The following is a 144,179-nucleotide window of genomic DNA, read 5'->3' as shown; positions in this document are numbered from 1 at the left end:
AGAGAGAGAGAGAGAGAGAGCGCAATACCGGGTGGAGGGTAGGAATAGTTTGGTGGGAGAATTGTTCCCTGGGCAACCAAGGTTTGACAAAAAGGACACAAACAAAGAAACTATAGTGCCACATAGAACACAAATTTCCACTATCACATAAACACACACACACAGATACACACACACACAGAGGAAGGAAGGATAAATAGGCTGCAAAGGACAGGTCAGGACATTGAGGCAAGTGTGAATGTGAAGGGGTGGGTTGGGGGTGGGTACATGCTGTCCATGTATCCAAGGTATCCCAGGAGTCAAGTTTAAGTTTTTTTTATTGTACGGGAAAGAATGTAACACACCACAGTGAGAGCTACCGTGATGAACAAGGTGGAAGGCTGCTTAGTGTCTGTGCAGACATGAGCTCCTGCAGTAGAAGGTTAAACTCAGAAAACAAGTACACAGGATTACATTTATTTTGAGCTTTTGTAATCGTTTTTTATACCTCGTTTGGTAAAGTCTAGTCATGCCTGCAACCCATGTCTGAAGTCCATCAGGACAGAGCCAGCAATGGCTAGGCCAAGTAAAGTGTCACAGTTAAGCCAAATAAACAGGCGCTAAAGATAATTAATGGTCAGTATTGCAAAACTGCCGAATTAGCTGGAGTTGCTCTCGACAATCAACACTTTCTAGTGTAGTAGTAAAGATGGAGATTTATTAAAGAGGTCGAGTATCAATTTTGCAACTGAAAGAGAAGATAAAAGACAGATAGTTTTCATTTTAGAGCATAAAATTTCAGGTGGGGATTATTTAAACTAATAATATGAATGTGATTTACTGAAGGTTTGCGGTAGGCAATTCAATGCAAGTTTTGTGTCATTAACAGTTGTTTAATTACAAAAACAGATGCCTGATATTGCTTTGATGGTTGCCACTAAGAGTTTATTTGGAATGACTGTGGGAGATGTTATCAGAATGACCGCATAACTGACACAGGTGGATTGCTCAAAGCTTTGAGTGTGGTATCCTTTGGCTCCTTCCTGCAGTTTGTCATTGAGTCCTTATCCTGAATGATTAGAGCAGAGCTCCAATAATACAGGTCTTCTGATGAAACAGTGTAGAACTTTACTGTTCTTATTAACATTTGACATTATCAAGATACTGAGAGTCAGTATTAAAACAAATCTGAATTTTGTATTTTCTTCTTTTTGTTTTATGTTTTTTGTCACAATGAAACATCTGTGTGTCGTCATTCAGCAGCGTACATAGGAAGCTCTGCAACATCGCCAACAGATTTTTTCATTTCTTGTTTCGTAACTTAACTCTGTTATCACATCTGCGACATGCTATATGGATATATATGTCAAAATAAAGCAATGTATAGTGAGTGTTGGATTATGGTGGGTTCCTGAAAAAGTCCAAAGTTAAAATTTTGAGTTGAGGATTTTTTTTGAGGAATGCCCTTTCAACCCAGATTTCCCACTAAAAGGTTGGAGCAGGCCAGCATACCCTGAGTTAGAAATGGTGGCACTGAACATAAACAATAGTAAAACTGTAAACCTTTGATCTTTAATGCCACTGTAGTGTATTTTTGACTCAGTAAATAAGCCATAAATAGATCATAGATCAGGCTCTGTCCATGAATGGAAAAAATAAGTACTGCTCTGTATTGCTAGTCATACCTGAATTGCTCTCCCTTGCTACGGCTGGAAAAAAATTCTGTTTTTCCTGCCTTATTCTGGAACATCGGTCACTTTCCAATATTTATCCAGAGAATGGCTGTCTTACCCTGGAAGACCCCACACAGTCCCCAGTAATTTCTAAAAGAGAATTTCCCTTTCCATCAAAAGTGTATCAATTCTGCTTCAACTCCTGCTCATTGATCTGGATTGCCATGCTGTTTCTGGAGAGAAACACATGCCAAACACCTATGCTTACACTGTACTACCTTTCTTGGCAGATTACTTGCTTGCTCATTGGGTGTGCTCCTTTCTGATGAGTGTGCACTCTTCTTGGTAGAATGTGTTGGTCATTATTCAAATGAAATGCTTATGTATTTGTTTATAAATAAAGAATTCAGCTTCCACCTGCACATTTTTTGTGTCTGCAGCCTTACGCTACTTTGCCCCATTTAATACATTTGGCCATAAAGCAGAGTGATGAGAGATGTGATCATTTCCTCATTTAAATAAGGAAAAACATGAATGGTCTTATAGCATACTTACAGTATGTCCTCAAAAGCATACAGATTCTCCTCAAGGGTCTTCAGTGTATTGTGCTTATTTGGACAAAGGAGAAATATCTAAAGTAGCTAAGAAAATAATTTTTAAAATTCTCATGTGTCAACATACCAGAGTATAGAAAAAATATTACCTATACAAGATGCGCTTGTCTGTAGTCTTAAATTGCTGAAATGTTCAATGTTTAACCTCCTAGGACCTGGCGTCCACATATGTGGACATCACATTTTGGGTTATTTAGACCAAAATACTCAATTTTGCTCTACAAGGGCCTGATATCCACTGACGAGGACATTATACTGCTACTGTTCTATCGAAATTTTAAATGAATATCCTCATATGTGGCTCTCATTTTTCTTAGAAACAAAAATTAGGTAAAAAAAAATCTGGTAATTCTTTGTTTTTACATTCATCAGGTCCCAATCAGCCCAAATATCAAAGAGAAATTAAAAATGCAAGCCATGGAAGAGTTCGGGTCTTTTATATGCACCTTTTATAAAGGTGCATATAAAAAGTACATTTTGGTCATGGTGTGATTCAAAGGTTTGTGCTTGTGTTTGTGCTTAATGTCAACCTGAGGTTCAGCAGAGCTGGAGATTCTGTGTGTTTGTGTGATTATGTGTGCAGAGGGAGAATGAGGGATGGAATGAGACAAAGAGCTTCAGACACAGAGAATCACAGAGTTTCTTATGCCCATTTCTCAGGACACTTGCAGTTCTCTCTGTCCTGTCTTTTTCATTAGGGTAGCTGTGCTCTGGCCCAGTGCACGCATAGTCAGGGATTAAGTAGGCTTAGTTATGGAAGCTCTATGGTTGCAGTCTTTCCTTTGTCCAAAATTATTTTAGCAGGAATGGTATATGTTTTGGACATGTCCTGTTAGTTGTATAAAGCATCCTAATGTCTGTTATCCCTGTTGGGCTGTTGGTTAGTTAGAATTACTTATTGACTTTGTTCCCATTTATTCCTGTTAGAGAAAAGTGTGTCAGTTTCAAAAGTGAGATGTGGTTAAAACAAATTAGAATTGAAGAAGCTTCTCGGATGAGACGTGAAATGTCAGGTTAAAACAAATCTTATTCTCGTAGGCAGTTTAGAAAAAAAGTACAGCATTGCTAAACTTGATGACACGTGCAAAAAATTTACTTTTCAAACCTTGTGATAAGTTGCATGATTAGGTTTCTTAATTGCATATATTTTCTTAACCACTTACCTGATTCAGGGTTACAAGGTGGCTTGCAGCCCAAAAACTTGCAAGTAAGGTTAAGTGGCAATTCTAAATTAGCTGGATGTGAGACTGTCTCTCTTAGACAGACCTTTCTGTGGTGCATACAGCTTTTCCTCCAGTGTTAAATGGAGGAGATACTAGATTATACTAATTTATAATTATGTAATCTCCCACATTTGGTAACTTTTTGTTCCTTTAAATTCTTTGAAATATGTCAGTAAGATGCTTTGCCAAATAGGACATGTTTGGTCTGCGTAGGTTTAAAACATCTTTTATAGATGTTTTTTTGTGGCCTTGCCCTGACTCTTGGCTGTGTGATGTTTGAGTTGGCTTTGTCAACACACTGTGGATTGTCTGCCCACGGGGGGTGCAAGGAGAGTGCTGCAAACACACACACACACAAACATAGACGCTCAAATTCCTGGGTGTCACACATTTAGTCAACTCTGCAGATTTGTCCTGATTTAAACGTTTAATCGTCATTGATGGCAGGCTGTTGTGAACCATTTCCAGTATACTGAACAACGGTCGATATGCATGTTTTTTCTGAACTGTAACTGCTAGCCAGCACCTTCTGTGCATTTCCCTTCAGTTGTTAATTTTTAGCCACACTGTGTAGCCAGTTGCACAGTGTGATGCTGTGTAAATGGCTACACATGTATCACATGTGCCAGGGACCAAGAGATAACTATTAGTGACGGCTTGTGTTGAGTCATGTGTTGCTACGCTGTTCAGGCTGTGCCTTTCATGCAGGCTGTATTTTGAATCTGAATATCATTATGTCTCTTAAGATGAAGACTCAGTGAACACAGTGTGTGCACATTTGACTGTATTTAATAAATGTGGCTCCATCATCCCCCCAGACCTAAGGGTATTAATACTTGCTATGAAGCTGTCAGATTGTGAACATCCAATATGCACAAACGGGAATATGTTTCAGGAGTGCCTGAGGTGAGACTTGATTTGAAGAGGTTCATTTGTGTTTGTGATAAGTGTTGGCTGAAGGATGCTTTGTCAGCATTCTCAACTAGAGCTAACTCCAAACTTAATCTCTCCGATGTCTCTCTCTGACACATTCACGCAACTCAGGCCTCTTTCTCTCTATGTATATTAAAATTTATGATGGAGAGTTCCCTTACATTATACGGCGAGTTTGTATTCCCGGTTTGTGCAATATGTGTCAATTGAAGAAGTGTATCCATATAATAATTTTATGGAGTAAACCTCACATGTTGAGTATTCTTGTTAATATTTGACCTTGCGGATTGTAAAAGGCGGAAGCAAGAGATGCACTGCTCAGAGGTGGAGGAATTCCTGACATCAAAGTACCATCTTAAATGTACAAAAATATGTCTATATCCTTCTTAATTTTGAAAGGAAATTCGTTGAAAGAACTAAATATACATCATTCAAAGAGATAAAATCAAAATAGGGCAGACTTCGAAGGGGAGTTCTGCGCTTGATCAACTAACAATGCGCTAATTTGTGTACAGTACAAAGACGCAGTCATTTCATTTTAATAATAAGAAGCATTCTACCAAGAGCTGCGCAAATTAGCTGCTAAAAATAATCTGATGAGGGAATGTGAGGGATGTTCTAACAGAAATAATACATTGCAAGCCAAGGTTTCATGTATTTGTGCTTCTCTTTGAAAACAGTGTCGCAATTCAGATAAATGAAAGAAAGCTGAAGGAGAATCAACATGTTTTTGATAAAAAAAAGCCAAAACGTTCTCTTAGAAATTGTTCAGGACAGCGAGCGAGGTCCTGGAATGTGAGAATCAGGCAGAGCCCGGGATTTATCCAGAGCAGAGCTGCATTACAAAACCTGTTACAAACAGTTTCACAATATAACCCTGAACTCTCTGAGGTAATACCTGTGTATCTTTACACAGGGATACCTGTGTATCTGTGTGTAGCAAAACATTGTTTACAGTGTAATCTCAAGCTGTCCGTGTGTTAATGAATATACTCTGTGCCACATGTGGAACTGCATTCATCGTTGTTTGTTTTTCAGTCACATATTGTAGCATTCAGCTATTAACATGCTTACACGATGTTAATAAAAGCTGTGTTTTAACAGACATATGAGACATTTCCTGTTAACAGATCAATTTGGTTCATAACTGATCCAACACCAGAGAGAAATTAAAACAAAGTGCAAACCACTGTGCTCACTCCTCCCTCCCTCGAATGCTACACATTAAGTTAAGTTCATTTAAGCAGTTACCTTTTACTGGGTTTCATTGTCATTATAGCCCCACAACAGTCTTTCTGGAGTACTGTGCATATAAGCTCAAGATAAAACATTTCCTCTCACTGAAATGTGACTATGCAGTTTAACCCCTACAATACATTTCAGAGGAGTAATATGAGTCCTTAACATAGGCTTGTATTGTATGATTTGGCACCCTTCAGATCACACCTTGCACACAGAAATTCCTGTGTATTGCAAACACTGTTTCATTTTATTTAATGAGTGAATGAAGGTTCTTATTCCATATCTGTGAATTTAAATGGACATATTTTTCTAATACTTTTTATCACATTAAAAATTAGTGTAAGCATGCAATATATTGTGTATTTGGCTCAATGATAAACATCCAATATATGATTGGTTCTTGTACTAGCATTCACAATAAGATCTCGTATTTTGTGTATTTTCGACTAGAGCCTTTCCTTCTGCGATTTCCTGCCTGTATGGAAATCAATAAATGCCACAACTGGTGCTTTACAAACAGCAGGGCCACAACTGATCAAACTGAGAGCATTTATACAGCACGCTACGTAGAAGATTTTTTGTTGACCTTTAACTGGGTTCCTGTTAAAGAGTATGTAATAGCCACTCTAGCTCTGGTTTTGTAAGTAGTCACTTCTTTGGCTACAAACCGAACAGCTCAGTCGCTTTTTGAAGAATGATGAGGACCAGACTGAGTTACATTTTGCTTTGAGGGCTAAAATCATATTTCATATCTACAAATCAAGCTCTTCAAGGACATGTGTGAATATAGCCCCTCAAAGGGAGATACATACCATATAGTCTTTTTAAGCAAGGCCAGCAGAGATATATATTCTCGCCCTATCTTCCTGTATTGATTTAAGTAGGGTTAGGCGAGTGATTTATGGAACATAATGACTGTGGAGAGTAAAGTTTTAAGCTTCTCATTGGGACACAGCATGCTGCTGGCTAAGATTATTCATTCCTTGTCTGAAATAGTTTCTGTACAAGTTGAGTTTCTGTTACTGAAGCAGCATATGTCTTAGCCCTCTTATCTATTCACACATGATATAATCTGTAAATAGACTGCACTTTCACATGAATTTGCACTCACACATGATTCTTTTCCCTTTCCCTGATCCAGAGATTGACCTGTGTGTTTTTTTAGGACATGCTAGAAAGGTAGTGAGGGAGGCAGGTGAGATTTTCTTAATTAACACGTTCCGACTGCAAATTCTCAGGTGGTCGTGGCTGAGCTGTGTCAGTCCAGTCAGCAAAGCGATAGTCTGTATTTCTGTGTTTTAGGTAATGTATTCATCTGGTGGGTGGCAGCAGATGCAGGATGGTCCTGTTGTTTGGAATGATCAGTTTTGTTCCTTCATCTGGAACTTGTGTCCCTAAAACTACTTCTCTCCTAACTGGAGAATAATTTATGGTTCTATATTAATCCTAGTCTTATTAACTTAACTTTTCCTCTTTTTTTCTTTATTACAAATTTAAAGGAATAAATGCACATTAATCTATTTGTGCAAGGGAATCAATATGCAAAATTAGTGCAAAAAGTAATTATTATTATTATTATTATTATTATTATTATTATTATTATATACAAAATGTTTATCTCTATCAGTTTCATTATTTCACTTTTTTTTCAAATGTGTGTCCTGCTGATAAAGATTTCTGATAATTCCAGTTCTCTTTCTAAGGGGTACAACTGACAGCATATGTGGGCAACCTTTCTTCAATGCAGACTATTACTTTGATAAAAAAAAGAAGAAATTATTAAACGTAACAGTATTGCAGTAAATTGCAGGATTATCTCTCACTGAAACAACTGAAAGTAAAGTGCTGTGGTAGTGGAAAGAACTACAAATAATTAACTGAAAGCGAGTTGCTGTACACCCACGAGAAAACTAAAAATTGGCTGATTTCAGTCCCTGGTTGGTTGATCGGTGCATCTTTACTCAAAGTGAATCTTTGGAATTGAAGCTATAATCACCCAAATAGTGTCAGAACTGAGTGTGTTTTCTATGAATGTATATAGTTTGTAACACTGATGTGTTCTTAAGGTCTGTATTCAGCAAACAGACTGGTTTCTTATGCCAGTATAATTATTACTGTGATCATGATTCCTTTCCTTTTAACCTGGCTAATACACAGCTGTTAGATCTTACTAGGACACGAGAAGGTGGGTTTGCTGTTGATGATGTATTTGGCACTTTCTGAAGAATAAATTCCACCTATCTAGTCCCCCAAATCTTTAAATGCTTACGTGGCACATGCATTAAATATGATAATGTTGTGTCACAATAACTTTTCTTTCATCCTGCTTCTGTTCTTAGTTGTTATGTATTGTAAAAGTGACAAAGAATTTTAGTACAGAAATATAAATGCTAATTCAGCATCGCTAAGATGACTCTGCTAAGACTGCGTTATGAAATGCAAATAAATATAAACGACCCTTCTCAGTGCTGCAAACTTGCTGCCACTGTCCATTATTATATTACGCTCTTGCAGCGAGTGTTAGAAATGGCTGAGGAGTATTGATACAGCAAAAACGTTTTTTAGTCTCTAACAGACTGGATGCGATCAGACATCAGCAGTAGTGTAGTTCTGTAGTAATGTGTGGTGTTATGTGGATTGTTCTGAATCTCTGTGAGTAACCCTGCCATGAAACCTCTAATACTGTGGACACAAAGCTTGGGTCCTTTTTCCTTCAGAGCTGCTGGCCCGTAAGGACATTGTGCTTACACTCAGCAAGGGAATGGATTAACCAGTTAAATAACATAGCTTTATTAAATCACAAATCTCCTACAGGCCCTTTCTCCCTCAGTGCCATCAAGTTTACTTAACAAGCCCTCTCTGAACCCTCTGCCCCGATTCTAGGCCCCTGTTAAATTGGTGGCCCACTCTTTGTGTCAGTCTCTCACTTCACTACAGGATTAAATTCCACTGAACTGTCTCACAGCATCGTGCCCCATTGCCATGGTGGGGATGGAGTGGGAGATATTTACTTTTATTATTCACAATAAATGTGTTTTCGTAATCGTTGGAAGCTAAATTGCACATTTGAGGTGGAAAAATAGTTTGTGTATACTTTATAAATCGATGAGTCTTTTGCCTTTTAGGCAGCAATGATAAGCAAAAGAAAAGTGAACATTTGCCACCAAGCATCCCTTCTACTCTGTTCTTGTGTTCTGCCAGATCCAGTTCAAGTTTCCTTCACTTTCACTTTGTTGAATTAGGATAATTAACTCTCCTGACACACTATGCAAAGTAATCAAATCTGCTCTTTGGCAACATGTGAATTCATTTAAAAGTTTCACTGTGTTCTGCTTTCTCTCTCTCTCTCTCTCTCTCTCACTTATGTCATACCTAACACCTCCCAAAGTTGGCATGTATCCATGATTTTAATGAAATGGGCTATAGGAGTGACGGACCTATCTAAATCATATAGACCCGGGTAATTGACCAGAAGGAGATGCACATTAATCAGTGATAGAATAGGGACACATACATTAAAGCTGGCATTTAACAGCTCACAAGATTAGGGATCAATAAGAAAAGGCACTGACGAGAGTGTTTTTCCTCTTCCTTGTATGTGTACCATATGCCTCAAAATGTTCACAAATCCCACTTGTGGTTTTGGCATATTGAAGCCCAATCCTGATCATTAACTTTTTTAGACTGATTTTGATTAGTAATGAGTATTTATTTTAAAGGAGTTCCTTAAATCGGACCTATTGTGCTCACTTCCAGCATGTTCTTGTACTCTGCAATTGCATAATTTGCAGTTGTCTTAAAGCATTCCCTTGTGAAACTAGACATTTTAGCTCCTGTCTTTTTTAGCCTCCCTGTCCCTGTAGACCATCCATCCATCCATCCATCCATCATCCATCATCCATCCATCCATCCATCTTCTTCCACTTATTCAGTTCTGTGTTGTGGTTAAATTCAAAAACGACAAAACAAACCTATAAACCTATTAAAAAACAAAGTTTCACATACCAAGCATGAACATCATTACTGAAGTATTTTTTTAGATTTAGCCTTTATTTACAAGCACAGAAAAATGTTTTTGTGTAAAATGTCAACCAAACTTCAATACGTCTACTGAAAGTTTTAAGAAAAATATATGTATGTATATTGTGTGACATATCTGACTTTTAACCATACCTGTGTTCTATGGTGAAATTAGTCACAAGCCATTCAGCCTGATTATCAATAGTGGTCAATCAATCAGTTGTTCTGTCTCTGCAGCATTGCCCTTTATCGATTGAACAGTCGTGACTATTTAGCATTAGTCCAGCCCAGAATCTTGCTGTTTACAAGTTTAAGATAAGCGCTGAAAAAAACCAGATGTGTTTTTTTTTTCCATTGGGAAATAAAAGCAAACTTCACACATGAAAAGGTGATGTTTGAACACAGAATGAAACCATTACATAGTGACAGAACATGAAATGGACAGAAATTAGCTCATGATGTATCTGTAAGATTTTCCTTTTTGCAGTCTTGAGTTTTTGCTAAATCTTTCATTTGTTTGATGTTCACTTTCATCGTCTCTTGAATTGTCCACATCTTACATTTTGCGAAACATGAACTCCACATTTTTGTATATTCAATTTATTATTGCAAACCTGTTTTTTTTTCTTTTTTTGTTTGTTTTGCCTCAATTGACCTCTATGTACTGAACATGTTTCACTTCTTTTATACAGTAATTTATGACGTTGTTTTCACCCACGACATTGTTCCCCTGAGGTGTAACATTGTGACATTCTTTGCTTGACATAGTTTACAGAGGCAACAACATGCTTCTGAGGTCAGCAACTCCCCAGTCACATTCCAGCTGCTCCCACAGTAACCAGTGGCAAGCGGACGAAGGGCTGGCATTTAGCTTTAGTGCATTGTTTGGTCCAGTTTCACTTTATAAGTGCCAAGTCTGGAAACATGTCAGCTCATGCCTAACTTCTTAAGCTGCTGGCCTCCTGATATGCTCCTCCTGTGTATGGATGGCTTCAGACAAGGATTAGCAGTGATGGGTTAATGATATATGTGATGGTTTCTGTGTATATTAGGTAATGAGCACAATAATGAGGTCTGTTTAGAGTTCGAACAAGTTAAAGTATTATTTGGCAGTTTGTAATGTCCAAGTTACGGTTAAGCAAACTGTGCTGGAACTCAGCTGACTGAAAGTGTCTGGCTAGGAGTTGTTAGGTTCAATGTAAAAGTGAAGAGTTTACCATGAAAAGCTTAGTGGCAGATCCTGCAGAAGAAGCAAAGAACCTCCTCACATGCGCACACTTACACCCACACATAACTCTCTCTCACACAGACACGCACACACTACAAAAGTAGTTTCACTGGCTGCCAGATAAGCTAAAGTAATAACAGTGCCATCTCAGCTAATTTTAGCCCTGTATTGAATGAGCCGCCACTGGTATTCATGGCAACATTTCTGGCTGAGCTAAGCTGTATATTCGCTCTCCCTGTATTTCCTGTCTCGCTCGTTCATATTCTCTTTTCTTGCTCCCAATCTTCATTTTTCCTGCTGCCTCTCTCTTTTCTATGTTGTTCGTTCCATTTTACACCCCTTTCAGTTCTCCATCTTTCTTATCGTCTCACCTCTCTTTTTAATACGGCACTATGTTTAAAAGCTATCACATCAAGATTGTTATTTGGGGAGATTATAAAAGCCTCTTTACAGAAGTAAACATCTCTATAGTTGCTGCTTTCTCCCAACCTATTCTGCTCTGTAGTTTGTGCAGCACCAGAGACATAATCTCAGCCTTACATAATAAAGAGTAATGCCCACCAAGAATAGAAATATGTTTATGTGTTAGATATTAGCACCTCTAGCCACGACTATGTTCGCTCTCCTTATATTCTCTTAAAGTGTTTTTGAAGAATCTGTTGTTATTGAAATTGTGCTTTTTGTGTAATTGAGGCCTTGTTATTAGACAGATGTCGCTGAGGTGTCATTTGGCTGCACTATACTGACATCCACAGACCATGTAGTCCATGTAAAGCAGTATTAGATATGTGCTCTGAGTTTGTCACACGATAGAAATGGGCGCTATCAACCACGATGCCAAATTTGAATTAAAAAAGCCAGTAAGTATATAAAATCAGGGTTGAAAAACTTTAGCAGCTTTCTTAGCGCGGAAATGTTTTCTGTTGTTGTGGTCGCTTATTGACAGCTCACATTTCACATCAGTTCAAATGGGCTGCTGAAGCAGGCAAACACTCTTTTAACCAGTTTACATGAGTTTGGGAGAAAATTACTACCCGCTCTGTATATGGAATATTTTTGTCACTTGGTGGTTCTTTGTTTTTGTAATAAGTTTGAAACCCTTCTTAAAAACTACACACTTATGAGGCTCGAAGATTCAGTAATTATGTTACATTGCAAGGCAATATAAAATTCTACTGAAATATACTAAGTATAGGCAATTTTTACATTTATTAATCTCTGAAGTCAGCATGCTTTGCTGACTTCAGAGCAGTAGGTGTTTGGATGAAGTCTGGAGAGCTAAAAACATGCTAAAATGCTAAAAACAGACAGGAATAGCTATGAGAGATTTTAAGGTAAAGTAGGAAGTGAAAAAACACTGGTTGTAACCAACCCGAAAACCAAAAAACATTGTGTAAGTTCCATAAAATGCATTTCCTGAAGTAGCTGGTTGATCTACTAAGATTTTCTTACACAACTATCTCTGAGGTTTACAAAGAATGGCACTATTAAGTATTAAAAACTCACTACTACATGTGTACCCAGGTGCAAATGTGTGAAAGCGTTTTTGTGTAAATCCAGACTAAGTCACAAATACAAGGAAACTCTCCATGCAGACTACTGAGAGAAAATTTCTACTCTTTTTTTCTTTTAAATCTTTTAAAGATTTTTCCAGCAAATCTTTAACAAAATTTCAAAGGAATTGACTTCATCTCTGTAGAGAGAGAAAAGGGAAACATCGCAGACTGATTTTAGATCCAAGACATTACTATTGATCCACACTACTTTTGAAAAGTATGGAAAATTTGTTTCCAAACGAAGAGGTGCAGACTCAGAGAATTATTGAGAATTTAGGTCATGCCCTTTGCTGGAACAACTTAAGACTTCTTCACACATGCACTGTAATCCCTAAATGCTCATAGCAGCACGTCTGAAAAAGAACCTTAGTCATGTTTTACATAAATGTTGCTCATGCAGTTTTCTTGCTTCATACTATGTGACAGTTTGACAATATTCTGCACACTACTCATGTTTGGATACTTGCAGTTACTTTAAAAGCATACAGTTGTAGCAATGTAGCAATTTTCCATAAGAGTGAAAACTTGTAAACATTCCCTAAATTGGCAAATAAAACGTGCACTGTTAGAGATTTGATGTTTGGAAGCTAAATAAGTGGAAGGCTGTGTGTATCTGGCAGGATCTCTATTTTGGGAAAAGTGAAAGCCTCCTCTCTCATTCCTGCTGTCCTGTGCTATGACTCTTCTGCTTGCCCTCTGGCTACATGCCTCTTGTACAGAGCACTTCACACTTCCCATGTGAAACCAAAGCTTTGCCTTAAACCTACTGCTTTGCCACGTCCTCTGGGCTATTTTTACTCCAGCAGTGGCTACTGCTGTTAAAGCCATACACAGCCTTTTGGACTGTAGCAGAGACCATGTGTTTCCATCTGTGGTGGTGTGTCTAGGTATCTGAGCATGGGTGTGTGAGTGGTAAAACTGCGTTTAAAAAGATATGTGTACAGAATAAGATACAGTAACAATTTCATAACACTTAATTATATCCACCAAAAATTATGGGCACCCCCATAGCCTTGGGCTTAAGATGCTGACCATGAGCCACAGCTTCTTTCTTCAAATTTAAACTGGGAACTTCCCCCTCAGTTAGATGTACCTCTGACACTGACATTGGCTATTGGGAGACAAATCTGTCTTTTAACTTACGGGACAACATAAAGATCTCATAAATACGTTTTTAGCACACTTCTGAACATGGGTGGATAGATGGATGGATGTGTGTTTTTGCACTTCTTAACCTCCCGTTGTATTAATGTGAAAGCCCTCATGCTATTTTCAGCTGTCAGTCATGCACCATACAGAACTGGAAGTCCTTATGATGAAGCACCTAGGGCCGTGTTTTTCCAACATCTTAGGCATTTGCAAGAAAGAACTCCACAACATATGGTGTCAGAATTGTGATGGCTTGTCGGAAGAAGAAAACTGGCCTTCCAGTGCAATGAACAGAACTGCATTCCCAGCACATATGGTCAGATGAATGCTAATCAGCTTTCAACACTGTGAAAGCCTACCTGTTTTCTTCCCCTGTCCCCAAGAGTCCAGACTTCAGTAGAAGTAGTACAGGTTGACACATCTGTAGTCAACCTTGGAGCGCTCCTGACCCGGGGAGACGTCTCTCTTTCAAACAATGTTGCATCAATAAACCTTTAATAGATTTTCAAGTTTTATGTGCTGCATAAGCTTCCCCGTCTAACTCATGTCTCTGTTTTTCTTGATCCCTGAGAATATCTTTGTTATTTACAAGGATTTCCTGTGCCTTTACATCCATCAGTTGACAGGGTTTCTTAGCTAGACTTTGATCAGTAGTTTACCTTTGTATTTCTTGCTGTGCTTTACTCTTTCCTCAAACATTGTGGTTTGAAGGTCAGTTAGTCCCTCAGTGGTAGAGCATCCTGAAATAGAATCCCCACTTACCTGGATTCGAGGTTTACTGTGCTTGGAAACTCAACCATATGACCAGTAACAGAGTGCTTCACAATCAGTTTAGCCAGTGCTAACTGTTAATGGGTCTGGGTTACTGATCTATATATATCAAAAGCCATATTCATCAAAGTAAGCTGTTGGATACTGTCGTTGAATCCTCGGTCACACTGATAGTTCGGTGAGATCATCATGTTTCATGATGTTTCACCTCCATGTGGTCCTTCAAACCACAAAAAGATAGTCATCTTGAAAACACACACTTAGACACACAAAGACACACATGGATATTCACACCAGTGTGTCATGGTGCACTTATAGACTCTTCCATTTACTGATCTTTCAAATTATTTTTACTATTATTCTTATTGTTGTTAGAGAGGGTAGAGCAGTGGACAGCTCTCTGGGTAATTCCTAGAATCCACAGACATCTGTTGCTAAAAAGCTGGCTGCAGGTGTGAATGTGAGGTTACTTGTAAATGGTTTTCTGTGTATATGTGTTGGCCCTGTGGATTGACGACCTGTCCAGAGTATATCCCACCTTGAATAGGCTCCAGTCCTTCATGACCCTGAGATGGATGGAATGTATATTTTGTTTTCTGTTTTTCATCTTTATTTTCTGTTGCATTTTTGTAAATAGTCACACATTTTGGACCTTGGCAAGCTAATAAATACATTACTTTTTCAAGTGCACCTAGGTTTTTCCAGGGCTTAACAAGCTTTTGAGGAAATAACAGGTAAACTGATATTGGCACTATGAATACCACTGTTAGTAGCAAAAACAGAGACGGCGTAACGGTCAGTACTGATAATCCTTGTGCTGGAGCACCAGAATGACATGTGACACACGAGTGAGATATGAGTGTCCGATTACATCTTCTCTATGGCACCAGTGGCTGCTAAAGACATGCCAGAATCAACTATCTACAACAGAAATGCAACATAAACATCATAGGCTCTGTATGGAAGAACATTTGTGACACAGAGCTCTTTGTACTGTGCGTTGATTTCTGCACCACTTTGAAGCAGTTCTTAAGTGTTACAGCTTTCAACTCATCTCCAAACCTGGAGGCTTCATTTTTACATTTTATTCTCTCTTTCTCTCCTCTGTCCTCTTTTACTTCTTCTGCCTTTTCTCTTATCTCCCACACCCTCCCACTCTGCTTCAGTGAAGTACATCAAGGAGATGTCTGCCTTCTTTAAAAGCTCTGGGTCCCCTGGAGCAGGTCTCCCGTGGGATTCTCCCCCTTCCACACCTCAAAGGGGCACTGAGCTCTCCCCTGCTGAGGTGAAGGAGCCCCGGAGCATCTCGCTGAGGATGTGCCAGGTGTCACGAAAACAGTGCCCTCCAGACACAGAAAACAGGTATTACATGTTAAAGCTTCACCCATTCATTTCATACAGTTTATGCATTTGGATAAAAAAAATCTGACACATGAAAATGACATGGCTTTGTAAAAGGGACTTCTTCGTGTGTCTTTTTCACATTCTCTTTGTTAAAATCTGAAACTTCCTCTTCACCCTTAAGCTTTAGTCACTTTGCCATGTCTTTTTAATTCCTCTAACAGCTTTTCCCCCCACCTCTTTTATGTTTCTCTTCTTGCATCGTTCTCTTTTTCTGTCATCTCATTTGCCAGGTATTTTGAGGTGATTTCATCCAACAGAAAGAACTCTGTGTTCCTGAGGGCAAAAGATCCTGCCATGGCCCAATCCTGGTACAATGCCATCCAGGCTGGTGCTGCCAGCCTTTTACCACGAATGAAGGAGGAGATGAGGAGCATGCAGCCTGGCATGGAAGTCAAACATCTGGGCTGGATTACAGAGCAGGTATGGAAGAATGCTGTGGTATAAGATAAATAGTCCATAAATGGCTGTGCACGTGTGTGTATCTCTATGTTACAACTTGTTACAACTTTTAACTATTATTTTAGGGGGGGGGAAGCAATGGTTAAACTGATCTGCAGCCTAATAGAAAGTTTAAAATATTTCTGAAGTTTTGATAGAAATTTCAACGTGTGCAGGTATCTCAGGGTCCAGAGAAACCCGTACTGGCTGTGCTGACTGACAAGGACCTGCTCTTGTATCCCTCGTGTCCTGAAAGCAAAGAGAGCCTCAACAATCCGACAAAGAGCCACCCGCTCATCACCACCAGGTTTCCACCCTTACAGCACATGCTACATAACATGACACTTGTGCTTTCGCTCTCTTTCTTATATAAACGCATTCACATAACGATGGAGTTTCAGAAGCCCCACCCTGTTCGGCTCAGGCCTTCCTCTGGCTTGATTTAGCCCAGAGAACACACGCTCACTCTTTCCATAGCTGGACTGTTGGACGTTTTGCCAAATAACATCATATTCATGTGGAAACAGAACCTATGAGTCATGGGTTTTCCTCTGTTTTTTCTCTCCTCTGTAACCCTGTAGCAGTTTGTCTGCAACATCATTTGCTCTTATGGCCACATTATTTTCTATAAGTCTTCATTATCATCTTTCTCATACACTTTTTTTCACTCTTTCACCTACCCCACACCCTCCTTTCTCAGACTGGTCCACTCTGGTCCAGGAAAAAGCTCTCCAGTCTTGGATTCTGAGCTGTCATTTGGCCTACGTTCAGGCACAAAGCAAGGCGTGGAGACACATGTTTTTAGGGTGGATTCTGCTAAGGAGCTGTCGACCTGGACTCATCTGCTGGTGGAGGGTTGCCACAATGCTGCTGAGCTTACCAAGGAGGTCACCACGGGTACAGAGATGCAAAAGATTCTTCAGTTTTTGGTTCATTTACAGTTTTTTTACGAATAAATCTGAAATTCAGATGTATTAAGAGAAAAGCCCACTACATGTTAAATACCACATGGTGATGTCACTTCTATACTAGAGTACACATGAATTATGTAATTCAGTTAGCAGCATCTGTATGCTGTGAGTTAGGGGAAGAGTTTTTTTGGTTTGGGTCCCCCCCCCCATTACTATCAGAAACACTGGTTTGTAATCATTGTTAACCTGAACTAAACAATATTTTAAGAAGAATTTACCTGTAATGGCAAATAACATTTCCGTATCCGAACCGATTTTCAGAAATAAATAAGGTTTCGTTAGAGGTAGAAGCTAAAGAGGAATAAAGATGGAGCCCCCCTTCTGAAAGTCAAAATACTATACAACTAGCAGTACAACATGACTTTTTTTCAGGGACTGATTCAGACATTTGAATCATGTCTATAAATATACCTCAAATCTATTTCAACCAAACAATTCCTGCTTGGGCTTAAGACTTGGTTCTGTTCGACAGACACACACAAACATTCCAGTTTAAAACAGAGGCTCGTCTCACAAAGCAGGATTAGTGAGATTTATTGTTCTTTACACAGTGATCTGCACGCTGTACCCCTTTGTAGAACGTCCCTAATCTTTGCACAATTCTTCTGGTTGCATTTTAATAAAAGATTTGGGTTTTTAGAAACCAAACTTTCTTGCAATGGATTTTTATAAGGAGCTTGAGGGAAGACAAAGCATTTTGTCGTATGTATTGTAGTATATAAAGTCTTAGCTCTTTGCTTACATCTAGACTGAGTAAAACCCCCCTACAGCTTTACAGCTAGGTTTACTGCTCACAGTAGTCCTACTTTCTGAGACAAGTGCCATATGTGTAAAACCTTGCTGTGTAGTAAAGGTTTCACATTGCCCTCTGCTGGTGGAATAAAATGATGCAAAAACTTTCCAGTATAAACTAAAAATGGTTCTTTCAATTCCAATATGTGAAACTAATTCTAACTTTCTTTTACTAAACTAAAATTTGGAACAATTTTGTTTTCTTACAGCAAAAAAATATTTAAACTGCATTTCTGTCTTTTCAGTGTCACATTTAGTAAAGCGCATTCTGTAGCCCTGTATCAATACTGAATGATACTACTAATGAAATCACAAAGAAATCATTACTTGGCCTTTACGCCACATAAGCCCTGTTTTTTCTGCTTTGGCAGTCTGCAGTTGGAATGGGAAAGAGTGCATGCTGGGAGTTCACATCGATGACGGTTTTACACTATTCACCGAAGAAATGGGTGTCAGGAAGAATATTCTCCTCCAGCAGCCTTTTGAGCGCCTCAGAATGTCCTCAGATGACGGTGTTCGGATGATGTTCCTTGATTTTGGAGGTCCCGAGGCTGAGATAGTACGTTTTCCCCTGTTTTCTGTTCAATTTTGACTTGAAGTGAAATATGTGACATTTCAGGGCAATAATGCATCAGTAAAGTCATTAGCACCATTACTCTGAGTGGTGAGTTCTCACTTGTTAGACAGATGGTGAACTCGGCTAAACTTGATTTCTACCTAAGCTTGTGTGTTAGCCATCTCCTTGACATTTAACCCTAGAACACTATCGCTATAAATAGTAACACAATCACTAATGCCGGGTGATTTTTACCCGATATAATATGACCAACAAAAAGTACTTGTCATCAAAATATATCAAACACATGACAAATCAGAGTGGTCAGCTTTTACTTTCAACTGTGCCATGTCTAACAAAATGAAAAAAAGTGTCATGGGGGGATGCTAAAATAATGCTCCAAAATTACAGAAAAATCTGGAATTCAAGAACAAAAAATTCCTAAAAAAAAAAAAAAAAAAATGACGCTGGAAAGCTGGTCTTTGATACACCCATTCCTGGGACATTTGAGACTTCCCTGGTGAAGGCACAATCTCCTCGACACACTAACAGCTGCAGGAGAGAGAAATCATATAAATGTGTTTGCTCGGGTGAAAATCACCCAGCGATAGTGTTCTAGGGTTAAGAAAAAACATGTAAAGAACCTTTTCAGCAACATTACCTGCTCCCTCTGACAGTTACAAATCATATTTCACTCTTTAAGTTATTCAGATTATTCCAATTCAGAGTTGACCTGCTTGTTATGCATTTATAAAAATGTTTAAAAAACCAAAATTATATGGATTTCCTTCATTTAATCATGTTTCTTTTTTACTTATCTGTATCTTCTTACAGCAACTGGACCTGCATTGTTGCCCTAAGACCTTAGTCTTCATAATCCACTCTTTCCTGTCTGCTAAGGTCAAGCGACTTGGTCTCTTGGCATGATAAAGGCCAACTATCCGGAACGTCACAATAGGAATATTCAATAAAGTTTATGGTACAGCCTGGGAACTCTGAAACTCCAGACGATGGGGGACTTGGAAATGATGCTGACAAGCCTTCCTAAGCCTCTACAAATCATCTTTGGTCAGGCATCTCCTGATCCTTCTATGGAATGAACTGCAGCAATGCAACGATGGTTGTTTGTTGAACTTGTATTTGTAAGGTAAAAAGTTGGTGCAAGTCAGTAGCCACTTAAGGGAGCTTGCATCTGTCAAATCTGTCACAGTATGTCATGACACTTTGTGATGACAAACTGTACGAGTACGACTGCCTGTATCTTAATGTTTCTAAGCTTAAAGCCCCAGACGTTAGTATTTTGTCATCACATTGTTTATCTTTATTTCATAAGTCAAGATGGGCCTTTGTCTTGAGAATCTTTTCATCTTTCAATCTTTGCTTTATGTGCTGTGAACAAAATCATTTTGTTGTGAATGACAAAAGTTATTTCACAAAAGTCCTGATTGATGTTGGACAAACATTTTCATAAAGGCAGCTCGAATGGAGTGACAGGATGACATGGCTGATCGCTACATAATCAATAGTCTATACTGAACAATGTACAGAATGGAGCTATTATGATATGCTGTTCATGTGGATTCTTGCCAATACCCTGAAATTTTTCATGCGTTTTAAGACAACCTCCAAAAGAAAAGTAAAATAGATTTTTCAGTGTAGCTGAAATACAACTTTCATTTCTCCTTTTTTACAAAAAGTAAAACCATATATTTAAAAATGCTATTTTTCTGTGTTTAAACTACAAAATATTCATACCAAATACAAACCTGCAGTGCTTAACAATTTTGTTAGACCATCACCTGATGTAAGGTTTATGCCACAGCTTCCCTGAATTAACAGTTTTGATATTTACCAAAATCGTGTTTTATGTTTCTGTAATGGTTAATCCACCAATAAGTTCTCTAATCAAAATATTTATAATGCTACAATATCATATGTGTTATTCATGAATTTTCAAATTTACTGTTCATAAAAAAAGCTGAAAAGTGCAAAAGCGCATTATTATTTTTGATTAACATGCCAAATCACAGTTATTTACTTGGATTTCTCAACAGAAAAAAAAAATCTTAGTGGTTGAACACTATGCTTGATAAACTTCTAATTTCTGAGAGAGGGCCAGTGTGCCAGCGCAGATTTGGGTATTTGGTTTGTTTCTTGACTAATAATTAGCAATATAATTTTTAAACACATTTTTGACAGATATTTGTGTTTTCTTGTTTTTATGGCAGGTCGTGTAATAAATTTGCTAAGCAGTGTATCTTAAGTATCAATGGCCTTAATCAGTCTTGGCCTTTCTTGTCAGTAACATAAACAATCTAATAACAATTTTTTCCTGTGTTTCACAGCACTGACAAAGGTTTTCATTATCATTTATAGATGACATACAGCCAGCTTAACTATACTTCTCTATGGATATGGACTTTAACTCTTACTTTATGATTTAATGTCTTTGTTAAGTACTGTATTCTTAATACAGAGGGAAAGTGCAGGCTTGGAAAGTTTTACCACGGTCTTTCCAATGTTTTTGTATTTTTTTGTTTAAGAACCTAAGAAAGTATATGGAAATGTTAGGTTGGTCACTTTTGTGTTGTTATCTGTGCTGACTGGACATCTGCAATTTGGGGCCTTCTTTCTTCTTTGAACACTAAACAGACTTCTATTAACATATATATATATATATATATATATATATATATATATATATGTATATGTGTATATATATATATATATATATATATATATATATATATATATATATATATATATGTATATGTATACATATGTATACATATATGTACACAACTAAAATTGTTTGCTTTCAAGAATAAAATGTATTGTATATTCTTATTTAAACAAAGGTGTGCCTTGCAGGGTTGTTTGTATATAAACATGTAATAAACTTTAACTTTTATTGTTTACTTTGCTTGTGCTTGATTATTATATTATTACTTCTATTATGATTCTCTAAAAACGAAAGAAATATTATCTAAATTTATGATGTAAACTTGGTTAAAGCTGTACTAATTATCCATACATTAATAAATACATAAATTCATCAATTAGAGCACAGATTTCTTTCTACTGGCCGGGGACCAAATAGCACACCACTGACTTAAAATTAGCAGAAGCAAAGCCTAGCAAACAGCCACCCTCTGTGGTGGCTATCTGTGTTTGCAAGTGTCAAAGTAGCCCTGCCCACTAAAGATGTATATTACCGTAGGTAAGTTTAACCCATAGACTTTGAGATGAGCATTTTCTTGGTTGCAAAAAAACCCAAGATGGCACAACAAGCGGTGAATCTGATGGTGAAACCTAATATGCTCATTGGCTAACCACTTTCCAAGCACAAGTCAACAGTCAGAGAGCATACCACAGAGATAATGCTTCATTTAGAAACATGGTATGACCAAGACTTACAAAATAGACTTAATTTTTTATTTAGTATTATCTGGGACCATAAACGCATCAGAAAAGATGTGTTAATGGGCTTTTTACAGAGCTTAAAACAGAAGCAGTTTTCCCATAGAAGTCATTTTGTCGCCATCGACAGGCCGTCAGATAAAATGCTCATTTGAAGCATGGTTTGTTTGGTTACTGTTTTTTTGTGTAAGAAAAAAAAAGTTGATTTATTTGGAGTGTAAACATGTTTCATTAACGTAAAGACATGTAATAAGCATGTCACTTTAAAATTGAAGTATGGGCTCTATCTGGCATCTTGAGCAAGCCTCAAGCAGACGTTCAAGCAAGTGCAGTTAAGGGTACTTTAATGTGAATTTCATTTTTCAGCTTATGACAAAGAACATTTGTTTTAGGTAATACCACTATTTTGGTTTTTTGGTTTTTTATTGTATTCAAATTTGTAGACAGGACTATTGACAGAAGCTTAGCAAGTAAAGCAACTCAAAAAGCATATAAAATGTGGCTTTATATGCTTTTTGGAGAAGAGGACAACGCAGAGGAAACCGAACTAAAGTATTGTAAATACTGGCCTCATGTCCATCAAGTATCCAGCAGCTTGACTCTTAATGGATTGGCTGGATGTGTAAATAGTTGATAGCCAAAACAACCATGTGAGGTTAAAGTGTCTACATTGTGACCCACATCATCTCTCTAAATCCCTCTTAAGCCAGACTCCTTTTAGTCAGCTCCAAATCACTTGATATATTCAGCTGCGTGTTTTATATCTCATGGTCTTTAACGAGCCGTTCCACTGAGCAGATTCAGACAGCGGATCTAGCTTTCGTGCTGTCTTTATTTAACAGTCCCAGTTGGTGGTCTGACAGTTTTATTAAGTCCAGACAGATCTGTAGAATGGGAAGAGCAAAGATGATGATGATGAGATGCTTAAGTCAGCAGGGTGTGTGATGGAGACAGTTAGGCCTGCTGCTAGCCATTATAAGAAGAGCAAGCAAGCAGTCCACTCTCCTGTATTTTTACTGTCATTAAGGAGCGTTATCAGTGAGGCCCAGATGCTGTTTTTAGTAGACAAATTGTCAGTCTGTTAATGTGTGTGTGTGTGTGTGTGTGTGTGTGTGTGTGTGTGCATATGGCCTTTTAAACACACCTCTGAATCTGCGTGTTTCGGAACAGCACATAGAAATGGCAGACTCTAGTAATAACAAACTGGGAGTTGTATATCAAATCACAATAGAGTGTTCACATTTGATCATATCTTCTCCCTTCCTCCCCTTTCAGCGCTCACCCCTCTTGTTTAGACGTTACCATGGCAACGGCAGGGAGCTCTGTTCACCTCTTCCATTATGGTTGCTGCTGTTAAAATTGTCAATCAGGCTCTCAGATGCTGCTGAAGAGGAGGATCAAATTCTGTGAATATATTTTGATCAATAAAAATGTAAGGATGCTTAGAAATGAGAGAAATTGTTAGGAATTACAATTTGAGTAGCACGAGAAGCTAAAAGAACATGTTGTACTAGATAAAACACACTCTTGTCATACCTTTTTTTTTTGTGGATGAAATCTGGAAAGGCAGAAATGACATACAAGAAGAAATCTCTAAATTACCTTCCTATCTGCTTTGGCATCAGGGTGTTTGTATGAATGTGTGCACTAACCCCAAAGACAGAAAGAAGAGGCAGATCATGACTTTGGAAAATAAATGAAATAAAAATTATTATAACTGTGATTATGAAAAAAAAAGTTGCACTGTAAATAAAACACAAAAAATGATTTGATCGCCATCTTCTACTAAAGAGTTGGAACGTTTAGTACAAGTTTTTTGCGCTACAATTTCAAATAAAGTGTATTTATTTATTCAAAATATATTTAACTTTTTTATTTTGGATAGGTTGTAATATGTTGAAATATCTGTTAAAGTATACATTATGCAACGCTGAATAAGATGCTATTACACTGGATTTTTTTTTTATTCAAAGGCATTATGTGTCACCTCCCTGGTTTGGTTTTTGGTTTTCATCTTCTGTTGAAGATATGGATTCTTAATTCATATATTTGAGTCTTTCTTTGTTTATTTTGTACAGTTTCTAGTTTAGTTTTTTATTTTGGTGGAATTTCTGTTCCATCCTTGTTGTGCCTCATTTCTGTGTTTATGCACTGGTCCCTATATGTTCCCTTGTCCCTCAAATCTTATGTGTTTTTTCAGATTTCTTTTGGTGATTGAAGCAGTTTGTTTTCACTTCTTATCTTCCTACCCTGTGTCCCTGATTGCTTTCACCTGTTGTTTATTATTTTCACCTGTGATTGCTTCCTCATCCTTCCTGTGTGTCATTCCCAATCAGCTGTCAGAGTTGACGTTTTCTAATGTGTTCCACGTTCATGTTACGGGCTTCTATTTAGATGGTACTTTCTATATTCTTATTGCAAACTCAAAATGCTGTAGACTACAAGCCACATTTAGTCATTTACATTCCTACAGTGTACCTATTGTACTTAACTTGCGATTATTTTCATTTATACTCATATCACACTTATCTTTTGATCTTTATCCAACACCTTGATGAAAAGTTGTAGATAAACTGTGTGATAATTCAATCATTCATAATTTTCAGAATGACACTGATGACAGCAGTGATAGTAAAAGAGATTATACTGATGATTGACTTATTCAGTCCAAGTAGCTGCACCAGTGGTCTAAATATTACATTTAGCAGTGATTGCAATTTTTTATAAAGGCTCATTTTTATGAAGATCACTAGTTGGGCAATAAAGTATAAAAATGATGCCAAATGGACAATCTGGGTCTGTGCCCGGCCTCAAGCTCAGGGATATATTTAATAATATCCTGTTGTCATAGTCGTGGCAGGACTGAGGACCCAAAATAGCTGTTCCAGTGTACAGTAATTGCATACGTGTAAATGTGAGTTTGAATGTGAGTTAATTCAGACAAAAACAGTATGCTTTTTACTCACTGCATCCCGTCTTTACAGTACTTTACATCAAACAAAAAAAATGTGCTTATGTCCTTACATTTGTATTATGCAAATATATCAGGAACAGAATAGAATAGAATGTATAGTAAACTTTACTGGCATTTTGCTTACAGTTATCTCACATAAAAGGTCACAGAGTTTATGTATGAGAAGAAAGAAAGAGAGAGAGACTCTGCAAACCTGATTTGGACGAGAGGAAGATGGATGAGCGAATATATATACACTTGTGTTAACTGTGCAGGTGTTTTCATGTATTTTGGTGGGGGTTTATTTGTAACTACCAAAGAGCGATGCCATTGAGTTTTGTAAATGTTTAACACATACGCTCAAGTGCAAGTTTTTCAGTATTACAGGCTTGTGATCCTCATACTGGCATTACACTCGTAGCAGGCAGGTGGCAGTGGAATACTGAGGAATGAGAGAAAAATCCAGTGTCAGTGTACCTTTCAGAGGCAGTAGGGGTCTCTGTGTCTCCACACAGAAGAATCACAAAGAGAGTACTCATGTTCTGTGTGGAAAGAGAGAGAGAGAGCACTCAAGCTTTGATTGGTCCCGACCAAATTCAGAACAGGACATCCCACAATATTCAATACTGTGCCCCCCTCCCCACTCTTCCCTTCCCACAAACACAAAAGGACTACAGAGTAGAAAGAGGACAAGAGATTAATACTTAGGCTCAAGCAGAGCAATTCATATTCCAATTGGAAGAGCATGTTATCTATTTTCTCATACTCGTTCATTGTGCTTTTCTTCCTGAGAGGCATTCGAATCAAAGCAGGGTTCAACAGGAATCAAATGCGACTTTCAAGGAACTGAACAACGGCAACAACATTTAGTATAGCTCGAACATGTCAACGTTGCACAGAATCCAAAAAGAAGCAACCGTGCAATCACTTTTACATCAACTCCTCAATAACCATGTCAAATATGTACAGAGGGATGGGGTGAGGCTAACGCCAAATCCTGTGTCATTGGAAAGTCATTCATCCAAGCTTAATCAATCTAGGTTGTTTGATTCAATTCAAACTGCCTCCTGGGCAGAAGAGAGAAAAAAACAGAATTAAAGGGAGAGCTGACTCTTTCCAACTTTGACGAGCTTCTCACTATCTCCTGTCTCCTTTATTTCCCCTTCCTTTTTTTCTCTCCCCCCCCTATTATTCTCTCACCGGTCTCCTAGAGGCAGGAATTATAGGTAGTCATTTCATGCTAAGGTATAGGTTGAATTTCTTTTTTCAGTTACCTTATTTTTTTTTAGAGAAACTGTTATTACTACTGTATGTCTTAAAGACCAGGTTAGAGTTATTAAATATGCCAAAGCGAATTGTATTTTCGCTCAAGTAAGCTCCTTGGAAATATTCCATCAGGGCACCCTTTTATTCTTTCCAAATGTAGTTATGAATTTTAAAGTAGACTTGTTTTACTGGAGGAGAGAGGTGTGTGATCAGAATACTGAGCAAAGCTCAGATTGGACTTCCTTGTTCTTGGAACATTGAAAGGGAGACTGTAGCTGTCAACAGGAGAGGTGGAGAAGAGAAGAAGAAAGAGAGGGAGAGGAAGAAAGTGGGAGTTAATATTGCTTGATGTCAAGCACTTTAAGTACTTTTTAAAAAATTGCAAAGTGGGAAGGGACTATATTTCTTTCAGAAAAGTGTTAAAGTAAAATATTCTATGTGAGTGTGTAATAGCTGCAAAGGAAATGACAGACAGATATTTTGCTTGTGGGCATTTTAACCATTTAAACATATAGTATCATCATCATATAAACACACCAGTCCCCCTACCCCACCACCCCACCCCATCATGCCTTCTTTTCATTCCATTTTTTTTTTTTTTTTTTTTGGTATTCATGAGCATATGCTCCTGTGTGAAGTCCCCTGTCAATAAATATGCACAGTCTTAATTGTTCCCATCGCAATTAGAATACAGTTCTGTTCTTTTTGGCTCAGGTGTATGTTAAAGCTCTTTCTTTTGTCTGTGGTTTGGCACCTCTGATGATTTCCATGACAATCATTTGAGTGAGCAAGGAAGTGAGAAAAAGGGAAAGGCAGGGAGAGAGAGAGAAGGAGAGAGAGGAGGTGAGAAACAGTTGCTGGAATAAAGCCCCATCTCAATCTGAATAGCTTATTAATAGAGCTGGTCCCAGGCAAACAGATGGCAGCTGCCAAAAACAAACACAGAAATCACAGAAATGAAAACCCTAATTCAATTAGGTGGGAAGCATTCCTCACTGCAGCAGTTATTGAGCAGTTTCCATTAATTTGATAATCCATTTTTCAAAAGAAATGTATTAAAAAGTGCCTTTTCCAAAGTGTTCTCCTGTGTTTGTTATCCGAGGCTGATGAGCAGAGAAAGGAGAGGCCACAAGCTGCATGTATGTGGGTGTGAGAAGAAAACAGGATTTAAGTAATTACTGGCTTATGCTTAACAAATGCAATTAAAGTTACTAATGAATGATTACATTGCAGTGTTCCTAATATGAATTTGTTCAGATTAAAGTAGGGTCGATTGGTGAGGTAGGTTCTGTGTTGTTTTCACACTAGCACATTTCTTTTTATAGCTAAATCATTAGAGGGCTATTACAGAAGGAATAGAAAACAATCCATTTCTGTAGGCAATGGGTAAAGTTGATCTATTTCTTAAAAATAATCATATTTTGTTAGAAGTTGCACTGTTAAAAACAGTAAAGTCCTATCAGCTAGATGTACAGAACTGAACCGTAATTTTACAGTGGGGCTGTTGTACTCAGGAACAACAGTGTCTTATTGTACAACACTTTACAGTACTGTGAAGTACAATAGTCTGAGCTCTTTGGTTGCCATTAAAGTTTTATTTTACTGTTGCTACTGAAAACTTCATAGACAGTTTATTATTATAAAATAACTGCAAGTTCTCACAGATCTACCCTAAAATAACTTTCTTATCGTTCTTGATCTATGATATCAGCTTTGTCACAGTTCCCCTTTGTTTTCATCTTTTACACATTTTAATGGCTGAAAGGATTGCTGGAATTTCCCAACATGTAGAGGATGCACTTTCTTTTAGATAAAATCTTATACGGACATTCATTGTTTCCAGAGGATGAATCACGACTTGTTTCACTTCAGCCAAAAACTTTAAACTTAGTTTCAAAGAGAAAATGGTTCACTTGTCCTGTCTAACCCTGTTTTGATATTTTTCAGTAAGCCAACATTTGTTTTTCTGAACATGCTCCAAAAGCCCAAGATGCTATTAATTAATGTGGAACAGAATATATAGCACTTTTGTAGTCATACTGGCTACTCTAAATACTGCTACAAGCAGCATTAAATATACATGCATATAGTGTTTTATATAGTGCATTATTCTTTGTACTTTAAACTGCTCATCTTCATCACACAGACAGTCTCCAGATAGGTTTGAAACAAAGAACCATTTTTGCTGTGAGACAACGGTGCGAACCACTGCAACACATTGTCTTAAACGTCTGACACAGAGATTCTGCACACATCAAATGTAATAAAGGTTCAATTATTTTTACAGAAAACAAATATTTATTAGTAAAAGTCACAACGTTAGATGGTGGCTCTAATCTGAATTTTTCCCTGTAGCTCTCAGTGAGTGATTGAGCTCAGGATGATTTTTTGAATTGAATCCCAAGTTAGAATTCAATCCACATTTTTCACCTGCTCCAAGCCTTTTAAGTCAATTTCTTAAAAACCAGGGAGACTGATTGAAAACACTTTAGACTGATAGAAAGTATCATTACTTGGAAGAGATGCAGTAAGGGATGAAACTAAAGAAAGAGAAGAAAAACATTCTTGTGTATTTGATTCTAATGAATGCAGATGCACCTGACAAAAATAAATGTCCCTTGGGAAGAAAAAAAAAACAAGTTTGTCACATAGACATAAATAGAAAGTGAGAGGGTTTAAAGATAGAGCGGCATATTGGATTTGAAATATGAAAATTGCAATCATCCACAAAGCATTCTGGATTTTGCAGGTACACAAAAACTGTAATTGGTAAAAGAGGAAAACTACCTGAGCATGACATGCCATGTTTGAGACACAATGGAGTTCACAGTGATAACAATAAGACAACAAGGCAATCCAATTTGTTCTCCCTTTAATTTCCTTTGAACCAAACAGCATTCTAAATTGATTTCTTTTGCTCAGGAACTGACAAAAATATGACAATTTTCAAAGATCAAAAGATGCAAAGAAATATTCATCCCGCCTCTTAGTTGATAGTGCAAAAACATTAAAACTTTTTTGATTTGGTGTTTCTTTCCAATTGTTTCCAGTGATTTGTTTGGTGGACAAAATTCTCACAGACATCAGGTCAATCACCCGAAATACTGAGTGTGACACACTGATTAAAGTGAGCTATAAAGGTCAATGTTCTTTACACTGGAGAATGTACTGCAAAGAAAAAAGGCAGTAAAGACATCTTCCAGCATAATAGTGCATCATCTAGCATTTAACTGTGGCTACTATTGCAAAATAAGCTCAGATTTATAAAAGATCAGAGAGATCTGAGCTGACGTCTTAGGCATGCTGACAAAAAAATGGACAAAAATGAAAAAGGAAAAAAAAGTTCCCCATAGTTGTTAAAAAAGAGATTCTGGGAAATATTTGCCATTATGAGCCACGGATTGCACACAGCCCTCATCTGCACTGATAGTTACTTGGTAAAATTATATATATACTTCGTGATAAAAGCATTGAATAAATGCTCAATTTTCTCTGCACAAAGAGGCAAGCTGTAAAAAGTTATTTTTCTGCAGTCGCATTGTGTTTGAAGTCTGTTGTTATCAGTGAAGTGGGGAAAAAAGAGTGGCCAAAAGAAATATCCTATCATTAAATTTATTCAAAAGAGTAATAAAAGAAATCACATAAACGTTTAATGAAGAAGCATCTCTGCAGCCTGCAGAACAGCTTGGGAAAAGACATAGTATGTTTAATCATACTAACTACGATTTAATTGGTTTGAATATCAAATTTCAGTATGAGAATGTTATAGTGGTTGCTGATGTTGCCTGAACAACAATATTATGTTCTTGTTATTTTTCATAGTCAAATTATACATTTAGACTTTAGATAATATAAAAGTATTTATGTCTATATTTTTAACTAGCTTACTTCATACTCCTCAGTAGATTACCAGAAATACCACTCATTGCATACTAACCATGTAGCTATTTCATCTTGAATTCAGTCAGATTTATCTGATTAAATGGGTCAACAGAACAAACTAAAGAAATTATTCATATAACTGTGGGTGTAATGTAACACATCTGTCTGACCTTCATCGTTTGATGGCAGCTTCAGAGTAACGATAATACGAAACACAATACATTACACTAGCCAAAGCTCAGCCAATAAAATCAGTGGTAAACCCTGTCAAAATATTACATACAGTATATTGAATATGGTGGGCTGGACAACCTTGTTCCATTTTGCAGGATCTTTATTTTTCCCATATATGTTGCATTTGATAATTACACGTTTGAAATGAGCAGTGTTTCTGGCGAGTGTATCACAGCAATGGTAAGATAAGCAGTAAATCACTATAATGTATAGTGATGCTATGTTTACTGTATATTGGCAAAGCATGTTCCACAGATTGGTTGCTATGGTGCTGATTTTAAGAACATAACTCCTTTTATACCAACCAAATGCTAGGACTGTCTATTATAAAACATGCCAAGATGTTGCACTATATTGAGTTGAATCCTTTCCCAATCTCATCATCAGACTTATTTTAACAGTGTTACATGCCATGTGCATGACAGACCCGAATACCTATCTTCCTAAGTAACTATATTGTATTTTCATAACAAGCCTTTAATCCCAAACATCTGGACAGGAACCTTATTACAATAACACAACCGTTTCTTTCTGACACTCTCTCCAGCATGCAGTTATTAGAGGATCTAAGGTGGAGCATGTGTGGGCGATATTGCTCAAATAGAGCAGCTGCAGTGTTTAACAAACATCTAAAATGACTGCGTATGTTTGGTCGTCTTTCTGTGGCTCCACTCTGAGGTGATCCAGGGCATAAAGGGACTTGACTTTCACAGACGACAGCAGTAGTGATGAGAAAATAGTTATGTGTGCGGTTCTTGATCTGACTCATCTCCACTTCAAGTCAAGACTTAAGAAATGCTGAGATGAAGAAATGTGAAACTTTATTATTTTACCTCTTAGTCAGTGAGAACTGCGGGTTTTTTACAGAGATGAGGGTTCTTGTCCCACAGCCAAATGAGTGGGTGGGACTGGGGGACAGGAACTTTGCTACCTATCAAAAAGGGTGTCATCTGGACACTATTGACTTAACACTCTAAACCACAATGTTCACATACACACAAAAATCGAAAGTGCAGTATGAGCTTTTGTACATCCCTTTTTCGTTGCAGTTTAATAGAATAATGTGTAGGAAATCTGCATTGTCTGAAATGAATTACACTGTGACAGTGAACCAGACCTGCAACAACTAAGTTTTTGGTCACTCTTAGATTGTGAAACAAGCAATGGACATATAAAATCAACATACAAAAGGTTGATACAGTGAGCAGATCAGCAAGCATGCCTTTTAAGTATCCATGTTGCATTTGGAAATAGAAAACAAAAAGTCTAGTGTCTTACATTTGAAAATTAAAGATAATTATTTAGATCTGTTTTAGTGTTATAAATACCAGACAGAAATATCTGCCTTCCAAGGTACTAAATCTTCCACTGTTTCATTAGTTAGTTGACATAATAGACACATTGATGTTAAATGGCTAATTACTTTGGAAAAGACATGGGGTGTTTATTAATTATTGGAGTTGATTTTTATTCATTAGCAAGTGGCAGCATCATAAAACAAATTTTCAACAGATTACTGCAAATATTTAGCTCGGCTATGATGCGGTAACAGTAATAACTGTGTAGTTTTTCGCCATATAATGTCACGAAACCCATTTTTTGTGTGGCCCTACAAGGTGTGAGGCAACGTTACTAAATTGATATTGATACATTTAAATTTGAGTTAATCCAATCATAGTGAGAAACTCTTCCTCACCTGATGTATCACAATGAGTCTGAAGGGGATTTTAGATTTTTATAAAATGAACTCCTCATTATATAACAGATATATGCAACCCGTTGAAACATTTGTTTATAATATTGCAAAAAAAACCCAGGAAACGGATAAAATTTGGTCACCACAAGACCTACCGAAGGGTTGCTAAAACTGACATAGCATATATGCTGGATTACGTAAATGTCTACAGGTGTGAAACCGCAAGTATGCTTTGTGCCTCACCTTGTACTCTTTCTGATATATGTTGTAGCCCCATGTTTGCTTTAGTGTTTTGTGCAGCAGCATGAAGCTGATACTTAGGTGAACCAACTCAAAAAGAGCTATCTATATTCGTTTGTTTTGGGGGTTTTTTGGCAAATTTTTAGTGTTTGATTACTTAGAAAAAGCACTTTAGCTCTTTTTTTGTAAAGAAAAGCAGAATAATTAGAAGATTTCATGTTAAATTGTTATTCACGAATTATGCAGGAAATCTTCTGTTTTGTAGATTAACCAATACATTTTGTGCAGTACAGTCAGCATAAAAAAGAAACCTTAACTGATTCTCAACACAAAGCGAAACTCATTTCTTGTTAAAACCACCCACATTTCCTGCTGTTTGTTTCTCTTACCGCAGCACCAAAGTTGCAACTGAAACATTTTGTCTATATGCTGCAGTGGCTGGTCTCTGAGGATTGGTGTGTTTGGAGTTCAGTTGCATGTAAGCCTTTCGTTTAACCATAGTACTGACCTTCTCACCTGTATCAAGCTAAACTCAAAGGACAGAGGGAAGTCAGTATCATGGAATCAGCTTCACCCCTCCCCCTCATTTAAAGTACACTGGTAATGAGCAAATATAGAAGAATTTTAAACCTAACAGGGGAATTTTATAAGTGTGTTGGTGATGAAAATTTTCCATCACTGGCTATTCTCAACTTGCAGTCCAGGCTTTTTTGTAATATAAATAAAGAAAACAAAAGTTAAGGCATGTACAGTGTGTTTCTAACACTAAAAAACACTGGGTTATTTGGATCATAAAATATTTGAGGACACTGCACACTTCTGTCCATATTGTCTGTCTTTGCATTTTTGCATGCAGAGATACTTTTGTGGTAGTTTTAACCTTTTGGACGACACATTAAAGATAAACTTTTTAAAGGTTTCTTATCACCGTCTACTAGATGGATACCACACTGACCCCGTCTTTGTCATCCTGCCTGCTGTTACTCATATCATCCATTTAGTTGCAGCAGTGGTCTTTTCAAATCAATGGAAACCAACAAGACTGCTGCACTCACCTCTTCTCAATGGCATCCTCCACCATAAATTGTTGCTTTTCATTCTCTGTTGGCCTCATGACTTTGACTTTGGGATGAGGGATGGGATTAAAGGAGCTGATGGAAGTGTCAAATTGATATGGTCTTCTAGAAGTATTTACTACAGTATTACTTCAGACAGTGATTGCAAGCACAGACTGAATTCACAGTGGAGCAGAAACAGCCCATTGTTACCACACCACTTTTGTATGCACAAATATACCTACAGCTAGAGAGGCAACACCCAAACATAAAAAAGAAGAAACACGCTTCCATAAGAAGATATTCATACGAGCACAAGACTGCGTGCACACAAAAGGCACAGAGGCAAGTCTGTGTGGCTTCACCCAAAACCCCTTTTATCTGACACTACATTAAGAATGTATGACTGTGATTTTCATATAATGTGTGTCATATCACAAAGTGGCAGGTTTTCCAATTGTCCAATAATGATCTATTTGCCAATTCAATACTACTGAAGAAGAGACGGCAGGCAGACATAACATGAATAAAACATTGAATGAAGGGATCGTGACAGTTCCATTTCAATCTTTCTTCCCCTCTCTCATAAAGTCTCTAAGAAGACTTGTGTGCAATTGGGGTAAAATCAGCACTTGGACGGTTGCCTGAGTTTGTATGCACATTGCATTCCTCTGTTCTCTTTATCTCACACTAGACGCCTACGATGCACTACTTTCACAAGCAAACGTCTTCTCGCATCTGCTCTCTTGTTTGTTAAAATAGTTTACTGGCAATATCAATGCTGGCTGGTGCACACTGTATCCATGGTTAATTAGTTGATGCCATTGGAGCCCTGAGTTGAATGTAAATTTAGGATACAAATATGTGACCTTCCTAGGTGCAAATGCAGTGTACAGTACAGAAAGTTGGGGGTGTTTGTGATTTTTTTAAAATAACTATTACCACGTCTTCACAAAAGGTGTGATCATCTAATTAGAGAAGGAAAAAAACAAAAAAGAGAGACATTAAGTCTGCAGGGAAAAGAGCAGGCGTGATCACTTTTAAACTTTTTAGTCTTTATTATGCAGGTCTGAAATAAAAGAAGCATTGTGACACAAACCGATGCTGCTGGCAAGAAAAGAAAAGAGCAGCACCCAAAATGTAAAAAATAAAGAAATAATCATTGTTGTGGTCATCATCATTAAGTTTATCAAACCAAAGAAAAGAAACAATAAAATAAGAATAAAAATATACCTCCATCATAAGAAGCAAAGGTGATCTACTTTATTTTATAAATAAGAACCTGTCAAATGGCTGATGGGCAACTAGCAGAAAACAATATGCTGATAACCATTTAAAATATTTATCATTACTGGCTTTACAAATAAAATAACTACAATTGGCAGGGTTTTTTTTGTACACAACTTAAAATGTTATAGTTTTGCAGCAACTAAAACTGAAATGATGCTACACTTAAAGAGATAAAAACGAGATGTCTTGTCAGCAAAATGCATTTCTGTTAATCACACAAAAGTTTAAAAAAAGATGAGATCAACACAACCAAACACCAACTGGAAAGTTATAAAAGTCACCGTAATGTGGCTGTGATGGCTCCATTCACATATTTCATTACTTCACTTCTCATTGTAGAAGGACACAAAACTGACATTATGGTCAGACAACATAACAGAAGGGTGGGGCAGGCATTTTGAGGCAATTTTTTTTTCACCTGCAACATTACATCTCATTTTATTTCACAGCGCTTCTTTCTCTTTTTCTATCTCTTTGCTCTCTATCTCTCACCTGGCTCTTTCCATTTAATGATCTGCAGGACACATATTGTGTATTCAGTTTTAGATTGAACTTTATTGGAAAAAAAACACACCAGTGAGCACAGATTTAATGCAAGAATGAGAGTGTGAAATACTCCTCTGAAATCCAGCTGCACAAGGCTGTTAAAATTCACGAGAAAGACTCGACGCCCGAACGCTGAGACACTCCTGCACACATGTGTCCGTGCATGTACGCACATACATACTCAGCCGCACACGTCATGAATGTGGTACATTCTAACGTCCAGGCATGCATGCGCCCACAAACCCACCCACCCACCCACACACACACACACACACACACACACACACACACACATACACACACGCACACACACACACACACACACACACACACACACACACACACACACACACACACACACACAATGACTTACAGGTAATATTAAAGAAGAAACAAATCTATCTGGACTTCCAATTCCCAATTTGATCCCATAAAAGTGATATTTACAATCACACTGTGACAGCTCATAGACCTCAACAGGTCTTTAATATTAAAAAAGATTCTTTTTGTTTTGTTTCTCTTCCCCACCCAGACTTTTTGTATTAATTTGCAGGCCCTTAAGCAAAGCTACGATAACATCAAGGCCTGCTAGAACCTACTAAATGTTAATATTTCTCTATAGAACAGGGCCCATCGCTTACTGGCAAAAAAAGAGGAACGGTTTTGCAAGCCAGAAATAAATAAAACAGCATCAATAACAACAAAGAAAAGAAAAAAACAAATGGAAAATAAAGCGATTAAAGGAAAGGAAGAATATTTTTCTTTCTTCTCGTTCTAATTAAAGCTGGATGGGGTCCCTGAGGGGACTTTATGGTGACACACGAGAGGAGTGCTCTGCAGCCCGGCCTGTATCAGAGAGGGGGCAGAGACACACAACTCAGAAGGTGGGAGAGGGGCGGGTGGGTAGGGCGTGGGGGGAGGCTTTATAAGTGCTTGGCAAATTTCAACAGCAAGAGGACTGCTAATACATTAAGTGGTACAGACAGTAGTCATCAAACTCTGTTCACAAGTTCTAGAAACTGAGAAAAATAAAAATTACACTGACAAAAAAAGGTGGTGGTGACGTGTGTGATTGTGTGTGTGTGTGTGAAGCGGCATGTGTGCGTTTGCATGTGCATGTGTGTGTTTGTATGTCAAGTGTACACTGCATGTAAGTGTGCACGTCAGAAGAAGAAGAAGAAGAATAATGGGAGGGTTGGGGGAGGAGTGGGGGAGTGGAATAGGGGATGAGAGTAGACTCCTCTGTGTCGTTTTTGTCGACAGAGTATCATCTTCAGTTTCAGGTGAGGTAGAGTGGCTTGTCCCTGCCTATCATGTTGCCACTGGAAAAAAAAACAAATAAACAAACAAATAAAATAACGGAAAATCAAAAACACAGGCACAGTTTAGATTATGAGTCACACTCTACAACTCTACAAAATAGAAAGGAAGAGGGAAATCAGAGGTGCATTTTTCCTTGATTGCATGATCGTTCCCTGGTGGTGATCATTTAATTTTTCTTAGTTTGTTTCTCAAAACAAACCCTCTTAATGAAATAAAAATTGCACTGTAATTGAGCATGAACAGCACTATTGACTTACGATATCTTCCAGTGCTGCAGGGCTGCGCAGCTTGCCAAATCATTTAGTATAATAAGAGTGAAAACTTGTGTTTGGAACTTGTTTTTTTTTTTTTTCTCTTCTTTTTACTGCTGTCTGACAAACACACGACAAGCTCTATTATCTCACCATTACCTCTACAGCTGTCTCCCCCGTCTCAATGGAACAGAACTGACAATTTTCAACACTTTGCAAAAGCAGTGGAAGAGACATCTGCCATAGCTATAACTATACTATAACTTATTTCTGCAGGAATTCTGGTCTAAGGGCAAATGCAACCTAAATTATGAGGTAAATATGGTGTCAAATTCCATTCTTTAACTGAGGCTTTTTACCATTAAATGCAATTAGTTTGTCTGTGTTCCACATTTATTTAACACAATATGATGTGAAGAATTTCCACTGACCTGCAGTGGTTGCCACACTCCCGATTGCAGTATTCATTGTCCCAATCATGGGTCTGAGCCACTCCAGGGCCTGGACCAGGGCCAGGAGCTCCTGGAGACTGGGAACCCCCAATGCTCTTCTGGTACTCTGACTGGAGGTGGGAAAAACCCTATAGGGAGTACATTAAAATTAGGCACACATCTTAAATTATAATCTGCTAGCAGCAGACGTGTCTTAGTTTGTCACTATACCTGCTGCCCTGGAGGTGGGGAGTGAAGAGAGGCCTGAAGCCCCATCTGGTGAGAGATGATTGACTGGGACTGGACCTGCTGCATGCGGATAGGCTGGTTGAGGAGTGAGCTCTGGTGCAGGGAGAGCTGCTGGTGGGGGTGAAGTGGTGGGCTGATCTGGAAGGAGGAAGGGGGAGAGGCACTAATGCTGGGCAGCATCTGCGATTGGCTGAGTGTCTGCGACAGAGTGTGGCGAGGGGCGTGTCCTGCATAGCTCTGCAGGTCAGTAAGTGGGAAGGCCCCAGGCCCCAGGTATGGCGATGACGGCTGGGGAGGAGGTGGCACACTGTACAGCGGTGGGTTGCCTGGCATCATATGTGGAGAAGCCTGACTTGTCTGGGCACTTTTTGTCTCCACGGGGTCATTATATGTCTTAAAGAGATAGAAAATAAAGAACAATGGTTACACTCCATGTAACAACGTGTTAACTCTTATGGCTTATTGCAGTACAACATAGAACCCAGTATAAAAAATAATAATTGTTTGAATCACCACTTAAGGCTAACTCAGTCCCCATATACTCAAATGTAAACTCATTGTATGTGCAACTTTAGCATGCAAATATTGCTTGAACGTGATGAGTGCAAGCACACAACAACCACTTGGTTGGTGGTTCCATTGCTCGGTTTTCCAGTCTACATACCAAAGTATTCCTGGGGAAGACACTGAGCCTCGAGTTTACCAGTATTAAGCCAAAATGCACAAGCTGTATATTGCAAATGACATCCCTACTATTTCCATAGGAATAAAGACAGTAAGTGCTATACTTGATTAATTATCATCAGCAAATCTATAAAAGATGTATAAAAGCACTGTACAGTGAGAAAGATTATTCATACTATTCAAGACAGCTGCCAGTCATCCCAGAAGTGGACATCCCATCAAATATACCCCAAGGTCAAACCATGCAATGCAAGAGATACTTCTCAGAGTCTACAGGCTTCAGTGTGCTAAATGCTAAAGTTTATGGCAGTTTAATTAGAAAAAGACTAAACAAGTATGGCTCGTATGGAAGGGTTTCCAGGAGAAAGTACTTTCTCTCTAATAAGAACATGGCTGCACTGCTTAGGTTTGCAAAGTTGCACCTGAACAAACTTCTAGAACAATGTCCTTGGGACAGACAAGACCAAAGCGGAGATGTTTGGTTTTCAAAACCCAAAAACAGCCGATCAGAAACACACCTCACACCAACTGTCAAGCACAGTGGTGTAGGGGTGATGACTTTGGTTTGTTTTGCAGCCACAGGACCTGGGCACCTTGCAGTCAGTGAGCTAGCTATTCTAGAGTCAGATGTGAGGCCATCGGCCTGACAGCTAAAGCTTGGCCAAAACTGGGTCATGCAACAGGACAATGATCCCAAGCAAAGCAGCAAATACACAACAGAATGGCTGAAAAAGAAAGACAATTGCCCAGAAAAAGTCCAGACCTCAACCTGATTGAAATGTTTGTAAGCACCTTAAGAGAACTGTGCATAAACAAAACCCCACAAAACATCAATAAAATGAAGGTTGTAAAAAATAATGGGCTGAATTCTTTCCTTAACAATGTGACAGACTGATTAATTCTTACAGAAAATGATAAAATTCAAGTTATTTCTGCTAAAGGTGGTTTTACAAGCTACTGAATCATGGGGCATACTTAGTTATTCACACTTTTCCAATTTAGCTTAGTGTTTGTTTCATAAACAATGACATGGTGTCATATGTCATGTATTGCTGCTCATCTGAGGTTGTATAAATATTTTTAGAGCCTCCTAAGTCACAAACTGTTTTTGTATATCTAATGCGTAAAATCTTAGAATTGAAAGAGAGTCTACCGTCCTCTTTACATGGCTGTACCATTTAAAAAACACAGAGTACTCAAATTTTAAAGCATTCATTATTATGTTAAGCTATCTTTGCTTATTCAACCTATAGTTCCCACCCATTCTTTATTCTTTCTGTTTTTAATGTATTAAATCACCCAGTCCCGCCCACCTCCACTGCACTCACATGCAGTACACACACATCTGCTCTGCAGACTGTTCTGTCTCCCTTTTTTTCATGGAGGAAAGTGTATGTCTATCTATGAAATGCATCCAGTATTTCTCATTAACTGTCGGACTGGTTGGAGTTATATGTGGTGGTTTGCTACTTTTTTATGGCTCCCATCCATCCAACTGAATCCCTGAAATAATCAATGGAACGGGAATGAATGGATGGATAAAGAAGAGAGACAGCCACATTCGCAGGGTCAAGTGGAAAATGAAATGCTAAAAAAAAAATGAAGTGAGGGGAGAGGAAAAGAGTGAGATAATAGATTTGATCTGTGTCAACTTGAGACTTGCAGACATTTAAAGTTGTGTATTGCAGCAGAAGGATTTACAATAAACAATATTTAAGTTGAAAGATAGTTTGCAAAGATTGGAACAAATACAATATTTAATATAAAGTGCACCTTTTTAAAATGTAAACTTTTAAAATTTTCAGTGTGGAGTTTTTTGGGTTGAAACAAACATGAGAGAAATGACATGGCATATAGTGGGTAGCTATAAAACTTTAGTTTGTCTTTTCTCCTCACAAACAAACTAACATGAGTCACAAAACAAAAAGGCAACAGGTGCATGCTTAAGAAGTGAATCTTTCAAATGAAGCTCCAATTACCTCCAATTCCACCCACCCCGATTCACTCTGAAAAGACCCCTTCATTGGTAATTAAAAAAAAAGAGAGTCGTGTTGAATCATGAGATTCAGCCCTGCATTCAGATTGGCTGATCCTGAATGAGTGAAGGAGGGTCTGCAGGCTTATTTTAGTCAGTCAGATTTTTGACTGGCAATCTACCAGCATATAGTATCAATCAAGCCCCTGTATAGGAGCAATGACATGAATGTCTAATTGCAGCAAAGACAAGAGATGAGAATAGTCTTTTTAGCTGAAAGTATGCCACAGTGAAGAGGCTGATGAATTAACTATTCATGCCTTAATCAAGGTGCTTGTTTTCGGCCCATGAGCACGAGAGGAAGTGAGGCGCTGTGCTTAGTGGAGACAGGAGGAGGGAGGGAAAAGAGGAGGGGCTCGGTATATGCTAATGCAATTTAGAGTTGTATTTAAAAAAAAAAAACACAATGCAGAAAGGGAGAAATGAAATGCTGTACACCAAAAGACTGATATCCCTGTACCATCACGACTGTAGTACAGACAAACCAATGAGGAGTAGTCTAGCAACTTTTTTAAGAAAATAATTAGGAATTGTTTTGTTTTTTACACAAGCATTGATAGAAATATGTTAATGTGCTGAGCTAAATTGTAGTAACCTGCATCAAAGAGAGAGCAGTAGGTGTGCGCAAACCTCAGGCAACGCATTAGTGGCGCATCAGGGAGGACAGAAACACCAAGAGGATAGCAAATGACAGGTAATGTCCACTTCTACTCTTGCACATGCACAGCGATGAGCGTACACACGCACGCAAACACACACGCATGTACTATTACTTTCCATTTCTCCCCAGGTTCCAAATCGGGTGTGTTTGAGGCCTAATTTTCACTGTTCTCCTGTGAGCACACACACAGGCTCCTTCTCTCTCTTACACATACACACACACATATATATGCACAAACATAGCTCAGTGCAGCTTGTGGACCCTTTCCATGGAATAAAAGTGAAAGGAATTCTGTCTAATTTATCATCCCTTATATCGCCGCTGACCCATGTATATCAAAGACGTGACCCCCGCTGTTACCTTGGAAACCAGACTGGCTCTGTAGGCGGCCAGGGCTTTCAGGTACTCCTTCTTAGCAGCCTCTGTTTTCCTCTTGTAGCTCTGCAGGAACAAACACAACAACAACAACGATTGATTACAAGGTGATGTGAAAGGCTAAAATGACCCTGTGGTCCACACTGACTGATGTGAATGAGATTTTGGGAGTCATGGTGTGATTGCGTGACCCGGCGGTGTACTCCATGATGAAAAACATATCAAATGCATTCACTCCCCAGTTATCAGGTCAGGGAGATTTGACCATCTGCATGATGTTTGCGTATCTGAAAGTAGTTCTTTTTCTTCAGAATATCCAGAATGAAATGTGCATAAAGCTTGTGCACAATAGCGTGAAAATAGTTTGAAATTCTGCAGAGTTAAATGAGGAGCGAGATGCTGTTTGTCATTTTGTGTACTGCTTTTCTGTCTCTTCCTCTATTAAGGCTGTTGCTCATCTCTTAATCAGAGCTGATGTCCCAGCAAATCATTCAGACGAGGGGGAAAAAAATAAATAAAAGAATTCAAAACAGCATTAGCAAAGAAGCAATCTCAAGCCTTCTGAATGAACCTCAAATGATGCGTTAAGACAGGGAATTCGAATTAATGTCATCACATGTCACTCACAGGCTCTTTATGGCTGCCAGTGCCTTTGTGATGCAGGAAAAGCAAGTTGCAAAAAGTCCATCCTTAAATCGATAAGGAAGACTCAGATCTCAGCTCATCTCGGGAACGTTTTAATATAAAGGAGAATGTACGTTTGTGCGTGAGTAAATGCATTGGGTAATTACTGATCCTCAGCGAGGAGACTGTCTGTGGCTCTGTGGATGGGGTCATTTCTTTCAAAGAGGTGGGGTACGATAACCATTAAGCATTCATGCTTAATGCTGCCTAGGCTGGCAGCCGCTAACACGTACAGTCGATAAACAAACAGACATACACAAAGAACAGCAAACAAACCGGGATGACGGCGGATACAATCTCATGCTCAAACAGCTGATGTTTATCCACTCATTCATCCTTATTTACAATATCATAATTGTTTTCCTTCTTTGATAGACATTTTGGAACAAGAATGGATGAATTAAGCACTCATCCAGACTTTAAAAATAAAAACAAGCAAAAAAAAAAATCAATCAAAATAATAATGATCCCCATGAGGAAATTAATTGAAAAAATAAAAAATAAAAAAATAAAAATGGGCTTACCCATCACCTCTTATAGACTGACAGACCCACGGTTGCTTCTTTAATAACCCAAACTACTCCCAGCAGCTTTAATTTCAAATTAATTTAACACAGCTAATGATTTGCGCAACGACGGATACTTTTAAATAAATTACCATGCCTAAGGATGTCTAATTATTCCAAAGTGGGCGGATTCATTAGCAATTGAAGCCGTCAAAGGCTGCAGGTCAGTATGAATAAAAAATAACAAAGCTGCAAGGAGAGAGCATATGCCTCTATCGTAATCCTGACACAGAGGTGTCCCGGCTGAATTAGGCCCTAATTGTACCTTAATGAAATGTTCTTGTTTGATAACCAGTTAATTACAGGAGACAATAACTCTGCACCCTGCTGACACTGAAGAGAGTGATTACTCTACGACTGAAAGACCCGACGATTGGTGAGAGGAGAAGTAGGAGGAGAGGAAACAAACGGAAAGCAAAATGGAGGAGAAATAGGCAGAGGCACATTAAAACCAAAGAAAAAAAAGCACAACAGTGTTTGAATACTAGACAAAGATGCAGAAAATGGACTAAAAATAGTTGAATATTGCATGACAGATTTTTAAACTTAACACAGAGAAGGAGTTTATTATCTAAACATGCCATCTTTTCAAACTGAGAGTGTTCTTTTCTTTCCTCCCTTTCACTGGTACAAATCTACACAGACTCAATTAAATAATACTAAGGTTTCTCCTCCCTCCTCCCCAAATCCATTATCACTGTTCCTCCCCATTGCAGTAAAAACTGAAAATTGATCTTAATCTTAAATAACAAAAACAAGAAAAGTGTTCTTTTGTGTTTCTGGGGCAGCTTTAACATGTAGTCACCTTGAGGGATAGCACAGCCCAAATAATGCATTGATCTTGCACTATAAAGCAAAGGCCTTTGGGAATTAAAAAGCGCTGTATAGTGTGCAAGCTATGAAAACAGCTTAATAAAAAAAGAAAATATGAACATAAACATGAATTTAAAAACAAAAAAACAAGACTTTGTTCTGCCAAACTCAAGGGCGGCACTGGAGAATACACAACAACACAAGCAAAGTGGGAAAAATGCACACTGAAGCGTAACAAAAAGAATCACAGAAGGAACATAAATCACAACAATGAAACTTTTGATCGTTTCTTCAATAAACTACAACAATAAAAAAACTCTGCCTTCAGTGCACTTATGTGAATTTTGCTGCACTGTGTGTTTGACGAGCGCTATAGGTAATTGGAAACAGGGGCTGTGATCTAGTTAAAACAAAGCTGTGTGTAGGGGAAGGGTTGTGTTTACATTCTGGAGCTCCTGCATGGCTCCAGAGGGTCTGACTGTGACATGAGAGAGCACACCTCGTGAGTCCGAGAGAGACAGCCAACAATTAAGTAAGTACATGTCTTGGATTTTTTAGGCCTTTTGACACTTTGTACAAGCAAACATTTGATTCTCTTTAATAAAATCTCTACAGATACTGTAAATGTAACAACAGCACACAGCAGGATTCAAATCTACAGTTTGACCAGGTCATACCAAAACCTTTCATTTCTACTTTTTGAGCCATTTTTAGGTGGATTTAAAAGTCATTTTCCTGTTAAAAGGCGCACTTATAGTTCGCCTTTAACTTTTGGATAGAAGGTGTCCGATTATCTTCAAACACTCCTAGATATGATGCACAATTCTATTTTTTTCATTAGCAAATACCGCAGGCTGCCCACTCCCTGAGGCAGCAAGCTAGCTCTCAGACTAAGCTAGAGGTGTAGCAGTTGTAATAATTTTCTTCTCCTGTAACACTGTGTTTGGCTTCCACCAAGCATATCAACTGGTCATTTCTCTAGAACACGTTTTTGTCTTTACCTTTTTGCTCACTCATTAACTCTAGTTTTGCTTTAATGTTTTTTTTTTAGGACAGCAGGACTCAAAATGCGCATTCTTCTAGTCTCCTTGGATGCAAAAATGCATTTTGACCGCAGATTCTGTAATGAAATTAGAGGGTTCTTGGACATGTTTGGTATCAAACAGTTTTTGGAGAAAGTGGCAGTTGTTTGCAATCTACCCTACTTGAAGACAACCGTCCCTGCAGTGAAATTACTTATTTCCAATAATTTGGAGACCAATTTAAATCAGTTTGAAGGAGCTCTTTAGCTCTTGGTATTATGGCATCCTGTAAAAACAGAAAACCCAAAAACGGGACACTGGCATAAAATCTAGTTTATTCCTCAGAAGGTACAATACATGTAGGGGTTCACTTACTTTTGTATGTGACCAGTGTGTTTTTTATTTATTCAAATAACGAAAAGGACTACCAAGCTCAAATTTATGTCACATTTATTCATTTTTTTCAAGGGGGATCAAATGTTACCGAAAATGTTTAGGATACGAGCGCATTACGAATGCATTTTACTATTATATTACCAACCAGCAGATGTGAATGCAGTACGCTATAATGTCCTTTCATGAATTTATTTCATTATGAAAGACCAGGACAGAAATTTTAATGACTTTAATGAGGATTAATGTGCACTAGCTGAATTGGTTGTACTCTGTAAATACACGGTTATCAAGTTTATCCATTTGCTGGCCTGGAATAAATGACAGTGCTAGTCAGTGAGAATAATTAGAGCACTCACAGTGTTATTGCCCAGACAGGCTACTACATTTTATTCCATAATGACATCATTACCTCAAGTTAATTATGTGTCTTGCGAGGTGACATGTTTGATTAAACACATGAATGCACAAACAAATCAAAAAATTAGCTGTGAAATGGCATGCTAAATGGCTGGATTTTAATGGTGGAATTGCCATATTATTAGTTTGTCTGTGCTCCCAGGTAGAGCTGTGAAGGACAAATGCATAAAGGATGAGATAAAGACAGACATACAGAGACAGAAAGAAAGAGAGTTGCATCTGCAGTGCAAAATCTAAGGTGAATAAGAAACCGGGACACAAGGGGTTAAGCAGCACAAACAATAACATTTCAGGAGAAGATGTCCTTGAGGCAAAACCAAGGACAAGGCAATTGCTAATCTTGTATTCCCAGCATGATCAAATCACCAGGCAACAGATATAAATAAAAGGACAGGAAATGAGGAATTCACATTCAAGGGTGTCAGCGGCGAAATGAAGATTCATGGTGAAGAGCCCTGGTGAAGGCGGCAAAAATTAACTGCAAATAAAAGGGACAGACGGCCTCCAAAGTCCAGCGTATGAAGTAGGTTTGGTGGGAGAAAAACACACATGCTAGATAGGGTCTGGTAGATGGTGGCTGGGGCTGGGGAGAATGGGCTGCACTTTGTCATGGAGACAGGTGCTTTTATTTGACACCCAATAGGCTGCGCCCTGACTGGATATTCTAAAAATATGAGTCTGCGCATGATCATCAGACTGTCTCGTTTTTCATTCATTTCACACCATCATTTGTTACCACAAACACACAGACAAAAAAAAAACCTTTGACTTTGCCTGTTGGACTGGAATGTGGAAAATGAAATAGAGAAAATGTGCTGGACAGGAAACCTCTAAACTGCAGTACATGTTAATGCAGTTTCATATGCACAGGTTGGGTTATAATAAAATCAAATTGACCATTCAGTTCAGGTAAATATAGCTACACTGCTGGTGGTTAAAATCTTTATAAGTCCGAGTGCAAGAAAAACTGATAATATGAAAGACGTTTAATACGAGACTCTCACTTTATAAAATAAAAGCATAAAAAATGTTATTTGCTTCACTCTCATGCAAGCTGCAATCACCCAGAGTGGTGGGTAGTTCTTTAATTTTAGAATCAGAATTACAAGTTTTTACTGATGCATTATTCAACTTTCAAAAAAACGGGTTGCTCATTATAATGGCAAAGCCAAGGAAAATTATCACCAGCTAAATAAAACTCAGTATGTCCATCAACAATTGTTGGAACCCAAAAGCAGATCTAAAAGGTGAGTGAATACTGAACTTGTAATTGTTAGGTAGGCAGACGCAAGCTGCTCAATGTGTAAATAGGCATCTGTTTTTCTTTGTTATGCTTTTTCTTTTTTCACAATTTTACCACGCTGGCATCATCCTAAAAGGTGATAGTAATGCATCCCAGCTTATTTCTTTTTCTCTCTTTTGTCTTTAAATGCTTTTCATTTGCAAGCTACATTTTTATGCTCCTTCTCCTACTTAAAGGATATTAACCTCTTGCCATCGGGTAGTCACAACTGCCACAAGGTCAAAACTGTTTCAGTTTTTATGGAGTAATTTATAACTTTTGCAAGGTATTTTTTTTTAGATGTTTGATAAACAAAAAAAAAAGGATCTTTCCAGAACTCATAGTGTATATACATGAATATTAAACAAAGCCTACCTGTTTTTGCTCCTCTCCCAGACCATCCCACATGGAGGCTACTATTTTGGATACGTCTCCAAAAGTGGCATTGGGATTCTGTCCTTTAATGGCTGCCTGAGTGTCTCTGAAGAACAAGGCGTAGGCCGACACAGGCTTTGTAGGCTCGTTTGGATCCTTCTTCTTCTTCTTTTTTTGGGGTTTGGGCTTGGGCTTCATCATCTCCGAAGACGGTCGCTTCTCACCCGTGATCTGGAAGACCATCAGTGGCACAAAACAAAAAAACAAAACAGCTTATTGACACTGAAAGTGAGTCTACTAATTCGACTCGGAATGAATAATTGCATTGTTGATGAATGCTTATAGCGCTGTGCCCAGGTGAAACATGTAAGCTTCATTAAATCCTTAATTTCTTGTCTGTGTTCAATACCCAGTGTTTGGATATTGCAGCAATGCTTCACCGACAGTAACAATTTACACACACAGACTCTGGTTGACAGCAGTTTTTCTCCCTGCCTTACTTTGTCAAAAGTAACATCTGTTATTTGAATGTATCAAACCTTTTCAAATCTTTATTTTGCAGTTGTTCAGCAAGTCATAAATTCTGAATTTTCATGCTAGGGGTGAAAGGAATTTTAAATCACCTGCTGTATCTGCTCTGGCTTTGATGTGGTCTCAGAATGAATTGGAGAGAGCAAATGGAATTACTTACTGATAGGAGAGATGGTAATCATTTTTATTCACACACACAGTGAGAAGCACAGCAGAGATGTATAGGCTGGGAAATATATATTTTTTAAACTAAAGGATCCCCTTCTTGTTATACTGTATCACTGTGAGCTGGCAGTTAAATACACAGATGAATCTGAAACACTGTGGAAGTGGCAGATTCAATTATACACTCATTCACATTCCCCTGACAGAAACGAAGCAAATCCACAGAGACATTGGTTGGTGGGCAATTTATGAAAGCAGTTTTACAGATTTACATAAACCAAATGAATGTAAACAACTATCCTTCTCTTCTCATTTAAATGAATGAGTGATTTAAATGAAGGAGTGGTTGCTTTGGAACCAGACTGTAACTGAGAACATGGTAAAGCAGTGACAAAGTTGGGGAGGACTGGCAACAGATCATGTTGTTGTTGAAAAAAAGCGCCAACCTATTAAAACATGTCTCACATCTTCATTCATTATAGAAATTTAAAAAGGGTTTAATATCAGCTCCTGTGTGTCTAACAATAAGCAGCAAACCTAGATTAGAATGACAGCTATTCACTAAAGTAACATGGAAAACAGAATTTCCTTTTGCTATTAGGGCATAGATTTTGAACTTTTTGAAGAGATTAAAAGTAAATATCTCAAAAAGTTTCTTTTTTAAAAGCATGAAAGGAAAAAAATAGCCATAGCTCCAACTCCAGCAATGTTCGAGTTTTCGAGGCAGTCAAATAACCCAAGCACAAGCATGCCTATTCCTGCGTTCCTCTTAAACTCAGCACTGCGGATTACATGTTAACAACCTGGTACAAGCACTGCCAAGCCTTTATCGCCACTACTACATGCCAGAGAAGCCACACCAGTACCTTCAAATGAGGATCAGTCTCCTCTTCCTGATTGGAGCTTGAAGGGGAGGGTGTGGCCGATTTACTTCCGGGAGGTGAGGGGGAACCATGAGGCACTGCACTCCGGCTGACCTGTGGGTTTAGCTGGGATAGTGCACTCATGGGGTTGGGCAGTATCGGAGGTGAGTTGTTTATCAGGGTGTGGTTACGGGCGGGGTCATAATGAGCGCCATCAGGATGCTGGTGATGGTGTTGCTGTTGGTGGTGGTGCAAAGCCATCTCCTGCATCTGGGGTGAGAGAAGAACACCAGCTTTACTATCTTCTCTACTTAAAACTCCTGACTGCCAATTAGCCAAATATGCAAATGTTTCGAAGTGGAGATGACATGTTCTAATTGGAGAAATTGTGTATATGTGTTGGATAAAATATAAATATAATACAATGAACTATGCGCAAAAAGTTGGGATCGCTAGAGGGAGAGGTCTCACAGATAACCTCAGGCTGAGAGGTTTTCTTTCTTCACTGTCTCACAAAACTGCAGCTTTTCAGCCAGATTACTTGATCTGAAATTGACTTCAACACTGAGGTTTGTGCAGGGTCTGAACTGAAAATGAGATGCATAATAAGTGAAATATCTAAACTAAAACTAACCAAAACAACTAAATGCAAGATTAAATCAAAGGGCATGCTTGTTCTCTAAATGCTAATGACTTCTACTGTTAACTACTCGGATACAAAAAACTAAAATGTACTGTCTTTGACATCCCTGACTGATCTGAAGCCTGGAAATTTTTGGGTTATTGTTTCCTGACATTTTTGACAGTTAGCAGAACCAGAAAATACTTTGAATACATGATTGCTGGGAGGGAGCCTGATGTTTGGTGAGAAAGCAGAAATTAAGCAAAATGTATACTTTATAAAAGACTGAGAGCTCAAAGCAGCCATAATCCATCCATCCACTGATCCATCCATCCAGCCATAATTAAAAATTTTAAATCGATAAATTGATCACAGTTATAAAGCTACGAAGAATGCCAGCAAACCCTGGAGTTCGCCTGTGAGACTTACAGAGTGTTGAGCATCTTTTGAGCTCCATATTTTTATGGGGTTTGATGTTGTTTACGGCCACAGCAAACAAAATCAGCAACACTGCTCTAAAATCAGCTGCACACTACCTGTGTCAGACACACACAGGTAGAGACTCCAAATAAGTGTGTGTGTTAGTGATTATATGTCTGTAGTATGTTCTGCTACTCAGCTGGCCAAAAACACACAGAGTGCATGTTATTATTTAATAAGGAGAAAATCAACTTTACAAGTTAGCACCTTTTTTTAACTGCATCCAAGCTTTTTGCATATAAAAGCCACTCAGTGAACTGTATCCCAAAGCAATTTTGCACTGTTTAACCATTCATCCATATAACACACAGGCTTATCAGTGAAATCAGATTTCAATAGGTCCCTCTATTACAGCTGAAAGTACAATTTATGGTTCCTATTGACTGCTACAGGCACCAAGTGCAGGCCCCTTGGACACAGTAGCCTGTGTAGTATTGAGGCTAAGATTTACTCATTTACTGCTTCTGAATTTTTTTTTTCTTAGTATTTGAAAAGCCAGATGTCTCAGCACCTGGTCAAGCAATCACCGAGTCAATGGTATTAATGAACTGAGATGTTATGCTCATTGTGTTGTAAAAAGGAAAAGAAAATGTATTGCCAACACTTCTATAAGCACAAGCAGAAAAAACAGTTGTAAACTGCTGGGAATGGCCCAGGAAAATATACTTTAGTGGTTACAGAATCAGGCTCATAAAGTTCTGTTCTTAGCCATCTAATAAGATCTTCAACAGCAACGACATCAAAAGCTTTATTTCAAGATTCATCAGAACAGAACATGAACACAGACCAAAGGATGCTTTTAATGCAGGCATAAATGGGAATGTTTGGGAATTTACAGATCAGAAAGTGATGAACTAGCATTTGTTAGCTCTTTTAAACATTTATGAGTTAAATAATACATTACACATTAGTGCAGTGCTAAAAAGATCAAATTTAAAGGGCTCGAGCATATGAGGTCTTGATAAACACGAGTAGAGGTTCAGAGATGAAGGCTCAGCACTCTAATCATAATTGGTCCCAGTAGATTGGTAGAATAAAAATGCACAACAAAGTAATGTTGTGCGCAGCTCTGGCCTGCTTTGAAAACTCGTAATATTCACACGACATTAGATTCTGTGTTTGCCTCAGCAGCTGCTCACAAAAGCCAGCAGTGAACAAAGACATTCGTTTTGCATTTCAAATAACCAAGCTCAAACCTCCCCCATCCATGACAATCTCCAACTTCCAATCATAATTCAAAACACCATCACTACACTTCTTAAAACATGAGGAAATAGCTCCAGCAAAAAAAGTAGTCAGACAAAAAAAGGAAGGAGGAAGGAAAATGGAGTAAAACGAAGGAAACAGAAATCCATTAATTTTCCATTTTCCATGGACTTGCTCTTTAAGGGTCCTCACAAACCAAGAAGCACTGAAAAACCAATTAATCAAACATGAATGGCCTATCATAGCTATAGCAGATGCATTTCCATAGCAACAGCCTCCAGGCAAAATTGTCACCCTTTAATCTGAGTCACACCATGTTTAATGTAAACAAGAAGGAGACATGCAGAGCAGCGGAGTTCACAGGGGGAAGACGCCACAGTGTCGTGAATATATGGCCAGCCCCACAACAGTAGAGACAAAAAATAAATAAATAAATAAACAGGATTTACAGACACGCATGCATTGAAATTACTAGGGATAGTTAAGTTAGTTGCAATGTTTCTTCCTTTACTATAGATAAGAACAAACCAACAAACAAACAAAAAAAATGCAACCCCCCCCCCCCCCCCCCCCCCAAAAAAAAAAAACCCACTGACTCTGCTTGCTATTTGTTTATTTAATGGGTATTTATTTATGTTTGCTCTCATATTTCATGAACCCCATTTTCATTAAAGCTGCATGTTCCGTTCGAGCTAATGAAGCAGTAAGTCATCAGGAAGTAGAAACATAGAAACTATTCCACTCTTTGTGAAGATAATAACACAAGATGTTTTATATAAGGACAAAATTGCCCCATTCCAAAGTATGAAAGACTGACTTATCTTCTTATAGTTACTAAAACCAGATATAACAGATCCTGAACTCATTACTCAAGACACCCCCACTGTGATAATTTAATTGTAATTTCAACGTCCTTTTTGAAATTGTCTCAGAGTGCGTTTAGTTTGGCTTTCACCTGTGTGAGACAGAAAGACCAAGAAGTTATCACATAGCGCCATCAAGCCAGAGCTAAATAAAGCTAGTGGCAGACGGCTGTATAAATATTATGAAAGAATCTGACAAAGGTTGCTGGTTGCCATAGGTACTGTATGCTAATTCTTATTGGTATCATCCAAGAGGCTAGAAAGAGGTGGGAGTGCACAGTGAGTAACAGGATTTAGTTGGTCAGTGCTCTTTGCAGTTAGCATGTAACACATACTGACTTTCCATGGAGTCTTGACATGAAGAGCACTGGCTTTATAATCTGTGACACAACATAAAAATCATGTTATCATTTTGAGTGAGTAAATCTGGTAACTCATCTAAAATTTTGAATATTTTTTTAATACTTTTACAGTGTTGGATTCCTGCTCTCTGCTGGGTATTGCTGTATCTGTGCTTAACCTTCAGAAATGTAGCTGTTTTCTGTACAACACCAAGGAAATACGCTGAGGTAAAGCTATAAGAGAAAACATGAGAAAAAGTACAGAAACTATAAGAGAAAAAAGCCACACCACCTGAGTAGTAAAATCAAAGTTAGCAAAGTTAGCGAGGGGACAGTTAGGTATTGCTTTTTGGTGATGAGCAGCCAGGCAGACCTAAACTGTGATGTAAAGCCAGGAAACTCGGTGTGAACGTGTTCCTCTGCCATCGTTACGCCTGTCGTGTTTGTATTCACATCTTGTACATCATAGTCAAATGGGAGTCAAATAACAAAGGCTTTCCAATTATGTGTAGCACATTGTGTGCGAGATGGAATATCACAAAGCCATTGTTCCCCTGCTCCTGCTGACCTTACCTTTGAAATGGTTTCACGGCTGCTCCAATTGCCTGCACCATTTGATTTAGCTAAGGGGATTTGACCACCAGCACAGAGATGAGAGAAGGGGAGAAGAGAGTCCTATACACAGCTACAAGGAGAAAGAGGAGAGATGCGCACCAGAGGCGAGTAAAACAGCTAACCTTGCTCTGTCCTTTTGATGATTATACCAGAGTGGCATCTGTTTCATCATTTAAATAAGCTTGTTGATTGCTATGCAGGCTTTATTACTGTAGCATCATAATAAACCCATCTGTGGATGCTATAGGATCAATAAATTGTCATGTTTTAACTTGTTAGCGCCATCTAAAATAAATCTGTCAGTTTTTAATTAAGTACTTTGTGTAGAGCTGGAGTCAATTCACTTTTAGTTGACTAGCTTCAAATTGTAAATGAAAACCAAAAGTTAATTAAACGATGGGGCATTTTGTTTTCTCAATGCTACACGATATCTGTCCAATTTAGGTTTCAAATTCTTTCTCACTCCCGCCCCGCCCTGTTTCGATATTCACTGATCGATGCCCGTGTGAGTCCCGAGACTTGTCTTTCCTCACTCCCTGCTTGACTGGAGCCATCTTGTTTAGAGTGATGGCTCACTCACACAGGTTCACGGCTGCTATTGTAAAATCAGCCAGCGTTTAATTGAAACAAATGACTATAATAATAGAACATTATCCCTGCAGGCACCCAGCCATGACAGCTTTAATTAGAGGCGCGTTCAAGACTGATCCTTCAAAAGCACAGCCGCCGCGCAACAAGGTGGTAAACACGCCTTTAGGTGGGGGAGCCAACCCTGGGTCTCTCAGCCCTCAAAGCTACTTCTCATTCACCCCGAGGGCAAAGCGCTAACAACTCTGTTCCTCAAAGAGCCGTCGAGCCTCCCGCCCCTCCCACCTCCTCCTCACTCCATCCCTCTGTCTCTCTCCCTTCATCCATGTCTTTGGTTTATCAAGCTTATATATACCCAAGAGGGTCATTTACACAAGCTGAGAAGAAGAGAGTGGATTCATGAATCATACTCTACTTAACTATAAAGGCAGAGGCAAAATGCTGTATCTGCCATCTTGTGACATCAGACAGATGCTAAGTACAGAGACATGATGGGCAATAGATGCCAGGATGTTTTAGAAGGGGAATCAGTGTTGTTGTAAGAAATTGTTTTGAAAGTTGTCAAGACTACATTTTATTATCTATATTACGCCATAAGGCAACATGGCTTTGATTTAATGTAATGTGTGATGCCCTGTTTCACGTACAGTACCAGCCAACTGTATTTACTAACACACTATTAAAACCTCATTTTATTTATTAGCTTGGCAACAGCACCGTGTTGCCAAAACAAGACACTTTAAGGTCACTTTCAATCGTTCCAATTACATGCTAGTCAAAAGGAAAAATATCAAACACTTGCTCTTGCACCTCCCGTGCTGAACTGTGATCCTGTAATTAATCTGGCAGAAAAACAGCAATACCTCACAAACCAGCAGTATAAGGGAATAATTACGAGTTTTAGCACGTACTTTATGAGAGAGAAAAAGCAGTTTACTCAAAGAATGCCTTAAGTAGCCGCAGTGTTGAAATGGAATTTGCCACTATAAATCCCAAAGCCAAAAACAGTCTATACCAACACATAAAATGCAGGAAGGACTTTTAAACACACAAAAATGTGAATTAAAGTAATAAAAAAGTAAACAAGGATATTAATAATAATGATGTAATTAAAGTTCACCTTGAAGCATTTTCACTGGTGGCTGACTGTTGCTTTGAAAAGTACAGTACCACCGTGAACATCTCTCAGGGTGAATCAGTAGCAGCAAAAAGGCAGTGGTTGATTTGCAGATAGTAATGTCATGATGTCCCCCTCGGCACCAGCCTCCATGTTCCTCATTACTGCTAATGTTAGAACCTCCTTTGCTTCTTTCTCTCCTCTTTTTCTCTCTGCGTCTCTGCCTCTTTCCACCCCTCCAGTTCTCTTTCTAGTTCCTTATGTTTTTTTTTTCTTTAAATATTCTGTCTCTCTTGTTCTTTCTCACAGTCCCTTTTTCTCCTTTTCTAGCTCTCTCTCAGCCCGGGCGTGTCTCTGAGCTCACCTCACAAAGCACAGCGTCAGAGAATCAGAGCCTTGCCTGACATGACATGCAGGAGACGGTTGTGAGGAGCGGTAGGGACACACACTCTTGACAGCAGAAGGCAAGGCTCCTCTGCTCCCACTAATGAGACTCCTGACTGCCGTGTCAAATGCACTTTGTGTGCATGTGTGTGGGTGCGCCCATACTTGCACAACAAAAAAATTCAGCATGCAGAAATAATGAACACAGAAACAACAAAGACCATGCAATTCTTAAAGAAAAATATTGTGCTGTGTGCATCATGCAAGTCTAGGTCAGGCCAAGGTTATAGATGTGTGCAAAATCCTCTTGCCCAGAGACTTTCACACAGGTCTGACAGAGGCCATCTTCACCTCATCCTCAAGTTTTAAACATTATGGCAACAGATTACAAAACTTCTATTTTTATAGTGATTGCACAATAGGAGGAAGGTGTTTCTTGCTTAAGAACAGCTCAGAATGCATGTCTGGTATCAGAAAGGAAGGCAAACACAAGAGCAACTAGCTTGCTACAGCACTGTAATCACTGTGAATGAAGCCACACTTATAGACATTAACAGAAAGAGTGGCCGTATTGCGTTGAACTAGTGGCCGGTGACACAGCAGAGGAGGCGTCCGAGCATGAGATGACATGGGATAGTTCTCCACTGCCGCCACAGCTGAATATTCCTGGTGGTGAAAGCAGAATGAGCTGATGGATTGTTGAGATAGGGCATAGTGCAATATGGGCATGATTTCATGGCATGATAAATCTCAGCAGGGGCGCGTGGCTAAGTGTAATATGAAATCCCTTATCTTTGGATCTGCTTCATAACACTAGATATGTGCTGCAGCTGAATCTGCGTTTGTTTCTTTAGCTTCTGTTCTTTGCTTGAACGCTGTGGTTTATCACATCTATAAGAGGAGGACAATGACAACAACATGTGTGCGATAACACATATTTCACTCTGATGTTTTTGAAATATGATGTGATGAATTATCTAAATTGAAAATTGCCACTGCAACGATCTTCTTCTGTTACCTGTGATCAGGGTGATAAGTATTATTAGAACAGGTTTTACATGGCACTTAACAGAAGCTGGTCTGTGTTCGTGCAAAACAAGTTTAAATTACATATGCAATATAAATGAAATGCAATTTGTCCCACATAGCTGATCTTTTTAAAGTCCAGTGACTGTGTTATTTGACACCATCCCTTTAGAATTTTTGATTAAAAAGACAGAAATTAAGTCAAATCTTATCCTCCTCTTAGCTTAATCTGGTAGGTTAATTGACATAATCGGGGTAGAGAAAAAAGATGAGCTGCCATTCTGGGCTGCAACAAAAATCCCTCTAAAATGGTGAAATTGGAAAATAACCTATATTTCTTTTAGGATATTTCTTAATATACAACTACAGTTTCATATCACATTGCCAGAGAAATAAGGCACTTTCTCCCAAGAGATGAGAAAAGAATTGAATTTTTCCTTATCGGTCATCTATTTTTCCACAGAATGCTATTACTTGCTGCCTGCCGTTGCTAAGCAACAGGAAATATTAATAGGACCTTTTATTAGCTAGGCTTTACCCGTGGAGTACTAAAATGAGGAAGTGGAAAACATGAATGTGTTACATAAATCTTTGAACCTTTCAGGGTTTGCACAAGTCTCTGTTTGTCCAGTGATTTATGGCTGTGATGGTTCATTTATGGGAGAGGGAGGTGTGAAATGCCAAAATGGAACATTAGCCTAAGGGACAATTTGAAAATAAATAATCACAAAAAAGTGGGGGGAAAAAAGAAAGCAGTTGAAAGAACAGCCCTCCCTTTTCCTGTAGACTTCAAGGGGCCATCAAACAAGCAAGTGATTTTTGTTCCACTCGTGGCATTGATCATTCAAAATCATCTGTGCCCGAATCAACATTGGAATAACTAATACAAGTCCCATTCTATCACTGAGCTTGTTGAACTGTGGTGAAAAGCGACAGACGTTCCATCATTTTCTGCAGACGCTCTAATCCCTTTAAAAAATGACTTAAAATGAAGGTCTTTCAAAGGAGAAATAGGTTTTCTTCATCTGAATAAAAAGTATAGAATCAGGCAAAGCCCCAGAGAGCCGAAAGTCTTTAAAGGCAAGTCGAAAAAAAACACACGAGACAATTTTAAAGTCCATATGGAAAAAGTGTAAACATATTTAACTATAATCTTTCTCAGAAGGCTGGTTGATATAGTTTTTATTCTTTAAACTTAAAATGCGGACCGTGATTTTCTCTATAAATGCATCGCCATATCTCTAATCCACTTTTTTTCTGTTTCATGTTTATACAAAAACCAGCAGGTGTACAGTATGCGATAATACGTTTGCTGAGACCCTCCATCAGAGAGAGAAAACATTAAAACACACCTCTGCTCTCTTATCATTAATTCATCCCAGCTTGTCTGTGACAAGTTCAGTTGACATTGCAGCTCATATTTCTTTCACGCAGGCTTGGAGCGCGAGCACCTGCCAGGAGCACTTAATACCTCGTGAGAAAAAATAAAGAAAGAAAAAGAGCAAGCTTCCAACCAACTTAACGTGACAATCAAGATGGGATTAATACTTGATAATTAACCTCAACAAATGAAGATAAAGAGCTTGTGAGGAAAATCTTACATTGAAATTTTGTAACAAAAGAAATTAGAGAATGGAATTTGAATATGAATGCAGCAGGCAGATCTTTAGAGTGCCACAACCCTCATTACAAATAAACTGACCCTCATTCAAGCAGATTCACATTGCGTATTCTGAGAAAAGAAAAAAAGGGGGGAGATAATACCTGGATGTTTGATGAAACTAAGGCTGCTCGTGCATATAGAGCTCTCAGCTAATACTTAGCTGTTATGCATAACATCTCCTGGCTGATTATACATTCATCATCGGTTACATATTCAAAACATCACACTTGAGCCAGTTTGATGATGGCTAATACTGCATGCACAATTGAGGAACATGAAAAAAAAGATAATTTATTCCAGTTGCTGGCAACTGGGGACCATTATAAATATATCATAATTGAATATGAAGCTGTCCTGTTTAAATATATTGCAGATACAGTGGTCACAGCACAGGCATACGGTGGATATAAAAATATATGTATAGTTTAGTGTAAAGAGAGATGTAACAGAAAACAATGAGGCCAGAAATCAGCAGCAACAGAGATGTGTATCATTCTGGGCTGTATTGATAGGATCAATGCAACCTGAGCAAGGCTATTAAATGTCTAATGTGTTTTGGAACTTGTAGATGCTATGACAGTGGGGGCATTAACAGAGAGAGCGCCAGAGACAGGGAGAGAGGGGAGAGAGAACGAGGGAAAGTGGTGAGGTGGGGGGCTGGGAGGGAATGGGGGGGCTGCCAAGTGCATCAAAACATCGAGAAAAGAGCTCTTTGAAAGATATCAGGTTTGACCAGGAGGAGCTTCAGACACAATAACCATCATCCAAAAGAGAAAGGAAAGAAAAAGAAAAAAATCTGAATTGAAAATGGCCTCCTTACAAAATCAGGAAAGTGCAATCAGTTTTGCTTTAGAGGGTTTTGAGAGGCTGCAAAGTGGAGAAAATGAATAAATACCCCTGTTACTTTTATCAAATTAATACAGAGATTATAAGTGAGTGATCAATCAACTAAATGCTGTCTGGATAGGCAAGGTCTAAGGTTATGAGCACACTAACATATTCTTTTAAAGTATTTGCAATGTTTTAACTTCTGGAGATGTAAAAACTTTGAACTGACAAAGATTTAAGTTCCTCTAATGACCACTTAACTGCATTTAAAACCATGTTTACAGCCTGTTAAATTTAAAAAAAGAAAGTTGCTTTATACTTTATTTCTTTGGATACTGACATAGATTAAAAGTTGGGGTGTGTCCGCCCTGATTGACAGCTAGCTTTAAACACCAGTTTACATCACTTGTGTTTTTGTGTTGTTTTTTATGGATTAATCTCACATGTACACACATGTCATAGCTTGGTGTGAAGTACAGCCCATCCAAAAATCTGTGCTCATGATTTAATGTTTGCACACAGACCACCTAGCTCTGGTCTGTGTGCTAGAGCTAGCTTACTAACTACCTTGCTAATGTTAGCTGATAGCTTAGTACTCACTGGTCTCATCCATTTATGGTATGTTCTGGGCCCCAGAACGCAACACGCTGCCGCCCAACTTGACAGCAGCCAAAATGCTAAAATAAATAAATGAATAAAAATAATGGGAATAACTGATAAAGTTTTTTTTAAGTAATCTTATTTGTAAGTAATCTCTAGCAGGCAAATGCGTATTAACTGGCTGCTTGTCCAACAAATTAACCTCTAAATCAACTATTTTGTCATGTTTTGATATTTACTAAAGACTACAGTGCCCAGCTGTTTCATAAATGTACTTTCTGAATAAATTTAGCTTGACGTTTGTTACATATTTTCAAAGATTTACATCTTTAGCAGGAGGAAAGAAAAATGAAATCCCAAAAGCACCAAGCGTTAGATACACACACCCTTAATTTGTGTATTTTAATGCAATTTATTGTCAATAAAGAAAATGCAATAAACCTTCAGTCTTGTTCTGTATTATTCATGCTTTGGCATATGTGCAATCAATCATTTTTTATAAATTTTTAAGATCCATGGCCACAGTTGAGTGTTAAATCTGCCTAATTTAAACACTCTTTAGCCCCGCAGTTCACCCTTTCACAACAAACAAAACACACCCTCTCTGTTCTCTTCAACAGCGATGATCATCTGTTGCTGCGATGCTGCTTGAGTCTAAATCCTTTTTGTTATATAATTGCCCTATTTATTTCATGTTTATATTGTTGCACCTGCATTGGAGTACTTTCAAATGTCCTCATACTTGAATCACACAGGCACAAATTTAAAAACCAGAGGCTCTCAGCCTTTTGTTGAGACAGAATAACCCCATTTTACTCAACTGAATTATCTTTAAAATATCTAATAATGAAATCCAGGAGGTACAAAAACTGGACGTATACGCTCATTTTGAATAAGAGTTACTTTTTTCTTCTAGCGTTCCTCCCCACAATGCCCTGCTCTCTCTTTCTCCCTCTCTCCATCTCTCTCTCTCTCTCACTCTATCCTCACCCCTCCTTTCTTCATTCAACTCTATTGCACTCTTTTCATTGCCCAGCTCACGTATTGAATCTGCCTGATGAAAACAGATCTCACTGCAGCACCACAATAGAATGGCTGATGCAGGAAAGATGAACCCTAATGGATTTTTTTTTCAATGTGCTCAAGATTGAATATAAGGCCTGACCTCCAGATGTAGTGGATCCATTTCAACAGCAGATATATTGTTTATAGTAAAGACACAGAAACACACAGACACACTTGGACACACACACGTTGTTCAACGCGAGCAGACACAGCTGCACTGTACATTGTGTTTTTTAGCTACCAAAAATAGATTAAAATTCGAATGAACCTGTATTATTTATCTACCCATGTCAAGTGAGATATTCATAATGATAGCAACTCATGTTTGAACTGCAGAGTTTGCTTAATTACTCTGCTCAACAGACTGTGTCAAGGTGAGGCACCAATTTAATAGACACTCCGTTCTCAGCACAAATGAACCTCTGCTACGGTTTGGTAGTTTTGCCAGCCAGACTATTTGATTAAAAAAATTCAGAGTTCACTTTATATGCTGCTTTTTTGAAGTGAAGTTGAAGCAGAGCTCTGAAAAGATCCCCAAACGTATTCAAGAGCTATTTTACAAAAAGTCAGAAATAGCAAGATTTGGGAGTTTACTTGCAAAATGCAAAAGATCACAGATCATTTTAACTGTGGTGTAATGTCTCTTAACCTCTTTCCAGATTCGTGTGCTTATGTGTTAAAGCACACAAAATTTGAATTAAATTCATGTAACATAGAACATTTACAAAATGTGCTGAAAATAATTTTCGCCTCTGTTTTCAAAACCAAAAGCATCATTTTATACCAGTGCTATCAGATTCCCTAGCGGTTACCAGGAGCTGCATTACATGTGCTTTAAACACAAGTTCATCATGTGTGAGTTGAACATTTAAAATCTCATGCATTTTTATCACCCAGCCTGCTGTATTCAATCTATTAAAACCACAGAGTGTGGCCCTCTGTAGCAGTAACAAATATCCTGACTGCACAGGGAAAGACTGGCCAATCAACCAATGTCTCCGCAGTAAAGGTCATGACCAAAATGTGAAATGAATATGAAGATAAATGACATATGAATCTAATACCTTGTGGGAGTATTCCAGCATTAAAGTATATATAATGCAAAGAATGTTTAGATCTTTACTGGGAAATATTTTGATTGCTGCTTGTCTTCTGTTTATCACGAATGTTACACAATATGCTTGACCTTGATATTCATATATATAACATATATCTTTATTGTGTAGAATAACTAAAAGATACTGAGACATGGCCACAGACAAAACACACTGCTGATGTTTGTCCTTGACGATACCGTGAAAGAACAAGAAGAAAACATCTCCTTTTCTAGAACAGCACAGCTGTATGCAATACTATTTCTGCATTGTTTTATAATACAAGTCAGTATCAATAAAGCTATGAATGTTTAAAGTTATTGGCTTTCCAGTCATCGTCTGTCACACAAAAAAATCGTACATTAACACTATTAACCATTTCTGTTCTTTCTTTGGGACCTACAATCAAAACATCAGCCATCTTTTCCATATATACAGGACATTTTTATCTTTATTAATATATACATTAATTTGAACTTCAAAGTTTCAAATTCAAGCTATATTACACATTTAGGGCACTGTGCATGGTATACTGCTAAACTGCTAAATAGATTATCTGCTTAATGCAGTCTACTCATATGTTTGATGCATAAGCTTTGCAGAGCTCATTTGTTGTGATAGTAACCTGCTCTATTTCCAACAGTTCTCATGAATGCAATTATGGTTTGGAGATGCTAATTTGTAGAGGAGCAGTTCTGTGTGGAGCTGAGGGAGTAATCAGCACGTATTCATGTTTGAAGGCCTGACAGATTGACCGATGCCTGCTGTCGAGGCAGATATGATGCTGATGGATTTACCCACAATCCTTTTCTCCATGCATTAGAGCTGACATGGCAACTGCTGAACAATCATTCAGTTCCCTACTTAGCCCCATTTACTGTGCCTTGAAAACGACATTTTCCCTTGGTACAAGGCTGAGATATTTAAATTATTTTTGATGCTTAAAATACACAAAATGCTTTAAAATTACAAAAAAAAGTTTGCTCCATCATCATTTCATCCTATGTGTTGACATTGCTTGCTTCATAATTTGCATTTCTTCTTTTAGGCATGAGTCAGAACAAGTTAAGTTTAAGATTAAGACCAACACTCATCACTCCCAAGCATTAAATATTTTTTCTTACTGTGATTAAATGTGCGCTACTCACCGAGGGCATTTGGCTGGATACGAGGTGGCTGTCCTGTCCCAGCATGTTCGACATCATAAGTGTGGGCAGCTCTGGGTAGGAATACGGGTTGATGAGCCCATTGTGTGGCAACGAGTGACCGAGGTAGCCTGTAGACTCGTGCTCCATCAGGTGAAGAAGAGGAGGTTCGGGGTGGTTAGGTGGAGTGATAGGTGGGATCTCATAGTCTTCGTCCCCGGCTCCATTTCCACTTGAGGTGCCGCCACCTCCTCCTCCTCCCCCACTGCCACCTGTCTGACCTGTGTAGCTCTGTGGTGGGACAGACAGAAAAAGAAATAAAGTGAAATACACTGTGTTTTCATTAAGCAGAAACTGAAAATCAATCCAATTTAAGTCCCTGTGACTATTACACACAGGCTGCAAATGTAGAAATATACAGTGTTTTCTAGTTTTTCTACAGTAGACAATGCAAAGTGGAAATGGCTACTTGAGCTGCCAGGAGTGGTGAATGCCCTGCCCAGCAAACACTTCCATAAATGTAAACTTGCAGCTAAATTATTAATGTCACAAAGCAGATGCGTTGCAAGATAAATTGCTCTATACAAGGTTGGACATACGTGTCTCTGCAACTACAGGGTATGGGCAAGTCAACTACAATTCTCTACTCACATTTTAGAGAAAATCATACTATTGCAAAATTTACAAATAAATCTAATGGTTCCCAAACAGGGAACTAAAGAAAAAAATTCTGTTTTTGAGTGGATTGCATTCATTTACAACAAACAGAAGGACATTTTTTCCAGAAGTTACATGAAAAGAATATATATATATATGTGTGTGTGTGTGTGTATACTACATTATGATTACAAGCATTAACTTTATTGTGTTATTTTGATTTGTCAAGCTAGAAATTCCAGAAAGGTTTTGCAATCTTTTTAACTTCTGATCTGTCATTTTGCTACATTAGGTACAATTTTCCTTCAAATGTTAAACGACTCATTTTGGAACAAAAAAACAAAACAATGCTCGGCGATCAGTAATATAGCAGACCAACAGTCTCTATTCGCGTGCTGTCTCTCTAACACAGTAAGTCCAATCAGATCAGGGTTCTGCACAGAGCAAGAAGAAAAGAAAAATAGCAGGGAAATTCAACGGGGAATGAAAAGCAATTTTGTCTGAGACGATCCAACTTGACTCCCATTGTAATGACTGAGTCAAATTAATCATCACAAATAATATTCTGGTGTCAGCCATTCAAGGGTTTTTTAATAGAATTTTTATGATTCATGTCTAGCAGTATACATCAAACAGTCAGTTCTGCAACATTTCTGAAATCAATTCAATATCATCTTTGTGTAGGCTGTCATCCTCGGCAGCAGAGCGGTCATTTATCTCTCAAACAGATACTTTTAGAAAATAAGGGGCATGTGGAGATGGAAGGAAGAAGAAAGGATACGGGGTACTTTTTTTTCTTGTTTTTCTCTCAACCCTGTTTTAGTATCAAGGTAAGTGCAATGGCCTATTTTGTAATTTTTGAGCACATCAATTACAGATAAAGTAGTATGAATAAGCATTTTACATCCCTGGAATGAAAAAACCCAAGACAGTTTTTCTATTTAAATCCCACGTGGAGCAACGAGCACAAAGCCACATGAGATAAATTTAATTTTGTAACAATAAGAATGTCAATAAGAAGAGTCTAAAGCACACATCTTAAGCGTAATGGCAAAAACAGGAGGTTTTCACTGTTGAATCAAGAGTATAGAGACACACTTAGAATTAATCCTCTTTCTTTTTTCTCTCTTTCTTTTCATTTGGCGTAACATTTAGTAAACGATTGCTTCAATTTGATTTACTTTGTCCTGACATAGCCTGCAAGCAAGTTGATATTAATTTTCTGGACTGTCCTTTGAAGACAGATGTTTTTGTAAACCTTTGGGGATAGTGTTATTGTTTGGTCTAATGGACAAGAAAACGAACATTTCCTGAGATTCAATTTCCCTCATAATTGTTGGAAGGAAACTAAATTGTCTGTTGTAAACATTGGAGCTATTGTGTGAAGTGAGTCCCCGTGCGAGTCCCTCTGAGCCACCATGTGCTTCACTCTGACTGTAGTAGACCGCTATGTAATCTAAAGACCACCATGCTTAGTCATCACGTAGCGTGTTTATCAATCTTTTGTTTTCTCAGTAAATTAATCTACATCCAAGCTACAGAAACACTTTTCTGGTCCCATCTATTGCCTTTGATTGTGCAGAGGGACAAGGACTGAAGATATGTCATGTGTTGGATTGCTATGAAGGCTCATCCAGTGCCCTTGATGATAAAATGTAAATACCAAGGACATTCCCAGTTGGATTGTGGCAAGATAAATTATTCATATGCCTCTATTCAGAATGAGATTGCATGTACAAAGCCACATGTACACTCTGGCTAATGTATACTCTTTTCTTCTTTGAAAGTAAAATCCAAACCAAGGCAATGTATTTGATGGATCGTATAGACCAGCATGTGTCCTAGTATGGAAGTAGCTTTTCAAACATACAGCCCCTTTTTTTCCCCTCCTTTTTTCCTCTGAGGTACTCATCATTGGTTTACTTTCAATAGTCGGGACTGTTCTCCTTCAAAAAGCAGCAGATTCTATTTTCAACACTCTATTTTTCACCATCCTTTATTTTCCTCATCTGATCAATGCGGTACACTATAGGGAACATTATTTCCAATACACAGTATGTTGTCTTCACTGCGAGCGAATGCAATCTGTAACATTTTAATTAAGAGACAGATCTCTCGACTGTAAGTGTTACATACCAGCACACCTTTCATTTGAAAGAAACAGATGAATAGACAGTTGGTCTGGGACTGAGAGAGAAAATAACATTGATTGGGTAGCTTTCCAGCTTGTCTTTTATTTGGCACAGATCTCTCCCTCCCTCTGTAACACTGCCTGAGTATTCAAGGCCTTCTGGAGATGATATTGACTGTGGCTAATGGCTCATTATCTCTATATTCTTCTACTTATTAGATTATTGTTATGATGCCTGTAGAAATCAGGATTTGGGACATCGCCCACTTAATATTAAATTGAACATCCATTTTAAAATGCTCATCTGTCAATCGCAATTCATATGTTCAGTTAAAAGCTACTTGCCTTTTTCAACATTACATAGCATAATGTTGGACCTCCTGGCATAATGTTGCTCTTGCATAAAATTATCAGGCTATTAAGCAGCAACTGACAGATAATAAACTACTGTTTATTTTGATAACTAACTAATTGCCCTCTTTCAGTGACAACTCTAAATATTCTTCTTTCTTTTTTTAGCATTTTAAATCTGACACATAATGACAAGATAATAATGACATTAAACATTATTTTCAGCTGTACTCACAATATTTGCTTTTTTTAGCTTCGTCTTGAAATCAAAGGAATTTCATGACGCAAACATTATTTTGACAGGTGGGCCACAGACTGGGAATATCTCCACTAGCATGACATCAAGTGACACAGTAAGTGCTGTGTTTTCAGACCGGATCCTTGTGTTCCACATGGACGAAAGAGTCCGGTGTCCTCCCAAGTCAACGTCTGTTTCGCAAAGAGGGTGGGACCGTCGGCTCAAAGACAGACGATGACATATCTGTCTCACCGCTAATATGGACTTATCTTCTTATTGAAGAGCTTTGTCAAAGCAGTGATTTATGCTTGAAATACCCATACATCACCGCTTCCATCACCTCTGGCACTCTTCGTTCTGACACCTTCCCAAAATTCACAGTGCTGTACTCTGCAGGCCAAGTCAGGCCTTGTTATCTCTCACTCCATGCAGTCCGGTTTATGAAGAAAACAGTGGATTTATCTTTGGGATGAATTTAAGAGCATCATCTTTTTTATTCCCTCTGTCACTGCTCTCGCAAAAGGAGGCTTATACTGTATATTCAAAAATGATCCTGCTTACTAGTGTACACAAAGCTCTTGTTTTAATGTAATACAGCAAAGGCAAATAATGCTTGTCTGACAAGAGATCAGTTATTTTCAAATGCATAATCTAAGAGCCGTGAACTCTTGGCTTGCTGTTGTTGATACTCTTTCTTGTTTCTCTTAGCGTCTTCTTTAATCTATCCATCTCTTTCCTTCAACTCAGGCTTAATTAAAGCCATAGCTGTTCTTCTGCTACTATATCTTACAAGAGTGGGAATGGAAATGGGCAGGAGATCCAGTTACAGCCACCCTACACCTTCACTTTCCTCTTCCTCTCTTGGCTTGCCCATTCAGCTCTGTCCCTTGTGAAGCCCCAATAGTTCTGGCCCTATTCCACGTTCCTTAGACCCCGATCAGCCCCCTTCCTATCCATCCCTCTGTCATCTCATCTCCCTCTAAAACAGCCCAGCTGCTTTATTTATCTGTCAGTATTTTACTGTTCAGAAATCATAACAGGAACTCTGGGGACTGAGATGCTGTACTTGGGATCTGTTCAGTGAATGAGTGGCACAGGAGGGTGAGGAGAGAGGAAATAAACCCTTTCAAAGACATAAACCCCACGGAGAAACAAATGGGAAGAAAGGAAAATATGGAGAGAATAATTAAGGTGAGAACCAACTGTCTAAAGTCAAAAGATGCAGATGGCCCTATTCACCCCAGACCCTGAGCTGATTACTAACTAACCTACCACTGACTCAAACCAGTCTTTCTAATTGCACGTGTTTCTCCCCTTTCCTTTTAAGTTTCCCTTTTTCTTCCTTCATATATCCTGTTCCAAGTGCCCGTCTCACTTGTCAGTCAAGGTCAGGAGGTCATCCTCATCTGATCGCGTGTCAGAACAGATTAGAATCAGAGCTTTTGTGCCATGTCATATTTCATTATGCATTTGACTCATCTCGCAGGTCAAGAGGTCGCTCTGATTTGATTGGATGACAGAAATGATATAATTTGTGTTTAACCCTAGGCTGTATGAGGCTCTGAGTGGTGTACTAATGCATTTTGCAAAGATGGGGCAGACCCTCTCCACAAGCGACTAATTTGAAGTGGCACGCCGCAGAGTTGAAGGAGAGCCAGCGCTATTGCACAACATGCTGAGGTTATAAGGGAGGCTTTATCAAATAACAAACACAACCTCCCTTGTACCTCTGTTTCTTTCGGTTTCTCATATGCTTTCTTTTTTATCCCGCAAACGGATGGAAGTGCCGAGTAACTAACTGCCCTCTGAGGCTAATATTTTTTTTGGGGGGGGGTTGTTCCATATTAATTTGATCCAATGAAAATGTGCTACTGACCTTCCTTGCTCTTGCTGTCTCTAGTTCTTCTTCACTTCTTCAAAAAACACTTAATATTGGCAAGAGAGATAACTAATGGAGAAGTACTGTCAACTATAAGAACAACGTAACTGCTGCTGAACTTTCAATTGACACACAACAATAAAATCTTTCTTAAATAGCTGACAAACATGATAAAATAGAAAAGTGATGTTAGTTTCAAATTGAGTTATTTGCTGATATTTCTTTTGAAAATATCTGTATTTGCTGTTGGAATCACAGAAAGAGTTCAGGACCCTGTTGTGGTAATGACATGCAGATGCCATACAGTGAAAACTGTGATCCCCAGTAATGCGGTTGGAAAAAATAAACCATGGGTGCACAAGATAGCTCAGGTTTCCCAATAGTCATCTAGAGTGATTGTGATGCTGATGTTGATACTGGTGTGTGTGGGTGGAGAAGAGGGTGGAGAGAGTGAGAGGAGAAAGGATGAACCGGAGAGGAAGAAGCAGAAAATAAAGCTGCATGGGGAAAGAGATGAATCCCACTTTTCAAATTAGAATCCCAAACAAACTTATTGTGTGACAGTGTGAATTTAGAATTACAGTGTTATACTGACACACATACAGTATTATTTCCAGAGTCCTTTTGTCGCTTCAAGTTGGGAGCAGCCATGTCTCGTAAACACCCGAGCCTTTTCAGTTTTCTCATTGGCACACCACCGCTTGTTCAACAACACTTAACAACAGCCACTGGTATTGCTGAGTTACGACTACGCCAAAGAAGCAGAGAGACTCGACAAGGCCCAAAACAGCAGCCAGTCAACTGTTTTTTAATTTTTAATGACTCTTCAGTTATCTACTTTTCTGTGCCCGCTGTCAAAAATCATTATTAGGAGGTGGACAATAGTGCTACTGTGGCTGAATGACAAAACTAATTATTGTTATAGGAACAAGTAAATGGACAAAAAAAAAACCCCAGCAGAATAAAGCGTTGATGGATCCTTACAAACTGACTCTAACAATGTTCAAAATAACAAAGGGAGTGCTGATGGCGCAGTCATCCAAACAAATGTGCATTATTCTCAGAATTGTTAGGATCTTGTCACCCACAAATAACTCTGCTGCTAACTCTACACCAGGAGAAGGGGGTGTAAAGAGCATGTGGCGGGTGAGAGTGCATATGGCATTTGTGTGTCCATGTGTGTGTCATTTCAACTCTTAAATGCTTTTGTGAACATTTCTTAGGAATCCCCTTTTCAAAACAAAAACCTACTGTAAGAGATTGCACACTCTGTGTGAGTCCGGTGTCAGTGTGTTCTTAAGTGTCTTGCCTCGCTGGTTCAGAGTCAATGAGGCTGTGTATTGGAGGCTGGCACAGCTGGTGGGAGCAGGAGAATAACATCTGGACCGTCGTACTCCTGGTGCCATTGTTAATAAAAGGCTGGTTGTGAATGGAGGAGAGTGGAGGAGACAGCTCTCCAGGGTCAATGAACCTTCCTGTCTCTCACTAGAGTTCTGCGCTGCAAGTCATACTTCATGTATCACCAAAGTGTCCACAAAAGGAGTTACATGTACACAAGAACATGCTAGCCTTAACTAGGCTGTGTGCCGGTCAGTCAGTCGATCCAGAAGACAGCTACCTGATTTTGGTGAGCTCCCAGATTTTCTCTAACACAGCCTCTAGTCATTTGATTGTTTGTTTTTATTTTTTTATTCTTTTGTTTCTTCAATATTAGATAGAGATTACACCAACTGCTGTTAAGTCTTGCCACTGGGCAGCCATCTTGAAACGCCTCTGGGTGCTTATTCTTTTTTGAAGCATTATCTTAATTTACTTTAATTTTAGTGGTTGCCAGGTAATAAAACTGAATTTTAAAAAATCCAATAGCTGACTTTACCCCAAAGTAAACTCTTAAAAAGCTTCTTTTCCCACCCTCAGTTATACTTCTACCACCACCTCTGCTATTAACAGACTCTCCCATAGGTTTCAATTCAGGATTCTACTGTATTCAATGTCTCTGATGATGGTTTTCATGTATCTTGACTATGAAGTATACTCTGATAACTACAGGCTTTTAATCCATTAATATGCCATCAAGCAACAATTTTGCCAATTACATGACAAAATACACTAAGAGCAAACATTCAGACTTATCTAATAATTGCTTTGCGAGCTACTGTATGCACTAAATTAACATGGTGCCTATCTTAGGTGTACCTGTGTCAGTGTTGTCCCTGGATCATTAACAACTAATGTTGGTCCAGGTTCAGCACTACAAATTACCAATCACATTGCTACTATATGATGTCATAATTTTGTGACACGAAAAAAACAAAAAACTGCTGATCTCCACTCAAAACTGGTCACATGCAGTATTGAACCTTGACCAACATTAAGTATGTTGATCCAAAAACAACATCAACACAGGGATATCAGCTCAAGCAGCTATCATAAGCTTTATGCCTGTTTATTTATATTAATTAAACCTCAGGATATTAGCATAGTCACTCTTAGCAAGCTGTACTGTTAATGTGTGCAACCCCAAAGAGATGCTAATGTGAATACTAATTCTTGGTCATAAGTTGGCAACAAATTCAGATATAGAAGTTATTCTTTTAAGTATGTTTGGTTCAGTGCTAACCCAGATTAGTACAGTGTTTCCAGTTCTCTTACATGCCACATGCTTTCACTATCAGTCTAATGCTATCATGCTGACTAAACAAATCTTGCAACAAAATCAAGGGAAGCATCAAAGCTCCTCCCTTATGAAAAACACAAGTTAAAAAGGCTTGCAGGACAGAATTTGAACATCAAGCCTATTGCTAGATCACGGCACATACTGTTCCATAAACATTGCACAAGACAAAACATTATGTTTAATCCTGTCAGGTGTTAGGTTCTATATTCTGATGTGACGAAGTATTAACAGGAGCTAAAATGATATTAGTTGCTCACAGATCTTTGCAGGAGTTCATTAAATGTCTGCAGAGTCATAAAGTAAACTAAATCCAACATTCATGCATGAAGCACAATAACAGTAGCTTAATTATTTATGAATAAAGTTATGAATAGAGCCACAGTTTTACAGCTAAGTTGTTTATATCCAACAGTCAGAGCTTGACCATAGCTGTCGGCAGCTATGGGTGTAGTGAACTGCATGTAATTAAAGTAATAGTTAAACTGTCAAATAAATTTATATTTTTATTTGTACTTAACTTCTGGGACTACCATGAGTTAAAAAAATAATGATTTGAATATTTGTCTATAATACCTAACACGCCCAGTCCAACTTTCCTCTGTTAGTTTCTCTACATATTAGTCATTGTGTATAGGAGTATTTGCGATAACTAAAGTGATCTAGGGTTTTTGTTGAGTAATCAGTTTATATTTGAATGTGTCTCTCTTTCCAGAGTTTCTAATTTTCTTTTAATGTTCTTTCGTGTCCAGTATCTTAGTGTTTCCCTGTTTTCTCCTTCCTCTATCTCATCCATGTCTTTGCGCTTTCTTTGTTAACCTGTCTTAGTGCATCCTTATTATTTGTCTTTTGGCTGTTTTACTTTGATAGCTATCGTGTGTCATGTTTTTGTATTTACTTCCTGTCTTTATCTTCCTTCCTTTGTAATTTCCCTCATTGAGAACAGTGAGTGTGGGGTGGTTAATTATGGCCCCAGCGCAGTGCTCCCACCTGTGTCTTGTTGTCCAGTCAATCCGCTGTACATTTTTACAGAGAGGGTTAGATTGTGTGCTGGCTTTTGCGATCTGTGTTCTGCTTTTGCCCACTGTGTTTCCTATAACCCCATCCTATAGCACTACATAGAGGGATAAAACCAACTCACAAATACATTTAATATAAAACTATAAAAGCCTTTTTTTCAACATTTTTGCTGTGCGCTGTTTAACTAGTTTAATAAGAGAAATTGTACCACCTCATTTCTACTTTCTCTAAGCACAGGAAATAAGTCAACATAGATCGATAGCAACTCTAGGCTTTTTTCATACCTTGAAGATATTGCATCAATAATTAACCAGGTATTTTGCTAATGAATTGTGGCTGAATGGTTCATTTTCCTCTATAATAACGCATAACCTTTTTTCACATCCGTGAGGAAAAACCAATTCAAGGGAAACTTTACTAAAAAATTAAAAAATAAATGAATAAATACAAATAAAAAAAACAGTTATGAAAAGGCTGACTAGACACTGCATTTCCCAATTTCTATTATACCCTAGCAAGAGTGAGTGTTTGTTCCTTATTGTTTTATCCAATTGGGTGAAAGGCCTGCAGAAACACATTAAAGTTGAAATGCATTAGTTTCATCTGATCACCTAGGGCAACATGGGGACGGACAGCTTAGCAGAGCGAGGCCCTTATACAAATATACAGCTGTGCATTTATATATAATGCCATGTCAGATGAGTACTTCAAACAGAGGGCTTTTAAACAGGGCAAGAGAGAGAGAGAGGAGAGAGAGGTGGGGAGTTTCCAAATGACTGTAAAAAGGCCACGAGGACAGAGCTTTCCATCTTTCTGCTGCCGCGACAAATATGCCTGCACATCTTTTTGCTTTGTCTCCGCTCCCTGCTTCGTCAGCGAATGGCTATAGAAATATTTTGGCAGGCTGCTCTTTGTTTTCATTTTCACAAAAGATGCAGTGAGGGAGCGAAAGGGAGAAAGAGCGAGAGGGAGAGCTGCTGGGTAGGAAAGGTAAAGGGATGTTGTCAGAGGTTAGAGGGACATTTGAAAAGAAGGACAAGTACAAGGGTGTACATGGAGTATGAAGACAGTTTATTGGGAAGTGGAATGAAGGCAAAAAAAAAGCAAAATTGAGGGATCGGGGGAGAAGAAAAGGGTGACCTAGAAGAACTAGTAGAGGATTGAGAGTCAAAAGGAAAGTAAACCAGGTGAGGTGGGATAAAAGAGGCAGCCAAAAAAGGGTTAGAGATATTGGGGTGATGGGTAGAGGGTAAAGCACAAAGTAGGGGAATCAATAGGAAGAGGAGGGGGCAGGTGGAAGTGTAGTAGAGGAGGAGCCTGCCATTCTGGTACCCAACTCCAATCTAAACAGCAGGAGGAAGCTGTAAATCAGACTAATGCGACCAAGCTGTAATTCAGACCAGCAGTGCCAGGGCGCTAGTGCGGGGACCCCGAACGGCGGGAGTGTACAAAATGCTGCCGAGAGGCTTTAATCAGTGCAACGATCCAAAGATACGGTCTCCCCCAATCAGCGGGCTTCCTGTCAGTCACACACGACTGAACCGGACCAATCAGGCTCCACCAAGGTTCCAGACATGCTGGCTGGGCTTTGGGCTGCTGCCAAACAAGAGAATTATTCATCTAAACTGGAAAGGTGGAATGGGCCTTTAATTCAGAGCATAGAGGGAAGAGGTGATAGATTTGTCAAAGGTTGGACATAAAAGACTATGGGATCATGTTCTACAATGGCTCATCAGAAACATATGGTGGAAGATGAGAGACACAAGGGAGCTTTAGAGAAGGACTTAATCATATTCATAAGGGGGGAGTTCCTGAAAGTTTAAGCACCAGAATATGTGACAGGCATATCTGTTCAGATCTGTTAACAAGAGCTCTTATGCCAATAAATCTCTCATTAAACACGAGATGAAAAAAAATCACACAAAAGCCCCATTATGAGTTTAATCTGACAACTTGTTTAATAAACATAATGATGTTTACAGCTGCTGACTGTCCTAAAAAAAACCCCAACCAAACAAAAATAAAAATATTTCCATCGATCTTTCTCTAGTTCTCCATGTCTAACATGTCTAACAGATCTGCTGTTGGCAGTCACCTCTCTAATTACAATTACAACACCCATGGGACTTCCATAATCCTTGCCAGCAATGAGCTACAAAATAGTAAGTGAGATGAGAAATTGCATCAAACTTACCGTGAAAACATCATTTGAACTCCGAACATGTAAAACAGGCAGACAAACTTTCAAATTGCTCGCTATCAGAAGCTGCCTTTTTATACCTGCTTTTCACTCAAAGGGGAAGGAGGGCAATGCATTAACTTAAAAGTGAGCGGAAAATGCAAATGTAGTCCACTTTATCATCAGGCATTCAAACAGACCCTTTCAACTCGACAATCCATAATATTTCAGCTTTGATGATCAGGAAATGGCCGTGGCTCGATGGTAACACCGAGCTAGATTCTGCTCTGGTAGTGGTGTAGTAATAGAACTAGTGTGACTGGCTGGGCTACACACACTGTGCATGTTAAAGCCACATGCAGAGTCTTGGCAGTAAAGACGCTACAGCAGCAGCCAATCAATAAAACCTTGTTACGCTAATTGCGAGATCATAATCTCCATTCCTACTTCTGCTGAATATCCAAACAGTCACTCCATTAGCCGAATTATTCCCCTGTGCAGTTTCTCCATCTCCACCCCTCCCCCTTCCATTTCCTCCTCATGTTCTCTTTTCTGTGACATATTTCTCTCAAACAGCAGTTCTGCTAAATTAATTCATAAGTCAGGGAGAAAGACATCAAAAGAAAACATTGTCAAGGTAAAGTGCTGATGAAGTATATACTGTTTCTTTCACTTTGCTGTGGAGCTATGAGAAGGAATCTCTCACAGTGCATTATCTTTGATCGTGTCGCTTCGCACTGCTCTGTTTAGTTATAGCGAGAGGAATCTTACCTCAGGTGATCTGGTCTACTAAGACCTTTATGATACAAAAGCCTCTCTACTTAGGAGGTGCTCTAATCCTTGCCACTGTGGAGATTTTCTCAGTTCAAACCTCTGTGACAACACTAGGAAATACCAGAGCTTCTTCTCGTTGGTTACTCTTTTCTACAATGATGCCAGGACAATGGCCAGTGGCCACAGGGGCAGACAAAGAGCTTGTTGATGCTAAGACCAGGGTCCACGACCTTGTCATTGAATCACTAACACTTTGTCACTCTGCTTGGGGGGGAAAAGAAACTCTACAGAGAACTAAGGAGGGTCAGACAGCGATGCTCATGGGAACATCGATATGACAATGGCACTGACCCCATTTCCTTGTGACTCATCACTAGAACGTACCCATCTAAGCACTGAACAGTCTGATAAGGTTGCGTTGCCAGATTTACTCACCAGCGCCCTGTGAATGACCTATATGGATGTGCAAGACATATAGAAAATTAATTCATATAGGTAAACCACGTTAAATAGAGCAATTACATGGTGAAACCGAAGTGAGAGAAAGCCGAGCACTGAAAAACACACTCTTCACAGAGTTTCGAGGCAGAACTGCTGACCCAAATGCATTTAAATGCAACGGGGGTAGAGACTGAAAAAGAGAAACAGTGAGCAAAAGAGCAAAAGAGGGGGAGTCAGAGAAAATGGGTGAAAGATAAGTTGAGGGAGATAATAAAGCAGCAACCACAGAAAAGTCAGCTTTAGGCAGTATGATTAGTTTAAGTTCGAGATAGAACATACTGAGAATAGCAGAGCACACTGCTGTGTACCGCACCCAACTGTTCTGTAAGAATAACACTAATTTATAAAGGATAACTCTTGTTTTACCTAAACACTTGCAAACAGCACGAGTGTTAATGCCGTTACTTCTGAGGAACACGAAGCATATACTAGCAGGTATAGAATCGTATTTTTCGTGTCGCATTAGTGCAAGAAATGATTGCACTTTATCAAAACATGCTTTGATAATGTCAATCAAACTGCGGCTTTGTTCCAAATTTAGTGACTAAACACTGAAACAGAAAGCATGCATGGATATAAAAAATCCCTTTATTAGTGCTTATGATGTCGTTGATGTGAAATGCATGATGAAAATGAACTACCGAGTGGTAGTTTGAGAACATTACAAAGAAATAATTAATTGAAAAGTTAATGCATAAAACGACTGAGGTTACATTTTGTGTGTGCTGACCACAAAGACGGTGTAATGTAAGAATAAGTAGAATGGGTTAGTGAAATGCATGATTATTCAAATTGACAAAGATTTAAGATGTTCAGTGAACCGTCTCAACAAAGGTGCCCTCAACCTTTATTTACAGTGACTTTTTTCCAGCGCGATCGCACTATTTTAAAAATCTGCTTGGATTAAAAATGTAGCACAGCTAAAGAGGTGCAGATCAGTGATTTTTGGATTTTCCCATCTCTATGTTTTGTTGTCAGAGTGTGTGTCCACCCCTTAGGCCTCCCTGATTCTAGCTGTCAGAGGGAACGAGAGGCTAAACTTGGTGAAGCGGAGAATAGAGCAAGGCACATGTCAAATGTGAGGGGATCTTGAGTAAACAAAGTATAACACAGAGCAAAGCAAAATCGTCTCTCATCCTATCACCGTCTTTCACGCTATTTCCCTCTGTCTCTTTCTCTCCTGCTTCCCTGTTTTCTACCTATCTGCCGCTCACTCTTGTCTTCTCTAACAAACCGCAATGCTTCACCCACCCATCAGTAACTGTAGTGCTGATGTCTAATCAGTCAATCAGCACTACAGTAAAGCCACATGTGCTATATGAAATTAACTGATAAAAGCAGTGGTTAGCAGTTTTTTAGAAAGTGAAGTATCTGTATGACAAATCTGTCCAATAACAGCACTGTCCCACTTAAAATGACTTTGTGACAGTCCTATTAGTCTGAGCCTTTTGAATAAACTTTACATGTGTAGAAAAGACAACACAAGCAGCTCTGTGTCCTACTCTGGGCCATAAGCCAAACCTTAACAAACCAGAGCATTAAGAAATTTAGCAAAAAAGCAAATGCAACTGAAACACAGAACTACTGTAGCCTACGGGTTGGTTTTAATAATTGCAATTGACAGGGACAAATTCCCCGCTCCCCTGTGTATGTCAGATGGGCTTATTCCCAAACTCCACAAATCCCCCTGTCCAAACACAACCATATGGTCTCCCAGTTGTTCATGACCAGCTGTGCTACAGTGTATCTGGCAGGGTTGCCATGTGCTATAGAAGAGCAGCGACTCGCCCATTCTAACTTAATAAATACTTTGTAATGAAGCCAAAACATTTCTTTATGTCGGCTTTTGCCAAAATTGTGTGCAAAGAGAATGACTGAATATCAGGAATATAGGGAAGTAAAATTGTACGATGACTCTGTCACTTTACAGTAAGGTCAACGCTTTTTTTTTTATGGGAAATTTGCATAGTTTCACTGGTTTAGCTTCTCTGGTTTCTGTGTACTTAGCAGAAATCTAATCATGATAGGTTAGTACTGTGATGAATTGCTAACCCAGTGCCTGGGTTTACCTTGTCTACTGCACTATAAATGTAGCAGCAGTGTTCAGCTTCAACTTATAAAAGACAAGAACACTTGTTTTATGTTTTATATTATGAAGTAACCAATCATATATTTAATAAAGATCATGTCTTATATTTCAAGAATACAGTTCTTTAAAAAAAATATGCTTACAGTGCTTAATTTTAAAACAGGAATAAGCAGATTAAATTTCATTGTCAAGTACATATGTAAAAATGTTGCATTTATTACTACATTACCAATTTTACTGTTAATTGCTCTTTGAATGATTGTGACATCATTTTATTTGTTTGCATGCGACATATAGAATATAGCGTGTTCTGTGTGGCATATCTGTGAGTCTAAAAAAGAATAAAATATCTTTAGTCCACTTGCTTTCAGCTGATGTCACATAAGTGTGTGGTTCCTTTCAGTAACAGCGACTTATTGTACATTTCAACAAGAGTTGACAACAGTGAAAGAAAAATGACTTTAAGACTATTTAAAATGATCCCGAGGATGTGATATAACAAGAGGGAAGAAAAGAGCAGGTCTTCCATTATTAGAAATTTGGACTCACCTGGTTTGGCGCGAGGAACTCGTGATTGTTTTCGTTCATGTACATGTTGTCACCATCAAACTGTAGTACAGAGACACAGGGAGTGAGAGAGAGAGAGAGATGAGAAAACAGTGAGGCAGAGGCCAACAGATCACAAAAGGGATAAAAAAAAAAAAGAAATTCTGTCAGTCAGTGCCGATACAGAAAGAGTGTAACACTGCAGCCTAATGACTGCAATAGACCTCGATGCTCCGGTGAATGTCAGTAATTACAGTTCATTAGAGACTTGTATAATTAGGCCCTGTCAAAGCTTGTGTAACTCACACTCTTCCTCTTAGCTTGCCTACAGCCTGAGTGTGTGTTTGTAAGTGTTATGCACACCTAACTGCCATTATTCTCCGTGTGTCATGAAGCAACAAAGGCACAACAGAGTAATAATCGCAACTGCAGCCAACGATGTCTGGTTAGTCGGCTACCCAGTTGGTTCAGTCAGTCATTCTTGCACATTCATATCTACTAAAGAAAAGTTTTTTTTCATTTTCTTTCCAATCGCTCTAGAATGAAACGGTCTGTTGGTTGTGAGTGAGTCCACCACTTTTAAATAGTTTAACATTTATGGGACATATTTTCATGAATACAAAAATACAAATAAGTACAAATATCTAATATCCGGGGATTGTCCGTCTGGGGAGTTTTGCTCTACCACCATCATTAGGTTATTTTTTTACTTAATGACATTGCCATCATCAACTACTGCATGTATTTAATGCAAATTAACAAATGTTGATTTGTGTTAAATTAACATTTGCATTTAGTGCAACATCAGTCATCTATGTCTTTCTCAACATTAGCCTGCTAGTACTGCCATTATTAGTATATTGTTTTGCAAGCCTCTGAGGCTCTGTAGGTGCTGATTTGTAAGCATGAAAGGTTAATCAAAGGCAGCACTGATGGCAGTAAATAACCTTTGTAAGTCAGCTATTACGTAGTATTAATCAAGAAACTGATCTACTGTGCTATAATGTCTGCTTGAACAAGTACAGGAGTTTCTAGTTTAAATGTTTACAAAGACAAGCATTAAAAAATTATTTCTGTTAAGACCACACTCTGTTAAGATGAGACAAGTTTTTCACATGGAATTACATTTAAAAAACAAAAAGATGTAGATACCATGAAATTACCAATTGTTTTTTAGCCCCATTTTGAAGCTTCAACTTTAGCACTATGATCACTGCCATCTATGTGCTTTTTAGAGCCAGAATTCACTACGTCAGGACAAGAGACTCGAGTGCTACCCAACCTGCATCATTAGAATATGTGTGTGAGATGCACAGGTCTGCTAATTAATTGGAAGTCCATCCATCCATATTCCGCATATCTAATTCAGACTGGCGATTAGGCTGGAACCTACTCCAGCTGTCATGGGGCAAGAGGCAGCATGCAATCTTGACAGGTCGCCAATCTACTGCACAGCTAAAACAGAGAAACAAACAACAATTTACACCAAAATCCAATGTAGAATCACCAATTAATCGAACATCCATGTCTTTGGACATGTAAACTTCATCTAGAAAGGCCCCAGCCGGCCAGTGGATTCAACCCCAGGACTTACTTGATATCAGGTGATAGTGTTAGCCACCACACCCTTAATTCAAATTAATATAAATATAAAAAGAGAATATGGAACAAAACTTGTATAGTCTGTTTGCACAACTAACCACACTGTCAAAAAATTCAGTTGCATTAAAAACTGTCTAAAAGGCACCGACATCACAAACAAGGTCACTTACGTTTTCTGCCGTTAAACTTGTTATTTAACCAGTTTCACAGTTTCAGTCTGTGGGGACTGACCTGCTTTGGGAGCCAGCCTCAAGTGGACATTTTAAGAAGTACACTTTTTGGCACTTCTGCATACTGGATGCAATTCTGCAATTTTTCAGACCCACAAGTTGCTGATTGTCTTTGTTTATATTGCTCGTTATATTTGCAAATAAAAAAATCATAAATGTAAAGCAAAACATTATCAAATTTATCAAATTACCAGCTTGTCACTTAATACACTAATAACCCAAAACAACATGAAAAACATGACAAAAAACAGCCCAAGCCCAACATTTTTACCAACCCTGCCACCTATTTAGTAATACACACAAAGAGAACAGCCTTTAGCTTGTTTTGCACTTTGCTAGTTAAATCAGGACAGGACAGCCCAGCGATTTCATAGCTCAGAAATACCAAGCTAAAGAAGCCTAAAGGGGAGGTATAGGCTAGAGAAAAGGTGACAGTTTGAGGTTATGGAGAGGCGATGAGAACGACAAGGGTGTATCCTGGAGCTAATGGGGAAGGGGATAGCGATCTTGTGCAAGTAGGAGGCCAAGTAGGGAACATACTGTAGGTATTTTGGGGGGGGGGGGGGGGGGGGGGGGGGGGTTAGAGAGATACATTTAAAAAAAAGCACAGGGAGCATGAATGACACTGACATAAAGGAGGAGAGCAGAAGGGCTGTAGCCGCAGTAGTGGCGACAGAAGCCTGTGGTTGTTCTGGCTGTAGAGTGATTAACACTGGGGTCACAGCCAGAGGCCGCAGCTTGAAAGACACAGGCATATAAACATGCGCACACATTCACACACATGCACGCTCACTCACAATCTCCCAGAGGCCTTCCCTCCCTCTCTGTCTGACACTATTTGGCACCAACCATTTATGAGAAAACAAAACACACCTCAAGACAGCTAGTAGTGGCTGAGATGAATTACTGTTGCTACTGTAAGGTCAAATAACGTGACTGGTTTGTGCCTACAGTGAGTCAGAGTGGGAGGGTGTTTCTCAAGCTCTGGCATGGTGACTGAAAATGGACCCAGGTCTTATTGTAGCAATTTTTCACCACATGCAAAGTGTTGCAGGGACCAATTTATGCCAATCACTTGTTCTTTTTATCAATCCTGGGATTTTTTTTTTTCTTAACATTCCAATATTTCCATTTAAGTTATAGTCAGATTCAACTCCAGCACAGTTTTCATTAACATTTATTTCCATCTTCATACATAACACATTGAGGGCAACAAACAAAAGTACAAAGGCAATTCCTTGCAACATTATTCAATTCGAAGCTCCAGTTCCATTTCCATGTTATCATTCAGCCTCTGATGGAACTGTTACTTCTAGTGCAATAATTTCTGCCTGATAGCACTATTAGTTTGCAGAAGGAACAATCATTGTATTCTGCAATGAAAATACAATCACTTTCTTGCTCTTGGAGAATGATTTTACATGCTGTCCTACTCACATTGTGCTAGATGTCATGGTGTCTTAGGATAGTTTATTTCCACAACTGCAAACCAGATCTCAATGAGCAAAACAGGGTAAGTGCAAAACAATTATATCAAATGTCAAAGGAGCAAACTGAGGTCTGCAACCGTGCTCTTTCTACACAATGGGAGGAGTCTCCAAGGGCAGAGCTGTTAAAATAATAAACACCATCTAAAATCAGAGGAAAAGGTAAAAATAATCATTTCCTGGTACTGTGAGGTTAACAACTGGTGGGTGTACTGTACACACAGTTTTTACAAACCTCGGTTGTCATGCTGTGCTGATTTTTATTTAATGCTCTCACTCTAATCTGGAGTACGTCAAAAGGAATGATTTTACCTTTTGTGAAATGAAATTACTCCCTTTCTTGCCTAGACATAGATGAAACCATCAATACCATTCTCCTGTCTCGACACCAAATTGATGATAATAATTTAAAAAACAGGCAATTAGATTCACTTGGCTGAGGAACCAGCTCATCTGAGTAAAGACCTTTAAAAAAGGGTTAGAAAATCTACCAGTTAACACATTATCTCATTACATTACATGTTTAGAAAGAAGTAAGAACAAGAAGTTTTAGCAGCAATTATCTTTTGAGATGAGACTGTGTCCTGTCTTTATGCTAAGCTAAGCTAACCAGCTGCTCTTGCATACCTTTTCTTTTGTGTTATTAAAGGCCAAACTCAATTCTAATCTTTCTGAATGAGCTTCGTTCAGCCAAGCACCTAGCTGAAGTGTACTTGACCAAGACTCTGAAGGCCTAATTTGATGCTTATCTCTAACCACTGACCTCTGACTGCTAGCCTCCAAGATCTTTAACTGACCACTGAGATTCATTTCCTCATTTCAAACAGAGAGAAGACAGACAAGAGCTCTGACGTTAGAGTAGATGATGCTAAAAAACACGTAATTCATTATAATAAAGGCCTTTGGCAAACATTTAATCTACAAAAGTAATCAGGAAATTAGGGATGAAAATAAAGGAAAAATAAGTTGAAAAGTATACCAAATCTTGACTTTGTATAATCTGACTCTTAATTCGAAGATGTTTTCCCAGAAGTCATAATGTGTTCTATGTGAACATAGAAGCAGCGGATATATGAGGAAAAAGGGAGGTTTGTAAGAGAACAGCATGCATGTCGTGTCTCTCTGTGTTTGCTTTCCTGTGGCTTCGAGGTCATTAATCATAGCGGTCAAATCTACAGCAAAACAATTGAGCAAAGGAAAACACAGACAGAGAGAGGGGGGTTGAAGGGAGGAGGAAAAACAGGGCGAAGGAGGGAGAGGTAGAAAGCTACAGGGAGACAGAAGGAGAGAAAATTTTTGAAAAGATTGAGGCTTGAGAAAGAAAAGGGACAAGTTAGGCCTGTAGAACTGATGCAGCTGACACCAGTTTCTTGTTTGCATAGCAGAAATGCAAATAGAGAGCGAGGGAGAGAATGGGAGGGAGAAAATAAAGTGGGAGAGATGCTATAAATAACTTTGTGTTTGCGTAAAGCCAAACCAATGTCAGTTTGATGCAGGAAGTGCACCACAGTTGCAGAGGTTATAGAACAGTTGACTGAAACGCAGCATATCAGAAACTGAGTTTTGCAAAGCCTTCAAACATAGGTTCACACCTTTAGTTTAATCTAGTCTCATCCATTCATTAAATAATATTTTTATATGGGATAAATGAGATTTTTTTTAACTTTTAAATAACACTGGATTTGTTTTTTATGGATAGTAGATACAGTAATCTTCTGTAAGGAATACATTTTTTTGCCTTTATTTGTTATGTTCGATGCAATGAATGCAAATGGATAATGAACTTTCACAGTATCAGTTCTCTGTCATATTTCAGGTTTATACATAGCATGTAATTTTTTATTTTATAGTAGATATATAAATCTGTATTAATGTACTTTAAATATTTCTGTTTTTGTTTAGATAAGCATAGATTATATTGAGGATGCAAGTAAAACATCACGTTTTCATGTAGCACTGGGAAGCAGATGGAGGAGTATGAACTGAGATTATTCTAATTCATAGACAAGAATAAATATTTGTATTTTTCACCACAATCACTGGCCAAAAACAACTGCATTGTCATATCATTTGTACCCAATGGTTAAATGTCACAAACAATTTTTTAATGCTTACAGAACTTAAAAAAGGGTCAACAAGTTTTATGCTAAAATTCAACTAAATCAAATCAATAATGAACAAATAAGAACTCGACAGAGCTTGACAGATATAGGGCTGATTTTAAGACCTATACTTTAAGACCGATACTTGGTGATTTAAAAATGTGATACATAGGCTGATATTTATGTCCTTTCAGAAACAGTTTTTCACCTCATTTGTCATGTGTGGTTATCTATTTATTCATTTACACTGTCCCAGACTCTGCTTGGATCAGGTCGTTGTTGTGTTTGTGGCGTTCCAAACACTTTTTGTGAATATGAAAGTTGTAGAATGTTCCTCTAGGCAATATCAACACTTGTAACACAGATGAGGGGTGTTTCTCCTGTCTGTTCTTTACAGACATTTATTTTTCATTTGTCAGGTGTTTAAAAAGCTGATACCAGTAACTGGCAAATAGCTGACAGTGGCCAATAACATTGGGCTGCCAAAATACTGGTCGGACTACGCTGAAAAGTATTCGCCAGACCTGAGTACTGCTTAGATATGAAGGCTCTCTTTTACCCAAAATTAAAATCTGTACAGCCTCAATATGTTGGACTCAGGGGGGGTTTATCCATTTATTTAAATGGATTCCTTAAGTTCAATCGGTACATGGTCAACTCACTAAGCATTTTGAGATCAGTTTTATAGCAAATCCCAACTACTGTTACTATATAACTACATGACGTTCTTTCCTACAGTGCTGCTAACCTGTATTGATCTCGATGGTTTTCTCATAAGGTTACTGTGAGCCCAGCCGTGCTTTCCTGTATGTACTGAATACCAAATAACAGAACCCTTAAATGCAGCCAGAGATGTTTTAGATTTACAGAAAGATGAAACAGGAGAGATGTGGAGAAGAGGACTTTACCCTCCTCCCAGTCTTTTTCAGGGTTACAGCATGAGCCTCCCTAGTTTTCCACGCCAGCGTAACTAATCGCATGTCAGTCAATGTGCCGATGGAAAGAGGCAGCAGTCAAAATACCTGTGTCAGGACTGTGGTCATTAGAGCATTCAATGACTCACTGGCAGGCACATATACACGCAAACAGACACACAAACATTAATGCACACACACACACACACACACACACACACACACACACACACACACACACACACACACACACACACACACACACACACACACACACAGGCATACAGACATAACCAAAGTGCAGAAAATAAGTGGGATGGTGTGATATAAAGCAGTATTGGACTGCATGTGTTCACGTGTGGATATCTCTGCTGCTACATATATGGGCTTCTCTGGTTTGTATGTTTGCACACACATACGACATGAGCATGGGTGCATTATGTTTTAAGAGCTGGATGTATGCATTCTGCAAACTGGCCTTTGTGTTTGTGCACTGTCTCCTGTTCCATAACACACACATTGATCCCAGTGTGATAAAGATAACGAAGTTAGCCCTTTCATAATATTTATTTTCCCATAACAGACCTGCTCAGCCACGCCCAGTCATATAACTGCATGCAGATGAAATGTGGTCTTCATTACCTGAGAGCCTTAACACAGAAACTAGTGAGGAGAAACAGAATTGCCCTTCTTTCTCGACTGAAAGAGCACGAAATGAATTGAAGCAGCTGAGATTTTTTACATTACCATGACAAATACATTGAAGTGGGGAGGAGAGAGCCAAAGGGAGCGGCAGAGAGAGAGAGAGAGAGAGACATGATGGTAGACAGAAAAGGGCAGACCAGACAGAACGACCAAATTCTGCGAAGAAGAAAAAAAAAACACATCAGCTCAATTTGTGCTCGACTGTAAGCTGTGAGCTGAGAGGAGAAATAAAATAAGGCATTTAGCTGGGGATCATGTTAAACCATGCAAGTGAATGAGTCTCCTGAGGAGAGTGTTCCCTCTCTCTCTTATGATGGACTTAATTGCCTCTATCAGTGTTAAGATATAACATTTATCTCAGGTTTATTGCTCAGCTTTATGATCTTGTCCATCACGTTGAGGGGCTTCAAGAAGCATGCCACTTTTCAAATGACATCTTAAAATAATGCATAACTGATTAGAAAGCAACATGGGGGGGCATAATTTGTATCTGGAAGATGAGAACATTTTTCAGGATGAGCAAATCTGGTATGTGTGCAGGACAGTGAAGCAGAATGTTTTTGATGGTTTGCTGGTTGGATTACTCTTCTGTTTCTGGCTTTTTCAAAATGCATGGTTCACTGGACTAAAGGCACACACATCTCCCCCACCTCTGACCCCCGAAAGCTCTGGGTAGGTGTATGATTTCAGATGGCCAGACAATCGTACCATTGTGCTCCTGTTAACACAATGAAAACAAAGCTAACACGTCGCTGACATTCAGCAGCCCCCACTCTGCCTAACCTTGACTTACAACACAACAATATGGAAGATCAAGTGAAATATAACAAATGAGATATCAAATCGCACTTAAATCATGCACAAATCAATTGTGTTGATTTTTGTCTCCACACGAGTATTTAACACAGAGTCAGAGCTTTGCATGATTTTAGAATGCCACATCATTCATATATTATTTCATTTCTTTCAGGTGTGGTTCTGATCACCTGAAACGGGCAGCTACTCATCACATGAAGACTTGAAAACCACATCTGCTTGTTCCATTAAATCTATTAAATCCACTTGCATTATATCATAGTGTTTACCACACAATAGGAGCCTTTCAAGGGCAGTCCCGGAGGAAGCCAACAAAGGACCCTCTCTTTCAGGGACTAGTCAAGTAATTCAGAAAGAGCCAAACACAATTTTTTTGTGTGTGCATGGATCTTCTCCACCAGACCAACAAGCCACAATTCCACTAAGTCAAGAGAAAGGCTGTCAGAAAAGAGGAAGAGAGCAAAAAGATACCTGCTTTTACTCACAACTGCCTTATTTAAACATGGAGAAATGTTTGCCCATAAAATAGTGATCCTGTGTGGCAGAAAAAGCATAGACCTAGAAAGAAATGTTAGGCAGTGATTTTAATGTGGTCCATCTGTAGTAACCGGTGCTCTATTGTTACATTCACCTGAAAGGTAATGTTTTCAATAACCTTATCACAACACATGAAGATGGATAATACAAAATTTCTTTTGGGTTTTTTTTTTTTTCAAAGTAAATCCTAGATTTCTACAAAGCCTGTACATGAAAGCTGTGTTACTATTTACACTATTAGGATTTGGCAACTTAAAAATAGTTGAACGTGAATGTTTGACCTGTTGTAAATACCTTACATTTAAAAACTCTGATTTTATTAAATGAGAGAATGAACATCAAAACAGATGAAGACATAAATTAATGATCAACTAATCAATTAAAATTTACTGCTTGGTATACTGTGACAAAATATCAAATCTGCCTTTTTGTTAAGAAATAGAGATATTTTGATTGAAACCTACTGGCCCTTTTATACATCATGCACAAGGACATTTATTACTTTCTCAATTAAAATCCTGTGTATTGTCTTGTTTTATTCTGCAAAGTGTAGCTGTTAAAGAATTTTAAAAAACAAAAAACAAAAAAAACAACCCAGTGTGCCGGATCCCAGTAATTTAAAAAAAAAAAAACACAGAAAACACACAATATAGCACCATCAGGAGAAAAAAAAACAACGTTTTTTGTGTATTTGGGAACTCACCATGTATTTAAATCTAAATGCAGCATCCAGTACCATCTACTTCTGTCAATAGGGCTCAAAATAATTCACTGTTCTTTCATTCACTGCCATGCTGACTCCACATCCAGCCTCTGCCACTAGCATTTAGGCTGAATTTTCTATTACCAATCTAATTGCACATTCCACCCTGACAAGAGCTCATTAAACCTTAATTATACACATGTTGTTTTCTACAAACATCTCCATTTGGGTCTCTCTGCCTTGTAATTGTTCAGCAGGGACAACCAGTTGAGATTTCGCAGATTGAAAGTGAATAAGAGAGAGCGAGAAAGAGAGAGAGAGGTAAAAGGAATGAGAGAAAGAAGGAAGGGGAAGAAAAAAATACCAAAGAGAGAGAAAGAGAGGAGTGTCTGGAAGTAGGTCATGCCTCTCCATAAACAAGGCATGGTTTCTAAAATAATATACCCATCCAGTGGAAGTAATGCCAAACAACTGAGTGAATGTGGAGCTCATGTAATATTTACAGAGCACTAATACATAGATGACAGGTCTTTTTCTCAGCACCCCCTCCCCTCCCCTCTCCAAAGCCAGAGGTTTCTTTTTTTTCCCCTTTTCATCTACTTTTTTTCCTCTTGCCATTTGAATTTCAGAGAAAGCCAACTACATTGATATCTCTGGCATGGAGGGGGATTGGCGAGTGTTAAGATGTTGAGTTTTCCTTACTTTCTCCCTTCTTTTCTGCCTCTTGTATCGTTCGTAAGCCCCCTACCACCAACTCCGCCACCACCGCCACTCTCTACATCGTTTTCCCCACATTGGCTTCGGCTGTGATGTTTTCACACATTTGTTAGATTTTCGTGGGGGAAAGTGGGCCTTAATCCTGACTCTTTGAGGCATGGGCGATGATATTACTGTGGAGAATCGGCCTTTTAAAGACTTCTTTAAACTCCAGCTGGTGCTCTAAGGTCACTGAGCACTTGTTCGACATTAAGCCCAGCGTGATGTTTGTAGACTAGACTAACTGGCTTTGTTGACTCCGGGCCGGGCTTTCTGGGCACCTTGCATTGCTACTGCAAGAGGAAAAAGCTATGAAGGAGTGGCACGTCTGCATGTCCCATGAGTTTGATAATTATTATTTTTGATATTGAGATTGATGGTAGCCTACCTGATTTGGCAAATACAGATGCTCAGATAAAACAATTAACATGGATAATGAATTTAAAGCAATATTAAGCCTTGCAAAGTATTTCTGACACACACAAAAAATATATATTTTAATCATGAGTGAACTAATTGTATGGCAGTCTCTGCAGACTGCCATACATTTAATAACACAATCTTACTTTTTTGGAAGAAATATATCTGTGAGGGGGGAAATCAAATATTTTGTATGACTATACATTATGTTCTGTTGCATTTCACTTTACATGTTTTCTCAAATTTCCAAAGATTTCCGGCTTATCTTTGACCTATCTTTATTGGCTTTGGACAAGTGAAGGTGACATCAGGGATCCTGAGAAGTCAATACTAGAACTAATCACCAAATGTGTAAGTTTTGGAAAAAAATTCTGGTCTAATGCCCAAACGTTGTATTTGTGTTACTATTTAAATGTGCTCATATTAAATTATATTACCTAACTTTTCAGTCTCTAGTGGCATGAAATGAGAAGTCTCTCACAGACCACACAGTGTCACTACCATTTAGCACCCAAAAAGCAATAAGTATCCACGCTGAGCCTCTCAGTCATCACCAGGGATCTTCTCAGCCTGTCAGTGTTGACACTTACTCTGTGCATCATTGATACCCACCCAGCAGCAGGAAATAAATAGCCTGTCATCAGACCACTTCTGCTTTGCAATAGGCAATATAACAATTATCTTGGAAACGTTTTACAACAGGCACTTATTTTGCATCTGTTTTGTTTGTTTATTCAGTTGGTTAGTTAAAATATTCCATTCAAAGCACAATTACAGTGGAACATCACTCAGTTCTCACTAACATCAAACACACTGACTGTGCAGTGTGATGCGAGCCATGTCAAGATAAACAAACATGACTTATTAAACAGGAAAATGAGTCACTCTTATTATCCCAGCGTAATAAATCAGGAAAACACTAATTATAACAACCTGTGCCTGATCCTGACTGATTCACCCTTGCTCTCTGGCTTTCGGTCTGTGTATGTACAGTGTGTGCATATATGTGTGTGTGTGCGTACGTCTGTCACATTCTTCTCCTGCTGCTGCCTTAATAGGCAGTCTCTTAGATATTCGCTACAGAATAGTGCTCATGCAATATTAATAACACACCAAAATATGGAAGCTGGAGCCCCCACTCCTTCTCTCACTCTCTACATAATTGACTATGCAAGGCTCCAAATCAGCTTGGAAAAAGACACAGAGAGACACAAAGTAAGGAAGAGAGCAGGAGAGAGGGAGAGAGAGAAAGGGGGATGTGGTGAAAAAACAAAGTCCTGAGTCCTGAAACGATCCTGTCATCTTTGCGTTGCAGCAGATTCTGAACCTTCACCCTATGTATCACTGTCAAGGCAGTGGAGCTAAAACAACAACAACAATAACAACATCTACACGATAGCTCAAACAGTGTGACTCCCTGCAAAGGATACACTGATGCTAATTCAACCTGAGCTAAACAACCCTCCACTCAAGCATATTTGAGAGTCGTTGTGCACGACTTTAAACACTCAATTTTTAATTATTTCATTGTATCATTCTCAGTAAATGCAATTACTCTAGTTCCATTATAGAAAATATAACTTGAACTGGAGCTAAATTAAAGCAATCATGCATTCGGCATATGTAAGGTTACCTCTTAAGCTTGAGTGATGTGCCAGCGGGTCAGGCCCACAAAAGTTTGTTCCATTCAAACAGTTGTGCAAGAAATATAAGGCATGTATTTAAATCTATAACATTTTCAAACAATGTTGAATAAGTTGATTTGCACAAATTTAAGTTACTGCTATTGGCACTATAGCAGGAACATTTGTGTGAGTGGGTTCTCCTTTTATCAGTTCTTATGTGTGCACATAAACACATGCAAGCCCATCTACAAGCATACAGCTGATGCAATACACATTCCCGCCAATGGTTTCACACAATCCCAGTAATCTATACGTGGTGGTAATGCGCCAAGATTCACAGCAATGTGCCAACAAACGCAGCGCAATAGAAGCCTGAAAGCTAGTATGCATGGGTGTAAACAATGCAGGTTTTAAATACTCAAAAGAATTAGATTCACGAATGTCTTTTGATGAAGAAAATGCGTATAATGGATTTTTTTAACCTCACTGATATGCAACATTTCAGTGAGAAATATAGATATTCAAACTTGTATTTTCGTTTAGACGTGAACATCAAAAATCTAGAAAACAGCATTTTCACTACACATCAAGTACAACTTGCAAGATGGACAGTAGGATAACATCAGCACCTACGATCTTAACACATTTCCCTAAAACTAAGAATGTAACATCAGCATCCACGTCACTGCATTGTTAGCTAAGCTATGTAACAGTAAGTGACAATACTGTAAGCAACTGAGTCCTAAAGCATACTGTAAGACTGTAAATACCCCCACTCTTTCTCTATCACATCCATACATCCCCTTCCATAATCATGGCTTCAGAACAAAATCAAAAGGACCACATTCCTCTCTGAATTTGTAACATTACTTAGTGCTTTAGATTGTTTGGCACCACAGTGGCTCATTGACTATCTTTGCTTCTCCAGCAGCAACTGGATCCAGGCTTCAAACTTGTATAGAGTGGGTAGGTTTTCTCTGGGAGTTCTGGTTTCTCTTGTGTTGATGCTCAGTCAGTGCTGCCTACCTTGGCCCAGGACACTCACTAAACTTGATAAAAAAAACAAACATCCTTGTCAGTAAGTGTAGAGCTGGTCCGGAGAGAAGCATTCAGCCATTGGTGTTGGGGATCTTGTCAACACTGATGGAATTATGAACGTAGAACCGTACCATCAGATTTTGATCCATCATGCAGCACCATGTGGAAAGTGTCTGATTGGCAACGACTTTTTTATAAGTATGACAACAATCCCAAACACACTGCCAGTGCAGTAAAAGCATACCTGGATACAAAAGCACACAATGAAACAGTATCAGTTATAGGTTGGCCTTCCCAGATGCCAGACCTCAAGTTAACTGAAGCGGTATGTCAGAGAATGGAATAAATGACAGCCAACATCCAAAGAAGAGCTTCGAATGTCCTTCAAGAAGACCGGAGAACTATTCCTTTAAAAATTAAAAGAAAGCTTGCCTAAGAGAGTTCAGATTGTGTTGAAGAACAGAAGTGGTCATACCAAATATACTTCAAGCTCTGTTTTTCCCTTATGCACTGTGCTTGCTGTATGTATGTATACTGTATTCCCACGTATGCTGGTACATTTCTACACCTATTTCAGGGTTTCATAGCAAATTATAAAGAAATGAGGGGTGGCTTAGAACTCGATAAAGTGTTTTCAGCCAGTTCAGTGTCACAACCTGACACTCAATAGCTTTTTTAATCATTGTTCGCTATAGTATGGGTGCTCACCAGCCACCAGGGAGAAAACAGGATCAATCTCTGGCGTAGATCCCCAAACCTAGTTGACTTGAGTGAGTTTAGGTTAGATGCCTATATTAATCAAATTTTCAGATGATTATGTATAAATTTGAGAATACTTCAATACAGTTTTATTTTGTTTTACTAGTGAGATTCCATTTAAGTCAACTAATACAACAAAAGCTCCCGTCTATATTCATTGTACATCTGGGTATGAGAAGATTACCGCAGAGCAATGCAGATCCCGCCCTCTACACTGAACACTTTTATAAAAATGAACCATACGCACTTAGAGCTGTAATAGATGTTGAAAGAATTAAAAAGAAAAAGAAAAGGTTGCGGGGGCAGAGTTGGTGGTTGGAGGGAGGGGAGGGAGGGGTGGGCAGTGCACCTTGACAGGAAACATAGAGGTGAAGAGCAGGAGTTGGAGGTTAGTTTGACAGAGAGAAAAGAAGTGGTGGTGGTGGTAAGGAATGTGTGTGTGTGTGTGTGTGTGTGTGTGTGTGTGTGTGTATGCTTTTTCTTTCTTTTTTGGGGTGTGGTGGGGGGGGGGGGAGGAAGTGCCAAGCCCACTTTTAACTGAACTGAGGGTGGTGAGTGGTGGTGTGGTGGGGGACAGAGATAAAGATCAGGGGAAAATAAAAGGGGTGTGCAAGGGAAGTAAGAGGGGAGGAAGGAGCTGGGGTGAGGGGGGGCAGGGACCTACTACACCTTTACACTTGCTCTCACCGCAGCACCTGATAAGTGCAATGGAAAAACGTCTGGTTTCCTCCTGCATGTTAAGTGGTTTATATTCTCCTCCTCTCCATGCAGCCTGTAGCTACAGTATGCTACTGTACTGACGCTGTACCCAGGTAATAACAGACAAAAGGAAATGACATACAAAACCAAAGGTGAGTAAGAAAGAGAGAGTTGGGGAGAAAAATAGCACATATTTTCTCTTTTTATAATGTCTGTGTGTATATGTGTGTTGTGGTTTTTGCGTTGTTTTTTTGTTCTATTCTAATTTGCGCACGTGTAATCTGAACACAACAACTAGACAACATACAAATCTTCTTTCCACTGCTGAACATTTATCCATAACTTTGAGCGTCTTTATTTTACAAACAGCTTCCACATCGAGATTTAGGTGCAATTTAATTTGCACAACAGCGGATTAGATGAAGGTGGATATATATCTTTACCACCTCACGGATGTCCTGACAAGGAACTCATTCCCATGATTTGTAAGTGGGTCTCTCCACTGAAAAGCATTAACAATATTCACTTTAGATAACATATGATTCTGGGCCCTGGGAGAGGATGGGTTTCTTAGAAATGCTTTGTTAGCACTCTCCCCCTTGATAAATGATTTAGGACATGTGGCCTGAGACATCAATACAATCTCTGTTGTAATTAAAAAAGGTGCGCACCAACAATATTACACAGCTTTCGCTTTGTCTGCCTGTCTCTTCTCTTCCTCTCCCTCACTCCCCCACTTTTCCTCCCATTGAGCCCTGGAGCAGTGAAGAGATAATTCAAAAAGCACTTGCATGGAGTGAAACATGAAAAAGGGAGACATATGAAATTAAATTCTCTCTTTTTGCTCTATTGTTCTTTCATTTTCTCTCCTTTGTTACATAAATGCATTAAAGCAAGGCAAGCTAGATTCTAATTATGATTTCCGCAAAAAGATGTTTTATTAAAAAAATGAAAGAATGGTTTCACAAACAAAGTAGACTGACTGTTCCAGCACTTTGTCAAAGTCAAAGTACTGGAGGTGTTCCATCACTTAACTTCAATAAACGTAATCTTTTTTTTCTTTTCTTTTTTTTGTTTTGTTTTCCCAACCATGCCCATGAACATTTGTATAATAAAATAACAGAAAGAATGAGACTTTGATGTCCAAACACAGCAAAAGATATAGAAAAAGGGAAAAATGTTTAATTTTCATACATAATCAGATTATTCTTTTTCACGTGAAACAGGTAGAAGTATTATTTCCAGAAAGGCACAACTTGGCTTTCGTTCTGTGTCAAAACAAATGTAGTAGGAGTCGATTGGTTGACCAATCATTTGCACAACCTACGCTACTTTGAGAAGCTACCAAAGAAATACCACACCAACCACCATGCCGGATGGGTGCTATTTTTTGGTCAATAATGGGGTGGGGATAGGAGACTCTTACTATCACTATTAGAGTGAGTGTGGGAAAAACTATAGGCTTGGTATTAGTCAGGGGTGGAGGGTGCAACGCATAGTCAAAGAATGAGGAAGAGGTTTAAGTCAGGAATAAAGTTTGAGGAATTGTTAATTGTTTGGTTAAGTTGTTTCCTGGAAGTGATTTCAGTCCAGACATTGCTTACTGCATATTTCAGTTGTTTTCATGCAGATTCTTTTATATTATCAATACTTGTAATACTCGGCAAAAACTCGATACGTCTTTCTCATCTGATGTCTAGGCACTCTTGTTGTGCAACTAAGGGAAGTTCCTCTTCAGAGGCTTGCTCTATGGTTTAAAAGTGACATGTAGGTGTGGGTGAGACCAATGGGTGTGTGGGTGGAGGGGAGGCTGGGAGAGATGAGTCTTACCCCAGTAGAGGGCAGTCTCTTGCCGTCAGGGTTTGGGCGCATGGGCAGGGAACTGTAGAGCCTTACACCTCGATCTGGAGCACCGTATCTGCTCTGGAGGGGGGGAGAGAAACAGAAAGACATTCAGTACATTTTTTTTTTAAACGGTAATGAAAATATACACATTTTAATAAAATCAATTTTGAAGTCATTTAGTTTCAAAGTTTCTCTACTTTTACTGTCTCAGCCAAAATACAGAGCTCATTCAGTCAATAAACACGTTTTTTTATGGTTCTCCTTTTGTTTACCAGTGTTAGTTCCATAAATTTCTACCAAGTCACAAACCTGCACATTGGCTGCCAAGTTAATCACATCACTTCATGGTGATGTACTACACATAATAACTGGATAAAATTGGCTCATGGAGCGGCACTAATGGTGCTAAGCTGTTGTGTTTGGTAGCCAGTGTTCCTATGCACTGGTTCACTACTGGCTCCATCTTTTTGTACATTACACAACTGATAATCGGAGTGTAGGTACTGGGTCTTAAACCTGCCAGCTCCTCCCCATACTGCCCCGTGTGGATTTCAGATGCACCTACGAGAGTTGCGGAAAAGCCCTCAGTACTTGGGAAGCTAATGATTCGCACAAAGTGATCTCTGCCAGGGAAAGAGAGAGTGTAGCTCAGTGGGGTTCACACTGTGGCCCACAGCCACAGCATGGGTACCTCGCAGGATTTACTTCAAATCTAATGCTCTTAATCTCTTTGTCTTTATCAATCTCCTCACTTCACTCTCAGCTAGTACGCACAGCACTGCGTATCTGTTATTCTCTCGATATCCTGTTGTTTGCACATTAGCATCACTCTTCAGTAACATGCGTTCAATAGGTTTTGTGTTGTTTCAGTCATCTGATTTTTAGAATAGTGAGAACGCGTGCTTTGTGCGTGTTCATTGATAAAGTGGGCTACATCTATTTTTTCTCTCTCGACCCGCTTTTAGCTTTGTATTCTGCCTGTTGTGAAAATAAAAGCTGCCATCAGTGATGTAGAAAACTGCCCCCTCATAAATAAGAGGACAAGACATAGTTTTATATTTGGAAATAGCTACAGCAGCTGCTTGCTTTGTATAGTACATAATGACTTTGCCACAATCAATCCATATGGTCTGCTAATGAGGATATGATGCAAATTGTTGAAAGAAAACACACAATGCAGTAATTAATAAATATCACATTAACTTTCCCTCAGATCACTTTTCTTCTCCCTTTAACACACAGACAGGGTGCATATGTAGAACACCCAGAAAGACATAAATACATTCAAGGGCATTAGCCTGAGAGTGTTTTGTAGTGAGACATGCAGTACTTAACAATATTTTTTTTAAGTGGCATGAACTAACCACAGCTGGCCTTTTACTTCAAGGAAAACATGTGTAAGAGCTTATAGACAGGAAAACACATATAGGTGTAAAATAGTGACTCGGCCCCAACTCTTATAGGAAAACACCATAAACACACTTTAGTATATTGTGTTTATGGACCTAAATGCAGAGTGATTGCCATGGGATGCAAGCCACAAAGCAACATATGCAAAAGCTTGCATATTCATATGCAAAAAACAGCAGACTCGAAACAAGAGTATGATTTACAGTATACTATGTAAGATGCGTACTTTATAGATCAGTAACTGTTACCAGTATGCTGATCAGATGTTGTGGGCTGATCACAGACAGTGCATAGTGCACGCTATCCCCCAAGGCAGAGTGAGAGTACTTGCTGTGTAAGGTTTTGATTTCCTGTGCTCATTATGAAAGGTAAAAACAGATGAGTAGACAGCAGTGGCCATCTTGTCGATGAGGTTTGCATAATGATGATACAGCATTAGTAAAGATAAGAATGTGCTGTTTTGACAATCATCACCGGGGAAAAAGAAAACAGCAAGCCATGTCTACTTAATCATAAAGCAAAAATCTGGCATGATTCCATGTGAGATGTGACTCGTGTTTCTTAATAGGGATCAGAAATCTGACCTGATCTGCTTGAACTAAAACATTTTCTTCCAGAGGAGCTACTGTACACTAACTCCATCTCTCACTGAAGACCTTTTTTCTTTTGGGGCTTGTTAGGTAGCTTGCCAGCATCACAGCTAAATGAATTCCTTGCCAAACAGCTTCTTTAGCCAGCGAAGGAGCCACAGTAAGTGAATGTTTGATATTTCTCCACTGTGCCAGGCTAATCTGGCCCTGTGGCATGCCATTACGGGGCTAATAACAGCTGTCTATGGCCCGGAGGGGACACAAGCAGGCCTGGCTGTGCTAACTGGCCCTGACAGACTCATTAGGAGCGCTGGCACCCAGAACAGCAAAAGCCAAACTCCTCACATTTCCTTGCTGGCTCACAACAGTTTGCAAGTGCAAGAAGCATTGTTCTTTACACTTGTTCTCTGACACCTTTCTTTTGTTTTCTACTCACTTCAGAGGCTCTCACCCCTCTCTTTGACTTTTTTGGTCAGGTTTGGGTTTCTGTGACATTTTTTGCCAAACCAGATGTCGTACCATGTCTACTTGACCTCGGGTTGAATCTAACCTCTTATTCTCTCTCTCTATTTTTTTTTTAATCCTGCCCACCCACTCTCTACTGCTGACCAAAATAGAGCAGGCAAGATTCACTTGTTTGTTCATGCTATTGTAATCTTTGCCGAAAAAGTAAAAGGAACATAAATGAATACATAACTAAATAAATGACTCGGAACTTCTAACTAACTTTGTTTATCTGCCACAGGAAGACGCTGCACCACACCAGGAAGACGCTGGCATCCTCTGAACTTTGTATTATATACAGTGTCTGTTTGGGGACAAAGGGGGTTTCCCCAGGCAGACAGCACAAGCAAACACTGGCCTGCCACTCGGCAGGGCCAAGCCAATCACTACAAGCAGAGCAGGCTGACAATAAACACAAAGGTCTAATGGCAGTGGTCTGCATATAGAATCATTAATAACTTGGGAAGCATGCATGGTTGCAAGACTCCAGCCATGCATGTGAAGGTGAGTAATTCAAATATCTGTCAGCGTACCATTTAACATATATTAATGCACCATCAATGCACATTTTCCATGTTTTCTTATCTAATATAGAGGTATCCGATTTTTATCCAATACAATTTAATTTCTCGAGTCATATTTTTGAACTGTCAAATAATCTTTCTCTCTCTCTTTTTTTTGCAAAGCGATATTAGCTTGTTTAAAACACAGTGAGCACTGCAATAGATTTTCTCATTAGAAATCAACACTGGCCTTCCCTTTTTATAGGCTGCACCACTGGGGGACTGTAAAGCCGAAGGAGCAGCTGTGGGGGTATGGTTACCTGTAATGCTAGCTGTTGCATGTTATATTATTTACGCAGATCTGGACTTAATGGAACACATGTGCATCTGAAACCGACATTCTTCCCAGATTAGTTGAAAGCCGGCACACACCAGACTCTACCAATGAGAGGAATGCAAGGCCGAGACAGGCTTATGAGGAAACACTATCACTCATCTATAGTTTAAAATACTCTCAATGTATGCGTGCATACACACACACACACACACACACACACACACACACACACTGTCATGCCTGTACACACATTCTCTACTGATATATCATGTACACAGCACTTTGTATAGTAAGCACTCAACAATGGGTGCACACTGACATCAGAAGATCAATAATACAAAACATTACACTCATTCAAAACAGTCAATCAGTCTTTACACCCTTAAAATGGCTGTTTCTTATGCTCTACTAAAAACTTGTCAGCTGTGTTGCATAAACATAATATCAGTCGGATTTATAGATGTGGTGGTCTAACACTCAGTAACAGAGTATGAATCACTTTTTCAGTGGTTTTTTTTTAACAGTCTGAGAGAAAACCAGCTGCAGGATGCAACATCAGTTTGCATATTGCATTGTGATGAATCATTTTCTTTCATACACTTTTCACAGTATGTGATATAAGTTTGAGGACAGATGTTACAGGTTTTTCTCATTTGTTTGTGATCTGTGATTCTAACACTTACTAGTGTTTGTGTTACATTTTTAAGGAAAAGCTGAAAATACATCTATATTTGGAGGGGTTGTATGTTCTGTAATCCTACTAGAATATTATTACAGCTTGCTTTGATTTTTTTTCCACTCCTCAACTTTATGTAACTAAGTTTTCTTTGCAGGGAACTTGAAAAGGATTAACTGACATCTTTTGATGTTAATTTATCCACAGTCTCTCTGCTACCATCTGTGAGTTCCAGCCTGCAGACCTTGAAAACACTGACATGTAAGTGCTGTTTATTTCAAAGAGAAGGGTGTACAAAACTATATCAAAAATAATAATAATAATAATAATGTGCTGAAAGAAAATGCATTAATATGTTTCTTGTGTTTAAAGACGTTTCAATTTTAATAAACGTGTAATATAAATTTGGTTTAGATATTTCAGTAAACATTGAACTCCGTTTAGCTGTATTTAAGTACTGTTATATCTTTCCAAGAACTGCGCTCAGAAAGACATTTATGTTTTAATGTCAACTAAGGCTTAAACAGCTCGACCATAACCAGGACATGAAGCCAGGGGCTACCTGCCTCAGGCCAGCACTGCCTCTCAAACTACTGATCACACCACTGGGAATATCCAGCCAACGGCAGCATTTAAGCTGTGGCTGTTTATAGCTGACCGCAGCTTTTCCAGCGACTATATGTTCATTCCTACTGTAAACATGTCAGTTTGTATGATTAAGGCTGCGCTGGGAAGAAATGGCATTATAACAATTCGACCAAATAATTATTATAAGTAAAATTAACACAGTTTTTCCTTCATATTATATCTATACTTGGCTTTGTACTTTCCAGTAAAAGCCAAGTATAGATAGTATAGCTTTGTACTTTCCGATCTCCTACACCCCTCACTTTGCCTCCACCCTTTGTCTTGTCTTGTTGTCTCATCTTGTGTTTACGTTTCTCCAATAGTTTTTGTTCCACTAGTCAACACAGATCATAATTTACGGGTAGTAGTGTGTGTGCGTGTGTGTGTATCTCTCCACTCTCTATTAATCTGTATATTCGTTTAGCTCTCCATGTTCCTTTCATTGATTTTCAAGTCAGTTTGCAAGCATTTTACGAAATTAACATGCCGTGTTAATTTGCAACTGCACGCTCCTGATTTTAAACACGGAAAAAGTTTAGCGCAAAGTGACAATGAGGAGGTAATGTTTGTATCTGTTTTCTAGCTACGCTCAAGCCAAGATGCCGTCTGCTGCTGGTGACAGAAATCCCACAGTTTCTCAATAACGTGGTAATTCACTGTAATCCAACCTGGGCCTTAATCAGAGTGACTGCAGCCACGCTGTTTCACCCGGTGAACAGTTGAAAATGTTGCGAGAACTATAACTAATTGCGAAAGTTGTGGTTATGCATTTGGCTTTTCCCTCTTTTCTCAAACTTTTATGACACTGTGTTTCTTTCTTGTATTGTTTTTTCTGTTCGCATTTCTCATGCTTTCCTGACTTCTTGTGTCTACCTCGAGGCATAGAGGGCTGTGACAGAAAGTAGATTCTGTATCTACTGAAACAACAATGTAGAGCTTGGCTGCATGTTTTCAAGTGAGATAGGAGATACAACAGAGGCATCTAAAATTGTACCCAAGCTTAGATACTGCATACAGTCCACTGACTGGATTACAGAGTGGATTAAAGCCATTGTTAACTCTTCACACAGCAGAAATAAAAGTTTTAGAATTTAGTCTTCAGTCAGAGATCAAGGATTGTTTTTTTTTTGTTGTTTTTTTTTGGGGGGGGGTTGTTAAGGATCATCTAAAAAGACTAAAAAGCTTACGTTCAAAATTAAAGTGAAGGTAATCAGGCTTTTACAGTAAAATGAATGCACAGGACAAGCCATCATTAAACTATATATATCTCTCATTTACATCAAAGGCAATTACAAAGATGCCACAAGGAACGTTATAACACTACACCCTTTGCAAAGAATAACTACTGCAATAAGTCTTAATGATAGAAAAATTAGCTCACTCTCTCGACCGTCATTTTGTCTCTCACGGTATCGCACACGCACACACACACACACACACGTGCGCACACACGCACACACCTGCCCTTTGTATTATGCCTGACACAGAAGTGAGCGAGATGGAGTGCATTAATAAAGTGCAGTCAGAGCCCTTGCCCTCTCTGATTCAGAGAGAAGAAAAGGAACTTTTCATTTTCCTTTATCCTCTGTTTTTGATTATTTTCAAAACCCTTCATCTTTATAAGGCTGTTTCCTGAGGACAAAAGAACACAGTGTTACAACAATACAAGTTACCACCAACAGATGACAAGCAGAACCAGCACCTCTGCTGTGCACTGGACACAACTAGTGTGTTACAGGCAGAAAACAGATGGCTGGGAGAAGCTTTAGCTAATACAAAAACAGGGATTTTGTCATTTCTCTTTTTTTCTACAAATGAAACATGCAAAGGCTAGATTACTTTAGTACAAACAGAAGCTGGGCAGAATGATTCTTTAATAAATTAGGATTGCTGAGGAGAGCAAATACTCCCAAATCTCAGGCTTTATAGGTCACTAAACTCAAAGGGAAAAACTGTGATATACTGTAAAAAGTTTCCATTAACAATACTGAGCTGTCAGCACTGCCACTATAAACATACTGCATGTTGTTACAATAGCTGTAATAAGTCATGAAAGGTAGTGCTGATATGATTAAACAATTAGACTGTAAGAAATACATGTAACCCACAATAATTTTCCAACTATATTATGTTAGTTATGGCTATAAATACTGAACTCTGTGGCACTGGCTCAAAAAATCTTTAAACAATTCTTAAACCTGTTTTTTTTTTTAAAGAAAATCTCAAAGTTCCAGCTTCTCAAATGTAGGGTGACTTGCAGAATATAATTTTAAAAGGAATATTTTGGGATTTTATGCAAAAAACAAAATTCTACTAACTCTAACTGTCATTTTCACCCTTCAAACACTAAAAGCATTCGTAGTTAATACTACTGTAGTCAGACCTTGCAGTCTTTTATTTGCATCATGCTTTGTTCTCATGTATGTAAACATAGTAAGTCCTTGTTGAGTGGTAACTGACCTGGCTAAAGCAACAAAGACATATGTTTATTCCAAACCATGACCTCAGCAATTACAGTGCAGAGCACTGCTCGAAATGATAGAAAGCTTTAGACACAGAGTTTTTAATTAATTAGTGTTTTGTTTTTTTGCTCATTCTTGTCTAGAAACATCATTTTCACATGGTCTGAGCTCAAGAGGTAGTTACGGTACAATATCTGTGGTAGGAAACTCGGTTTCCGAAACATATTTAGAAGTTCAATCACACATCGTAGAAAGACTGGGGCAGGGTTGGGGGGTAAAACAGGCATTGCTGTAAAGACAGAGCTGGGAAAGTTAGTGCAACGCAAGCCAGAAGAGAGAGAGATGGAGATAGAGAGATACAGAGAGAGAGTTAGTTGGGAGTTGATATGCTGACTACAGGCAGTTGATTTGGTTTCAGAGAGCATTGTTACGGTGCTTTGAATTAATGCCTCCCAAAGAGTCCAATTGTGATTCTTGGGCTGTGCTGACAGAATATTTGACAGCCCGGGGTGAGCTGCTGATCTCAGCTGAATCCTCTGTTCTGTGTGTGTGTGTCTGTGTGCGTGAGCGTGAGTGTGTGTGTCATAACCAACACATGCACACACCTACACATGTTCAGATATATGTTGACGCGCAAAAACAGAAACTGATCCGACAGATTTATCAAATCAGAAGTGACAGTTTGCTTAGCTCTAACACACAAACACAAACTACTAAAGAATGCAAACAACTCTCATACGCAGGTAAATTGAGCACATTCAATTAATCGTGATGAAAAAGTTTGACCAGCTGTTTTTTCCTCTCTCTCTCTCTTCTTCTCCCTGCAGGAAACATGCTGTCCCTCTGGGCTGCTGAATAAATAACAAAAACAGACAAGCCCAATGCTTCATTACAACAATAGGAAGAAAAGAGACACTCCATCAAAATAAATCCGCTGCACAGTACCAGTCCACTCTGACAGCAGCACAACATCAAGAAACATTATTTGTCAAATGTAACAAACGAAGTTGCAGATGCTGCAGATACATTAATTGTCGTCATCATGTTAAGTCTGGAGATACCTAAGTCATATTACTCACTAATGCATCAAAGAATCTCTGTACATCTTTTTGTGTTTTCTGTGCTTTTCTTGACAACTGTTTGTCTCATCCAGTTTGCATTTATTGGACTAAATGAAATATAGTATTCGGTCTGAACTTGCTTCGGAAGAGTTGTCAAGGCTTTGTTTTGTGTTTTGCTCTCAGGACTACTACACTGGAAAATGGCAGCATCTGTCAAAAGCCTGCTTGTGCTGCATTTATAGAACACTGGTGTAATTGTAATCTCTACCAAAAGCCTGCATTTTAGTCGATTAGGGAACATACATTTGTTGTAACGTCAGCCAACAGTCTGCATGTGAAGCATTTGAGTAAACTGTCACATCTACTGATAGTCTGAATGTGATGTTACAGATAGAGTTCACATCTGTTAATTGCAGTGCAGGGTTGCTCCCCCCCACCGCCCCCACTCTCAACTGAATGAGTCTCTGCATCAGTCACATGAGGCGACACCACACACTGACAGAACTTGAAACCTGACTTCACACAACGAGAAGAAATTCTTGTAATGTATCAGGGAAGGGAACATGATTCATATTTTAGAGTATAAAAACCTCTTAAATGCTTTGTAAGTGTGACTACAAATGAGGTATGAGACAACTACAATGACCTAAGTGGCAAATGAGTCAGTCAATATAAGTATTTATAGTTTGCACTAACTGTCCTTCCCCTTTCGCCATGTGAAATCGTAAAAAGTTTAGTATCAGTGCGATTAAACTAAATTTAAGAGATCATGTTTTTTAAATTATGAGGTTTGGAGAGGATCCCACAGTGAAAACAAGTTCTAACCTGAGAAGCCAGTACTTTAAAATTAACTGGTGAGAAATGATCAAAGAAAGGGAAAAAAAACAATAGAAGGAGAAAGATGCTAGCAACTAATAGCTGACTAAAGATTATATGTGCAATGCAGGTGTTGATTTTGTGGATGGATGCTCCTTCATTTCTAGGTTTTCTCTTCTACCTCTCACTTTACCTATGAGATCCATTTACAGCACCTCTCCACCTTACTGTCTCCCTCTGCTTTTACATCTTTCTCTCTATCTTGAGTGCTGTGCCTCACCCTAATTAGAAATTCCCCCTCCGACCAGCTGAAATTGAATTGCCCATCATTTGCATAATGATAGCTCACTGGGCTGATGGCCGATTTACCATGAGATGAAATGTAGCAATCACTTAAGAGAGTGACCATGAGGGAGTGTGGGTAAGCGGGTGCATAAAAAAAAGGAGGAAGAGTGAGAGAGAGACAGACAGCGAGAGAGAAAGAGAGAGAGATGGAGGTGAGGGAGAAAATGTGAGAATAAAAAGGGATCACAAAGATAGAGTGAAGTAAAGAAAAAGAGAAAGAATGAAAGTCTGAAATCCGCCAGGTATTTAGGTTATTGTCTCACACTGCAGTCTTGCTGGGAGGAAGGCTGTGTCCTCAATATGACAGTAACTGGACACAACAAGGACACATAAGGGCGCATATGTAACACATTTTCTCTTTTACATGAAACCACTTGTGTCTTTAAACTCTAATTATGCCACGCCATGTTTCAAACAGAGCGACTATTCTTCTGTTTTCCCACCATCTTAAAGGTCGGGATTTCCGGCCACATGCCTTCTAAGGGAATTAATATCCTCAATGATTATTTCAATTTTTTTAAAAATCAGTAGCTAAAATAAGAGTCTCAAAGCAGTTGGCTGGGAGAAAATCAAACGCTCAATAAATGTATTTGCCTTTTCTTCTCACAGATACAAATTCAATAGACACACTTCATGAGGAAATAAGCAGTGCAAGGTTGATCACTTCTATCCAGAATTATGTTTCTTTGCTCTCAGAACAGGAATAAAATAGTCGAAAGCAAATAATAAATGTCGACGACCTCCATTGTTGATGTTAAGCGTTGAGCTGTTGTACACTATAATTAGTTTCTTGCGTAGATGCCTGCCACGTTCTGACTTTTTTTCTTTCTGCACGAGATCAGGAACTCCTGAACCACCCACAGTTTATAAGAAGTGGCCACACTGTCAACTGTGTAGTTGTCAGTGAACGCCCTATCAGATGAACAACTGCCACACCATGTACAAATTACTGTAATCAATGATATGATAATGACCTTGTTGTCTCGCCTTTTCTGGGCCATCAATCTCACATTCCACTAGGCCTGGAAATTTGATTTGTAAAAAACCCTAATAAATCTTGTGTCAGTGATGTCACGTAACTACAGGGAAATCTAATAAAAGAGCCTGATCAGTGTGGTAAAGTGACAGTGAAGAAGCACGGGGCCGAGGCTAATGCACGCGGCAGTCTAAAATCTCAACGCCGAGACAAAGTTACCACCGAGGGTCCAAAAATAATTGCTTATTCATGGGAGTGAGTGGGCTGAGACAAGTGGTATAGAGGTCATATTTGTTTCTAATAGTTGGAAGTCATATGTGGAACTATCAGGTTGGAAGCTCTGCCCGAAGCACGATAAGGCCACTGTTTATTGTCTAACTTCCACTCTCCAACCTGAGGAACCCAAGACTCTCACACAGGGTACTTTCCACCCCTCAGCCATTACCTCAAAGTGTGTTTATGAGCGCGAGAGAGTGTGTGAAGTATATATGCACACATAAATGTGCATTTGCGTGAGAGAGCTCTCATGAAAGTGTGAGCGTGGTCTTTGGTTTCCATCACGAGTCTTGACCTAATTAAAATGTCATGTCAATGCTCAATAACTGACAAGTCATCAGAAAGCGCACCGAAACAGTGCTCACAGCACTCTCAGTGCTCAAATCATTTATTCAATTCTTCAATCTCTTCTTCCTCTGTCCATCTCTACATAAGTGATCAGTGATCAAATGTCGCATGTTAAAGTCAGCCAGCCCAGACAGGAGGGAGTTAAGTCTCTTATCTCTCCTCCCCAGAAGAAATTCCAACTAGAGGCCTCGCTCTGCTGGTTTCCTGCCTTCTTGCCCAATGCCCTATTTTTACTCATTGGGGCTCTAGAATACCAGGGGCAGCTTTTTCCTTGTCACTAACATATTTCCTGCCATTCTCACTCTGACATTTCTCCCCTCAGCACGCTTCGCTCAAATCGTTCCCCCTCTTTATGGGTCATAACCTTTCATTCAGGGATGTTCATATTCAAATGTACCTGCTGAAGCCAGAGCTGCTGCACGCTCAACCATCATTCTGATAGGTCTTTTTTTCCTGTTTTAAGTAGGTGTTAATTTCACATCTTTCTGAGTGCTGCCAGAGACAATCAGTTCCACTCTGCTGTCAGGCTGTCTGTAGCATACAAAGGTGAACGCACGGGAGTTTTGGTGCTTTAGACTTTTGATAAATAAAGTCAAACTGTTGTCTCTCGATTCAATTCAGTTCAGTTCAATTCGATTTTAGTGCCAAATCCCAACAATACTTGCCTCAAGGCACTTTATACTGTAAAGTATAGACCCTACAATAAGACAGAGAAAACCCCTACAGACCAGATAAGGTGAGCCTATCTGTTCTTTGCAATTACATAAAAGTGCACAGCAAATTTCCACATTCTCCTGACTCTTTTATCGAAAGAACTTATTTATTTAAACTCTGATCAGCTATTAACCTTTCACTACGACAATGCTACATTTTGACAGATCAAACTGTCCCACCAAAGCTATAAATCAAGACAGATTTTATACTGGCTCCCCACTTTATTGAAGTGTTTCATAACCGTGACAAGATGAAGTCAAACGGTCTACTTCAGCCCATGGAACAAAATGCGAAGTCGAAGAGAATTCAAAGTAAGAGGCCTAAAATACAAGAATGAATGGCAGTTTAATGAACGCCCGGGGAGACATGATATCAGTGGCTGGCTCTTTCACAGGAGCTTTCATCCTATTCATACACCAACATAGTGGAAATGCAGGTGGATCGATGCTGGTTAAAAACACTAATGGCACATAAAGGGAGCACACTTAGCTACTGTGTTTCTTTCTCACCAAGGTCTGATCACTACTATTAATGGAATGCAGCTCTCAGTAAAGAATATCCAGCCAGCTACAGGTGAAAAAAAGGCCCATTGTCTGATTTTCAAGGCTACTCTTCTTACAAACAGTGGCGCTGACATTCTAGATGAAGAGAGTTTGGCTCCTCATTCATATCTGCAGCAATAAATATGCTGATTTTCATTCAGTTGAGTGGGATATCATGAATCCAAGACGGTGGACACCTGTGCTCAAATCACACCGTCTTATTGTACTGCTTGTTTTTTGTCCCTTTACTGGCTGCATTTGTGAATACCAATATTATTTCCCAGTAAGAGATAAATTGTATTGAATGGTTGCCAGGCTGCAGGAGAGAAGACTGCTCAGCTGACTAAAAGAGCAATTCTCCATTTTATCTCTCCATCGTTGTGTGTGAATGTGCGTGTGTGTGTGTGTGTGTGTGCGTGTGTGTGTGGCTTAATGCCATCCCACAGATGTAAGTCTATACGTGCATATGTATGTTTCATTTTGACAAGAAGCAGAATGAGCCAGAGCTTGCTGCATGACTAGGCCATGTGAGGAAAAAGTTCACGTGATGCAGGCAAATACAGCCAGTCTTCAGCAGGATGGAAAGACTGTAATCAAACCATAAATCAGAAATCACTGAACTGCCATGCACCCAACCCTCTCCCTCTCCCTTTCACCCTCAGTTTAGTTACTACCTCCTACTCTGCTCTGCAGAGCTCCCTGTATGTAATCTTATATACAGCCATGCACACAATGCTGGAAGAGGGGAAATGAAACGAAACATGCATAGAGGTTTCTATCATCTGAAGTTGGTGCAAGAATAAAGGTCATGTTCATACCTTAATTCTGAAATCAGCAGTCAGATATTAGGATTTTTTTACAAGCATATGCAGTCCATATTTGTATAGCCATGACTTTCGTAGTGAGCCACCTGGTGTGCTGTAATATCAGGCAAACAGTGGGGTCATTGTGAAGTAGCTGTGTGATATCAAGGAGAGTGACCCATTTAGAGCCCAGCTACAGAGCTGACAAGCCTCTGTTATGTCTAGGACATCTGGAGGGCTGGAGCCACTCACTCCACTGAACTCCACATACAACCCAATCCTTTCCAGAGTGGAAAAGATATGTGACATGATCATGGATATTTGACAAGCTCACCTATACAGTAGGTACTATTCAGAGGCGAGGGGATATGAAGCAGTAATGACACAGATGACGATCTGTTACGGCACCCTGAAAATTTGGAAGTGATTCAAAAAAAATTTATGATGCTGTTTGGCCCATCTTGCAAAGATTTTACAAGACTGGAATAAGGGCACAGTGTGATCCGCTGCTCAGCAAAAGTTTTCTGCAAAGATCAAGCGATCAAGGGAGAAGTTCTATCTCATTATTTAAATGAAAATTACTTTTTCAGTAGCTGATTCAATCTGGTGATGTTTAAAAGAGGTCTTGCATAATTTGCAAAATCACTTAAGCAGGAGAAATAGACTGTGGGAAGTAAAACTAAAGAACACCCAGTTAAAAAGAAATGTTACTATTCGTGTATCATACACAATGGTGTCCAAAACAACTGAGATTTGTCCAATGAAGCTGCAGCGTGCCGCATTATATAAACGAATACATGAATGTATAATGAGAGGCCAAAATGAGCCAAGGAAAGCACTCTGAACAAACCCCCCAGGGAAAAGGAAATTATTCCGAATAGACGAGGACACAATTCAAATAATATTGGGCAGAGAAACTTTTTTCTCTCGTTATTTAAAATCCATGCTTTAAATATAAAAACCAGAACTATCCTACACGCACTGAGCGCACTTGAGCATTGAGATAAGGATTTTAATGGATCAGTTTTTTCACTCATTTCAAAGCTTTGCTTTCATATTGTGGCCTAAGGTAAGATTGCTGAGATTATATACTGTATAAGCAAAATGCTAGCTAACCTAATATATTTGATGGTTCAAATATGAGCATAATATGAGCATTTGCTCGCCACAGCTTGCACAACGCAACGCCAAAAAGCTCTGATTATTTATACAATTCCACTGTCATTTCACTTTTTGTAGCTCAAACAATAATTTTGTATCATGAGGTAATTCATTTTTGTATGGCGAGGCAATTGGCTGCAAAGATTGAATCATCAACCCTTGTTTCATTTTCCATGTAATTAAATCAGCTATTGAAAAAAATATGTAAGCTGGCATACGATTCAGGGAAAATTAGCATTTTTAATCACAGTACATTACTTTAATAACTCAATAAATCTGTGACAGCTGGAGCATCTGAGAATGTTGTCACAGCTACTTAGTTCTGCATTTGCAACTAATACAGGACGAGAATCAGCTCGAGAGAGACAGAGAGAGACCAAAATGAGAGAGTGGAGAGAAAAGAAATCCGGCTAAGTGGGACTGAGAGGATGATAATGCAGAGGAATAGGAACAAAAGCATGGCAGGTGAGGTGAACAGAGCCAGGAAGAAAAAAAACATCACTGCAGACTTTGGCACAAAACGGGGTTCGGCACTTGTCTTCCCTCGTTCAGTCATTAACCGTTAATCCCCAATTAGCTTATTTGTCGCCTCTATGCCATACATGAGACCTGCTTACTCTTCGTGTTGCTTTGTTGCTTTGGTATGTTTGTGCAGCTTAATGACTGTAGTTGCCAAATACACTAAATAAAGCTGAAGGACTACGGAAAATTTCATTTAATTATGAAAGGATGTCAAGAAACGGGGATCATCTAAATGCAAACAGCACACAAGCAGGCTTGAATATAGTGTTTCTGACAGATTACTGGATAGTTTGTGAATTTTTGCATGTGGTTCTAATCCTGCTTCCAGTGCAATTCAGTTGTCTTTTTCATTCAGTTAGAAACCTTTGCAAGAGGGATTTTATTTATAAAAGATTATATTAAATGCATCAATATTATATAACCATATCAACAATACAACATTACACTTAATTAACTTTGTTATTGATTAATCATTTTATATTAAAATGCTCATTTGTACTTTTACTTTTGGTTTTGGGAAACTAAAACACAGTGAGATAACTAAGAAAATCGCCAAAACCTCAGATTTAAGAGGATAAATCCAGCAATGTAACTACTACTCAGTCATCAAAAATATTAGCCGTTTATTATCTGTTGATTGTGCGATTGCTTGAGCAAGGTGGTGGGTGGAGTTCACTCAGTTGAACTGCACGACATTACTTGGTGGCAGTCAGCCTTCCTGGCCTCTGTTGGTTTTGTTTTGCTAGGTCTATCTTTAGTTTCCTTTTAGTTATATAAAACAAATATATTTATAGCTACAGATGCTGTGTGGTCTCCTATCCATTGTCCAGCTTTGAGTATCGAACAATGCAGTAATATAAATAACAACTTTACCTGTAGCTTTTCCTTTTAACAAAGTGAATTTTAGTGTTTGAAAAGCATAAAAATGCCCAGAAATTCTCACTCTGAGCTGTCTTGACAAGTACTTTTCTATTTAGTTTTAGAAACATGTTGCTTAGTGTGCAATCACACTGTGGTAAGAGCATGTAGAACAACGACTATAATGAAAATAACAGTGAGTGTCAGCAGGTGCATAAGCACAAATGAAAGTGAGAGCTGGTGTCATGTCAGCACGTGCATGCTTGGGAAAAGGAACTGCCTCATCTTGCTCGCATGTTTATATGGAACTGTGACAATGTGCTGTCTAGGTCCACTTATTTTATTATTTTTATTCAGTGTAAGTTTGCAAAATTGCTCAACAAGCTCTTTTTTTCTCTGTCTGCCAGATAAAGATTTATCTTTCAATCGCTTCCTCTCTCTAGAACGTGTTTGTTTTGTAGTTGATTGCACAATCACAGGGCTGCAACAGTAGAAAGCTACATTTTATAGCTTTACAGTATGTTCCTGAGTCCAGATTTTCTCAAACACACACACATACACACACACACACACGCACACCCACAAATACATGTTTTCCCAGAAATGTATCTAAGACAACAACAACAAAAAGCCTTTGCATTCAGAGGCATATGAAAGCATTATGGCAAAGAGTCAATGCCCTGAAGGTGTATTGGCATATCTGTGCCCATTTGCTCTATCTCTGCAGTTCCATTGAGGAGCCTTGTTTCCACTGATACCCAGCCGTTTGATTCACTTAGCAGGCTTTGTCGTGTGCATCCTGGATTAAGCCTTAAAAAAACAGCCTGAGCACATACACACATGCATGAGCAAGAGCCATTAGCACAACAGTGGTAGACCCCACTAATTAGCTCATCAGCTCAGCACCTCTCTGCCTCGCTTCACAGATCTGGTTTCAAAGTACACTTTCCAAAAGTGTCATAGTGCTAAAACGATGGTATTATGGCATTGGACATATGAGTATATTTCCATGGGCTCTCTGGGGATAAGCAGCAACACAGACAAAAAAAATCGACTCTGTGACCACTAAAATAGCACCCAAAGAAGCTAAGTTGATTTGACAGAACACGTACAAGAAAAAGCTATTATAACGCCATGTCAGGCTGATTTTGTAAGAATGGCTCCGCTGGGCAGCTCGATCCATTTGCAGATCAGGGAACAGTGGATCAGAAGCGGCTGGATTTTTATAATACTCCACAACAAACACACAACAACCTAACAAACCTAACAGCTCACACTCTCCTTGTGGTTCTTCGCTCTGACGCTCCCTCCCTTCCTCTCTCTCTTTTTCTCTTGAAAGTTAACAGTGCACGTACCAATAATCTTTTTATTTTTATCTTTGAGGTTTATGCTGCTTTTGCGGTCATTTGAAGAGGTGGAAGATCATTTTGCACACCGTGAGTGCTAAAACAATCTTAAATGTCAATTGCTTTTGCTCTTCATAACACTAAAGGAGAAGAAATGATAACACGGTTATCACAGTTTCTCTTTTTCACTCAGTTACTCATTAAAGATTCAAATTATTAAAACCTAAAAACTTGTTTTTCAGAACCGGAGTAATGTCTAGTGTAAACTGGGGCGGTAAATTATGTGAGAACATTTGCTACCATAACATTTATGGTTTATTATATTTGCCAAAAATTGCAGTTCCTCAATTTCACAGCATATTTATGTGCTTATCATGTTCAAATTATGCCATTCGGAAATATCTCTTTCACCACAGACTGATTACTTTGTGAAGCCTACTAGGAGTGTTTGTGTAAAGTAAACACCAGTTTTGCACAGTGTCCTGTGTTGACTGGGACCAACAACTCTGCTTCACATGTCACCATATATATAACATTATTACAAAGTCTGCTGCTGCTCAGTGGCCTTGTGGTTTCTGATATGGCAAAGCCAGGGAAATGGCAGAGAAGCCAATCTACACTTTATAACTCAACCACACATCAATAATAGAAAAAAATAGATTACAGTAAATCCATGGTTCAAAAGCTGCATACCTTTGAAATGTCAAAGGGGAAACCACAACGGATAACTCATCTCAAAACTCATTTCAACTGCACAATGCAAGCTGTATTACAAATATTCAACAGCTTACTGTTCCCTCCAGGTATTTTTCAGCAAAACACTCTATACATTTTCATTTGCAAAGAGAAAAAAAAAAAGAAATGTATTTTTTCACTGGCAAGCAGCCAAACCAATTTAATTACATTCCAAATGGGCACAATCTCCACAGAGCAACCAGCTCATGTTGTATTTTTCAAACTTCAACAGCCTCCTTGACTTTCTCAGAGTAATTGAAATCTTCCACTCTTCCACCCTCGTCATTATGCTGAGCAGCAGAAAGTACAACAAACCAAACCAAAAGGAACAAGGAGATCTGGCGCTCAGAACGAGACGCTTTAGCCAATTTGTAACTTCATCAGCACGTCTTGATACAGTTTCTCCTGAAGTCAATTAAAAGAATACTAGATGGTGTATACCTAAAAGAACTGACACCTTCCTCCTGCCAAAAACATGGTGATTAACCCATGAATGGTGTCAGCATATCCTGGGGAAAGTATGACGAGAGGTGGCTATTTCCATTTTGGATAATTTCCTCCAGCCTGATTCAAAAAGACTCTTTTTTCATTAATTACTTATCAGAATGCAATAATTCTGCATCTAAGGTTGCAAGTTTTTGTAAACAACAGCCTACGGTGCCAAGAGGTAAAGTTAAACAACAAAAAAAACAACATAACAACAGTAATTACAAATACAACTCGAGATAACAAGACAATTTGGATTCAGATATTTTTTGCTTTTTAAAATGTTTCAAATAGTTTTTGTTTTTAATTTTCATCACTGCAGCGATGGTGAAAACATTTCCAATTAATGTTTCAGTCCTTGATTAAACATCAAAAGATGCCTTAAAAGAGCTTACTGGCAAATTATTTAAAGTCTCTTGGGAATTATTTTTTTATTATTATGATGGTTTTTTTTATTTTTTGAATCCTTAGAGAAACTATAATCTCAGAGATGTTTTCTATTCTACCCCCTGGGTAATTACAAAATGGCAGGCAAATAAATCATCACACTGGCGGTATGTGCGGATGTCTGTGTACTCTACAACTAAGAAAAAGGTCCTGAGGTGACCAAAGTACCTGGCATGGTATCAGACCTGCTATGCTATGTTTTCCTTAGTTTGCTCAAATAAATGTCAGCAATCTTCAAGAATTACATAAATAACAAATAGAAACATATTTTCCATTTTCTGTGAATGGAGATACTCAAATAATAAATATAAAGTAATTTAAGCGGTTTTTTTAATGATATCTACCCTCACTTAACCAGAGGTCTCTCTCTCTCTCTCCTTAGCTCGCTTTCTCTGTCACTAAATCTGTCTGAGATCCCAGCCACAAGCAAGTGCCTTTGTGTCAAAGATTAAGTGAAACCAGGAGTGCCAGCAATGCCGCGTTTGCACTGTGAACACACTCAGTCTCAGCTGCACCAACATATCAGAGTACTCAGACATAAACAGCTACTTTAGATCAAAAATAAGCTAAGGTTAAAAAACTTTCATAAATGTAAATCTGTTATCTATTTATTTAATCTATTATATAGTACATATATTAAAAGCAAGTGTATAAGCAATGCCAAATAAGACTTGGCACTACTTGAGAAATGCATTTGCATCTGCATTTTACTACAGGGTAGCTCCTGTGTAAGATTAAGTGTTTTTACTACATTAAATTGTCACTGAAAATGATTGGGTAGCACAGTCTGGCTATCAACACACAGAGAATATAATTCCTGGAAAGTGAGGCAATGCTACAATGAAAACATTATGAACAAAGCCCAAAAGTGCCAGAGGTGGTTTACAAGACAGAGGCAAAAAGAGGCCTTGGGGGGACTGTGGGTTTGTAGTGATAGGGAGGGGAATCTCACACACACTCGGCTCAGGGAGGCACAGAAACAAATGGCACATGGTGGACGACCAATCGCTGGTGGTCTAACCAGCTGACTAACTTCCGGTGCAACCCATAAGTGACTCAATAATGATTTACTGACAAGTCAAAGGTTTTTAAAAACAAATTTAAAAAACTGTCTTTTGGATACATTTTACTACAAATCATTTGAAAATATTAACAGTGATGGCACATCAGCTGCTAATGCTAAGCTGCTCATACTATCAGTTACAGTGATCTGTGGCTTGAAATGTTGCTACATAACAACACATTTCTGTGGTCTATGAGCTCACATTTGCACTTGTGTTTATTTGTGTGATGTGACTGCATGCAAGAGCGTCTACTTGCAAGAAAGTGTATGTCTTTGAGTGTCTCTCAGTGGGCCTGTGGTCTTTGAGTGTGGACCTGAACCAGCCGTCTCTAGTTCTGTTTGCACAGGACATGCCTCAGGAAGCTAAGACAACTGTTCGTGTTTGCCCAGGCTTGCGAACTTCTCTTAATACACCCGACAGCTGCATTCTTTGACACTCTGTTTATAAGTGTTTTTATACATTTAGCCTATGGAATCTGTTGGATCATGCCATCCTTGCTGACCTTTTCTAAAGAAACACCCATCAGAAGGAGAAAGGAGGACTATAACGCCAACGAATAAACCATTGGCCAACTCTAACAAGTACATTCTTCCTGACTTTCCTGTTCCTGTCTCCATTAATACAACAAACCTTTATTACAACCAGCACAGTGATAATTTACCATCTCACAAAAAAGCAAGCAAAAAAAAAAGAAAATCTAATCATTCCATTAAATAGCGATTTGGAGCCTTAACAGACTAAACTAAGGATGTTAGAAACACCACATCTAAACCTGTTCTGTCATAATTTGCACGCTCTGACCTCTCAAGATCCCCTAAATCGCTCTTACCCGTTCTCCTTTCACTCTTTCCTCTCCTTAGTGTTTCATTTCCTGCCCATCGACCTTAGTCTTCCACCATTTCAGCTACAGCCTTTACTGACAAAAAGTCACGACAGTACCAAAACATATGCTATAACACAACATTCCTATAGAGATGAAATGAAAAACAAATTAGTGGATGAACTCTAAGACGTTTGAAGAGTGGCGAGTGTGAAAGTGAGAGATGATGAGATCCGTCTGTGCTTATTTGAAATGTTGATATGGTTTTCTCGTACAATGGTTACGCTAATTTATGTACCAAAGCCTGCTTTACACAAATCTGCCAAGTCCAATAACTGTGCTCATAATCTCCAGCATCTAGAATAATCACTTTGTGGTCTATTTGTTTATGAATGAAATGAAGCAATTATCCTAATGAAGATCAACTTTCTTGCTGGGGGAATTGTAGCATTTCAGCACAATGAAAATGTTTTGTCTTTGTTGCATCCATGTTGGCATGCTGATTCCTTAATCATAAAACAATGGGAACAACCCAAATTTTATTGTATGATAATTAGGAACATGCTATTCACAGTTGGGATTCTAAAACTGTAGCAACGAAAAACTGAACTACGCACTTCCTGACCTGAAGTCTAAACCACATGCATGTGGATGCTGCTAAATGTCAGCAACAAGTTTGGTTGTTGCTATTGGCGAACCAAAAACATAAATTTGCACAGCAAGAGATCAAAAGTTACTATTGGCTCATTTTTATAATAAAAAGCCTTCTACGCAACAGCTTTTATGATACTCACTACTATGTTTGCCATACTTATCTCTGCTGAAGCATGTTACATTTGTTTTGTCTACAGAAATACAGAGACCTCACTCAACAGACATAAAAGTGCAACTCAACTTAAAGAATGAGCCTTCAAGTTCAACAAAGAATGAATCAAGGGTTGTATTTCTTTTTCTGCAGTGCTGATGGAAAGCAGATGAATCTGCTCTGAAATGCTACTGTAGCACACTGAAATACTGTCAGCTTTCCCTTCTCGTCAGTACAGTGAGCAAAGAACAGGGCACAGAAATAGTTAAATAAATCAGATAAAGGAGATCTTTCTCCCTCTTTTTGCTTCCCTCTCTCACACACACGCACACACACGCACAGACATTCTTTAGTGAAATCCATCAATCAGCATTTCATGCAGTTTGGGTTTGAACCACACCAAATGCACTAAAACAATAAACGTCTGTCTTTCAAGTCGCTATCTGGACTGGAACACATCTGGTGGCAAGGCTCATTTTGGTTTCCACATCGTTGAATGACATTACAGACTCAATGGCAAGCTGAAAAATAAAGTACCCCTAAAAATCTCTCTCCAGTTTCCCTCCACCTACAGACCCTTCTCTTTCTTTATGCACACACCAACCTTCTTCCCCCCTCCCTTCACTAACCGGCTAACCTCTCAAATGCTATTCCGCCACCCCATCCCCCAACCAATCAAGAAGTGAATATAAAACAGCACAAGGAAACTGGGCTGCAGGAGGGAGGTGATAGAGGGGGTGGGGGGTGGGGGGGGGGGGGGGGGGGGGGGGGAGACAGCCAGTCAAGGCAATTGCTACTGAGAAACTGAGAAACCAGTGGCCTCCTGAGGTGAAGACAGTTTAAAATGCCTTGCCACATTGGACTTGACTTTACACAAGTCACAAGTGCATGATGCACACACCCAACAGCCAGCTGAGGAGCCAAGAGTCAAGCCTGACTGTTGTATTTTGGTTTCAAGGGGCTGTGACGATAATTAGGGTTAATGTGATTTAATGAGGGGCACGAGTTGAACTGGGGCTCGGCCGATTCACTTCGTAATCAACGTCAAGATTGAAATTACTCTGACACCTTATGATGCGGCTGTGTTTCGCAGTAACTTACAGCTTGTCATGTATGTCACCCAGGCTGAAAACTTGATATCAGCCTCACTCTAAAAGCAGTCTGGTGATAAACTTACTGAATGATAGATTACAGGCTGATAACAGCGCAGAAATTACTCGAAATGCAATAGTATATCACAAAAGTATATTGGGAGGAGTTTAAAAAATACACTGTCATGATTCAATTCTTGGTAATATAATCAATCATCAACATAAATAGCCTGTTTCTATGGGCCTCGGTGATTAAGTAGATAACGAGGCAGGATAAACTATAGAATCTATTTTCAGCCATACATGACTTATGACCCTCTTAACACCTCTAGTAGCTCTGAGTCATGTCTGGTCTAGATTATAAAGTACAGAGCACTGGAGTGCTGTAGAGTCTGGTTGACTTCTCTATCTTGTAGGTTAAACTCGAGTCCATCGTGGTAAATCCCTGTAATGGATAGCTGTATCCCCTTATTTGCTCTCTGTACAGACAATAGCTGTCCTTAAAATACCCCATGAAATCCAAGGCAGATACAGCTATAGAATAGAAACTACAGTATCACTGATGTGGCGAGATTGGGGCTTTTTCTTGTGATGCAACTATACTGTAACATAGAAACATAGCTAAACAGACATGAAGCCAAACGAGGAAGCTTGGGTTCTGCGTGTAACACACTTTTGGATTTAACTCAGTTGAAAAATGCAGTCGTACCTCTATCTCGCTTTATTGTGTTTCAAATGCGTGATCTAAAACAAAACCCTCACACTCCTACTGTAACAGTCCATGCACACAACACAATCTAAGCCCCACTGCTCCAGAGAATAACACTGTAGCTACTTATCATTAACTCAAAGACACAATCAGCCCCAGGCGATCCAGCTTCCCTCCATAACCTTTTGACATTGCTGCTGGGAAGGTAAATGAGAGAAGAAGTTAGACACAGCGAGGGGGGTGGGGGGTTGGGATGTGGGGAGACAGAAAGACTTCATTATGAATACAGCTAGGAAGTGGTTAGACCAAAAAATAAAAAATTAAAAAATAAAACAAGAGAACTTTACAATGAAGACAGTTTACTGATTTTTAAATCCAAAACATAGTCTTAATTCCATGTGCCGACTGCCAGTAACTGCATTATAACAGCAAACTCACCACTTGTAGTTCCAGCAACACAGACTGCATTTTTCCCTCTGGTGTGCATGCAAGCCATGCATGGGTTAACATTTTCCCAGTGAGAATAGTTGGGATATTGCAACTCGGACTGGCCAGTCAGCAGAATGTTATGAATGGGCACAATGAAAAACCCCAAGTCCATGCTGTCGACCCAAGAATGCTTGCCTCCATGTAATTAACTTCGCTCTGTGTACAGAATGAGGTACTGCTGAAATAACTCTTCTTATTTCTGTTTCTATTACTGTCATGTTTTCAAGAGGGGGAAAAAAATCACATTCTGAGAATTCAAATGGAAAATATTTTCGCCTGTCCATACTTTGAAGTATCCTGTGACTAATACAGTGATTTGGATAGTGCTGGAAATGGAACGGACCACTTAAAAAGGGGTGGTACGTGCTCTGCAAAAGCTGGCCTCATTGCTTTTCGAGTGGATGAATGTCAGCTAATGGTAATGTGTATTCGTGTAGTGATATAAAATAGGGCATAAGATTAAACATAAGATAAATGTACAAATGAGGTTTACCTTAAAACCTGTTTCATACATACAGCTCACCTCAAAGTGTTTTAGCAATTAGATTTGCACTGTGCACGCATGCAAATATACGCACACGTGCACGCATTTAGTGCTAAATAAAATCTCTAAATAACTGATAGTGAGTTGGAACAGACTGCAACTATGTAAAGAGTAACATCTGCAAACCATCGAATTATAAACCTACAGTATAACTACAGTATAATTACATGAGAGGCTCCCTCTTGGGCACTGTGTTGTTAGAGGGAAAAGGGATGAGGGGAAAGTGGAACATCTACAGTAATCTATCCAACTTCATTTCACCGGAGTGATTCTGCCTCGGGGTATGCACAAGTCATAATGCATTTGACAAATAGTCTCCCACTAAAACAGGCATTTGCGAAGAAGTGGCCTTCAGCGCTGGTATACACAGCTGAGTGTACGCTGAACAAACAAGCCTCCCACTCAGCGAGGAAAGATACAGAGAGGCTTCAAAAAGATTAGGAGAAATCTTGGGCGAAAAGTAAAGATGACTCACAGTGATTGTGCAAGTGCAGGACAATGCAAGTTGGATGGAGTTGAGAAGAGCAACAGAGCCGTGGGGTTCTTAACAAAACACAAATCGATGCTTTTCTCATGTGTTGTTCTTTGCATTGTTCTGAAATACGGGCGCACAGGTTGTTTTTACAATGAAATGCAGAGAATCATCATAACGGTTTTAAAGAATATCTTTATCCTTTTGGTTTTTGAATGTGAACTTGACTGAAAAACAAAACTAAAGCATAACCTTCTGATTAAATATTTGGGTGATGCTTACATTCTCTTGTCAGTTTGTTAGCACTAATGTAGTCATCAGTCATGCAATAAATCCTACCTTCAGATTACAGTGCTCAGTTTTAGTTCTTACAGTTGTTTTAAAGAGGTGTTGATTTAACACAGTGACTACAGTATTTAGTTTGCAGTGCTAGCTATATATACTGACTACACTGTATTCTGCCCATCCCATTTATAACACAGAAGAAAAGGCCAAATAATGGAAACACCTATTATGAGGTTCCTGGAAGTTAGCTCATGTAACATAATTTAACAAAAATTGAGCACTGTAACCTTCCTGAAGGTAAACTGTGCTGCAGGAATGTTTTATTGTTTGTATGTTTAACAATCTTTCCTTCCTCTGCTTCTGATTTCTAGAAAAAGTAGAAAAATAGAGTAGAGATCTGATCATTGTGTGTGCACACCATTTACAGTCATTCACACAAAGCTTAACAGTCACCCTCAGAAATAGATTTGACTTTACACCACTAGAACAGGAAGCCATACACTTTTTTATATGTGAACTGTCCCACTTTGTATTATGTGCACTTCCTGGTTGGTGTATTTAATACTGTACTGTAATGCATAATTACACGAGTGATTGTCAAACAAGCTGTATATTTATATATATATATATCGGTGTGAATGTCTTCAGGAGGCCACGTTTGGGAGTTTTGTGCCTATTTGAAAACATGCAGCTCTTAACACTGCTTAGAATTATGTTTGCAATTTACCATGGAAAAATTAAAAAAAAAATATCAACAGCAATGACTAACTGTGTTGTGAATCTGACTTTAAGAAAAAAAGAAATCAGCTTCCTCACTTGCAGATGAAGTGGCATTAAACAGCTGCGGTACCTCTAATACTGAGCCACTCCAGCATGTCAACTCCATACTTGTGAATTCAAGGCGCCAGTAAGATGAACTATTGCCAAAAATGTCTTATAAAGATCCTGTATCATTATTCAACAGTTACGTGTAGAAGCAGGAGTACAGTGCAGATAATGTGTCACTTTACATCATAGTCACAGCTGTTACTTTAGTAATGACAATGTTATATGATTATGTCCTTGAAACTCAAACCTGCTCCTTACCGGGCCAACAGCCTCTACGCTTGCTGAATCATGATAACCAATACAGTTCATTGTGTTAATACTACAAGAGCTGGGACGCAGCCTCAGTCAGAAACAACAAGGTCCTACTGTGATCTTCAGTAGATAGCACATCTGCAGCTACTACCTGCCTACAGTATATGTGTTTAGCTAACCACACACACACACAATTATACAACTTTTTCAAAATCACAGAAAGATTACAAAAGTACTTCTATCTGAATTCTGCTTCTAGTGATAGACTAAATTAATGTGTAAAACAAAATCGAGCTATAACTATGAACACTTCATTTGGATTTTAAAGACTGATGTTGATGTCCCAGTGAGTCAGGAGTTAAGGAATAACTGCAATCCTTGTAAAGCATTCGCGTATTGTAATTCAAATCTCTCTCCAAGTATGTGAGTGTTGGTGTAGAAGAGTGTGTCCATGGGCAGCTAACCGCATGTGTTGGACATGTATACATACAGGTGACTGTGTGCATGAACAGGATAGATTAACAATTCAAATATTGTACTGAGCTATAATGTTTCACTTTGTCATCAGCAAAAGCTAACTGCCTGCTGGCTTTCTTCCAGGTGCTAAGGCAAGCAAACCAATGTGAATGGCTGGGGGTATACTGCCTTCTTCTAGTTCTGCTCAGTAGTTACTGGCAAATGTTTACACAAGTTTTACCTTGACCACTGCAGTAAAAGAAACTTGGCTCGTTACTTGCAACTTGTAACCTTGGACTATTAAGTAGGTCTGTATGTACATTTCTCACTTGTAGATTCCAAACATTTTTCTGCAAGGAAAAGAATCTGCAATGGTGTCCACCATGGACAGAGTGCAAGAGTAAAAAGCTTCTCTCTTTACTGTAGGCCCAATATCAACAGGATATCAATAACCACATAATTCAAGAAGGAATTGGAAAATCCAAAATGCACTACTGCAGATACAGCCTTTTCTTTCCTTTCTTTCAAAGAGGATGTTTTCAGAGATAGATGATCCATGACAGGTGTTAGCACTTCAAGTTGTTCAATAAACGCTTCTTTTCCTACTGAATCGTGCGTACAGCGCAGTTAATTTTTCCAGCACTTCTTATCAGTGCTAATGTAAACACAAAAGCTAATATAATAATCAAACTTTAACCAAACACGGAAGGCTTCTTTTAAAGGCAAAGGCGAATAATAATTTCTAAAAAGTTATTATGCGCACAATGATGTGGTTGAATTTTTGTCCATACAGGTGTTGATAACCAAGTATGCCAAAATATACTAGTGATTAATACTAATGGAAAGTATTTTACCGAGCAATAATGCAAAATAAAACAGACGAAAATGCCAAATCACGCTGCAACATGTAGAAGTATAGTCTTAACCAATACGCATAGCATGCTCTCATATTTCGACACAATATTTATAATTGTATTTCGGAGTAATAGTGCACTGGCCCTGTAAAGTAGCTGGAAAGTGTGTTTCCGCAGTTAATTCTGAAGCGTTTAGACCATATAGAAAACATTCTGCCGGTCTATATATATTAGAAGACAGGAGAAAAATAATGCACACGTTCATTTTGTCCATTTGTCAGTTTTGGTTGGAGAAAGCAATCACCGGCTCCTCCGGTGCGCCAGATAAAGTGGTGCGCTCCAACTCTGCTCACAGGACATCCACAGCACAACGCAGCCCCAGTTTATTCACACTAACACACAAGCGATTTGCAATTAAACGCCACCTCACGTGCACGATCTCAAAGCAGGTGTCCTTTTTAGCAAAGTTTATGAGTCCAAATACATTAAAGAAATACAACGAAGTTGACGGGGAAATGCAGCCTGTCACTCACTGATCCCGAGGGAACCAAAAGTGCAGCACTTGTCACTAGAGGTCTTCAAACAGCGTGCCTGAAAAAATACGACCCGTCTGCCACCATGCGTATTCAATATACATCATGAAACTTATGGCTGCACATCTGACCGACTAAAGTAACCGTAATCGTTTACCTTGTTGGAATGGTAATAGTCCAAACCGGAGTCAGTCGGTAGCGTACATGAACCCACGCTTGAAGGGGGAGCTGGATAAAATCTGACGTCCATCTCAGAGTCCGCAAGACTGACGGCATGAAAACGTAGCTCCAAAAAAAACCTGTGCGACTTCTCTCTCTCCTGCACACACACACTCACACACACTCACTCACACGTCTCTCTCCCTCTCTTTTTTTTTCTTTTGTGTATCAAACCGAACAAAAAAGTAGTACGAGAAGATGTTCAGTCTTTATATCCGTCCTACAGTTACTTCGGCCCTAACTGATGCTCTCATATATAACATCCCTATAAAGTTCACTTGGAAAGAGGGAAAAAGAAAAGACAGCTGCCCGCCTCAGTAATCTCTGAAACTAGGAAGCTAAACAGTGTAGTTGTTTGACAGCGAAACAAGCCGGGCGTGCTGCAGGTGAAGAAATGATCTTGTCTACGGTTTCTCCCAAAACGCCCGCTCTCCGTTCCTCGTTTCCAGACGCGCTGTAGCTTTGTCATGTGGGAGCGCTCTGATCCATCCATGCGTTCCCGTCCACTCAGCAACTGCTAGGCTGCGACCTCTACCGGTCAGAGGAGGACAGGCGAGAAAAGGGTCAGTGGGGCTGGGAGGATTGACGAGGTATAGTGAAGAATAAGTCTTTATTAGTGAGTTTAAGCGACCCTCAGATAGTGGGCCAACGACAGCCTCTCTGCGTGGTCGTGAGAGCATCACAAGTTGATTTAACACTGGGGTGTGGGCATTTGGCTGATTCAAAGAGCTGTAGAAATGTTTTAGTTTTTTTGTGAAATTTCTTTGAAATGATCAAATCAGCTCTTACACAGGCTCTGTTCATCTTTCTAAAAAATGCTTATAAACATCTAATCTTTACTATTTAATTAATTTTAGTGTAATAACAATATATCTGACAGACACAGAAAATACAAATGCATTCAATTCAATAGGAGTTTAAAGCCTTATGTTGTATTTTCATGAAAACATGAATTTATGCTTTGAGATTCCTGATATGACCCTGAATTTAAATGACATACTTGGTATGATGTGCAGCCTAATGCTGGCATAATTTGGACCATAAAGTTCACGGTGAATCTCATTAACTTTTTCACTTCACTTCATTATTTAAATGTTGTTTACAGCAGTTTTGTCAAATAAATAAAAAATATTGTTATGTATTTTGATGCATCTCAGTGGCTCGGCAGCCAGTGGAATACATCTCACTTATAAATAAAGGAATCTCTGTATCTCTGTGTATCTTCTTCGCATTTCACAACTGTTCATCCGTCCAATTTCAAACTCGGGAGTTTTATCTCAGTGGACCACAGAAGCCATGTGGATGGTCAGTGGTCTCATATTGTGGTCTCATTTATCATCTACCTATTGCTAGGTAATAGGAAAATACTTGACCTCACATATGATGTCACAAATCTCCCTTCTGTGAAGGAACCAGATCACCACTGATGTGGCACATCAGATAATAGAAGACTAGAAGTCCCAACTGTGCTGAGGGGAAACAGTTCTCACCTGATTTTGTATAGCCTGAAGGTGCAAAATAAATAAATGCCTAAAGGCTTCCATCTACTGGGACGGAACCTTAGCTGGGAAATGGGACAATATGTTGTTTTTTTGTTGTTGTCTTTTTTAAGCCACCAAACAGTAAAATTAATCATTTTATGGGACAAAACTTGATAGAGGTCATAAGACATTGGGCATCATCGAGACTTGGAAAACTATTGTATTTGACACTTATTGTGTTTTCTGATAATTTAATATGCCAGGGTTATCTGGTGTGTTGGTTTTTGTAATTTAATAATGCTGTTGAAAGTTTGACAGTATTTAGGTTGTGTTACAGTGGAATGTAGATCATTCAGAAATCTGTGAGTACAGTTGGTTTTTGATGCCTTAGCTAACTATAGTAGCTGGCTAACTATGGAGTCATGGCTATGTAGAGATAGAGTGCTAAAATCATTCTCTGACACAGCAAAACCTAACATTTTTAGCCACTTTAAGGTATTTTACTGGTGTCAGGCCTCTGTTGCATTTTGTAGGGATAAATGTTTTCCCCTCCACCTGACCTGATTTTCTCACTATGGCGATATAAATTGTTGCTCTAATTTTGACCCTTGAATTCGCACACATAATCACATTCACACACAGCTGGACAAATAGAAAACATGCTCACACAGCAGTCAACACAGCATGATGCACACACAGAACAACCATAGCTTTAGCGAGGTACAGATAAGAAAAAATAACCTTGCTCACAGCCAAATGTGTATTTTTACAAATGGGATGAAGTGGTGTTGTGTGCTCAGTCTTATGGCTACGTTCAATTTATTCTTGCGTTCTTGTGCAAAGTGTGTATTTTATCTCTCACTTTGAGAGTGTGTTTATGTTCACCAAGCTGCCATTGTTATCCCAGTGGGTGACTTTTTGGCCCCCTCAGGACTCTGCCCATGTCCATGTTGCTAACACACGGCATGGTGGCTCTGGCCCTGGGGTTTGAGCCTGCGTTAATACCAGGCACAGATGGGTTGCACCATGGGCTTGCTGTTGCAGTCTGCCATCAGCTGCCAGCTCAGGCTGTCCTGACTCCAATCTCATAAGGTTAACTGTCACAAGGATACTGATTTCTTCCAATTCTGTACCTCTGTGTTGGATTCCTCTCTGCCTGTCTCTCACTTTCTCTCTCACCGTTACTCGTTCACTCAGTCGCTTGCTTTTACAGCAGAGGATACAGTACACAGGGTTATCTGGCACATGAGGACTCATGCCTTCATTGGGAAAGAATGCGTGTAGTTTTTTGCATTACAGCCTTACGTAAAACAGAACAGCGAAGGACTCGTGCCATATATTAGGAAAATGGGTGATTAAAAAAATAAGTAGTGGAAAAAATTGGGTAAGTGGAAAAAAGTGCAAGCGAAGGATGCCGGTAAAAATCGAGATGAGGAGAAATTAATGTGTGGTGGAAGGGCACAGAGAATGGTGTAACATGTAAATAAAAGGGAGATGACACACAACTGAGGCATAGTCAGGAAAACTTTAACATTCAAGGACAAAAACTTTCCAGTGTAAAATGCAAATCATGTCATCCGGCTTACCCTCTATTCATCCATTCAGCGCAATAGTGGCACAAACATTTTTATTGCCACGGTAAGAGCTCCTGCTAGCATCAGGAAATGAGAGGAAAAAATAAAACATTAGTTTCCATTAAGGGTTATAACCTTGCTTGTACTTCGATGATGTCAGGAGCGCTGGTTTAATAACTTTATCTGAGCTGTAGTCATTTTACTTTTCATAAATTGCTAACTAATTTTTCAATGCAGAAATATAACATTAAGATGTAAATGACTTTAAGACCTCAATAATTTTCCTTTTTAAATAAAGCAGTAAAAGACCTTACTAATGTTTGCAGGGCTTCGTGCTAAACGCAAGCAATCAACTTTGGAGAGAAAACATTCGTTTTTCGGTAATTGACGTACAATTTCACTTAAAAATAAAGCACTTACTGATAAGAGGCAGAAGACAAAGACGAAAACACTTTCTTCTTTTTCTACTCTGCCCCTCAGATCTCTCCGCTTCCATTTAAGTGAGCTTTTAATTTTTCTTCCAGATAGAAATGTGCACTGATTATCAACAATTGCTGCTTTGCTGTTTTTTAAGTAGATGTTTAACTCACATATATCACAAGGTTCCCTAAAGAACACAAAAAGTGGACTCAAAATTAACTGTGACTTACTAAAATATCACAAAAAGTAGCAACTTTCTACCTTGTGCAATATTAAACCTCTAAAAAAAACAAAACAAATTATCAGTTATGTTGATGCAGCACATGTTTTACCATCATCAGCTTTTCAGAGTCATTTGTTGACTTTGGACTGACATGTTCTAAGCGGATTCTTACTAAAATACAAAAAAAAAAAAAATGTGATCAAAAGTGGGGTTTTTCCTATAACAATTCAACTATATTCTTTGATGATGTTTAAACATCAGTTGCAAATTCAAACGGCAAAGACAGTGACTGAATTTTAAATGACCTGGTTAGAATTCTAAGTCTATCAGTATGAGAGAAAGCAAAAAGACAAAGACAACAAAGTACAGAAATAAAAGGTGATTCATCAGTTCCAAATGTGAGTCAATTTGCTAGATTCTGTAACTACAGGGAGAATTTGACAGTGTGTCAGTGAGAAATGTTCTAACAAGGATGCATAATTTTGCTATTTATTGGCATTATCCCGTGACTGCAACCTAAATGACTATATGCTAGGTTATTTGCACCTATAGCAGCTTAGCAGCAACGGGAAATATGTTACACATAAACCATTCAAGCCTATTAAAAAAGTCACTGCTGAAAACAACAACAAAAAAACATACCTTACTTATTTACAATGTAAAAATAGACTGGTTTAAACACAAGACCACTCAAAAGGAAATGGTTTGGGTTAAAATAATCACTTTGTTAAGGTTAGGGTACCTTGGTCATCGTTCTTACTGTTGAAGTATTTGCAGGCCCCTAATTTCTCTTTTCAGGATCTACTTGATGAAATTTAAATGCTTTAATTTCCAAAAAACACCTCTCATACTGTACATTGCTGCATCACCTCTTTTCACCCTCTCGCTAACAGAATGGGGAATAAAACCACAGCAAGTCAGCTGGCCTTATCTGGACTTAGTGCAGGCAGCTGTTCATTCTCTGTTTGAGGGTATGCCAAGCTAGCCTCTAGGCAAAAATGTGCCCGTGTGTTACACAGTGACGTAGATAAGTGACAGATAACATTTGCTACAGTTTCACCACAGCTGACTTTGAAGTACATTTTCTCTCATCTGCTGGATGTGTGTTACTCAACATCAACTGTATATAAACCAGTGGAATGGTATTTTCCTTGAGTAACAATGTTATCGACGCATTGCTTTTTACCATTTAAAGAAACATTTTCCATTGCTGACAAACAATTTAAAACAGGAAACAAACTCTCCAGTGCTAAAGTTCAGTGTGTCACCAACCCATTCAGTGATTAGTGCTTTTGTTTCAGTGTGGACTGCAGTGTGTTTTACACAAGCTCTTTTCAACCCAAAGATGATAATTACTTTGAATAATAAACCTTTTTTCAAACTACATGGCTCCTAATGCATCAAAATAAAACCCAAACTAACGATAATGGACGGAGATCAGTGAATAAGATGAAAAATGCCTGGTTTGTAACAAAAAAATCCTCTAGACACTGTACCTCCAGAGGTTGTACCGTACATTAAATTCACCATTTCTTAAGTGGCCTTCTCCTCCTCCTACACAAGAGAACACACATTAGCCTACTCTTTCATCTGTAACAAATAAGCAGAGTTATGCAAGTGTTATTTAATGTCACTATAATAAGAGCTTCAGTTCCCCACTAGTTATGGGAAGTGAAGCTGTCAAGGTGGAGTTTCATCAGACACCACAAGACTTTTGCTGTTGGTCATTTTATGCAAAATATTAATGCTTATTCTTCTGTAAAACAGAGGCCAGTGCTTTGGTTTCAGGAATTACCACGAGGACCTCTGTAGGTCAAGTGTTATCTTTGCTATCATCTGAGCAGAGCAAGGTTATTTTATGATTTTTTTTTCCCGTTGCATCCACTTACATTGCTTTTAACCAAAATTTGCAGTCCTAAATGTTGCTGCTTACCTCCCTGATTTAATTTAGCACCCTTGTGAATATTGCAACAACATTGCCTTGGTCCACTGTTAGCAATTCCATATAAGGTTGTCCCGAGTACAGCAAACAGCAAAGTAATGGTAAACAGGAAAGAGTTCAGTTGGTCCATTAGGCAGAGAGATGACTCATTAATGACCTGAATCTACACAGAAAACTGTTTTGCAGTTATTACACAGAAGCAGCATATTTGTGTGGGGAGGGAAAAAAAGTCAAACCCATGGAAACTGATTATGCTAAAAAGACTCACCTTTGCTTTGATTTGTGTCATTTGTGTTCTGCGAAGCACTTTGTTATAGAGCAGCTTGTGAAAATGCTTTGTAAATGCCTTTATAAATGCCTTTATAAATGACTTTGCCTTTGACATTGCCTCTCATGCAATAAATTTCACTTTATGTCAATTTAAGCTACATCAGACTGGTACTGAGGTACTTAATTTTCCACTTTCATATTTCCACTAAAGTCAAGCTACCTAAATAAAAAACCATTTAGGTCAGTAAGTTTGGTTGTTCTAACTCAACCATATACCGAACATGAATTTCCGTTTCTCTTCAAAACTGTTCTACTCTGATCTTACACAGAAGACAACACAAATCCAGACAAGTAGGAAACAAGACAAACAATGGAAATGATGACATCACAGGATTAGGTGACATGACATTTTGGGTAACAAGGCACCATTATTGCTCAGATGCACGGTTACAGCTAGACTTCCTAGACACAGCAAGTAGTTTCGTGTTGCGTAAAATTGAAACACTGACCACAATGTTACAAAGGAATAGATTTTTGCCTCAGAAAATATGTGCACGTTGGTTTGACCACCAGTACTTTTCATTTGCTTCCCTGTCCGACTGTGTTTCTGCAGCACATAAAAACTTTTCCAATTCAGAAACACTTTGTGCCAGAGCTCAAGCGAATTAAAGTGTGCAAATAAACTATTATGTATGTCAGTTCCAGAATAACAACAATTATACGCAGCACAAAGGGCTGCTCAATGGTGAACCTTTGCTAACCTTTTCTAGCCACTGACATTCAATAATGGGACTATGTTGTCTCTTGTTCCTTTGGACAATCATCCATTGAAACAACTGCCATTCATGCAGTTTGCTCCACCCTCTGCGTGACCCTTTTTCATACTAGTAATTAGCTGCTGTTGAATTTCTACCAGATGCAAAGCAACCATGTACAATATTGACTATTCATGTGGATATCTATGGCAGTTTATTAGATTATCATTTGATACACCACTCTCAAGTCTGACATATAACTAGTGCATTGTGATTTGGTTGTATTTTTCTGAAAGAAATGAATTTTAAAATGTCAAACTGTTACTGGAATTAAAATTTAGCTTTGAATTAAGGTGAGAAAATGTGCATGCGTTCCTTTCTGTTTTGATGCAAGAAAATGGAAACGATTCCTCCAAACATCTGTGCACAATTGCAAAAAAATTACTTTTAATCATGTTTTTATAGCTCAATCATCCCCTCATCCTCCCATTCCACTTCTGAATAAACCCTCTTCTTCATCATCCTCTCATTCCCCGACCTTCTACTTATGTTGCACATGAGAAATGAGAGGGGGATGGGAGGTAAGATGAATGAAACAGGGAGTGGGGAATGAAAGGGAGGGGGGAACAAGAAGAGAGCAAGATTGGGGAAAATGCCCTTTGACTGGATTTAAAAGTCTGTGGCATTTCATTTTCAGAGAGAGGAGAGCTTCATCTCCTTCAGATCCTTTAAGGGCCAACCTAATTGATTAATGTTTCCATCTCATTGAGAAGAGGGGGGGTTGTGGTGGGGGACAGGGGGGCATTTGAAGCTTAACTGGAGCCTTTTACATTCCCAAGTCTTAAAACAGAACCACCACAAAGAGAGATGATGACAGAATGAAAGTCGGAGTGATGAAACAAAGTGTAAAATTCCAGTAGATGAGTAAAATGTTGAAGGTCAAAATTGTTTCAATCTGAACATAGAGGGATAAAAAAATAGTCGTGTCTTACCCCATACTATAAGCTCCCCTTGTAATGAAATAATGTACGTGTTTTTAGCGAGGTATTCAGTTTTCAAAGAGGCTGTTTAGGTTTCTGCACCTGTCATCCAGCCGGGCAGCAGCAGGCACTTTATATGATTGCAAAATCTAATGTAAGAAATCCACTGCCCTTTCATTGAAAGTGAAGACTGATAAAAAAATAAAAAAAACATGTCACTGACATCAAATCTAAAGTAAAGAAGGAAAATATACTTTTATATCTTGATAATTTAGTGCTTTGAACAGGTGATGCTTTCCCCAGTAGCAGTATTTATTTTTGACACATGATACATAAAGCCTTACAGTAATTTCCAGCCTTCCATGCCCACGACCCGAGGCCACGAGAACACAAAGCTGATCATGGCTGAACAGAAGTAATGGAAATTAATGTGAGGACAGACTCATAACATGATAGCTCTGTAGGCTCAGGTGTAAGCTGAGGTATGAATCTCAAAACTCTCTGAATGAAAATATACCATGATTACTTGCCCTTTGCATGTTTTTGACACCAACATGAAAATATTTATATATCGAAGACTCTACAGGCATTTCCAATCACACAACAAAACCAGTGGAGAGAAGCCAAAACAGTACTGACCTTTACCCAACATGGTATATTAAATATGAAAGGTCAGCTTCCACGGTTGGGGGAGGGTGGAAGTTAAGTCTAGCACATAGCAGACACAGACAAAATACTGTAATATCTATCAGGCAAATCCCCGAGCTGCCTTCAGAGGTCATTTGAATGTGAAGGGTGTTGAAGCAAGAGGAAAGCAAAGATACATAGTTCAGCAGTCCTTCCGCTGTTGTTGAACATGAGGCATGCTGCTCTGCAGTTGCATTTTTATAATCCTATTAATCATGCAAGCTTCTGTTACATCTGCTCGACTTCCTGAATCAAAAAAATTGCAATTTAATATAATTTGCGGTATTTTTTTTCCCTTAAACTAAATAATACAAGCTCCTCAATAACAACTGTACAATTGAATTCTGTTCAGTGTAATTAAGGCTCAGTTTTATAATTCAAATGTCCTTCTGAAAACGGAGTCAGCTATTTAGCTGCCAATCACTCTGCTCATCGCTGAATGCATGTAGTCACCACACAAAACAAAATTATTTCCCTTTATGCAAGCAGCTGCTTTTCACTCAGAATAAATTACTGTACAATAAGTTTGATGAGAGCCAGACATCTGTAGCTATGTTAACACATCATTTAATATTAACGTAAATTCTAGATCTTTAAATGTAAATCAACACATTGACTATAATCACATAGAATTTATATGTATTTCTTTCCCTCACAGAAAAGAATGCCTGTCAGCTTGGGAATGAGTTTTACTTGGGTATTATTTTTTTTTATATTAGATTGCTTTTAAATTACATTTGAACTTAAAAACATAGTAATTCATTTTATTGAGGTTTCGCATTAGTAAAAAACAACATTTCAAACCCACAAATCTAATCCAAATCCATTTTTCTTATTAAAGCATTTACATGTTTGAAAACAGAAAAATTGTTTTGAAAAATTAGATGCTCTTTTTGACATACTCCAAGTCCCTTCATTCGAATCACCAAGTGAGCGCTTTTGTTTTTGTTTTTTATTTTTATTTTTCTTTGATTATCCATCTACTTCATTCTGAGATTGGGCATGCCAAACAGTTTTCTTCTCTCACACAAATATTACCACTGAGAAAGTCATAATGTTATGAATTAATAACAGTGATAGCAGAAAACAGAAAAACTACCAAATGGTCTTCATTAAAGAATAACATCGTGTACTACGACTTTAAACATCCATAGCAAAAGCCTTTGCTCCAAATGAGATTAAAGCACTTCAGTTTCCCCTCAGAAACTCTTGAGCTGCGTCCCAATTTTTGAAGATCACATGTCAAACCTGCAGCTAATCCACAAATAACATGTTAGCATCAGTCCAAATGACCCTTAAATTCCAAGCATTTCTAAGTTACTTATTGCTGTTGCCTTGTCAAAGACTGGGGTAAGAGTCACAAAGCAAAGTTTACTGGAGAAGTTATGATGGTGCTATAAACAACCCTCAAATACTGGGCCATTGTAAATTGTAGCTTCTATGGTATAGCTCATCATGTCTACACTGTTCTTAAAAACCATGGTGTTTATGTTGGGTTTCCATTATTTACATTTTGTGGGAGGTTTTTCATTGGTGCTGGTCATGTAACAATGTGATAAAAATCTGAAACAAAAGACAGTGTAAATATAGCATATTAAAGTGAGGATAGTGAGGACTAGTTTGGTCTGAATTTGAGCAAAAGAAGTAAGTTAGTAAGTAAAATTATTTATGTAGCACTTTTCACAGACAAAAATCACAAAATGCTTCACAATACAAAGAATGAAAATACAACATATAACAATGTAAAACAATAAGAAAGCCGCATTCATCTTACATCTTTACAATAGGATGGTACTGGTTGACATACTGTTGTATGTGGACTAGATGCTGACGGACTGGAGCTGTGTGGTGATGGTTTCATAATTTCCATTATAACAATCAGAAGACTAGAGAAAGCAAAGGACTCCTGTGACTTCCTGCTTAACAGTATCTCTTGTCCTTGACATAAAGGACTTTCTTGAATATATCTCTTTTGTTTGTCTCATCTTTTTTTTATTATTTCATGAAAAGTGTTAAGGATGAACAGTGGTAGGCACAGATGGATTGATTAAAATGCCATCAGTACTGAAGCTTGCATGCAGCATATTTTGAGTTTCCAATATTCAGAATATTAAACCTAAGAAATATGATTTGAAATTGCAGCATTCACTGATGTTCGGAAGGGCTTGGTAACTTGCTTTCATAAACGGATTGGCCATCTGGAGAGCTTGGAGTTTTCCTGGTGGCTAGTCGACCTGTGGGTCAGGCAGCAAGCCAAGCAAGGCTGATACAAAAAGATTTTAAAACGTCCCAGACTGTAGCTTGATCTGACAGCTAGAGAGGGACAGGGGTGGGAGGCTGAAATATGAGGAAAAAAATTAAGACATAGAATGTGAAAAAATATTCAGTTAGAAGTGCAAGAAAACTATTTATCGCCATATAGAAGGAGGAACGAGAAATGCCATCAGTGCAACAAGTGTTACTGCTGTTAACATTAACTTCCTATATAGCATGCTGTTCACACTTCAGAGCCATCCTACAAACTGGCAAACATAACCAAAAAGCCATCTTATAGCATTTAAAATGAGTATTTTGTACATAAAGCTAAAGACATAAGCATAAGCTCTGCTAGCAGACCTTACTTAGAGTGCATAGTGTAAAGGGTTAAGTTGCTGCTTGTACAGAAATTTCAATGACTGCTTTAATTTAAAACATGGCAATTTACAGTTGCATTGTAATTTTATTTTATTGTACCTAGGGGTAGAGAAAACCAACAACAACATAAAAATTTACTTGTTGCTGGCACATTTATTTCCTCATATTGTTATGACGTATAAGGTGCTGGGATACAGTTTCCTAACATGCTTCTAACATATTTTGTATTTTGGTACCTACAACTTGATATGATGGGATAAGATGACGCACACCAATTTATGCACATTTCACATTTGAGGTCAATACATTTTAAGATTTTTTAAGGCATTGAGATGCAAACAGCAAAAAAATATCTACTGATAACACATTAAGTTTAAGTTGTTTTTTCCCCCAATTTATAACCCAGTACAATGAAAACTTGTTTTCATTGTACTGGGTTTGTAGGATTTTAATTCAAGTAATATTATATTTTTTTGTTGATGCAATTTTTTGCAACTTACAAACATTACATTTTGTACATTCTTACTGTTCTTCTGGACGTAGCGTGTACTGTGTATTTGGGACTGTATTTGGATAGCAGCAGTGGTTTTATAGCTACACTGACACATTTCAATAGCTCTTTTTACAAAATGGGTTGGCCACAGAAATTCCCATTATTGCATCTTCTGAATTATAACCAAGAGGTTGCTGTGAATGGTTTTTCCAGTTCAGTCGCTCATTTTTCAGAACTATGACCATGGCATTAACCTTGGTTAACCACACCTTCTAGTAATTATCCATTCGCATATTTTTTTCTTTACTTTGCTAAAAATAAACAACAAAATGAAAAATAGTCAGGGGCAAAACAGATATGTCACTACAGGCCACAAAAAGAATATCCGCCTTAAGTCGACAAGGAAAAGAATCTAATTTTTCACTGTTTCATTTTATCGAAGTAGACACAGCCTCACACTGATCTGAAACACCTACACGGGAGGCATTTACTCATTGCTTTCTCTCCCCCTTCTCTTTTCAAGTTCAATTATGTGGCCGTTTCTCACCAATATTATCACCAAACTAAATTCATCATTTAGGATTAAAGCTGAATCTGTGAGGAGTTGTGCTGCCATTTTGCTTCTATCCACAGTCAGGCTCTGACCACAAATGTACAGCTGTCAAAAACTTTCACCTATAATTAACAGTCAGTGCTGTCTGTAAAAGCAACTGAGAGATAGAAAGATTTCACCTCACAGACTGTGCTGGGGAGAGGTAAATCCCCCTTCCACCATACTTTTAGTTTCATGTATCTAAGTCAATTTCTTTTGGTTATGTAAAATCAAAACATAATTTCAACCACCGAAGCATTCGCAGGCAGCTTTAGTGAAGTACTGCAGTTTATTGAAGGTGGTGCTTTTTTGGAAGCATTTTTCAAATTAATATTTGACATTCTGCAGACATTTAATTGCTTCCTGTAGTTCTGTGAGTGACAAATGAAACAGCCATCAAGCTCTTAAGTCATCAAAGGACTTTTTATTCCTTTTGTGGTGACTTGGAAACATTAATTATGAACATCTGAAATAAAGAATGTCTTTATTTCTTTCTGCATCTTACTTGCGACAGGCAACATTTCTACCTGCAGTACATAAGCTTAAATGTGGAGACACCATCACTTTAGAAAAGCTAATCTCATGCAGCATAATCAAGTATACTTTCTCACAGATTCTCTGAGAGCAATTTCCATCTGCACAAAAGATGTATCTTGAATTTTAGATAAGTGAAAAGAGGAGAGGATCTACAGATTTATACCATCTTGTAAAGTTACATAAGCCACTCTAGGCTCATGACATACTTAAATAAGCAAGGTTATGTAACAGCTCTATAACTGCACTTTACCACTGAATAGCAAAGCAAATTAAGTAGGTGCACAGGAATTTACAAGTGAAGCAAAACATTGTACCAGATTCCTGCTTTTGTTCTCCGTGTGCATTAAGCTGTGTTTTCACATAAAAAAATAAAGGTACAGCTGTAAAGTATTTCCCCCACTGCTGATGACTCACAGGAAGTTAAAGGGAAAAGTGAAAAATAAGTCAAAGCTGCACAAACAGAGCATGCACATGCACAGGCACACGTGCACACAATGTTTCTGTTAAGTTTATGCGAGACGCAGACAGATTGGCTGTGTGTTGTACCCATCTATTAAAGGGGAAAGGGGTGTGGTTTTAAGAGCTGGAAGAAGTTATTTATCACTATGGTGTGTAACCGTGCCCACTTACAAATTCAGAATAGTGGCTGTTATGAGTAAAGCCTTTCACCGAGTCATTAATATTTGACAGAAAACATGGCTTTTTTGTCAGACGAACATTTTTACCATTTCTTTTCTCTGCACTGATGTGAACCTTGTGTCACGGTGCATTACAGGGTTTTGCTTTTATCTTGCTTGGCTATGTTACTGCATCAGCCACACACCTCGATGTATCCAGCTCCCTCCCTCTTAGATCATGAATTGATAGTTTTTCCTCCTGTTAAAGGCAAAAACCCCCGCCTCCTCTACCATTTACCAATACACCTTAATTATTCCAAACAACTGTTTAAGTACTGTCAGTTAATCATTGCAGCATGTGATAATTTGTATATCGCGCTTCAAATATGACGAACATGGCAGTTACATTGAAGACAGATGCAGCCGTGTGAATAACATTCCAAGGTCATGTTTTCTAATAGCTCATCTAATAACTCAATGACAACTCATTTCTGTTTGGATTAATACACTACATGCTATACACACTCCACTAACACACTAAACCTATGCGCTATAATATAAACTGTATTAGAGCACTTCGTTTTGTCAACAAGACAAACAAAACAAATTGCATTCACCTGTGTCAGATTTACAAAGATCAGAGGGTTTCTTCCCATTTTTAATGTCTGACATAGGTTCTAGCTTGACATAACAATAAAATAAACACGCATGCAATGGGTATTATTATGTGCAATAAAATGGAAGGTTTAGAAAAATTGAAACATACCTTTCCTGTAACTAACTGGGAAAATTGATTAGGCATATTTAAATGAAAAGAGGTGTAGAATCTATTCTGCATAAGATCACATAACTGTAATCCTATATTCTACAGTGTAAGCTGTGTCATAATATATAAATATAGATGCATCTTCATCACAGGTTTATTCCAAAAACTATGTATCTATACATTACCAAAGTACAATATCTATAATAGTATTATCATTTATAATGTGTACATGTTGTCTTGATGCATGCTCAGGCATACAAGCAAGGAAATCCTAGACTCGGTTTATCTGTATGGAACATTTTCAGTGGGAGAAACATTGTATCACTCATCACAAAGAGTTCTATAGTTTTTCCTACTGAAACTATCTGGATGTTTTCAGTTCGAGAAAAGTCTGGAGAGAAACTTCTACAACTTGCACTCCTGGTGAACTGTATGCAATGTTTCTCCCACTGAAAACATTATACACAAATAAACAGAATCAACTTTCTGGGATGTGATTTAAGATTCTTTACCTTACACTGAAAGAGACTGTAGGACTCTCTGACTGTAGCTGTTGTCTTTTATGTTATGCGTTTCCCTATATTTCACAGTTCCCAAAGAAGTGACCAGGAAATGATAGCCACAGTTATAGTTATGGCCACAAAGGCTGTATAAGGAAGAAGTCAGGGTGGTATGATTGTTGAGAAAACATTGTACTTTAATGCAGGAGAGTTAAAATGTCCAGATTCACTTACTGAAAAGATTCAAATGAAACAGACATCTTTTGCTCCTGGAAGAACTAATGCTATATTCATACCTTTTGCAAGATTTGAGATCTGTATCATTCAAAGTCTGATGTCATCAAGTCTTCGGATGAACCGAGGTATAAATTTTACATGAATAGATACAATTGTTTTTATTTATAAAACCACATAATTCACTTACCAGAGCACAAAAAAATATGATCTGATATGATGATAATGACAAAGGACTGGGAATTAAGGGACTTCTATTACAATTGTATCTGTTTACGTCCCATTCACTAAAAAGTTTATATTATAAGGAAAATACTTGAAATACAGATTTGGAAACTCAAATTGGAAGTCTCCATTAAAAGCTCATTGCAAACGAGCTTGTGCCACCAGTGAATACACAGGTTAGAATAGCACACTTTAACTGATGAATGTGAACATAAGTCCTGCAAAGTTAAACTGTTATTATAAAGATAAACCAGACATATGCTTTAAATACACAGAGGCTAAAGAAATGCTTCCTCACTGTGATTGGCTGCCTAGAAGACATGTAAGGACATTATTTCAAAAGAAATGTGGTTATTTCAATAGCCCTTAAACCAACTTCTGGTTGGTTTGCTTCCAGAAAATGGCAATTATAACAATAACTGTTGCAATGTTAGAACAGAATAGCATTTTATTGTTATTATTCATGTACGACAAAATTGCAGGTGCTCTGCACCAACTGTGCATGGAATAAAAATATAAATAGTAGGACGGCTGGAATAAATAACAGACAAGAGGAGTATATACAAAACAGGAAAAGGGCACATAATATAAAGGCACACATTAGAGGACACAGTGCTTGTTATAGTCTTGTTGTTGAAATAAGACAAAGATGTTTGTTGCAAGTGTGTAAACATTTAGTATTTTGTCTTTGTTGAAAGGAAAAACACAGATATGTTTAAAATGCCTTCAGCTTTAATTACATTAATATTTTAGCTGAGAGTACAGGTCTGTACCTACACATCCTATTTTAACACTTTTTACACCAGAGTATTGTTTTAAACTTTACAAGGGGCTCATGAATCAGTAATACTTCAAGATCTCCCAGAATGACATACAGTACATGTTCATTGTTGTGGCACAGTAGTGAACTGGACATTTGCAAGAATTACTGGACACACGAGGTACAAAGTACAATTAATAGATTTGTCCAAAATGTATCTGAACATAGTAAACATAGTGCTAAGTTGGAGCTCATTTACGGTAACTATGGAGATAAGTATAAACAAATCCTGTATGATTTCCTCTCAAACTTTTCTTTATTCTTTATTCTACTTAAACTAGTTGTCAAATAAGGAAACATTCTAAATGTATGTCAAATAAATAAATATAATAATAACATATTGAAGAATAAATATTTATTGCCACTGAGCTGCTAGCTGTCTAGAAAATGTTTTGGCAAACCTTGTTAAAAGTCATCTTTTAAACTGACAGAGCAACCAGCAGCAACCAGAAGCCCCTTTTTACCACATCTAAAGTGTTACTAATGGTTGTGGTATGATTCTCTGTACGCTCTATTTCAGCTCTGATACTTTTTCCACAAGTCCAGTGTTTTGTTTATGTATGTACCCGCTCACATTTGTGGCACAGTAGTTTATGACGAGGTGTGAGAGCATTTTTTACTTCGTTCATCTGGCATTTCAAATTGCACACCGAGAAGAAAGCTTCCTCGGATTTCACTGACATATCCAAACAAAGGAACTTAAATGTGTCAAATGGATCGCACAGGATAAGTAAGTAAAGTCAGTTGCATTTTAAATATGAAAGATTTTTTTCATTACGTATTGTTAAATAACACACTGTTTGTTAATCAGATAGCTAAGCTTGTATTACTATACAATAATGAATCTTTTCTCTCATCTATAAGACAAAAATATATACTGATTACAGCAAATTAAAGTCTAATGCTCATATCTAGTCAGCAACAGGCTCACTGTAACTATGCTTTCAGCCTTTTATTTCCATCTATAATGCGCACAGGTGCAGCTTAATTCAATTGGAAGATGTTGCTCTGGTTATACACAAATAATACACTTCCCTGTTACCAGCAAAGTCGTTGTCATGGAGATGATGAGGCTTATATAAGCTCAAATGTATTTTTGTTCAATACAAGTGTATTGTCTTTACTGTGCTCATTTCATTATGATTTGTTTATACCCACACATATAATGGCAAATTGATTCAACAGTCGCTGTCTTTTCCAGCCAGGCACAGCAACGCAAAGAGATACACTTAAAAATGAATGTTTTTTTCTCTTTTTTGTTGTTGTTGTTGTTGTTTTTCTGGATGGCTAGTAAGGCGTAAGGGATCTGCTCTCAGTCAAAGCCATTTTATACCATCTGCAAAAGTTGATAACTGGCATTTTGTATTTTCCCTCAGTATCACTTTTATCTGCATCACTGTCACAAGCAGAGCTACAGCTTTGATATTAAAATCACAGACGTCTGGTTTTGTGAAAAAACAATGAATGATTATAGTTCTTACCTTTCAGCCAACTATGCAACAGTGATGGAAAAAGATCGTCCAGTGGGAGGGGTGTCATTCACCTCACCTTTAACCTCGTGGCTGTGTCTAGATCCAGCACCTACCAGCTTTCAGCAGAGGATTAAACAGCTAATGACAGAGAAGTGCTGTGATTGACAAGTTAAGGTTTCCTTCCTCGTCAGAAGGGCCTTTGTGTCTGTCTCTTGCCCATTTCTTCCCAGAACTCACATTTCACATTCCACTGTGACTTGAACAATTTCTAAATTTCTTCATTGTGAAATAGCTACAAGTGAATCTGGAGCCACTCTATTCACACCTTAAAAAAAAACCTTTACATTGAATAATGAATAAGTCTTATTTAAAGTTCTCACACTGCTGTTTGTCTGCTTTGAACCAGGTTTTCTCACATTGCATGTCCACTGTTCATCAGTGCAGCAAACATCTACAGGCTGCTGCAGTCATCGTCTCAGATGAGGGAATTTTCAGCCTCAGTGAAACATGTGGGAGTACGTATTTACTGTATATTTATTTTAAGCCTTTGACGGTATTTGAATTGAAAGAAGGGCTGTTGGTGGTGGGTATCACCACTTGTAAAAACTAAAACAACTTCAAACAAAAGATTTTGAATAACCCTGTTTAGATATGATTTTGTCTGGAGAGCCCCTAGTACATTCAAAGCTAGCACTCCTGGTTCACTGGCATACATGTAGTGCTGTACGGACATTCTAAACATTTTGACAGCTAAGAAAAAACACAATGCAGGATGTGAAGGCAGGTCAAAAAATGAAGTGATCCTCCTACTAATGTTCCTGTCATATGTTCTAAAATGTATGGCGTGTAAGTTAGCGCTACATCAATAGAAACTGACAGAGAATAATAGCATGAAGAGCAAAGCTGGAAGGACTTGTCTGTCTGTCTCTCTCAGTCATCTGGACCAACCTGTCCACAATCACAGCCTCTTAGAAGATTTGCTACTGGTTGGGGAATTTGTAGCCGAGCGATGCGTCAGGGGTTGTCATATAAAATGTAAGTGCTTTCCCCCTGAGTAATTTAATCACAGACTTTTATGGAGGCATCAGGCAGCACATTGAAAGACAGAGTGAAAGATCTGTAATTGGCATTCTTTCATTCAAAGTAATATATGGAATATGTGGTATAATTACAGCACCGGTAATGGTCTGAGGATGACTGAAATGCTAACGCATAGCGATTGGTTTAATGTGTGTTCATCAGGGGGAATTTGCACCATATTGACTTGTGACTTTTCCTTGGTGGTATTTCATTTGGACTAGTCAGATATTATGGTGTGGCTTTCCTAAGCGCCCATCTACTCATCTCAGACTTTGGAACGGTGAAAAAGTTTGGCTTCTTAATAAGTGAAACTTAGCAGAAATCTGAGTGAAAAATAATGTGAAAAAATGAGTAAGATGTGTGGGTGATGTCTGAGATTAACTCGACCATCAGCATAAAGCTCCTGAATAATCTGAAAACCCACTTATGCGACCGTGCTATTTGAATAGATACTTTCATTTCACCATCTGCTTGACATGAAATTTGATGACACCTTTTTTTGTGGCAAAGTTTACGGCCAATATTTAAATTTGAGCATTTAAATGAACAAAGTACAAGGCAACTGATTAATGGCTAGTATATATTTTATTTATTTACTTATTGGTAGGGTAGTTTAGGCAAGCCTCATATTTAAAAATAAAATACATTTTATGTTTTCTCTGATAGCTTACATTAGACTTACATTTACAGTTATTGATATCTATACAAATATATTTTTTCATATTTATCTTTTCCGTTTTCTTCTTTTTAAAACTTCAAGCATAAGATTAAGCGCTTACCTATTTTTTTCTTAGTTAATTACAATAAACAAAATGTTACGGAACTTTATGTGTGTGGGATTACCTTCACCACACCACAGTAATGCCTTGTTTATGATAAACTGTAGATGAAACACTAACACATTTGTGGCGACACAAAAATAATTATTTACTGGAAACCAGGCGGTTCCTTGATGGCTTGGGAGTTAACACACTGCATGGTACATGTTTACGGTACTTTGGGCCTTTCCATTCACATCAGCCCTCTCATTTCTCTGTTTCTAAGCTAAACCAATCAGGTGGATCTGCTGCTCCACACAACCTCTGTACCGCACATGTGTGTGTTTGTGTGTGTGTGGGTGTGAGTGCGTGTGGCAATATAAAGCCAGTTAGCGATGGTTTATAGATATAACGGTTTATAGGTTTATAGAACGTTTCCATTAAAAAAAATTTATTTGTGTCATGTAACGTCATCTAAATGAGCTCCAGAACTGTCTTGCAAATATACAAGTAAGAGGAATGCATTTTGCCTCATAATTAGCAGTGTAATGTAACCTGAGGATGGTGTCACCCAAACATTCAGAAACATTAGGTGCAGTCACACTTTCCATCATCTCATTTATCAAGAAACAATACTGAAATAAGATCCAGGTTGCGGGAGAGAAAACGTGAATGAGACATGAGGGGAGAAAGGCACAGAGAGAGTGTTGGAAACAGAAGAGGACAATGTTCCACAATCCTCAGATAAACTCAATGTGACAAGATGGTTACTTTCTCCCTCTGCTGTGACAGTTAATTTTGGACTAGGAAAAATGTCAAAAATGTTTAGCTGCGCTTGAGCGGAGTTAATTACAGAGCCCAAGGCAACTCAAACTAGGGCTGCTAATGGCCCTGACTTACAGATAAAGCTCCATTAAACAAGACTGTTTTTTTAGCCACTGATCTAATTTACTTAAAATCAAACATTTTGGCAGCAGCAATTAGATTGTCACTGTTTAGGTTAGAATTTTTAAGCTGCCATTAATCTGATTAATGCTTCATCTTGTTTGTAATCATTAAAAAAACACAAAAACCCTTTATCCTCTGGAAGTAGAGCATTGTGTACAATGTTATGTGACAGATGCATGAGAAACGAAACTACGTACGTGCAAAGATATATTCAATGCTAGTTTGACATTCATGCTCTAAACTGTCACCACTTGACATTTAGACCCTCTGACCACCTATTAAACAGTCGCTCTCTTGTTTCTGCCTTTCTCTCTATCTCTTTGTTTCTTTCCTTCCTTTGAGGTCAGCGAACCACAGTGTTAGTGTTTTCAAGCCGCTCTTACATATCTTTGTGGTTGCATCACTTCCTTCTCACAGGTCCCTTCGGCACTGCTGCACTGACACGTGAAAGTCTATGAAACAGCAATCAAGACATCGGTAGCACAGAGGCCAGAGCCAAGTGAACCCAGTCCCAGAGATCGGGACCCAGAGATGGCCCGTGAAATGAGTTGGAGTTGGAAAACCACCGGAGGGATATGCCACGCTCTACTGCCAATTTCACTATCATAATCAGCCTCAGCTTATAGAGTGATATTATAAGCCTGGCTATTTTCGCTGACACTTTTGCTCCTTTTTTCTTTTTCTTTTTTTGGCGCAGATGATAAGGAAGATGATACGAATTATGCAGCGACTGAACTGTAGATTCTGCAATAAAGAAAAAATAAAGAATGAAGCTGTTGATTCGAACTCACAAATATCTGCTACGAGCTTGATGCCTGGGTAATGATTGATGGTGAAGAACTTCATTACATAAGCATATGTGTCTCAAGTAAAAGACTTGACAAAATAAGTTGTCATCAAACCAGCTGAGTCCTACTGAAGTTTTAAAGGGCGCCCATTAACCAAGGCCAAATTGAATCCAGATGTTGTCAAGAAGGTTATCGCTCTAAAATAAATGTTGTCTCAGCATGTTGATATGCTTCTTATACTCCTATAAAATATAAATATGCAACCACAACAAAGCCACTCCAGTTAATGAACCAACAGAAGTCTTGGTCTTCCTGTGGATCTTTTTAATAGATGTGGTTGCTTTGTTAAAACCTCCACGTTTTCTGTCTCACTGGCCATATGTCAAAAAGGGAATCGAAAGCTTCAAAGAAGGTGACAGGCTTTTAGATTTCTGCAACAGTCTCTTTTTTGTAAGTGGGGCTTATTATAAACCAAATCTGCACTTAAATGAATAAATCATAGCAGGTAAAGTACAGCTTATGATTTCTCACTTTGTTTCTATTGCTGTAGGATGAACTGTAGGATGAACTGATTTCTCAGAATTACCCGAAGCCATGCGGCTGACATATCAGAAAAACCCAAACATTATCATGCAGTCCCTTTTATCTCAGGATCTGATTTATGTACACCACTACAGTAGCTAGTCACATGACACGTGGACTAGTGGCCTGATTTTTTTAGTATACCCAAAAAGGAAATGGTGAACTTACGGAAATAATGAGATTCTTGAATCCACATCAGAATAAAGCACCCATTAACCTGAGGAGACAAAGTAAGTAGTAACTAATTAGATTTTGGTTGGTGCTAATTGTGTCTTATATTGGGCAGAACAGTGACTCATTAGTAACTTGTTCCCAAGTTATTTATCATGATTTATTATTTACTAGATATCTTTCCCCAACATTTGGTTTGTTAATTCTTTAATTCCTGAGGTTTTTACGTACTTTGTATGAATACTTTGTCTTTGTTCTAGATGCAAAAAGCAAATAGGCATACGCCATCAACAACTTTGATTTCATTCAACTGACCTTTCAAAATGTAGGTCACTATGTTTATACCCTGTTCAGAGACCACTATAAGCAATTCTGTGATGGTGTTATTTTTGTGACTGTTACTGAGTTTCTTAATATGTATTTAATTTTCATACGCAACATGTTTCAATACACATCTGGATGTATTTAAATGAATCTATACCTGTTTGTAGAATGTTTATTTTTATCAGTTGTACTTTTAATTGTATGCTTTGTTTATGGAAAAGTTTTGCTGTTTAAAGAAATTTCAGATTTTAGATAATATACTGCACCCTTTCTTCCCTCTTTATTAACCAATTTGGTACCATTGGAGGTACTGTGAAGAACCAGTTATACATTTATATGCTGGACTCTTTGCAACCTAAGTACCAACCCGAAGATTGTTTAGCCTGTAGAAGCATCTTTAGCTATGATAACTTTAAGTAATAATTTTTTGTATGACTTTACCTGTTCCATTTCATTGTGGAAGATTTTAGCCCATTCTGCTACACAGCGTTACTTTGGTTCTTTGAATTTTGCAATCATTCATTTATACAGAGCTTTCTAAAGGTCCCCCCACAGCATTTCAGTTTGGTTAGGGTCTGAACTTTGTTTCATTGCAACACCTTGATTCTTTTTTTTTTTTTTGCCATTCTGTTGTAGATCTGGTTGTTGTTGCACTAAACAATTTCAGCTAAACTTTAGCCGTCGGACAGATGGCCTGACATCTGACTATAGAATACTTTGGTATACAGAGAAGTTTATGGTCAACTCACTGCAATGTGGCTGCAAAATGAACCACAATCAACACCAGTCCACCTCTGTGTTGCTGTGAGGTGTTTTTTTTTATCTGATATGCTGGATTTGTTTTTTGTCAAACGGGGCACTGTGAATTATCTCCAAACATCTCAGCTCTGGTCTCTTCTGTCTAAAGGACATTGTTCCAGATGTGTTGTAGTTTGTTCAGATTTAGCGTTGCAGACCGCAATGCTGCCATGTTTATTTTTAAGTGAAGAGGTTTTCCCCTGGCAATCCTTACAAACAATCCATACCCATTTAGTCTTTTTTTCTAACTTCCTAACTTTGACCTTTAACATGCTAACTGAGGCCTGTGGAGTCTGAAATGTAGGCCTTAGATGTTTTGCAATTTCTTTGAGCATTGCATGGCCTGAACTTAGGGTGCATTTGATGGGATGTTC

At 38.5% G+C, this 144,179-nt stretch overlaps 2 protein-coding genes across 3 annotated transcripts in view; one reads left to right on the top strand and one right to left on the bottom strand.

Annotated features, from left to right (window-relative positions):
• The window catches only part of snta1 (syntrophin, alpha 1), a 31,328-nt gene extending 10,131 nt beyond the window's left edge, over positions 1–21,197 (top strand). The window contains exons 3-8 of the mRNA XM_063472812.1: positions 15,555–15,750; positions 16,023–16,212; positions 16,407–16,537; positions 16,931–17,127; positions 18,365–18,552; positions 19,384–21,197. Coding sequence (XP_063328882.1) covers positions 15,555–15,750; positions 16,023–16,212; positions 16,407–16,537; positions 16,931–17,127; positions 18,365–18,552; positions 19,384–19,476 — 995 coding nt within the window. The 3' untranslated portion in view covers positions 19,477–21,197. The remainder of the gene's footprint in view (positions 1–15,554; positions 15,751–16,022; positions 16,213–16,406; positions 16,538–16,930; positions 17,128–18,364; positions 18,553–19,383) is intronic.
• A 14,203-nt stretch (positions 21,198–35,400) lies between these two features.
• tox2 (TOX high mobility group box family member 2) lies at positions 35,401–121,608 on the bottom strand. Of its 2 annotated transcripts, XM_063472810.1 has the most exons (10): positions 121,073–121,608; positions 93,154–93,246; positions 76,934–76,993; positions 61,895–62,182; positions 48,258–48,524; positions 46,696–46,926; positions 41,126–41,206; positions 37,368–37,778; positions 37,137–37,285; positions 35,401–36,453 (listed from the first exon to the last, which is right to left on the bottom strand). In XM_063472810.1, the coding sequence occupies exons 1-10, from the start codon at positions 121,163–121,165 to the stop codon at positions 36,411–36,413; spliced, it is 1,716 nt and encodes a 571-aa protein (XP_063328880.1). In that variant the 5' UTR covers positions 121,166–121,608; the 3' UTR covers positions 35,401–36,410. The 2 variants fall into 2 exon arrangements, with proteins under 2 accessions (XP_063328880.1, XP_063328881.1); XM_063472811.1 differs by lacking the exon at positions 48,258–48,524.
• Positions 121,609–144,179: the final 22,571 nt, after the last annotated feature.

Source organism: Pelmatolapia mariae, linkage group LG5 (assembly GCF_036321145.2).
Source record: "Pelmatolapia mariae isolate MD_Pm_ZW linkage group LG5, Pm_UMD_F_2, whole genome shotgun sequence".
Taxonomy (NCBI): Eukaryota; Metazoa; Chordata; class Actinopteri; order Cichliformes; family Cichlidae; genus Pelmatolapia; species Pelmatolapia mariae.
Note: the sequence above shows the minus strand (reverse complement) of the source record. Positions and strands in the feature narration are given on the sequence as shown.

Bases quoted from the DNA above. Each gene is read 5' to 3' on its own strand.
- tox2 (XM_063472810.1), bottom strand. From the start codon at position 121,165: ATGGACGTCAGATTTTATCCAGCTCCCCCTTCAAGCGTGGGTTCATGT. The intron at 76,994-93,153 runs GTAAGACTCATC...TCTGTACTACAG, and splicing joins AGAGACTGCCCTCTACTGGG to TTTGATGGTGACAACATGTA. The intron at 37,286-37,367 runs GTATAGTGACAA...TACTCCCTATAG, and splicing joins CCCCACCTCCAGGGCAGCAG to GGTTTTTCCCACCTCCAGTC.